The following is a 144,179-nucleotide window of genomic DNA, read 5'->3' as shown; positions in this document are numbered from 1 at the left end:
AGGGCTTGTTTTTGCTGTATGCAAGAAGGAGCGAGAGTGTGAAAAGGCGAGGGGCGGCGTGCTGACGTGAGGCAGATGGACAGGTAGGATGTTTAGGAAGTTTAACCTGCCCTGTGATGCACACTGGTACACGAGGGCACATGCTGTTGCAGACGAGCCGTGCATAGGGAGCGTGTGTATTTGTGATGTGCCACAGAGTCTCTGCGGGTTTCAAATGAGCGCACAGGCTGCACTGAGACGCCCCACAAGCTCCTGCACCCCGCTACAAGTTTACTGCCAACAGCAGCGGCTGTAATGAAATATGATATGCACTTGTTGAGTGTCAGACCTCGAGTGAGAGACAAGACCGAGTCCGAGATGAGTACTAAGACAAGGCGATCTACCCACACGACCTGGGCGATTGACTGGTAGATCGGGATCAACGTATTGCGCACCCCTGTACTAAAGCATAGCAGGTGGATCGTCATTGCACAACTAACACATTCTCGGCTGCATTTTAGTGACATATGATCTTTTTTTTTGGGTTTTGATTGATGGCATGTAGTGACATTTACAATATTATGTATGGAATTCACTTGTTTAATGCAATTTCCATTTAATCGTGAAAAATTTGCCATCCCATAGGTCACTGTTCTGGAAGTCGCAGTGATAGGTTGGTGTAAGCTGAGCGGCAAAGGTTAAAGGGCCCTATTTTCTGATCTCTTATAAAGTTGTTTCCTCATCAAAAACATACCTGGAGTTGTGTTTTATTTCAATCTCACATGTTTAACACACAAATCATGCATATTTAGGATGAGCACTCTGTTCCACCTTGTGATGTCATGTGGTAATACAGTACAGCAGAGTTACTCAAATATGTGAATGAAAGGTATGTTTTTGATGAGGTAACAGTGTTCTAATATGGCTTAAAGCAGACCTGGGCATTGTCCAACTCCTGGGCCACATACGGTCTGACCGGCCCCGTTTAAGTTAATTTGGAATTACAAAATAAATATATTTTATAATTTTACATCATGCGTGGACTAAAGCTGCATTGCTTTTATTTTAGAGGTGTTTAAGAGATTTTTAATAAAAAATTTTGTACGGCAACCTCACTTTTTCATTGCATAGGCATAACATAAACTCTTACCAGTCTTACCAGCTCGTCAAAACTATTTACTTCCTTTTTTTTTTTTTTTTTTTTTAATAATAAACAGGAAATACATTTAATTTTATGCAGAATTGAGTTAAGCATTTTGGCCGGCCCTCCACAATATGTTTCTCAAGTGGCCCCATGGAAAAAATTATTGTACAAGACTCAACTTTGTGTAACATAGGACCTTTAAATGACCATCAAGGCACATCAAAGAATAAAAATAGCTGAGATTTGCTGTCTAGCTGCTTGATATAGTAACTAAACCTCTGCATTTATTCATGTCTTTTTTTAATCATTGTGGAGCTGTATTTACTTGCGCCCCCAGTGGACATGTGCATACTGCTCCATTTATATGCATTCACAAGTTCTGACACAACAACACGACTGACAGACAAAATAAACACAGAGATTCAAAGTGAGGGTAACAGCATTTAATTCCCAGTATTTATAGAAGGAGACAACAGACAGCAGACAAGCAGTGACAAATCGACTAGACACCAGTTCATTTCTAATAAACGATGATGTACTTCCAAGTGACGAGAAGTCATTATGATTCACTGATCCAGACGTGATCCATATATAACAGTATTCTTTGCGGAAGGTTCCAAAGCAGATTTAAGAGGCAGGAGCTGTCAGTCTCACAGGGGGACAGAGACAGCTGACTGACAGATGGGCCTTCACACATTAACAGACTTCATGAACAATACATCAAATCTGCAGCAAAGAAGATACAGTCATATTACTATGCAAGGGTATTCTACGTATTGTGTGCGTGTTTTTGAAGCGCTTTAGCTCAAGACATGTCATTTTTCTGTATGTTACGTATTAAAAGAATGTCTCTGTGAAGATAATGTGGTCTATTTCAGCAATTTAGGTCCATCACGAATGAGTCTTCACAACTGCTGGTGCACAACAGAAGTGTATATTTTCAGGCGCAAACATTTATTGGTAACATCAATATGGCAAGGGTAAAAAGCAGCTTCAACTTCACTTGAATTCTTCAACTTCATTTACCCAAAAGTGATTGAGTATTATTATCGTGGCATGTCAGTTTGTTGCTGCAATTGGCTAAAATCTCAACTGAAAGATTGTCAAAAAACTCTTCCTGAACATTTTCAGTGGGTGCTGTTCCAAATCAATATCACTGAGCTAAACTTGTCAGCACAGTAATATCACTTGGGTTTTTGCCAGGTTACTTAGATTATACTGTTTTGCAGGCAAAATTGGGAAGGCTAGCATGTAAAAATGCTAATGGCCTCCCCACTTTAATGTGTAGGATAACTAAGGCTATGTTCAGACTGCAGCTTGAATCTGCAGCCTGATTTTTGCACCTTTATGCGACAACACAGATCTGATTTTTTCAAATGCAACCCAGGCCACTTGGATTTGTGGTCCGATACATATCCCATCTTTTGACATGCTACTTCAGTCTGAACGGCCAGGTCGACCTAGTCGGCTGATGTGTGGTAACCAGCACCTACAGGCCAATACAGGCCAATGCCAAAATGTTTGCTCACTGAAATAGGCTGACAGAGAAGTGTTTCCTCCCACGAGAGTGGTACAAGTATGACTTCTCATCATATGAAAATTGTGTATGAACTCCGTGTCAGTGAAGCAGCGAAGCACAAGCAATCCCACCACTCTGGTGGTGTGGGAAGTGAATGTTCTTAGTTACATGTGCAGACAGTTGAAACCACCAGATAGGACTTGCATGAAGAGAACAAAAAAATAAATGTTTTTGAGGTGCAAACAATGTACCAAAGCCTCTATGTGAGTAGAACACCCATTTAATTAAGTTCTATTTGAAGCCTTTATCTGTTAGGTAATTTTCTGTTAGACATGTTTTTCATTTTAAATGATTCACTTCCCACATTGCAGACAGGGGGAATAATACATCTAATCTAAACAGGAAAGAGGAAGGACTACAGATCTATGTGTATCAGGGATGTGATTGGCCAAGGACAAAAAAGCAGGAAAATATATAGAGCCATAGTGTGGCGGCGCGACAATGAAGCGTGCGGCAACAGTGCAGCCATTACACACAATCACCTCATAATATACAAACATTTTGTGGCAACTCAGACATTTCATCAATGGAAAACAATTAACTTGAGGAGAAAAAAAACATACATGCCAAACAATAGGTGCTGACATTTACGGGGAAAAAAATCAAACAACCAAAGAACAGTGTGCAAAGAACAGAGAAAAAGAGAGAGAGAAAGATAAAGAAAGATAAAGAGACACAGAGAGAAAGAGACAGAGAAAGAGAGAAAAAGACAGACAGACATAGAGAGGGAGAGAAAGAGAAAGAGAGAGAAAAAGATAGAGACAGACATAAAGACAGAGAGAAAGATAGAGACAGACAGAGAGAAAGAGACAGAGAAAGAAAGAGACAGAGAGAGAAAGAGAGAAAGTTGTTGGTGTGTTGGACAAAATTGCACTGCTGTGACAAAATGCAGTCTATTTCTGAGCCACTTTAAGATATAATAAAGGAAATTATAATACAATTATGACAATCCTTACAGTTTTTAATCACAAAGTGCAGTGCACATGGACTTGGTCTTCCACCAGTTCACTGACAGTGTTATTATGCAGCATGTCTGATCATGTGCTATAGATAAACTTTAACTATTACTATTATAGTCATCATCATGGCTGTTGCTGTTGTTATTGTGTAGTTATTATGTACACTATTATGTTTTTATGGTGCCTACACAACATTCTGTAATAAGCAACATAAGAGAGATTTTTGGGACTCTGCGCACCTGATTATAAGGCGCATTAAGCAGAATTGCGCGTCCCAGAAGAAACAGCGATGGAGATGCCGAATATTTTCGCCGCATACAGACTGAACCAGGACCGAACCAGCAGGACTAAACCGGGACTACCCTTGGAGTTGAGCGCAAAAGAGAGCGGAGCAGGGTGTGCGCGCTCCGCGGAGCAAGGTGTGCGTGGAGCAAGGTGTGCGCGGAGCAGGGTGTGCGCGGAGCTGGGTGTGCGCGCTCCACAGAGCAGCCTGTGCACGGAGCGGGGTGTCCATAAAGCGTGATCGGGCCCCGTGGCGCGCGGAGCTCTGCGCAGTTTGAATTCTGTTTCATAAACATGTCTCTTAACAGGTGCCATTTTGGGTCCTTATCGGTCCTAATGCGCACATTACTCCTCGCGGGGTAATACATACTGGCTCCTGACTACGGTAACGATAATGCTGCGACAATCCATGAAGCGATGCTGTTTCGTCGTTTACCAAAGTCGTACTAAAACATTTTGACAGAATCTTGAGTGCCGTTTACCACATAAAAAAAGCGGATTTGCGTGATTCACGAGAGTGGCATTTTTATGTCTAAAAATCCGGAATTCCGGAAAAATCCGGAAGAATCACATGTATGGTGTATTCTATACATATGCATTATTGATGCACAAATACTTAACCATAGATATTTTACTGATATCATCAACATTCCCTGACGTGATGCTAACTGTACACATGTCTGTCACTCTGGCTGCGTTCAGACTGCAGCCTGAAATCCGATTTTTTGGCCCCTATGTGACCTGTATCTGATCTTTTAATGACAGGTTGAAAGACACAGATCTGATTTTTTCAAATGTGACCCAGGCCACTTCAAAATGTGGTCCTGAAACCGATACATATCTGATCTTTTGACATGCAACTTCAGTCTGAACAGTCAAAGTGCATTCATCCGACCTACACGTTATCAACAAGATACAAACGTCACTATTCTGCGCTGAAGTAGGTGAAAATTGTTAATGAACTCCGTGTCACTGAAGTGAAGCACATCACCACTCACCACTCTTGGCTACGTCTCCACATCCACACGTTCCTTTCAACGGACGTCGCTGCCGCTGTCCCACAACACGCCATGGCTAAAAACCTTGTCTTTCTCCTTCTCAATCTCCTCCTTAAAACAAGTAAGTTGTTCTTGTTCTGGCTCCGGTACGAGAGGAACTTTAAAATCTCCAGGTGCTCAATGGTCGCGTCCATGTTTGGACAACTTCCGTAAACACAGAGCACGCTCGCTGCAGTTGATGTCATCGTGTCTTCCAGTGCACATGCGGGACACTTTCGGGCCGTTTAATGTTCACACTGGAGATCACATATAAGTCGCATTTAATTGGAAATGTGAACGACCTCGCAAAAACATTGTATTTCACACAAAAATTGGAATTGAGCATTAAGCACTGCAATCTGAACGTAGCCTCTGTTACTCACATTAGACTTTAATTTGAGCTTTGTTTTAACACCATATGACGATAAAGAACTGAACTATAACAGATGATCTGACTTGTGCTGTTAAACAAGTCTCACATAAAATTACAGTCACAAGATGCTAGCACTCACCTTTAATGTAGAAAATCAAACACTTAAACAGGATCATGAATGCTTGTATTGATCACAGGCTCCTGTGTTGTTTAAATCCATTTTGTATTTTTATTTGAGACAAACATTTTTGGCAGTGGCAGTGCTAATGAGAGCATTGTGTCACCATGGTAACTGTCAAAATTTCACCATACATATACACCCCCGATTGTCAGAGCAGAACCTAATATTTCCTCTGGGTAACATCAGATGTAAGTCTGGCTAATTGAAGTAACAATATTGTCCTTTTCACAGCCGTCTAATCTCCAGCCCTTAAATTTAAAAACGTATTATTAACAAACACATACTTTGAACTGACGCTGACAAACACTTCGGAGGACCATCATTTTCACAAGAAATTATGTCTGACAAGTTAAAAATCCTTTTAACTCGTCTCTAACCTGCTTTCAGCGCCTCCGCTCTCAGTGCTTGTGTCAACGTAATGGGTTTGAAGTGTCGGGAACACGTGCACGTTCATGGGGGGGCGTGCACGTGTGGCTGTGACATACAGGCAGGGGAGAGGGGCCAGGGTTCTCTGCTGGATTCACTTCTCATGACAGCTAATGTATTCTCGCCTCGTCGGGTTAATTACCAAGAGGCAGAGCTGAACAATGGGAGCTGCTCACGCCTAAATTTAGCTGCATTTAATCATGAATATATTTGAATAATGGAAAAAGTGCGCGCAAAAGAACAGGATGTACAGAAGGGTAAAGTTTTGTGGAGAGCAGAGGGTTGAATTGGTCCATGAGGGTCAATTACAGCTTGAAAATGTACTACTGCAAGTGATACTTTGAATAGGACTACTGACGGGGCTACTGTAATGGTAAGGCAAGATGCTTTATTGTGCCCATAAGGAAAACTGTCTTCTGAATTTCACACATCATTCAAGGCCACTGGGGCAATCGTATCGGGGGGGACTCTGTCAGACTCTGTCGGTTAAGCAAGGATCTTGGTTAGTGCTGGTGCGTGGAGAAATGATCAATTATTTCATAAACAGTACCTACCCTAATTTTCAGACTATTGAGGGCACCCGAATATAAGCCACATCAACAAAATTTCAAATGAAAAAAAAAAAAGGAGGCCGCAGGTGGTGTCCATGTTGTAACCTGAGATATTTACACACAAAAGTGGTACACAAAAAGATAAAAAAAAATAAAAATAAAATAAATAAATACCGGTACATGCTTTTATCGAACAGTGCCTGTAACAAAGCAGTAAAACGACAGTACTATGACAGAATTATTAGACCACATCACTGGGCAATCTACTGCACATGTCTCTTGCAGAAAGAGCTGCTGTCCTGTCTGTGGCTACATTTATATGATGACAGTCTGAATAGAAGACGCAAAAGTGGTGTAGTGTCTTCACTTTTTATGCCGCGTTTAGACGAGCATTTTTAGGAGGAAATCTGCATGCATACCGTGACGCAAAAGTGGGTGGAATTCGATTTGGTATGCATGCCAGGCGGTTAGGTGGTGACGCTAAGTGGTGACGTATGTGACATAAACCCGCACAACGTGAGCAAATCTGACCAGAGTTTTGCATCTTGGGCAGTGTAGACGAAAACGGTACGGCGGAGCATATTCAACTTTTCTACTCTGGAGGGCGGTTTAAGCTCCCAAAACGCCGTCATTGTCTAAACGAAAAGCAGTTCCGATAAAATATTTTGTCGTTTTTACCCGCAAGCATTCTTGTGTAAACAGGCCCTGAATCATGTCAGTGTCTTGTAGGATTTCAGCAGATTTCAGGCTCTTCTGGTGGTCGGGACTATTTGTATCGGTCAAGTATGAGTGGATGTCCAGCTACTGAAGTTTGAGATGTTTCTTCTCGTCATTTACGCACCCACCTACATTTAACACATACGGGTCATTAAGACTTATCCCCCTCACTAATGTTAGTTTAGCATCATAACTTATTTTTTCACGTGGTTATGTTTTAGTGCACTGACAACATCGCTAGCTAGAATTGCAACTTCATGTTCACTGCACAGACAGCGGTGCTTTTTGCACTCAGGCTGCACAAGCATCTGCTGTGCTGATAAACAAATAATCCATCCATATATTATCCATATCTTTGTATAAGATGTAGGGTTCAAAGTGTGAGGATAAAATAATGGCTTATAGTCCGGCAAGTCTGAGGTTGAATCATAGACCATATACTGTATATAAATGGACAAATCTAATCCGCTAGCCGCAGTGTTCCAAATAGGAATAGGAATAGGAAGTGAGCTTCTGACTCCATTGACTCCAAATGACTTCACAATGAAAAATTGTCACCCCTCTCTCTTTAACTGCTGCAATGAGCCTTGTAATTTTCTTAAAATATTCATATTCGCTATTTCGTCTGTCAATAAATTCCTATTCCTAATATGGAAATCCAAATGGCTCCAAATTTGATCCTATAACTGCTAGCCTCGTGAGCTTCATTTGACTAGAGCCAAACGCCATGGGTGATGTCACACTCTCTTAGTCCACCTCTTTAAACTGTCTGAGCTGAATGGAGAATGGAGTCACATAAAGATAAGAGATAACACAACTTCACACATACAGACTGACTAAAAAGCAGAAATGGAATTCGAGTGCAGCTAACCAAACCACCGCTAATGTCATTGCTATACTTACCTGTGTCACTAATATGAAACATTGCAAATACTAATAATATCATAAACAGAAAAGAATATAAGAATATACTAAACTGTATTCTCTTGGTAAGTTTCTTTTCTGCTCATAATCACCTTGCAGAAAAAGGGAGGAAAAAGATTCTGTACTGTACTTGGGGACAGCGGTGCACTTCTGTGGTGGAGCAACACTGCCATCTGCTGGTAGAGCTCTATTTTTCAAAGGCACACAGTTATGAATTACTCACTGTTTTTATGGCTAAAGTGTATGATTAGAGAAAGACAAACTGTGGATGTTAATTGGACAATATTTAATCAAGCAAAGCAGTGCTCTAAGAAAACTCTCAATCTGAATTAAATAATCAGTTTTATTTATTTATTCAAACACAAATGTTGGGTTTCCGTGTTATAAAAGGCACACCTACCACAGGCACACAATTTGGCTAATCTTACTCGTTAAGGTTTAAATACTAATAAATAATACAAATAATAAATTAATTGAATATATACAGCATTTGTCCCTATAGCAGGAAAATGAAACCCATTAAAATTAACTTTGCGTCAAGCACACTGAAAAAAAAAGGTTGCTGGATTTGCGTAAAAAAGTTATGGACAGCGGTTGCACGCAATAAAGTTATGTTTAGGCTTTGAAACTTTTTTCGAACCCCTCTACACATATTTTTCTCGGAACATGAACGTCACTTTTTCATGTTGATGAAATTTGAACAAATCATGCTGAATATGCATATTTATCTTATGGTACCTTATCATGAAATGTATAAGTATGTATAATGTAATTTAATTGATCTAATTCTGTAAAAGAATACAAAAACAGTCTTTAGTTTTCTACAGTTCTGTATTGTCTTAAACAGAATCAAACACACAGAGAGCACAAGTACAGAGACACACAGTTTGGAGCTGGACAGTGTGAAGATTTATTCCAGTGAAGAAGCTCTGGTCTCTGCCTGTGGACACACGAATAACACATGATGATCACATTCTGATGATCTACTCTGTTGTACATGTTTAAATACACTTATAGCAATTATTACTACAATAATGGACCAGAACAGAAGAACAAGAACATTAGAAGTGTATCTGCAGAAACAAAACTCACCATGTGCTGCTTTTCTTCCTCTAAACACAGTAACAGGGAGGGCATCTGGTATAAAGTCTCCTAATGCCACATCACCTTGTACAAGTATGATAACAGTTTCAATAGGAAGTTCATTTTGAAAAATTTTAAAATAATTTTAGTTGGTTTACTTACTTTGTTCATCTGTGGTCTGTGTTTTGTTGGTTCTCAAACATCTTCCTTTTTTCTGAAACATCAACTATAACATTCATGAACTTCCCCACAGCTCCAGCAGAGCTCTGGATGTCACTCTTTGTAGACGACTCTGGAAGCAACACATTCAAATCTTAGTACAAGTGTCACACTCTTGTAGATGGACAGTCAAAAACAATTTGTTTCAAGGAGTCCTTACATTAACTCTAATTTCAAATAAAACACCACAAACATGTTTTAACAATGACGACATTCTAGGCTGGAGAAGCACATAATAAAATCTTTGAAAAGCCTCACCTCCAGATCAGCTCTCATAATCCTCCTGCTCCACACTGTGTGTCCTCTGCTCATCTAACTGTCCTGTGTCCTGCTACATTTGAATTTTCCCTCCAAAAGTTTTGGGGAGGAGAATTCCAGAGGGAGGAGCCTCACCAGAGATTAGAATAAAGTCATGTTTCCTCAACCTGATTAAAACATGCAGGTCTCACATCGGCTACAATCAAGCGATGTTTGTAAGATTTAAACATGCTTGACAGAGAAACGTAAAAAAGTGATGTTATTGTTGTCAAATTTGTTTTTGCAATTTGAGCAACCCCTCTCGGACCATTTTTTCAGTGCAGCCTATCACAAATTCACCCCTAATAACACTTACACCTACAAACCAGAGCGGACGAGGAGAGGCAGGCTTCAGTTCTGCAATCCTGCTGTGCATTTCTCACCAGTGCTAACCAAATAAATCAAATGTCATTTCAAAGGTTTTATTGCCTTCAGCATGAACTGTTAAACTATCAAAGTGCTTCATGATACATTTTTAGCCCCAGAGGGCATTGGACACCAAATTCGAGCATTTGAGGTCAAACTGAAATCACAGCTTCTGCATTTAATATACATATTTTAAAGGGCTCATATTACGCTATTTTCTGATCTATGTTATAATGTTGCTATCTCATCAAAACATATATAGAGTTTTGTTTTGATCACAAATCACAAGTCAAACAACACAAATCCTGTTTATGTAGGCTAAGTTCTTCTCTCAAACAGAACACTTCCACCTTGTGATGTCATGTGGTGATGCAAGAGGTGCTTTCGATTTGATTTTAAACTCCATACACCTTCACTCGAATCATTTGGATAATTTTGGCCCTGGAATTGCCAGTCTCTATCGAACTAAAGGTAGAAGGTAGCTATTATCTTTAAAACTATCACTTCATGACATCACAAAGTGGAACAGAGCTTTGGAGGACTAAACAGATTAATAATGAAGAACTTCTCAAGCCTGTGAAAGAAACACTGCCTTTGGTATGTTTTTGAGTTTTAACAACATTTTAACATGGCTTGAAGCTCACAATAGTCAAAGTTAGGATCTTTAAGCTGTGAAACTGAACTGAAAGTAAAAGTCACCAATAACATGTCTCCTTTGAACACCCAGATGTAGGAACAGGAGTGTGGAGATAAAAGTATTCAGGCTCAGCTGGGAGCTGGCTCAGAAACCAGGCCAACGCCTCTAAGGTCAGAGGTCATGCTCACGGCCACACAACACTTCCTCTTTACTGCACACCACTAATCCACAGTCCACTGACATTTACCTGACCTGAACACCGCTGGAACACATTACTCCGCTTGTGTCCAGGCTGGTATCCACAGGTTCCAGAATTAACAATGAAAATTAGAGATAGACTGATATATTGGTTGGCTGTAGGTTTTCTATCGGCCTTAAATTTTCAGTACAGGCTTATATGATTTTTGGCTGGCCTGCTGCATAAAGAATATACATAAAGCTTTATTAGAATGATTTAGTGGAGAGATAACTGCTGAAAATGCAACTACACAGCTCTCCTATAGATTTCTCTTCTTTCCTAAGTGCTGTGGTTGAGTTTGTAGTCAATTAAAATAACATAATTTGGGGAAAATAATCATAATCACTCCAAAAGTATCAGCAGAGCTTATCAGATATTGGTTTGTCTTGTCATGATTCTAAACAGTATCAGCGTCGGTCATGAAATAAAAACATATCGGTTGATAAAAATAATCCATCTTTTGAATGGTGAAATGTTTTATAGACAGATTTTCTTCTATTTGAAAATGTATTACCTATCTGTAAATGTAACTGGTATGTCTTAAACAGCCTTGAGAAGATGGAAATCAAGCAAAAGGTGACCACAGTGCATTTCTTAAAACACGGCACCTGAAAGAAACTCTCAGACAGAAACATCATGAATCCAAAGACTGTTAACGGTGCACTGTGTCACTTTCCTGGTGTGTGGTCCATCAAATGCTTTTCTCCATGGAAATGTTATTACCTTTCACAGTATTGTACCTTTCTATCTTTATGGAGACCAAACCAGATCAAGTTACTCGTCAGATCTGTGGAGAGAGAACCCTGTTCACGGTCAGTATGCATATTTTTCTAGTTATTTTTGAGCAATAAAACCCCCTGTAATCTAATAAACTTAAGGTAGAGCTGTTTAACGTCATATTGTGGAACAGAAATGACCTATCAATACTTAGAAACAAGAAGGTGACAGACCCTCCACCAGAAAAGTTACACAATGCACCTTTATAGGACACACTATCTGGCGGTGGTGAAGATGAGTTGAGAGGCTGAGAGTTCTGCTGCAGTTTTTGAGCAGTCTGAACAGAGGCGTTTTACAAAACATTGCTGAAAGGGCAGAAAGAAGTCAAGAGTTAATCTATACAACAGTTGAAGGAGACAAGCGAAAGGAACCAGGTAGAAAATATTGTCTGCCTGATTGAATTCACAGTTTACACATTTCGGTTTTGAATGGCCATTGGCTGCTGCTGTCTGCTGCACCAGACACCTAACAGTTACCTCCCTAATTATCTCTATCAGCGGTCATGCATTATTCAGCATCTCTTTTACTGCCCTCCTCTCTAAAACAGCCCTGGCAATTATGCTTTGTAGTAAGACCTATACATCACTTCAGTAACACCACATTAATTGACTTCTATTTAGCTCAACAGAACTAACTCACTCACACGTATCAATTATAAACTAGTTGAGCTGTGTCTTGTTTCACACTGCCTGGAGGAAAAATGTGTTCCTTGTTTCACAGCACTTGTTAACATAATCATCAAATCACAGCAATTACTCAAATAGACCAGTACATAAACAGAGGAAACGGTTAGTTCCAATTTGGTCATGTTTACTACCACCACAGGGGATTAGAGGGGATTAACTTCATGTGGAGTTTACAGAGAAGAACAAGACCAGTGGTGAACCTGGATTACTTCGATAATTTGAATTTACACAGGTATGGAAACGATATTGAGGTGGTTTGAAGTCTAGTAAAGTTGAATCCTGTGAGTAAATTATCACATTTTTATATGGTGCTTTTCCAAATTCGAGGCACTCAAAGCGTTTTACATCTACTTGCCACTCACTCAGTCATACACCAGGGTATTCAGACACTGGGTGGCAAGCGGCTTAAGGGTCTTGCCCAAGGACACAATGACAGTATTTGTCATCTGTGGGAGCTGGAAATGCATCGCCAACCTGCGGGTCAGTGGGTTTGACCACTCAACTGATGATGTTTCGGATCAGCCAACGCACACACCAACTGAGCTACTATTGCCCCGTATAAATTATAATTATTCTTGGATTTTTTTTTAGACTATGTGTTTATAAAATGTTGTGTGAATTAGATGGAGAAATCTATTATGCAACACAGTGAAACATTGCTAAGTATGCACACAAGATGAACTGTTATTGCAGCGAGGAAAATTGTACATATCAACCTATTTCCACTTCCTGTCACTAAGTAATTTGACTGTGCATCTGTAATCATGTATTCATATGTCAGTATGCCCTCCTTCATCCCACCATTTTTTCTCTTTTAAGCACTGATGTCAGGGCTAAACACAATAGTCCACACTTCCTTTTTGAATAAAGCCTGAGTGATGACTGTGCATCTGTATAAAGACTGAGTTAGTCCTGGTTGTAAACACCATGATTGGGCTGTTACATAAAGCCAGCTCTTGTGGTGTGTTCTGTCTGAGAGTGGAGCCAGGGCGCATGAGGTAAAAGCTGAAAGCTGTGGTTTAGACTCATAAAAGTCACAACCTCCCCAGCACAGCAGAACAGTGCTTTCAGTTATTTTATTTTTTTCTGAATGAGACCGGTATTCACCCCACATGTATTAGACTACAACAAGGGAGATCTCCAATAATGAGCTGAAATAGTACAGATTATAGTTCTCTTCGGGAAACCATAGTGAATTTATTTTAAGGGACAATTTTTTTAGAGAAGAAAAAAAACATTTGCCCACTGTTCTATAAAATAGAAGAATGCTTTTATCAACATGACAATAACAGAATATTTACACAGCCAGTTAAATGTTTGGACACACCTTCTCATTCAATGTTGTTGTTTTTTTTCTTTGTTTACTACTTTCTACACTAGTACATATGGAAGACATCAAATATATGAAGCAAGATCTACGGAATTATGTCGCAAAGAAAAAAGTTCAGTAGTTCAACAATTTTTTAATATTTCATAGTCAAATCCTCAGAGTATCCACCCTTTATTTTGTTGACAACACTGCAAGCCTTCTCTCAGTGAGCTTCTTGAATTCTCCTGAAATGTTTTTCTCTTCGGAGATCAATGTTGCATCAGGGTTAAGAAATACCAGAAGTGGGTTGAAAGCAGTTTAGTTATTTTGAATTATAAAGGAAATAAAGAAGACAAATATATGAAAAAAATGTGTCCAAACTTTTGACTGGTAGTTTAAGTACTGGAATGCTTTGGACATGCTACCTGAAAATAAATATGGGGAAAACAAGGGAGCTCTTCTGGTTTGAAGAGACCACAGGATAAAGATGTTTTTCAGGAGTGCTATGTGCCCCTCTGACTACCGACGAAAGCATGCACTGGTTTGAACTGAGATCCAACTGCTAATCTTTGGGGTGGTTGGCAATACACAAACCACTGTGCCACCGCTGCCAAGGATCATGGTCAGGATTAAGATTAGCCACTTTCATCATGTTTCTTTTAAACCAGAGGAAACTCAATCCACACAAGAAGATGCAAACAAGAACCTGAGACCTTCTTGATGCAAGATGAGTGTGAGATTGGAATTTGAAATAGTAAGCATAAAGTCTGGAGTGTGGCCCTGACAGTGGAAAACTTCAGGGGTCCAGGAAGCAACCGTATCCAGAGTCTGGCTCAGGCCTGCATGTGACTGTTACCACACAGTTACCGCATGTGGAAGGCATGCGCCCGACTCAAAGGCCTGACACTAGTCTGCAGTTGGGTTATTGTACATACTCAAATACTGATACATAAATATAGTATCAAAAATAGATGATCGTTTCAGTCTGTAATAGTTGTGAGAAATTTTCCATCCCATCGCACCAAGGACATCTCCAGTTCCGTCATTGTCTGCATTCTTAGTTTCACTTTCACTCATCCAGTTTGTATGAAATATTGCATAAGTTGGCATGGGACAGAGAATGTGTTTCTCTGATTGGTTAATGTGCCTGTTAATCCCGCCCACTGGAACTCAGGGGTTGAGCCTAAACTCTAAAAAGGAACTGGACTGCGATAGAAAAAAGATTTTAAAATATACATTGGATTTAACCTTTATTTAACTAGATAAGAACCAATTGAGGATAAAATCTCTTTAACAAGGGGGAGCTGGCCAAGAGGTCAACTGCACACATTGCTTGCATTGCTATAATAATACCATAATGACTACAACAGAATAACATTAGGACTATGCATTTTAAATAAAGTAAGGCTTCATGAAAATACCGTACAGTCATCTTAAAGAACCCATATTATGCTATTTTTTAAATCTATGTTATGTTGTTTCCTCAACAAAAATATGCCTGGAATTGTGTTTTGTTTCATTCCCACACGTTTATCACACAAATCTTACATATTTAGGCTAAGTTCTTCTCTCAGACTGTAAAGACACTGTTCTTGTGGTTTCATATGGCAATACATGAAGTGCTTTATTGTGTTTTTAAACTCCATACAACTTCACTTGAATCTTTTGTTTGACAGTTTCAGTCCTGGAATTGCCAATCTGTACTCAACTAAAGGGAAAAGGTAGCGGTTAACTTGAAAGCTACCATCTCATGATGTCACAAGGTGGAACAGAGCATTTTGAGCTTTGGAAATGTAGACAGACTAATAATAAAGAATTACTTAAACATGTATGAATGATACAAAACACAACTCCAGGTCTGTTTTTGATGAGGTAACAACATTATGCTGTAAAGATTCAGTTTTGCATAATGAATGACCATTCAGTGTGAAACAAAACTACAACACACAAATCCCACACCATAACTTTCGGTGTGAGGTCATTTTTCTCCTTTGAAAATGCATGAATAGAAAAAAGTGTATGAACATAGGGAACAATTTTTTCATGCTTTATAACTGCAGCCCAGAGGCACACAGCCTAGAGCCCCTGACAGGCAGAATTGGCCTTGGTTACATCATGCTCTCAGCTGCACTCTCGCTTCACTCTCATGCATTAACTCATCCTTGTGCAATTAGTGAAAGCATGTACAGACGCTTTAATGAGAGCTTTTAACTGTAATACAATGTACAGGGGTTGAAGAGGCTAAAGATTGTAGCTCAGTCAAAACCCATAACATAAGACTGTGAGCTAGGAGGGGTATTATGATAATGCAGGAGCATGATTTACTTCAAAGAGGCACACATGGGAAGACACATGTATTACACATGATATTCAAGTAGATGTGGTCTTGCTAGCAGGCCAAGGGGTATGATGACATCAAAAGTCCTACACCATTTGAAAATAAGGCTGCAACAAACTATCATTTTAATAGCTGTCTAGTCTACGCTTTTTTTCCAGTAGGTTGACTAATCAAAAGTTTTTGTTTGTTTGTTTTTTTAATTGTACATTGACATATTTTGAAACTATTTTTAAACACATAAAGGTTGAAATATGGTGATCTTCTTCCATCTTACTCAGGGAGAAGGTGCGGGGCAGACAACACTGCACACACAGAGGCAGAGGGAAGGAGATGCTGGACTTTTAGTCAAATTTTGTAGATTTTAATCAAAACTTGTGAAATGGAAAGACACAGGAGGAGACAAAAAGATGCGCACTTTGACTCAGAGCTTTCACCTAAATAAGAGAGCAACTTCTCTTCAGCACCACGTGTTCTTACTACCTCAGGATTAGCTGTAGATCTGTTGATTAAAATGCACTTGCCTTAACCTCAAGATCGAAGTTTAGACTGGCACAGACTTAGATCGAAGGCTACTAAATATAATGCAAATCAGAAATAGTCCATTATTTTTTGACATTTTGATCAAGTACTGCAGCTGCCTTTGTTGCAGTGTGTGTAGTCCAGATAGCAATAACAATTATTAAAATACAATTAGAACATGATTATTATTCATGATTTTGATTGTCCAATCTGATATCTGATAATTTCCAAACATTTGTTGCTGTCTTATTTGAAACAGTAGGGGGTTATAATGAGTACAGATTGTATCCCTTGTGTCTAAATGTATCATGCTGTGTCTCACATAAGATGAGTTCAGTGGAGTTTGGAAGCTATTTGGTAAATTCAAATCAAATGCTTTGTGAATAAATGCCACATTTTGTAAAGGCAGAAGTCCAGTCAGCATCAGTCTGAGGTGAACCACAGACATGACTTCAGTTTCACCTGCTGGCTGACTGTCCACTCATCTATCACTCTTCTGTTTTATTCCATGAGTAAAGCACAACTCATCGCTGCGCTCATTAGAAGACTGACGCACAGAGGCCCACAGTTGTTCCCTTGATTCTCTGCAGGCCTTTTGACCCCATTTCTGTCAGAGTACTTACAGTAACTCACACATGGGTAAGCTCATTCCTGTATGTGAACATGCAGTGACAGTCGATGTGTACATTGATCCTCTAGGGTTGTTTACATGTGTTTGTCTGCTAACACTTATCTCAAAGCCATCTGGATTTCATTAGCAAGATAGTAAAAACAGAGCGGATGAAGATGTATAAAAAGCGGTTCACGTTTCCTGAATTGGAGTCGCACGGGGGTTGAGTGTGTTCATATGGTTTCTGAACTTTTATCTGTTATTTTTATCCGTTCAAGTTTGTTCCTCTGCTGCCTTTTGCTTCCAGTGATCAATCCGATCTAGAAATAAAATCTGCCAATTATTCTGTACAGTCAAATAAAACAGCAAATACACTTTATTGAGGTGCAAATGAAATGCAAGGAACGGCAACTTCAAAAATGAAAACGATTCGCTGTGGTCCAAAGAATGAAAAAAAGAAAGAAATGGTCTGATGAAGGCTTTTTGCTAAAATGAAATCTCTTGTTTTTTATCATTCTATACAGACACAAAGCTGCCTTTCGTGATTTATCCCTAAAAAATATTACCAACTCATATCTCCATGCAGTTTTTTGTCTTAGTTGGTTCAAAAGACTAACCAATATGACTTAAGAATTACTGTTTCAGTGGCAGAAGTGAGCGAAGGTGGGGGGCAGGCTGCAGCATGGAGTTATGTGAGCAAAACGTTGGCCTATTGATGGAAACGTTACAACAGAAAAAGGTGGAAATAAATCAAAACCGTGAAAATACGATTATCTAGTGTTGGTTTCACATCAAGAGTTGCCAGGGAAAAGGAGAGACTGCTGCTTTTAATGTCTCAAAACACCAGCGGCAGACAGCTTGAAGTCTTCAGAGTTAAAAAGACAGTTTGATACATTAACTGCCTCTTAAGTCAAGTAGACATTCGAGTAAGAACAGTGAAATAAGATATGCTCAGCAGGTAGAAGTAACACTATGCTCGCTAAGGAAGTTGTAGTAAACAATGCAGCATAACTGGTACAAGGTGGCATACAGAATTGTTATGAGTAAAAAGCCCCACAGATCACAGAAGAACTTGTCCTCCTTCTATCCCCTAATAGAGAAAAGTGCTTTATAACTGAGGTGCATTCCCCATGACAGGACAGGTAGGTGCTTTCTATTTTCAAACTTTTTTTTTTTTTTTTTTTATAAGTCTGGTTTGTTTATGTTTCAATATGTGGTTTGGACACCCCTGACTTTTTTTTTTTTTTTTTTTTGATTATTGCTTTCTAATTAGTTGTCAATTTCACTGCCGAGTAGAGAGGAATGAGGTAGAGCTCTGAAGTGTTGGGTCACTGAGAGCATTGAAAGAGTTGAAGCAATAGTTCCACAGTGGCAAAGTTTGTCCGTGCACTCCATACTGCAGTCTTTTAAGAGTTTAGCCGCTTCAGAACTTAAGACAGTGCACAATGAACCCATAAGAGTCCAAGTCCCAAAGATGGTCCCTTGTGGGTTACTAAAGTCTGTCAAAGTCTAAGACCCGAGAGACCCTTTGTTCTTCCTTTACTCAGGCGTCAAGGGGAATGTGGCAGCAAGTGCACTTTTGACTTTTAAAGCTTCTGCCCCCTTGATGGAATGCCCTACAAGACGTCTGCTGCCACTGATACATGTGCCATCAATAACTTGATGTGAATTACTTCAGCAGGAAAGATAAATAATAATAACTCTTAACTCCCACTTGTTAAAAATAGTATTCATCACCAAAAGAAGCACAGTGTTGTTTTTATGAGTCAAGTACAACACTGCTTTTTGAGGCTGTCATGCAGTTAACCTATGGAATGTTTCGAGCAATGCTGAATAGAAATAGCAATGTGACTGGCAGTGCAGGTTCTTTTTTCCAGTTGTATGTCCTTGGCACATTCTAGACAGATGGAGTTACTGTAAAGAATCAATTTTCCATTATCCTCTGGACATCTTAAAGCTAAGCACTGTTGGGCTATTGAATGAGCTGAGCCAAGGTTTACTCTTCAAAGCTTTGAGAAAGAACAAAGGAGAACTTCTCTGTTACAACTCAACAATGTCATGAAGAAAAAAACAGATTATTACTGGCAATATCTGATCACTGGAAATACATGTATAGAATGAACCTAAAAATAATTGGAGTTTGAGATAAACAACCCAAATAGCAGCAGCACACAAGGTTGCACATTTTAAAATCCATTTACTATCAGCAGACGCACCCAGAAGTTTGAATTTAATACATCTCTCCAACCTCACCTGTGTTGATTTTTTTTTACGATGTTCATCCCTCAGCTTGCTACCTTTGCATTTCAACCAATCACCTAAAACCATTCATATAACTGCTTAATCAAGTCAAATCTTAAAGTACTGATTTGAAGAGCTAGGTCAAGAAGGTCCCTCGAGAAGAAGGGAGCTGGACCTGTACAACAGCGTTTAATGTTTTGGGGCCATTTCAACTATGATTCATATTGTGAACAATGAAACAATCACAGTTGCTTTTCTTCCAAATGCCTTGTAAAATAGGCTGCAGTATTTCTCTTAGTGAAGATATAACTCAAGGCAACTATGAAGCGCTATAAAAGATGTAAGCGAGAGGCCAGGGCCAGGTTGTAAAAACAAGAGTAATAAGTTTATTTATTCAGCAAACTGAGGTCAAAAGGTCTATGCTGTTTTACTTTGTTGTTACCATGGAAATATGTATTTGGCATTAACTCATCATTAACTCACATTTGAGAAAGTGTAAAATATTAGGGAATATTAGGAATGCCAACCATCTGAATAAATTGCTTCTGGGACCGTGCCTCCATCAGTGACAATGAGACAATGCTGTACATTTTTAGAGTATACAAAAACAAGATGTAGTTCAACTTCTCAATACAAGTACGGTTGCATCTGCTGCTGTTACTGTTTTTCTGACTACGATGAATGTTGAAACTGCTCTCTCTGTGGGACTGGGAGAAGTCATCGGTCCAAAACAAAGTGCGTTGCAGAGTGAATGTAAATCGGATGTGCACATTGGCCCCACAGAGCCGGGCCTCTCAAGATTAAATATGACAAGTGAGTAACTAAGACAAATCTGCTCCATTATCAGGCTCATGGATGATGAATACGTAGCAGGGAGCTAAAATCAACAATCCGCAGAGGTGTGGATGAAGCGATCAGTAATGCGCGTGTAAGCGTCTGTTTAATTACTTTTCTAAATGAGTGCTGTGCAGATACAAAAAGCCCAGTGGAGGAGGCGATGAGATAGTGAGGAGCTGGAGATGTTGTTTCAAGTGCAGAAGACAGAATAATCACTGGCTTTCAACAGCAGATCCTTCTCATTAAGAAAACTGCCTGGAAAATTACAAAAGAGATGAGGCAAGTTTGCTCCACAAGAGGGACGATAGAGGTTCAGCCCAAAAAAAAAAAAAAAAAAAAAAAAAATCCCACATAATAAAGCTACAGTAGAAACTAGACACTAATTTTGAGCAGATATACCGAAAAAATGTCAAGCTATGAAATGGGAATGAAAGAGACTACAATTATTTTGTCTTAAAATTACAATCTATTTGCTATTTTATCTACTGTTGTGGTATTAAGTTTGCTAGTGTAGAGTCAAAAGTGTTTTAAATTTTGGTATTATGACAACACCTCATTTCCTAGTTAGCCAGAGTGTTGGAGATGTGTAGACACTTTAAAAAAAAATTCCATCCAGTCCTTGAATTTGTAGAGATTGCTGGTGCTAGGCTAGTGCATGTCAATGACCATAGTTATCCTGCCACTAAAAACAGTCTTACCCACTCCACAAAACACTCGAAGCAAATCTATTATTACGCCAGGACAGGCCTAATGTGTATGTTTTAAGTTGTTTTTAGCATCATCAACATGTAAATCAACCTCCAAGCTCTAAAGTCTACAGTATCACTATAGGTTTAATACAAAGACCACAGGGCTGAAGCTCAAATGAGAAGGCCACCCTTTTAAAAAGAGAATTCATAGAGCCATAAAAGAAGTGGATTCAGAGAAAGCCTTTATGACCTCACTAACTCCACTTTATGTGCGAGTGAATCATTTTAGTCCCTGCTTGTTCCTGGAGCAACTCACACGGTGAAATACTGAGGTCCCATTGTTTCAGTGCTGTTTAAACAAAACTTTAAGTAGTCATCATGATTACTATATTTAATCCTATATTTGAAGGAACAATGTTCCAATACTTTAAATGTATAAAAAATAGAGATGTTCCACACCAAATTTAAGCCAAATACCTAATTTGCATAGATTTTCCATGTATTTGAGCAAAAATGTGCCTTGCCCCAGTACAGACGTATAAGCAGCAGCTCTTGTGGTCAAAATAAGTAATCTGTGTACTGTCTCCATCTAATTATAAAGCATTTTACTGTCAGATAATCAGGAAGTGCACTGTTAACATGCTAGTTGTTGTTGGCTTTACCGTGACGGCAAAACTTCACTCTGGTGTCTCAAAATTGTGCAAAGCGTTTATAAACTCATCGCAGTGAATAATTAGGATGCTCGAAATCCATAAGGTGGGAATCCTCCATCCAAAGTGTGAATTAACTTTGGACCACTGCAAATAGTTTAAACTAGTTCTGTTTCTGTAGAAATCAGGTACAGCATCTTAAACTGACCAGGTTAAAAAATCTTCAGTACGCTGCAACACATGTATTATCAGGGCTGTTGGCTTATCTAAGAGGGGGCCCTTGTTTAGAGGGGGGAAAAAATCTGAGCAATTATTTGGAAAAAAAAAAAAAGAATGACATAAAAGACATTAGCATAACACTATGTTGTCAGTTACATCATGTTCTCAGTTAGCCTGACCATGTGCTTGGTTGGTCTAAAGCTAGAAACGGCCCTGATTGCTACCATGGATCTCAAACATTAGAATACAAATAAGAAGTGTTATTGGTGAGCACATCTGGAATAGCACTGGGCTGGTCTCCTGGCTGCGTGTTGAACCTAGTCCAGGATCAGTTCAGATAAGGCCTTTTTGTTTGTGAGAAGTAAATGGGGCCAAACATGTGCATGGACTTTCAGCCAATATAGGACCAATGCTGCAAACTGTTTCTCAAGGGTTTCTTTATGAAGAGAAGCAACAGCTGTGGTTGCAATGTAGGTCAAACATGTGAACGGACTCACGACAGAGACATTTTCCAAATACTTATAAGGTGGAAAAATATTTCTGTGGACTAGCATAAAAACTATATCATAAATACAAAATGTTATGTTTTAGTTTAATGAGTGAAGAGAAGCCATGGCACTTTTCCCAATCAGGTTTTCTGAATGAGAAGACATCCAAACAAAAAATAATTGGTCCAACAGATTGAATAAACACAAGTAGGGAACGCCTCGAATTAACTAGTAATAATAAAAATACAGAATATACAAAAAACGAGGATGTAATAACACATTCGTCTCAACTAAAACAAACAAGGTTACAAGATTTTTACATTTAAAGCTGCACTATGTATCTTTTTAGGTGTGTGGTCCACCACCCGCTTGTCTGCATGGCGATGTTACTGCTTTTGCTTAGTATGTTCTCAAGTATGGCGTTTTGCATTCCTGTTGCATTTATTTATAGGTAATATACATTTTTTATTACTAGTGGGCTTGTCTCTCTGCAGATCTGATATGTAGCTTGTCCTTGTGGCATCACCTAAAGGTGCCTTTAAGTCTTAAATGTTGTCACATTATTCTAAATTAAAATCTGTATTCACTAAGTTTCCCCTTTACAATCTGCTGCGTTCTCAGATGATCTAATGGAAGTTGTTTGTGTGTGTTTAAATTCCTGCCAGTCCTGAACACACCATTAAGTCTGTGCGGAGCTGAAAGAATAATCATTACTTTGCTCAGTTCATCTAACAGAAACATTTACAGCAACAAATATTTACAGAGTTTGTCAGCGATGGTGGGGACAGATTTATTTTTATGTATTCATTTTGTTCTAAACATAAGTAAGCAGTATAAAGAGAGAGAGATGCACCAGACTGGCTCAGGCGCTGAGAAACTGCAGACTGAAGTGATGAGTGATCTGCTACCTTTGATGTGAATTATTTAATCAGCACAATTTTACAGTAGTCTGAGGTTGGGCAGTGAGCAAGGTCATTTTAATTAAAGGCAGATATTTATTCACTAAACAGAGGTGGACCCAAAAATGGTGCTCAAGTAAGAGTAACGTTACTGCAAAATATTACTTACGTAGAAGTACAAAGTAGTGGTCCAAGAAATTACTCAAGTAAGAGTAAAAAGGTATTTGGGAAAAGTATTACTCAAGTAAGAGTAACTTAACTGTCGGGACCTAACATCTGATTTATAATCGGAAAGACAAAACATTACATAATGCACAAAATGTATTTCAAAGAATATTGCAGAAAATTTTGAAAAACTAAGTCATATCTGAAGGAGCAGAGCAAAAAACACAAATATTCAAATCATTTAATCAACATAAAACTTTTGTCACTTGTAAACTTACTCACTGTAGGAAGAGTACTGTTACATCTATTTTAAAAAAATACTCAAGTAGGAGCAAAAGTGTGTTTTTAGGAAAATAATTTTAAAAAGTACTCAACTCAAGTAAATGTAACTGAGTACTACCCCCCTCTGTCACGAAATGAGAATACTTATACACCTCATGTTATTTATTTACTTGATAAGGGACAGTGCATATGAATGAACATATGCAATTATAATGTAAATATGCCAGATTATACCAAAAATGCACATTTCAAGACAAAGACGATTATAAAATACAAAACAGTTACAAACAGACATAAGCCAGAACAGTAAAAAGGCCAGATTACAAGTGTTGACAGACAGTCCACAGTTTAAAGTGCAGTTTGAAAGTACGCAGTGATGGTCTTTCTCTTATTGTCAGTTACTCCCTTTGATTGACAGCACCTTCTGTCCAAATGTCTGTGTGGTAGCTCACAGTCTTCCCCAAACTGTGGCCCTGGTGCCCACCCCACTCACAGTCTTTGGTTTTATGAAATCCTTCAATGGAGGAGCGATTTTGTAACTGTTTTCTGTGTTACCTTCCTAGGGATAACAGATGGAAATGAACTTATTTCAAGTCTGGCATATTTGCACTGATCAAAGATGTTTATTAATATGCACGGACCCTATCAAATAAGAAAGTGAGTTTATCATAATATGTGACCTTTCTAGATAGTTCTTTGCTCACGTGTGACCCAGACAGTGGTGAAAGATGGAGCCTTTAAAACCTTGGATAGAAGCCTCAGCGTCTGCAAAGGCAAACATTATAAAACACATGCACTTCAATAGCAAGAGCCAAATGCAGTTTCCACAAAGAGAAATTCCACATTCGCTTGTATTCACCAAGATGAGAAATGCTCTATACACAGCCAGCATACAGCAGTCCATTTGATTTTCTTTTAAAGATACAAAATGTAAGCCTCGGAGACAGGCGCATGCATCTTCAGCACTGTTCGTTATCTGAATCCTCTGCCCCTCGGCCTTCTGGGAAACACAGGAGACTTGCTGACTAGGAGAAAGTGCGATAATAAAAGCGCATCAGAAGACAGCGTGCAGCTTGTGTAGTGATGTTTACATGATGAATGAGCACAGCACAGGGAGCCTGACACTACAGCAATTTTTATAAGGCCTCAAATGAAAGGGAGCCAGTTTAAAATGCCTTGGCAGAGTTCAGAGCAAATGCTTTGTACAAGAGTTTAGAATTTCTTTAAGTGAATTAACTTTTTTCAAGGTTGGGAAGGTCAATGAATTCTGAAATGTAAATTATAAGTCTTGAACACATTAAAATGGCCAGTTGCATTTGTTAGAGGGATTTAGCAGTTCATAGTTATTAATACAATTTATGTAACTGAACAGTGTTTGCATGTGATAATTGTTAAGTGGATATATATAATTATAAAACAAGCTATGTGCTGAGGAAGAACATTATTACCAGTACAGAGTAATTAAAAACAGAACATAAAATACAATTAGTGTTTTCTATAACAAACTTCCCTTGTACAGCTTCAATAAGAAGTCCTTCAGTGTCAAAATTTTATCTTTGTGTGGTTCAAATTTAGTTGAAAAGAAATCATATTATCACATGGCTTAGAGGTTTAATGACACGATCATAGATGTAATGGCTCAATCATTAAATTAATTGAGTAATTAAATAATCATTAGTTGCAGTCCTAGGGCCAGGAAGTACATAATTGGTGCTATTAATTGACAAGGGCTACAGACAATTTTGTTGAATAAAATATATGCTCTTTGGAAGAGGAAGAATTCAGGTTTGGGAGGAAAACTATTCTTGGCACTAGCAGTTTAGTCATAGTGTTTGTTCATAATCCTTATTCTATAAAACAATTACATTTTAGAACATACAATATATTTGGTTACATATTTACCATCCATCCGTTTGCGTCAACCTTTTCAAAGCTACTGGTCATTATTTATAATTAATAAATTGTGCAGTTCAGTTCACAATTTTGGTCTCATCATTTTTGATTTACTTAATTGAATAATATTGCTGTCATTGCGGCTCTGTTTTACAGCTCCAGACCTATTGTGCTTGTGTTTGCTATTATAATGTATGACACCTGTGGATCATTATCTTATAATAAAAGAATCAAGTCTGTATTCCACATCAGAAAACTGCAGTGCCCAATGAGCACTCAAAATCACACCAGTGAGCAATTCATTTGTACCAAAATCACTACGTATGTGATGCTGCCTAATCCCATGTGTATCACCCATTAAGAAAATAAAAAAGAGCAGAACAGTGGCCGTATATCGGTAGTGGTGAAAGCAGGTATTGATCAGCAAAATGGGATCTTGAAAATAAGTGTAATGTGAGGGGAAACAACCAGAACATAGTTAAAAGCTCTGAAAAGTCGATTTTGCATAATAGGTCCACTTTAAGAAATGTAACTTGCCAGCACTTCATCCCTTTTTGTCCAGTCCAAGTGTAAACACATGGAAAAGATCATTTTCACCACGTGTGCACAATCTTTGTCTCGCGGGATCCGGTCCCATCCTTTATAGTAAAACATGTTTTCTAGTAGTAGCGCATTTATATTTTAAGCAGTTAAGCCATTTCATTAGTTTCAATCATTCCGTGTAAAAAACTGTGATTATTTTCTTATTTACTGCCTTTAACCTGTTTAGGGCAGCTGTAGATAAATGTCTTTTGTGTGGGCTTGTGTTCTCCTTACTGCTCTTTTCCATGACAGGCCTCAGAGGTGGAGCTTCCCTTCAGTCCAGTCACATCATGTAAGCCACAGCCACTCAGCCAAAACACGCCCTCCTCCTCCTTCATGACTTCATTTTCCACTGTCTGTCTGTGTGGCTCTGCTGACACAAAACACATTTCAGTTTACACATTCACTTTTAACTAGTTATTTCCATGCTCGAGTGAAAGTGCATTATTTTACTACTTAATAATAAGAGAGACTAATTCAGAGTTTAATATGTGAAAGTAATGGTAACACGAGGCACATGGGAATCATTATTTTCTTTGTGAAGCCTTGACAAGAGCGATCATCAGCGGTGGAAAGTACTTACAAACGAATTATATACTCGTGTTAGTGTAATTGAGTAGATCTTTGTATAATTGTACTTTTTGGAGGGGGTTTATAAACATGTACTTGTGATGTAATATCGTTTCAGCACAAGCCCCAATTGTTCCAGTAGCTGTATCTGCTCTTCTCCTCATCTGAATGGCCAGAGCTAGTAGTATGAGCAGTATTTCGATTTCGAAGTTAGATTTTAGCAGCAGTACTTTTACATTTATAGCCTTGTAACTAGTTTATTTTTTAAATTACCGGTATTAGTTTTTTTTTTTTTTTGCGATATTGGAGACCTCTCCTCTCCTTTCATTACCCCTTTGTTCTTTTGTGAATTATTTATTATTTACATATTTTTGTATATAACTGTATTATTAAAAAGATGTAATGTGCTTGTATCTGCTTACATCTATGATAGGGTTACCATATTTCCGTTTGTGAAAACCTGGACACCTTACGGGGCTGGGGGCTGGGGCCTCGACATTGAGCTACTCTCACCTCGCAACTTGTGCACATGGCCTCCCACTTGTCCCGACCGGGATGGAAAATGGAGAATTTCTTGTCCAAGTCATTGTTAAATGCTCATTTGCACTTCGGCATGTTGCAAACTGACCAACTGTTTGTGTCTGCTCGCTCCTGCTGAGTTACAGAGAGCTACGAGAGACGCTCAATTTAATGGCCCCAATGAACGGTAATGAAAACCTGGACATTTCCATCAATTAAAAAAGAAAAAACGGGACGCCCAAGACAGGACACAAAAAATGGACATGTCCGGGGACGTTTGGTCACCCTAATCTCTGAGCTATTCTGTTACAATTTGGACATTTTAAATCACAATATTGATCTAAAACAACTATGAATAACACCAAATATTGTTATTTAATACTGAGAAGGTAACTATGACATGGTTAAAATCTCTAAAAAGTCAATTTTGCATAATAGCTCTAAACTTTCACTTGAGTTGTTCTCCATCACTGGTAATCATTATGGTCATATTTCACGGTCTGGGATTAATCACACATTTCTTCAACTTGTTTACACCAAAACACAGTTGAGGCTTGAGGTTATGGAGTTCTTATGGCTTTTTACCAGTTCCAACAGAGTTTTACCCACTCAAACTGTGGCACATGCATTCCTTTGCAACTTTAGCAGTTTTGTCCTCCGCTGGTTTAGTCACGTTCAGTTATAAACCTGGGTTAGATCAACTCAGGAGGCCAACAATTTTTCTTGGTGGTATTTGGTGTGACAAGTTTGAAAGCCTCACCGCTAAGAGTTTGTACACATCGTTTGTCTTCCAAGATAGATGACATGTGTTAGGCTTTATATTTGTTATTTTCTCTATTTGATATTCCAGTCAACCCTATGTGTACCAGGCTAAATCCCCATAGGTGAAACTTGAATATTTGTTGTGTGCGGGAGAAGTGCGGGGTGCAGACAGATGATGAGCCCCCGTCCCCCAGAGTGTTCATTAGAGCGGCTCTTTGAAGCTCTTTGAACTGAGCTGTCATCTGAGACACAGAAGACACAGGAGACCCTAACAGAGTCTCCGCAGCACAGAGCCTGCACTTTACAGCGGCCCCAAGCAGGTGGACACAGGAAGTCTGCAAATTACACACAGACAGGACTCTGCATGTTTGACTAAAAGGTGCCATTGTCTAATTAAAATACGACAGTCTATTGTCAAAGCCGAATATACTGTACTTGATTAGGCTACATTATTAACCTTCTACTTTGAGCTGCACATGTAGGCTGGATGTAAAAACAGCCATTAAAAAAACAAGACAAAAGGGAGATGGACTGAATCAGGACTAAACAAGGAGTAAACCACATGTCAAACCTTGACTCAAAACCAAGGTTTGACATGTGCAAAACATTTTATAAACCAGGAGTGTCCAAACTGGCCCTCAGACTAATTTTTGTTGATCCACAAGTCAAATTAAGCAATAACTACAATAATAACCTCTATAACATCACTATGCATAGTGAAACAGTCCTGCTCTTGCTCTAAGCCTTATTCAAGGTATGGTGGCGCTGACAAGATTGTGTTAAATGCATCCATCTGAATAATCCATGGTACTGACCACTGATCTGTGGCCCTCTGTTTCAAAGATATTTCTATATGCTGCCCTCAGTGAAAAAATAAAAGTTTGGTGTCTGGTGTCAGTATAGAACACAGAAAAGCACAGCCTGGATTGCAGGGTCTACATCAGACCTGGGCATTGTCTCCAGCTACAGGGCCACATACAGCTCTTTGGTTTACTCTGATCGCCTCATTTAAGCCCATTTGGAATTACAAAATAAACATATTTAATCATTTTACCTCATGCATGGACTAAAGCTGCAAATGTTTAAGTTTTTTTTTTTTTTTTTTTTAATAGAAATACAAATAGTATTATGCAGAATTGAGTTAAGCATTTTGGTCTGGCCCTCCACAATATTTTTTGTTTCTCATGTGGCCACACAGAAAAAAGAATTGCCCAACACCGGTCTACATGCTACTAACTGGCCCCATGATTGATGTGCCGTGACAAACATGGCCTCTTTCAGTTTTACACACGTACTTGCTGAAATAATTTATCATTTTGGAGTGTCCTGAGCAAATATCTGACACTAGAAAAACATGCAATAAACAAATACAAACAAACAAACAAACTGAAAGAAGCGGTCTGGATACTATTTACAATTTTAAAATGGTGTTATTTAGTAATTAATTATGTGCTTTTTTTAGCATTTAAGTGTAGGCCCGGGTCTACAGGGGCGTAAAAGAGGGCATCACAACCTTATTTTTAAAATGCTTGCCCCCTCATTTTTGGGAGGTTAAGTATTGACCCCTTTGAAATGCATATCCACCTTCAGTCAGTCAGTCTCGTTTGCACCTCCTGCTGAGTGTGTTATGACTCAAGAAAGGTGAAAAATCACTGCTCTAAACTACAGAAAGTCCAAATATTGAAGCTCTTATGTGCCTATTTATTTACACCACAGCAGGCTAATACAAGTTGCACTCTTGGGGTTAGTCTGTCAGCACATGTCGGTTTATTATTGCATATTTTTGTGTTCACAGTAGCCAAGCTTTATAAGGTGGTGCCGGTGGTACCTTCCAGCTGCAGTCCAGCAACTGAACAGCCCGAGCAGTGCACAAGTGTCTATAATTCTAATTACCCCCTGCTTCTGGAGCGTTGACACCGGGCTCTGGACAGCCTGCTCCGTCTGTGCCTCTGCTCAATGGAGCTCTTAGTGACGGAGAGAGAGCTCAGAGCTGTAACCCGAGAAGAGGAGGCAGCCGCGGCGTTATTATTAGCCAAAACTCCAGCGCGCCACTCGACTCTTCCAGATGTTCCGACGCAGGCACCGAGAGAGGACTAGCCCACTCTGTTTGGACGCCGAGGGGCTGTTTCAATTTTTTTCACCTTGAGGATGCTTCGTTGGCGCTACTAAACGGAAAACAAAAGGATTAAACACAACATTTGTACATTTTCCTCGCTGTTATAGCAGAGCCTCACCTTGAGCAAATTGGCAAAGTTTTGTTTCGAGTGAGTGGCGCGTGCTGTATTTAAAAACTTTCTGAAATGTCACTCCGCCACGCTGGAATAAAATAGTGCGTTTGGGTGTTAAAAACGGAAACGACGCGACTGTTTTAAAGCAGCTACACGTGTTTTGCGTTTAAAGAGGACGAGGGGACACCATGGCGTTTTTTCACTTGCTGTTCTGCGTGGGAATGTTGTCGCTGCCCATGTGCGGAGCGTTCTACCGCGGTCCTCTGCAGCCGGAGATGTCCAACGGCACGTTTCATCACTACTTCGTGCCCGACGGCGACTACGAGGAGAACGATGACCCGGAGAAATGTCAAATGCTTTTCAAAATGACGGACGATCGGAAATGCGGACTAGACGAGGACCAGGACTCGGTGATACGGGACGACTTCACCATCATCAAGCGGCAGATAGAGGACTCGGCTCGGGTGATAGAGGGGATAGGGAAGAGCATCTCCTTCGACCTGGACGGAGAGGACAGCTATGGCAAGTAGAGTAGGGTGACCAGAAGTCCCTATATCCCCAGTTTTGACCCATGTGCCCACTGATTTGTACAAAACCAGTGATTTGTCCCAGTTTAATGCAGGAAATGTCCCATGTGTCCCTATTTATGACCAATCTGATATAAACCAGGATTAAACTAAGGGTCCTAAACCAGGTCTACATCAGGTCTAAACTAGGACTGTGACCATTCTTGACTAATCTGACCCCTGCCAAAGGTAAAGAGGAGCATAAATTGTCATTTGTTTAGCCAAAATGCAGAAAACTGTGTGAATGACCATAAAGCAAAAAAATATATATATATATATATAGCAACAGAAGTCCCTCAGATTATGACTGACAAGAGAATGTACAATGTTACACTCTTTTCACAGTTTTATTCATGCCAAACATACAAACACGGGTGTATCTCAGTTTTGTATTTTGAAAATCTAGTCACCCTAAATTAGAGCCAATGACATGTGGAAGTTTCAGGGTACCCAGTACACACAGCATATAAAAAAATGAATAAATTGATTAATGAACAAACCATATCCCTATGCTACAACCCTCCCTATAAATTCCTTTTTTGTAGCAACAGAAACCCCTTAAACAGGACAAAGAATGCCCATCATATTTGAGCACATTTTACACCTAGTTTAGTCCAAGTTAAATCCTGATGTATGGTGTATTAGTCGACCAAGATGGAGCTCAGCCATAGACTGTTTATATAAATGGACACAGCTAACCCGCCATTGACTCTGACTCCATTGAAAAAATATTCCTCCTCTCTCCATAACTGCCACTGTCAGGCACATCATTTTGGTCTTAAAAATTCATATTAACCTGCACTGCATGATCCTGGTGTTTTTATTTACCTATTTTGTCTGTAAATTAAGTCCTATTCCATGTACAGAACTCAGCTCCAAATTCACTTCTTTAACTACAAGCCTCGGTGAGCTTCATTTGACTGGAGCTGAACGCTATGGATGACATCACGCATCACATGCCTTAGTCCGCTTCTTTACACAAAGCACAAAGAATTCCAGCCGTGTGTGCACATTTTACTCCTAGTTTAGACCGAGTTAAATCCTGTACTGTGATTTGGTCTAGACTTAGAATGCATTTTGATCAGTAGGCTAGTTCATACATAATTTCTTTCTTTGTTTTTTAATTTATTTAGTTAGGTAGTATCTGCACACGTATTCTCAAAGGACTTGTGCATCCTTAGAGCATTTCCATCAAGGCCTTATCTCTAGATCTTCAACCTGGATCTTGGTCTAGAACACACTCAGACAGAGGAAGACGCATGCTATACTATAACTCTACATAGAACACATACCGTGGTCTGGGAATTGAACCTTCAGCCTTCTTGTTGTGAAGGGAGACTGTTCAACAAAGTGTAATTCTAGTTTCTACAAAGTAATATAGTTTATTTTATTATTGTCATTGTTCTCCTGCACACGGCATGAAGTAATTAGTCATAATTACTTAATTTAAAATAATACACTATTTTAATTGATTCTGACTTGGCTTAACATTTGTATTTGGCAGTAGTGAATAGAGCTGTGCTCAAAATACCAATGTCAGACTTCTTGGCAATATGCAGGGTATCGAAATGAGATCCTATAAATTGTGGAGTTGCATTGAGGCTGAATCTGGAGCCTATGCATCTGTATTCATATATTTTGACATTAAGGACCTTGTCATCATGAAATTCCAATGTAGTTTGTTATTCTAAATAATCAAAATATCAATAAAGTGCATTTTTAAGAGGATATGCTTGAATTTGCGATACATATTTTATTGTGAGTTACTTTTATATCCAGCTCTAGTAGTGACCCAGCAGCTTCTTGGGTTGTTCCACAGCTTTTTTGTATACTTTTTCTAATATTATTTTAGCTAATGCATCTTCTAAGGGTGTTTTATACACTGACAACAAAGCAAGCAGATTTTACTAATGCAGTTTTTTTGACATTCAGTGCAGAGCTCTATACCTATTGTTCAGACCTAGAGTATTCCATTCTTAGTTTGTCCATAGATTGCTTGTTTAGACCCTTTTAACCTTCTGAAATCTGATCATCCTATAGGCAAGTACCTGCGGCGGGAGACCACGCAGATCACTGAGGCCTTCACCAGCTCGGAGAAGTCGCTGCTGGAGCTGGAGGTGAAGTTCAAGCAGAGTCAGGAGGGGGAGCTGAAGGAGGAGCAGCGGCTGAGTGAGGACTTCCTGCAGATGGTGGTGCACACACGGGATGTCCTCAAGGAGACACTGGACATCTCCCTGGGCCTGAGGGACAAACACGAGCTGCTCTCCCTCATCATCCGCAGCCACGGCACCAGGCTCAGCCGCCTCAAAAATGACTACATCAAGTTTTGAAAAGAGACGGTAATGCTGGTGTTATTATGGAATTTAAAGGTGCGTTGTGTAACTTTTCTGGTGTAGGGTCCACCACTTGATTGTCTCTATTAGGGCTGTAGTCGTTTAGTTGATTAAGACTGTATATGGACATAGCTAACCTGCTGGTTGCCATATTCAAAATAGGAAGTAAGCATGGGCCTGCTTCTGGGCCCATCAACTCTGGCTCCAATTCACTTTCAATTTTCAATTCACTCCCCAGAACTGCTGTTGTCAGGCTCGTTATTTTGGTCTTAAATTGTTCATATTAACCTGCACGACATGAACCTGGTGTTTTTATTTCGCTATTTTGTCTGTAAATCAATTCCTATTCCTTGTATGGAGCTCCTCCCAAATGAACCTGTATAACTGCAATCCTCGTTGAGCTTCATTTGACTGGAGCCGAATGCTATGGATGACAGCGCGCTCCTTTAATCCACTTTTTTATACGTCTTTGAGCTCAACAGTGCCGGGAAGTAAATTTCTGTTTAATCTTTTCCATAGATTTTTGAAAAAAATATGAAAAGTTTGAAAGCTTGCTCAGGGCTAATGAGCTATGTGATAACTAATGACCACAATACCTATAGTTTAATGTAAAATCTGTCTCTCAAACTTTATAAACATCTAAGTTATTAAAACACGTCATGGAATCTTGTGTTTTAAATGTGCTTCTTGGACTTTAAACAACCGTGATATGGATATTAGTCACTTTATAAGGATTTATATGAGACAAAAGCAGAAAGAAGAAGATATTTGGTGACTTAGCTGAAGATTTGGTATGCAGATTAAACTCAGGCTTCACAAGTTTAGTCTGTCTTTATATAAAAACCTTTTTCCTAGATCTGCATAAATAGCAGTTTTTGCGTAAACTGTGCAGGTTTAGTCTTGTGTGTCCAGTTTGGGTCTGATGCATAGAGATAATTCATAGTTGGGTTGTTTTTGCCATACACCTCCAGTTGACCAACAATAAGACTAGAGCCCTAGTTGCAGCAGCTGTTTAGGCACAGAAGACGATTTTAGTTGTCTTTTCCGCAAGGGATATTTATTTTTAAGCCACAAATAACCACACAGGCTTACAACAGCTCCCCTGCTCTTAACCCGCCGCGGTGGATCTGAAGTCATGTTCAAAGCACAAAATAGACTAAACAAAGCCGGGTATTCAGATGCACCTCTTAAATAACAATGTTCAAAAGTTACATGGGATAAAAGACACCAATAAAACAAAGGGGGTTGTCTAAGAACCACAAAACAATAACAGTCATGTCTGAAGCTATTAACAGACATTAGTAATGAATCATATATCTTGAATCCACAAAAGATTCCAACATCAATTATTTCATTATGGATGCTTTTATTGCTCAAAATAGCTTGACAAATATGCATTCTCGCTGTGAGTGGGGTAGATAACAATACTGTTTCCATGGAGACAAAGCAGGCGGTGAACCCTCTACCAGAAAAGTGACACTGTGCACCTTTAAAGCAAAAGTAGGAAACGTTCAGGGAATTAATGCACATGACTATATTCTCATTAACATTAACGTACTTTATTTAAGGGTGCGTTCACACTTGCACACACCTCACATCAAAATGGAGCTGACAAGTTTGGACAAGGACTTAACCAGGACTAGAACAGGACCAAACCAAGTCTACATCAAACCAGGACATGCATAAACTCACCGTGAACGCAATAGTACAGCAAAATCTACTTTTACTTTACTACAATTTGGTACATGCAGCAGCAGTTTGTACTTTGCTATATATGAATCAGTACTTGATTCACTGTACCTAACCCTCATTTTGGGAGCTTTAAAAACATTTTTTTGTGATCAGAATCTGTGTGAAATACAATTTCACTTTTAATTTTTATTTAAAGAGGGGGCATTGTGCAAAATCTTTTTTTTATTTTTTAGCTTTGTACCATGTTATAATGTTGTTCCCTCATCAAAAAATGCCTGAAAAAGTTTTTGATACCATCTATGCATAGAATGAGGTTCTTTTGGTCTTTCGATAATTTATGTCATCAGGTTCTTTTATCAGACCAAAAGTTTGTTTTTATACCTGACAGTTTCGACTGCTCACTATTGCTCTTCCTCAGAGTGGTCACGTGATGTTGTGATGTGTCCGCACGACTGGTTTATACAAGTTTTGGCGCTGTCTTCCTACCGGTGGAGGCAGGACGACAGCGCCATCTGCAGTCCGACTTCCTCAGAGGACAGAGGAAAACAAACACCATCGCTGGATTAAAGAGGCAATTGAAATACGTAAACGTTTCCACGTGACTATGAACTGGGATGAGGGGGCTTTTTTACTCTCACACACCTGGGATCCTGAGGAAGTTAGACTGCAGATGGCGCAGTAGGAAGACAGCACCAAAACCTGTATAAATCATCCTTACCAGACACGTCACAGCAACATCACGTGAGGAAGCAGTCTGAGGAAGACCGTTAGCGAGCAGTGGAAACTGTCAGGTATGAAAACAAACTCTTGGTCTGAAAAAAGAACCTAATAACATAAACCATCCATGCATGTTTGAGTATTTTAGTAATCTCTCCCAGGCCCTATTCAAACTCTTCTTACAGTTAGCTGTAAGATTCTAGTCACTGCTCCACCCACGAGCCTACATCACCCATGTCCCCACACGACAAATCTCCATAAATATACAAAAACATGATACAAACAAGATGACACAAGCAACTTAACAAACTTGATGTGATGTGCAGCAGTTCCATTATCAGAATGCCCGCTGATTGTGTTGGGACATTGTTCTGAAGGGGGCGTGACTTGGCGTGGGGAGCAAAGGGAAAGAAGTGAAACTCATAAAATATTTTAATATGTCGTTTATGCTTTGTCGAATATAGCATTTTCAAAGCAGTAAAAGGTAACATGAAGATCCAAATATGTTTTTTTAGAAGTTAATACCCCATAGAAGTAAAACACCCTCTCTTTAACATTCAAAAAGCACAAATGCTCAGAAATATTAGGTGCTAAATGAGTCATAATGGAGAAAGAGAATATTTTAAATATAGGCGTTTTAAAGACTGATCACTCACAAGTAGGACACTTTTACTTGAGTTGACTTTTCACATTGTCAAATAGACCTAATGCATCAATATTACATTCTTAAATAGAATTTCAGCTCCATTTCGATGCAAATTACCTTCCTCATTGTGACAAGATCAGTCTTCACTCTGCTGAGGGCACACGTTAGGGCTGTATGATTTTGTAACATTTAACTTGTGATTTTTTTGATTATTATAATCTATTGCATTGACATTTGCGATACATTTTTTTCAAATCAAGATTCAGTTCGCGATGGAAATTTAATAATAGCTGCAGAATTATTTCAGTTCTGGTGTTTTTCATACTATCATTCACTATTTGTTTACGATATAATAATAATACTGCAATAATAATAATAATATTTCACTCCTAGCAGACATCATTTTGAAAATAATTTGCCTGTACAACATAGATTACAAAAAGTTCAGCGCTATCAGCTATTGTATTATCCCCATTTAGAGTCCTTTGTGTCAGAGTTCTGGTATTCAGTTGCTTCAAACACAGGACAACCTTAATGCATGGATATTTCTTCAATTTAGTAGAAATGTGTGCTAAGTGAAGTGAGTCCTAAACTGTACTGCGGTGAATGGAGACAGATGTTTCATGTTTGGATAATTGACAAAAGTAGGGGTGACGTTCTTCTCTGGAAACTTTAAACATTTGGTTTGGCTCTTCAGGCCAAACTCCGCATCTGTGATGTAAGACAGTAACATGATTTATCAGACCATCACACAAAATGGAAAAGTATTCATGTACAATGGTTATTCAACAGTGGGAAAATATGAATCCATCAATGTTTAGTTTTCTTTTATCTTTTCACAAACTTGATTTTGTTTTAAAGACAATATGTTGGGAGATGTTGTTACTGTGTTTACCTTGTTGACATGTTTCACCTGCTCATTACAAGGGATCTAACTGTTTCTGAAGAAGGTTCGAATATGGCTGAAAGATTAATTGCATTCAGAGTACAGGTGGAAAATATGGTGATTTTAAAAAATATATATTTTTTATTTTTTTCCATATTTTAAGTCACTGCCATTCAGCACGAACTTAAGACAAATTTCTTCCTTGACATACTGAACTCTGCTCTCCATATATTTTTACTGACAGAGGATTTGCTGTAGACCTCTCCACTGAGAAGACCCAAGCTGATTATTGAATTATTATAGAGATAGGCTGATATATTGGTTGGCCGATACATTGGGCCAATATTATTATTTTAATCATTTGATATTATTTGCATAGCGTGTCATCTTTATATTTCTAGCACAGGCCAATATTTTGCTTCAGCCAACCAATTGCCTAAAAAAATAATAAAGTTTTATTTGAGCACTTTTGTTTGAAGAGAGCACTGCACGAAATGTGACTTCACTGCTCTCCCATCCACTTTGTAGTAAAACAAGACTGTGGATGAGTTTATACTAAATTCAGAATGTAATAATTGGGCCAAAATATCGGCCCTAAAATATTGGCAATTTATTGTCTGTTTCTATCAAATCTAAACAATCAGTATCGGCATTGGTTATGAAAAACCCATATCAGTCGATCTCTATTCTAAATCAGAGTCAAAATTGAATGTCCCTGTGTCTTCTGTGTCTAAGTTATTCTGTCTAAAACCTGCTAGTCCTGTAGTTTAGACCTCGACAAACATCCATGAAAAGCATTTGATTCTTCTGTTAATTTAACTGTGTTTTTTCTATTGTTATTATTCCTGGGCTTGATCAAATTGGACATTGTGAACTGAATCTTGATTGAAGTCTATTCTTTGTGTAAATGTGTAGATACAAACAGCTTATTGCAAGCTTGAGTTGTATTCAGAGCAGGCAGACTTTGCACAGCCCCCGTTCCACTAAAGCTTTGGACATATTTACTATAATATTTGTTACATCTTAATAATTATTACGTATCTGTGGTGTACAGTGTATTTTATGGGCTAATAATAAGTAAATACTGTGAGCATCCATGTCTACAGAAAACTATTGTATTCCTGTTTATATATGTGGATATTTGAACAAGACTGCGGGCAGCTCTATAGTATATACTGAGCAGTTGACAGTGTTATTTTGCGTGTTTGTGTGTGTCATCTTAATAAAAAGCTGTTTAAAGTACAGATGAGGTGGAAGTGTATTTATTTCACACTGTATTCTCAATACAACATGCTGAATTGCAGGGGTGTCCCGAATTTTTCGTAAAAGATCCTGATATTTGACATTTGAGGCCCAGTCAGTACAGTGAAGAATTCAAATACAACAAGTTTGAGCGATCAGACCTTTATTTATTCTTAGATCCTCAACAAAACACAATCATTATTTGAGACTGGCTTTATCAGAGTAGATTTTCAAAAACTTGCAGTACTGCTTTTTACAACTGGTAATATATGAAAATATTGTCTGAACTGGGACAAAGTTTGTACATGCCTGCAGTAAGATATTTATTGCAAAGCTTAGGGTATTTTTTTTATTCTGGCAAATAACAAAAGTAAATACAAAAAAAATCTACTTTTGCAGATATTTAACACTGTAATAATATATGGGGCAACGGACAAAAATAGGCTCTATTCACACTTACTAGAAGACGCTGGAAACATGCGGATGACAATTTCTGTTGTAGTTATCAACTGGACATGTGATAAAACCATGCATTCTGCAGCAGCAGCGTCTTCACAACCTGCCAAAGCTTTCCGTGGGGGACGTGACTCTAATCGCAGCTTCGATGTCATTTACAGGCAGCTGGTTGGAACTGTTGATCTGCTGAATGAAATGCTACAATAATATATTTTTTCATCTAGATGAAGAAAACTGGGCCATTTTCTCAGTTTTCCCAGATTTTGTCAGAGCTATTATCACCAACAGAACCCAAATGAAGTTGTCATCTGTATGTTTCCGGTTTTGTGACGCAAGCCTGAATAGATTGAGCCTATTATATGTACTGAATGACCATTGTTGTAGAATGTTTTACAAATAGAACAGATGAAAAGGCAGGAGACCGTCAGGTTCCCGAAGTTTCATCACCAATCAGACTTGTTTGGAGACAGTTGAACAGTCATCACAGTTTACTGGCACTGATCATTCAAGTCTAGTCATGCTTATACATGAAGAAGTTTATGGTGCGTCCTATTGGAGGACAGTAAAGGAAGATTACACATGGATACAGGTGTCACACAGACACTTTACACACAGATACAGGTGCCACACAGACACTTTACACACAGATACAGGTGCTACGCAGACACATTACACAGAGATACAGGTAACACATAGACACATTATACACAGATAAAAGTGACACACAGACACATTACACATAGATATAGGTGCCACACAGACACTTTGCACACAGATAAAGATGACACATAGACACATTACACATAGATAGATACAGGTGCCACACAGACACATTACACATAGGTACAGGTGGCACATAGGCACTTTACACACAGATAAAGGTGCCACACAGACACTTTACACACAGATACAGGTGCCACACAGATGCTTTACACATAGATAAAAGTGCCACACAGACACTTTACATATAAAGGTGCCACACAGACACTTTACATATAAAGGTGCCACACAGACACATTACACACAGATAAAAGTGCCACACAGACACTTTACATATAAAGGTGCCACGCAGACACTTTACACAAAGATAAAGGTGGCACACAGACACTTTACACATAGATAAAAGTGCCACACAGACATAGATAAAGGTGGCACACTGACACATTACACATAGATAAAGGTGACACACAGACACTTTACACAGATAAAGGTGCAACACAGACACTGTACACATGGATACTGGTGCTACACAGACACCTTACACATGGGTACAGGTGGCACACAGACACTTTTCACATATATAAAGGTGCCACACAGAAACTTTACACACAGATACAGGTGGCACCCAGACACTTTACACACAGATAAAGGTGTCACACAGACACATTACACATAGATAGATACAGGTGGGACACATACACACTACGCATAGATACAGGTGGTACACAGACACTTTACATGTAGATACAGGTGGCACACATACACATTACACATAGAGGTGCCACACAGACACATTACACATAGATACAGGTGCCACACAGATACGTTACACATAGAGAAGGCACACAGACACATTACACATAGATACAGGTGCCACACAGATACGTTACACATAGAGAAGGCACACAGACACATTAGGGTGCTTTCTCTGACAATGACTAGTTGAACAAATACTATGCCAAACCGCACTGTTGTGTATCCCTCTCATTGGGGTTCCCCTTTTGAAGCCTGAGGGAACGTCTGCGGTGAAGGAAGTTTGGACGTTTTCGCTTCATCTGCTCTGTCAACAGCAGAAGACTAGACAAAAAGGAAAGTTTAGCAATCATGGAAAAATCCTGCCCAAAACACAAATAAACTATATATACAGATTCGGGTGATTTCACAGTGAAAAAAATCGACACCTAGTAGGCTCAGTGGTTGGGACAATTCCCAATTTCCAAGCAAGTTGGATCTTTTGTGAGCAGTGGCAGCATGTTCTTCTCTGTTTTTGACATCAATCTGAAACTTAAGTAATCGGCTAAATCCAGCTATGTTCACCAGCCTTAAGAAGAAAATGAGTCTTTTACTTTATAGATTTATAGTTTATATTTATGCTTTTCTGGTATTACGCTTTATAACTCTATTTAGTATTAATAACTATAACTTATGTAAATCTTGATTTCACATTTTGCTCATTGTAAACTCAAATATTGATCTAAAACAGCTTCACAGAAACAGCTCCATTGACTTTTTGTTCAAGACTGCAGAACTGAAGCTCTTTGGTTGCATTAGTTCAAAATAGGAAGTGAGCATGGGCAAAGTTCCGCTCCATCGAATCTGGTTCCAATTCACTCTCTATTGAAAAAAACATTGCCAAAATTCGAACTGCTAGCCTCAGTGAGCATCATTTGGCTGGAGTCTAACACTGTGGGTGACTTCGCACTCCCTTAGTCCACTTCTTTAAATAGGGAACAAGCAGCAAATGTTCTTTTGTGTGTTTATATTGTTGAGAATTGAGAAATGACTATATTTTCATAATCCAGAGCCTGATTTCATTTATTTATTTATTTTTAATAATTGCAAGTAAGTACAGAAAAGTGGGCAGGGATAAGGGAGATGAAGACAGAAATTTTGTGAACAGTCAACCCTCAAATGCAGTACAACACAGGATTACCTAAACACGTATAAATCAATCAATACAACTCTAAGTGAGATAATGACAAGGCTGTACTGTTATAACACAGTTAACAGCTCATGAAAGGTTCAATTTATACTATGCATCCCTCCCTTTTAAGGTGGCTCATCAAAGACCATATATCTTCTAGATGCTGCTGTCGTTATAGGGTTAACATGGTGTAAAAGCTTAAATTGCTTCAGAATGAAAAAGCTGGCCTCTGCGTTTGCTGTACAGGCTTTGAAAGTCCTGTGTGAATTACAGAGCCAGCTGTTGCTCCTTCATTATGAGTGCTTTGAAGAGAGACGCTGCACGGTATTTACAAGGCAGACATAACACTGGCTGCAGTGATGAGAGGAATAGCCTGCTGTAAACAGCTTGTTTTTCTGCCCTGCCATCCTAATGCAAAGTCCATGTGTGACAACAAATGTAATACAGTGAATTATGCAAGATGGCAAAGTACAGTGTAGCAGGTTTACTAACACAGGGAAGATGAACAGGCTAATTATAGAGACACTTGACACTGTAACCTATGAGGCATGTGAGTGTGCACCTTTAACCCACATTGAGTTTTGCCAACAAGGGTCATGCAGGGCAGTCAGTGCACATATTAAATGGATATTGGGGCAACCAGCACAATACTGGTTATATTTTTTCACTGACTTTAAAGGAACTGTATGTAGCCTGAACTTTAAACAAGTTACAATCACAACTGAACCTTTATTGCCAGATCCTTAACCTGCAGATACCGGACACATACTAGTTTTTCCTCATTCTCAGCATATTGACAGGCCTCATGTGAAAGCTCAGAACCTCCAGAATTCCCTCACTGAGCTGCAAAAGCTGCACTAGCACTGATTCATGTTTGGCTGCAGGTGCTGGGGTTTAGTAATGACCATTCAGATCAGAGAGAGACATTTTGGGTTTAAATCACTATTTCAAACAATAAAAGCTGTAGTTGATCAGAACATGTTTACTTCATACATGGAGAATTTAGGTCACCTTATGACCTAAATTCCATGGGTCGTGTTTATGGAATTTAAAATCTTACATAGGCCTGCAGTTAATGGGGCAGTTAATTCAGGCAACAACCTATATTGAGTAGGCTTCTACACATACAGGGGAATGAACTGAAGTATAAACTGAGAATCACAAGCAATACACAACCATCTACTAACCGAGGCAAGCTGGTTCTTGGGTTTTGAGAATCTGAAGTACCTGATAATGCCGATCATAAAATTTGATCAGAGCAGAGAGGGAACAAATGTAAACATTTCAAACAAAGGCACATATTCAAATTGATAGTTTTGTTCATATTTTTTAATCCATAACTCAAAAGCAAACCAAAATGCAAACATTATGAGAAATTGTACCAACAGTGCGGGCACAACGTCTCAGTCAGTGCAGTGTATCTTATCAAACATGTCCCACTGGTCTTTAAAGTGGAAAGAAACACTTAAATCTGCTCACAACTACTTCTCAAATTTATCTGGTAAATTGGGCAGAGCCTGTAAAGTAGAGAAAGGAGTGAGAGAGGAGAAGGGGTGGGGTCAGGTGTTATAAGAAACAGTGTGATTGGTCTAACAGGTACCCACACAGTTAGGAGTTTGTACCAGAAACACCTGGCTGTACTCAGGACAGTCTTGTGTGATGTCACCAACTACTTGAAATTGCAGAGGCCACTGAAGACAGCTGCAAATGTATCTAGTTTGCAAAAAGTATCCAAAAATGATCAATTGATAATGCTATTAAAACCCCATATACACAGTTTAGTAGCGAAAAAAGGTGGATTTAGTGTTTAATTTCACTTAAAATGATTCTTAGCCGTTGGGATGGGTTCAGGTCAAAATGGGTTTATCACATCCGGATGGTCCACATTTGCATCCAGCCTAGACAACCCTCTGCATGGCCTGCCTGCAATCTATTAGCAGAATGGAAAGAGGAAATCACATAATAATAGGTGGAAAAGAGAAAAAAAGAGGAAGTGTCTGTGTAATCCCTCAGTCATCCAGTCAGACCTCCTAGGGAAAGACAAAATCCTACTTTCTTCTGCTACGAGAAGAAATGCATGGTTGTTACGTGCATTTAGGGTAATTGTACTGTCATTGTTGCTTTTTATGTGTTTTGCTTTTTGATCTAGCACTCACCTCCACAATTTACTAAATAGCTATGTTTTTATACAGGATTTCTGGAATTATCCGATTAGCTAAATGCAGCTGAGGAAAACAACAAATTACAAACACATTATTGTAGCTTAAATAAGTACATTCTTTTTTTTTTTTTTTTAACCTTGTAACTTGTAATATCTGTAATTGGGTATAATTCTAGCAATGTTGTAATTGGTAAAATTTTAAATCGTATGCAGAGGTGGGTAAAAAGTACCAGGCTACTCAAGTAAGAGTAACTGTCTGGATGTAACATCTGATTGAGAATTTAAAGTTAGGGTAATTTGAAGGACAAAACATTAAATACTGCACAAAATCTGGTATTTTCAAAGGACAGACACACAAATGAGACACAAATGCTCAAATCGTCATCTGTAAATTTGCTCACAGTGGGAAGAGTAACCCAGACTTTTACTCAAGTAAGAGAATTGTTACTTTAATAAAATATTAGTCAAAAAGAATGCTGCTATCTGATTTGAGCAGTCTCATTTCTTTATATGAGCTTCCACACGTGTGCTGCATGTGTTAAAAACAAAAATAAAGCAGAAAAGCAAACATGTAGCAAAGACAACAGCACACAGTGACTCTTCTGTTATTAAAAAGCCCAGAGAAATCTTGTCTGACAGTAAAATTGCAATTAAAAGATAAGCTCAATCACACTTTGTTTGTGCGTTTGGAAAGCGAACATTGAACTCTTATGTAATCAGGGATGGAAGTAACTACAAATACTCATGTTACTGTAGCCTAACTTTGGAGTATTTGTACTGTTTTGAGTAGATTTTCAAAAGTGTACTTGTAATTGACTTGAATTGAATTAATTCTAGCCTTGTAATTGCAATTAGTTCAATTTAAAATCACAAGAGTAACTGAGTAAATCCCCATTCCAAACTGACCCAAAACACGGCTGTCTCTCAGCTTTTTTTCTCTGCCTTCAAACTCACATTACACATTATGGGAGAATATGAAAATTACTGTAAGTTTTAAAACAACTTCTTTCAGTTTAATTCATCACATTTCCTATAGGCCTAAAAAATCTAAAATGCTGCTAAACGTAACTTGAACTTTGAGTAGTGTTGTCCATGTCTATGGCTACATTTTAATTTTGGGGAGGATTATGGAGCGTTCTACCATTTTATAACCCTTTTTTCTCAACAAAAACATGCCTGCAGGTGTTGTTTATGTTATCCATGCATGTTTGAGTAATTTAGTGATCTCTCTCACATCTATTCTGACCTTCCTTACAGTATGAGCCTGTCCAAGACTCCACCCACAAGCCTATGTGACACTTTCCCACGCAACAATTCTCCATGAATAATTCCATAAACATACAAAAGCATGTGAAGAAAACTATACACTACAACTTCACAAACCTGATGCGATGTGTACTATTCATTGGCGGAATCCATGCTGATTGTGTGCTCTGAAGGGGAGTGACTCAGACTCGTCAAAAATGACACTGAAACTTATAAAACACGTTAATACGTTGTTTTCAGTGAATATAGCATTTTCAAAAAAAAAAAAAAGGTAACATGGTGATCTAAACACTTTTATTCACTAGCAGTGAGGGGAAGAATATTTTGAAAATGTCTTTAGTTAGGCTATGGAATATTGAATACCTGCATTAAATTTGTTTGTTTTTATGTATTCCGGCACATGGTCCAGTCATCAGAGTACTGTATTCTGAGTACTTAGAATACTTTTTAGCCTACATCAAGTTGAATTCAAAATATAGTGTAAAAAACACAACATAACATTACAAACAGCTTTATGTTTGTTTTACTGTTTTCACTATCACTAATTGCAGAAGCACAAATCACACAAGAGCTGTGTTTTCTGTTTTTCTCACTAATTTTGTGCAGTTTGAACCCTAAATTGCACGATCAGTCAACTGTAAAGTATCCCTTTGACTTTTAGGAAAGCAACTGTATTGTAAATGCTACCAAATGAAAGAGTAGTACCACAATACAGTTACTCAACATGTGTATTCTGAATATGTATTCTCTGTACATGTATTCAGGTTACTTCCCAACACAGTGTTAGCAATTAATAGCTACATATAGAAGTGTAATAGCTTACGCCCTCTTTAAAGGTCTTATATTACACATAATTGAGCTTTAAGCCATGTTATAATCATCACAAACATACCTGGAGTTGTGTTTTGTGGACTTCAAAACATACACTGGACCAACACCAGCAGATGAAATGACAGCACAAATCATCACTGACTGTGAAAACTTCACACTGGACAAGCAACATGGATTCAGTGCCTCTCCCCTCTTCCTCTAGACTCTGGTACCTTGATTTCCAAAAGATATACAACATTTACTTTCATCTGAAAAGAGAATGTTGGACCACTGAGCAACAGTCCGGTTCTGTGCTCCACTGCCCAGATCAGACTCATGTCTGACCTGGGCAGTGGGTCTTGTGTCCCATAGGCTCATGTCCCTCATAGGCTTTGTCTGTGCTATTCCTGAATGGACTTTGCTTGGGAAGGCTTTGGTTGTCCCTTTGGCTGGTGCACCTTTTCCTACCACACTTTTTTCTTCCACTCAAATTTTTATGAATGTGCTTGGATACAGCACTCTGTGAGCAACCAGATTCTTTAGCAATGACCTTTTGTGGCTTTCTCCTTGTGAAGGGTGTCAGTGAATGTCTTCTGGGCATCTGTCCAGTTCCACTTCCCCAGGATTGTGTAGCCTGCTGACCCAGACTGAGAGACCATTTAAATCAGACCTGGGCATTGTATGGTCCTTTGATTGACTCTGACCGGCCTGTTTAAACTCATTTGGAATTACACAATAAACATATTTTATCAATTTTACCTCATGCATGAACTAAAACTGCATTGCTTTTGTTTTAGAGATATTTTTTTTATGACATTTTTTGTAAGGCAACCTCAGTGTTTCATTGCTTAGTCATAACATAAAGTCTTACCAGTCTGACCAGCTTGTCAAAACAATGCTTTTGCTTTTTTTTTTTTTTTTTTGCTATTTATTTATTTGTTTTCTTTTATTTGTTTATTTATTTTAATAAAGAAAAACAATTAATATTATGCTGAATTTAGTTAAGCATTTTGGCCCAACCCTCCACAATTTCTCATATGACCCCATGGCCACCCCTGATTTAAAGGCTCAGGAAACCTTTTCATATGTTTTCAGTCCATTAGCTGATTACAATGTGACACCATCACTTCCCAGGATTCTGCTTTTTCACATTATTTAAATTTTCTGAGACACAGCATTTTGTTTTTTCATTATCTGTAAGCCACAATCTTGAAACATTTTACTCATGGGTGTGTCATGAGTTTATGTAATATGTGGGTTTGACTTTCTGAAATGAGTAACAAAAAACTTTGTCATGATATTCTAATGATTTGTGACGGTGGACTAGTATTTTCTGCATACAATCTATGATATCACTCTAGTAGACCTATGCGTGTGTGCACCTGCCCGTCTTCCGCTCCGCGCCGCGCCGCTTCGCTTCCATTGCGCTCCGCTCCACTCGTCGACTGTGGTTCCGGTTCAGTTCCGCTCGCGTTCCGTTCCGCTCGCTACTGCGTTCCGTCCCGTTCACCTTTCCCCTACTTCCTCAGACACGCCGCTCTCCTCACCCGGCGTGCACAGCCTGGCACACAACGAGGAAGCTTCTCTGTTTACCAGCTAAGGTACGTGTGCCCGGCCGGCTTCTTTTCAATGTACGAGCTAAAAATGTAGTTATTACTCACCAATTCACGCGGTTACCACAGTGGAGCTAACCCAAACTAGTTGAAGCTAACTAGCAAAGCGTCACGTTGAGCATCAGTTGTTGTCAAACACAGTTGTAGCCTCTGCGATTCATTCATTGGCCTAGTTTTGGAGTGGATCTTTTGGGAGCGTTTATACAGGACATATCTGCGCTATAACACGTTTTTTGCATTAATTTTGGAGATTAAACAATTACTTACATAGCCCTGTTTACTCAAGGCGTCATATTTGCATGCATTTTGTGTAACACTTATCTAACATCCGGTTTCATCTAGAGCTAGAAGAGCATGTTTTTTTTTTTTTTTTTGTAGTACCCATTCCCCATCATTTCCCAGTTGTGCATTTTGGTAATTATCCCCTCTTTGGTTGACTGATTGTATCTGGATTAGTTAATAAAACTTAACAAGCTGAAAGCCCTGTAGCACACTATGTTCTGCAGTTTCATCACAACAACTGTTCCTCATCCAGCCACCATCTATTTAGGTCAAAGGCCATCTCCAACCACTTATGTAGATATACTTTAATACATATGTATATTGTAGTTACTGGACAGTACCAGCATTTAGACTTAAAGGTTAGGGGTTATGTGATACACTATTGATATTGTGGGCTGCTGTATCAATATATCGCCAAGAGTATTTTGTTATTTGTTATTTTGTTACAGCACTAGTTAAACGAAAGGCCCACCGATAAAAATGGGTTTTAAGAAGTGATTTAAAAGATGATACGGATGGTGCGAGTCTCATTTCCTCAGGCAGGTCATTCCAAAGCCGAGGCACCCGGACTGAAAAGGTCACCCATAGTCTGGAGCCTGGACTTTGGAACAGCCACAGGGACCTGCCTGAGGATTTAAGAGGTGGTTTAACAGACTTTCAGTATTACAGCCATGATTTAGCCTTTATTTATAATTGAACCATATCATATCGATCTGAAATATATCTTATCGAACTAAAAGTGTGCTGTATTGGGATATGTATCAAACCGTGGCCTATGTGTGACACCCAGCCCTAGTTTAGACCAAGTAGATACCATTCTTTTTTAAATTTTTTAGTCTGTACTATCTGTAAATAGTAGGGTACATGCCCAAGAGACATGTCTTGTTTATTGGTCTGAAATGAATTCCAATATTTGGGCAAGCAGGCTACAAAAGAGCATTCCCTGTTAGGTACTTTGATAGTCATAACCATTATCTGGACTATGTAGATTCTAAAAAAACACAGATGATTTTGATTTAATAAGGCTACTGCCTTATTAAATCAAAATCTCAAAAAAATTACTTTGACCATACAAATCATAATTATTCTCTATCTAGAAGCTTTCCCTCACCATATTGCAACCAACCCTTACTAGTCCATCATAAAAAAGTGCAATGTTTTGTCTCTCATTTCAGAAAGTTAAACCCATATATTATATAGACTCATGACACATAGAGTGAAATATTTCAAGAGTTTCTTTTTTTTTTTTTTTTTTTTTTTGCTAATAAATAACCAAAAATTCAGTGTTTCAGAAAATTAGAATATGATATAAGATCAATTAAAAACAATATTTCAAACAGAAATGTCAGGTTTCTGAAAAGTATGTTCATTTCTATGCAGTCAGTTCCATATTTGGCATAGAGGCGATCACTCTGTGACACTGCTTTGATTGCTTTGATAGATTGCTTTGATATCAGCCTTCAGGTAATTTGCATTGCTGGATTTGGTGTATCTCATCTTCCTCTTGAGAATATCACAGAGATTCTCTATGTGTTCAGGTCAGGAGAGTTTTCAGGCCAATCAAGCACAGTAACACCATAGTCACTGAACCATCTTTTGGTACCTTTGGCTTTGTGGACAGGTGCCAAGTCCTGCTGGAAAATGAAATCAGCTTCTCCATACAACTTATAAGCAGAAGGAAGCATGAAGTGTTATAAAGTGTCTTGGTGGATGGCTTTGTGGACTTGAGAAAACACAGTGGACCAACCAATTCTGTGCCTCTCCACTCCTCCTTCACTCTCTGGGATCTTGATTTCCAAAAGATGTGCAAATGTGCTTTCATCTGAAAAGAGACTTTGGAACACTGAGCAACAGTCCAGTTCTTTTTCTCCACAGCCCAGGTCAGACTCTTCTGACATGGTTATAAGTCCCATACAGGTTCGTCTGGGCATAGTGGCTCTTGATGCACTGACTCCAGCCTCAGTCCACTCCTTATGAAGCCCACCCAAATTCTTGAATGGATTTTGTTTGAGAATCCTCTCAGGGCTGCGGTCATCCCTTTGGCTGGTGCACCTTTTCCTACCACATTCTTTTTTTTTTCCACTTAAGTTTTTATGAATATGCTTGGATACACCACTTTGTGAACAACCAGCTTCTTTAGCAATGACCTTTTGTGGCTTTCCCTGTGTAGCCCACTGGCCCAGACTGAGAGACCATTTAAAGGTTCAGGAAATGTTTGTAGATGTTTTGAGCTAATTAGCTGATTAGGCTTTGACACCATGACTTCCCAATATTCAGCTTTTTCACACTATTCTAATTTTCTGAGACTCTGAATTTTGGGCTTTCATTATCTGTAAGCCACAGTCATTAAAATGTCAAGAAATAAAGGCATGAAAACTTGACTCTTAAGTGTCATGAGTCTATATAATATATGGGTTTGACTTTCTCAAATGAGTGACAACTTTTTCATGATATTCAAATTTTTTCAGGGGGACTAGTATTTGGATGATACGGTATGGTACTTTCTGGAGGTGGCATGTCTCCATAGAAAGTAAAATCTGTCTAACATCCTGTTTAAGATGTAAAACTAGAAGAATATTTTAATTGGATTTTTTTTTTTTTTTTTTCTGCCCATTTCCCGTCAATTCTCAGTTGTGCTTTTTGGTAACTATTCACTCTTATGTTGACTGATTTATAACTGGATTAAATAATACAACTTAACAACCAGAAAAACATGTAGCACACTATGTTCTGCAGTGTCAACACAACAACTGGCCCTAATCCACCCACCATCTATTTAGGTCAAAAGCCATCTCCAACCACTTATGTAAATATACTGTAATACATATGGGTAATTGTAGTTATTGGACAGCACCAGCGTTTAGACCAAGTAGATGTCATTCTTTTCATTTTAAGGATACATTTATGTTAGTTTGTGCTGTTTGTAAATAGTAGTCTACATGCCCAAGAAACATGATTTGTTTATTGGTCTGAAATTAATTCCAGTATTTGGGCTAGTAGGTTAAAAAACAGCGTTCCCTATTAGGTATTTTGATAATCATAACCATTATCTGGACTATGCAGATTCTAAAAGACATAAGAACAGACCTTTTTATAACAAACCAGCAGCCTTATTAAATCAAAATCTCAAAAAAGAACTTTCTGATGTTCATCAACAATACAAGTCATCATTTTTTCTCTATCTAGAAGCCTTCCCTCACCATATTTCAACCTTTTTGAATGATACAGTAATTTTCTTAGAGTTGGCATGTCACTTGCATGATTTCATGGACATAGAAAGTCCATACTTCGGAACATTCTCGATCGCAGATATGTTTTATGCCATACTCTGGAATATTCTAACCAAAAAAACATTTCAGTGGAAACAACTAACAGCCCTACTCCAAGCCAAACTTAGAGTCAGGTTTGTAGAATGATGTAGATGGAAGCCCGCTCACCGTAAGGATTCCAAGGACACCAAAGTGAAAATAAAAACATGTTTTATCCTAGTCTATATTTTTGTTAAATATAGACTAGAAACTTATGTAACTAGAAAGTTACATACTACATACATACAATACAAATAAATTCTTAACTAGTCTACTACTACAATAATCATAAATTGCCGCTCTATTCTCAGTCTTGTCCCATAGCTGCCCCTGTTTGTTTTCACAGCGCCAGCACAGAACCATGTGGATGAGCAGATGCAGTCGCTTTGTCCTGCCCGCGCTTCGCAGGAGCTCCTCGAGCCTGGCTGTGCAGTGTGTGAGGGGTCGTGGTGGAGCTCCTCAGCTCTCTGTGTCCTTCAGGATGCAGCAGAGGCACGGCCAGCACACACACAGCTCTGCCTCTCTTGCCGAACCAGGCCAGAGTGTGCGCTACGTCGGGGCCCTTCACGCAGAGCGCCTCCTGCAGGTGGAGTGGGAGGAGGGCGGACACAGCCTTTACCCTTTCACATGGCTCCGGGACAACTGCCAGTGCCCCAGATGCACTCTCCAGTCTGCTCTGGCCCGCAAGCTGCTCGTGGGGGACCTAGACGTGAACATCGGGGTGGACTCTGTGGAGCTCACCTCTGACAACAAGGTACATGGTACACAGCACACAGGCAAACACTGTGGCATTGGGTGGAGGGTCAGTTATGGACTGACCGACCTACTGGCTGATTGTGGTGAAACTTAAGCGGGAATCCCTTTCATTTAAATGCACAGATTGAGAAAAGTTTCACAGCTAATACATGATAAAAAGTTGGGCGATTTGATTTGTGTAAAATGTTCAGTGTTCATCTTCTCCAACAAGTCCATAATACACCGATCCTCTGGGAGGCTTTAAAGCATTTTTGAAGTCCATATTTAACTTATCTGCTGTCACAATTGGCAGCCCCATGCAAAATAATACTGACAAAATAATACTAAAATAATAACGACCAATGGCAACTTCCCGAATAAGGTGAATAGATGGGGTTGCTAGGTGCTGAACATGTAAACATAATGAAAAAAAAAAAAAGCCCAATTCATATGACCGTGTGATAGTGCCCAGTCAAAATGCTGAAAGGTTAGTGTATCTTAATAAAAAAGGGGCTATCCTGAAATGGCGCAAGTCAAACCTCCAGGTTCATTATGAGATTTACAGAGGAACAATGCATATGTACAACTACACTTTGAGTAAAACAAGAGAGAAGTATTTTTCGGACATTATTGGTAATTGCAGTAACAACTCTCGTGTCCTGTTTGCAACAGTGAACAGATTAACAAACCCTCCAGCTCCACTGCCACTAGAACTAATTTCCACATCTAAATGTAATGAGTTTGCAGTTTTCTTTAATGACAAAGTTCAGGGCATCAAAAATGCCATCAATTCCACAACACAAATAACAAGCATGCAGCCACAGAGACACTTAGAGCTGAATCACTTTGCACCTGTAACTGACAAAACTGTTTTAGAGATCGTTACCAGTCTGAGTTCATCTACCTGCTGCCTGGACATGTTACCCACTAGATTTCTAAAGTCTGTCCTCAACAGTTTACTTTCACCACTCACTCACATAGTTAACATGTCACTTCAATCTGGAACATTCCCAAACGCATTGAAAACTGCGGTCATTAAGCCTCTCCTAAAGAAGAGCAGTCTTGATGCCACAGTACTGAACAATTTCCGACCCATCTCAAATCTGCCGTTTTTTGGCAAAGTCCTTGAAAAAGCTGTTTACCAACAGCTTACGAACTTTCTCCAAATGAACAACTCCTTTGATGTTTTCCAGTCAGGTTTTAGAGCCCACCACAGCACTGAGACTGCTCTTATCAAGGTGACAAATGACATCCGCCTGAACACTGATGCAGGCAAAGTCTCAGTCTTGATCCTGTTAGATCTGAGTGCTGCTTTTGACACTGTCGATCATGGGATCCTCTTACAGAGACTAGAGGACTGGGTGGGCATCTCTGGTACTGTACTAAACTGGTTCAAGTCCTATCTAGAAGACAGGAAGTATTTTGTTGAAATTGGAAACTGTGTCTCAGATGACATGGCCCTGACCTGTGGGGTGCCTCAGGGGTCAATCCTGGGCCCCCTGTTGTTCAATCTCTACATGCTGCCATTAGGCCAGTTAATAAGCAGCAATAACGTGTCGTACCACAATTATGCAGATGACACTCAGATCTACGTCTCTCTGGCAGCAGGAGACTATGGACCAGTGGAGTCACTTGGTCACTGCATCCAACAGATCAGTGTGTGGATGCAAAACAACTTTCTCCAGCTAAACTCTGACAAGACTGAAGTCATAGTGTTTGGTCCACAGAAACAAAGGGACAGTGTCAGCAGTCACCTCCAGTCTCTCGCTCTAAAACCTTCAAATCAGGCAAGAAATCTAGGGGTAATAATGGACTCAGACTTGAACTTTAACAGTCACATTAAATCAATAACATCTGCAGCCTTTTACCATCTAAAAAACATAGCAAAAATCAAAGGTTTACTGTCTAAAGCAGACTTGGAGAAACTTATCCATGCGTTTGTCTCCAGTAGATTAGACTACTGTAATGGTCTGCTCACTGGTCTCTCCAAACGAGCTGTGAGACAGCTGCAGAACATCCAGAACGCTGCAGCTCGGGTCCTTACTCGAACTAGGAAGTACGAGCACATAAGTCCTGTGCTCAGGTCTCTGCACTGGCTTCCTGTGCCTCAGAGAATAGACTTTAAAGCAGCTCTACTTGTGTACAAGTCTCTCCATGGCCGAGCACCAAAGTACATCTGTGACATGTTAGTGTCATATGAACCATCTCGCACTCTGAGGACCTCAGGGACCGGCCTCCTGCTGGTGCCCAGAGTCAGAACTAAACAAGGGGAGTCAGCGTTTCAGGTTCATGCAGCTAAAACCTGGAACAGTCTTCCTGAACATGTGAGACAGGCCTCTTCTGTGACGCTGTTTAAATCCAGACTCAAAACATTTCTGTTTAACTGTGCATATAACTGAAAGGTTTTCATTCCGCACTCTTCTCTCCAATTTATGTCTCTCTTTTTTAATTTTAATCTTCATGATTATTTATGTTTTGATTTGTTTTTATTATGATTTTAATGTATTTCTGTAAAGCACTTTGAATTACTTTGTGTACGAATTGTGCTATACAAATAAACTTGCCTTGCCTTGCCTTGCCTTGAATATGAAATATAGGCCATAAGGAACATTTATACTCCACAATTGTATGAGGATAAAGTCTTTATAATATTAAACATATTTGTACCACCATAGTCTGAACAAAATATATTCCTCCAGTCCCCCAGTCTTTAGGAGTACCTAGCTGGAGCTACTTACTGTAGACAGTTTTAGGTTAATGGAGAAGCTTGAGCACCAGTGTGACATATGGTAGGTAGGTGGAGCTTCCTTCCTGGTACAGACTGTGCCCAGACTCAACTTTCATTCATAAACGTTGTGTAGGTTTTACTATCACCCAAGGTGACTGTTTAAATGTCCAATAAATTTCATAGGCTTCCCTAACATACTCGTGCACCACTTAGGCTGGCTTTTACAATCCACGGGATGGTCATAACTGGCACTTCAGTGTGCTCAGCTTTCATTTTACTGTTTAGGAAATGAATACTTGGTTATATTCAGATTTGAATAAGTATCTGAGGCTATTATAATGTACAGTATGTAGACATCTATTAGTAATCCAAGCTCATGAATTATGTGGCTGTATGGGAGAAATGTGTGTTGTCTGTTGAAGATGGATGTGTACAGGCTTATTGGCTGTTAAAGATGGGTGTGTTTGGCATCATAAAAAATTGCCCAAACAAGTCAGGAATAATGAGCTCCCTTTAATGTGTGTTATGGAAAATAAGTGTTAGACTGCAGAGTCTCTGCCTCTCTAGGACTCTTTAGGACGAGCCAGAAGGATTTATTTACTATCAGTCCAGGGCCCAGTGAAGTTGAATACTCAACACTGCACGTTAATATTGGCTCTTCAAGCCTGACTCTGCTTCCACACAAGGAAAGACAAGCTGGCTGAGATAAAATGAGAAAAACATAGCATACCACTTGTACTGCATAAGAGTTGACCAAGGAAACTGATAATGTTAAAGAAGGACATATTCTGTAATAGCTGGATGATGCTAGAGCTACTGAGATAACTACTGAGAAATGTGAACAATGAACTGGAGGTGTCCTTGCTAACACTATGCAGGGAATGCAAAATTCCACAGCAATGTGGGTTGATACTTACATTTGTCTTAATGCATGAGAAGATTCAGGATTATGTGTTGTCCTGTATTTAAAAGTAAAACAGAACAAGGTAATTGGGTTTTAGTAAAATGATTACATGTTGGCTGTTGTACATTCTGGCCTTTAATGTGCCTCTGACCACATGCACCTCTCCCCTCAGGTGTCAGTGGTGTGGCAGGACCAGCACTCCAGTGTGTTTGACTGTGACTGGCTGAAGAGGCGCTGTTTCTCTGCTGCTGCGAGACGAGCTGTGCAGGAGGAGCTCTTCCTCAACGGTCTGTCCCATCTGAGCCCACACCCTCTGTGCACATAACTGTACACACAATTGTACACACAACTGTACACACAACTGTGCACCAAAACACTCAGGTAATCAACTTTAATAAGAGCATTATTGCTTTACATGTCAACCCAAGTCCTTGCATCATTTTTACTTAAAGAGGAGGTATTACACTTCTGACTTCCACGTCAGAAAATCTCTAAAGATTACTGAGACGTGCGTGAATCAGTCTACATACAGTGAGCGGGGAAATGAGAAGGGGAAACAATTACAACATAGAAAGTTATTTTTGCAGAATAGGTCTGCTTTAAAATATTCTATGCTTTGTTGTCTAGGTTTATGAAATAATTGTGTGAAAAGAGGGAGAGACATTCCTGTAACTGTCTGAGCTGGGATTCAATCAAAAAAGTTCACTAGAGCAGAAGGTGCACATGACCTAACAATCAGATGTCCTGCAGTGTGCCAGCTCTTCCATACAACGTGAGAACATCATATCATCATAGCACAGTAGGATGGTCACATGATTTTTACTGCCAATACAGCAGCCAATATTTATTGACATATTTTTTTTTTATATTGACATGCATTAATATACAAATACAGGCAAGTCCCACAATGCTGTAAAATTTCTTTTGCAATGTATTACTGTCCTGAATGGAGAGGGTGAGACAGGCTGCAAGCCTTTATGCTGACTCTGTTCCTTCAGATGAAATGCTGGCAGGTCTAGGAACATTCATGTGTGCATGGTGATGTGCTTCATTTGTGTGGTGTAGAATACAGTACATTGTAGTAGCCAGAGAGTTGAAAGAAGAGTATTATATCTCTCTTGATGTAGACCAAGATAATGAGGAGCAGTGAGTGCCCTGTGAACTATCAGTATGAGTATACCAAGTTTGCTGGGTATTGGCCAGCTTGCAAAATTGAAGAGTAACACAGTTGTTGTTAAATGAATAAATTCATCTTAAGTGAAATGCTTCTTTTTGTCCTGAATTTGAAGTATGACAACTTGTTTCTTTCACTTCTGCATGGAGAATAGTGTACAGGCTGAGATGATACTTGATGGATGCGTTGCCAAATCATTTGCAAAGTTTATTTTTGATGATACAATATTTTGAATCTTGTGTTTTAGAAGTTTGAATATAAAAATCTTGTTAACCAGATCATAGACCCATTGGAGGCGTATTTCCATCGATTTTTACAGGCAGTTTTCATTGAAATTCCATGTTGCAGTCTTTAAAATCAATCATATTGTTCTTCCGTAACTGTTCCTGGGAAAAGCAGTGATTTAATCTTTTCTTTCCACACATTTGTCATGATCACATCACTTCTGTTAAAGTGGAGCGTGGTGATTTTCCAGCACATTAACAATAGTCCCGGCTGCTTTATGGTGTGCCAGACAGCAGAAGGTCGGCCTAGAACAAGGTAAGGCACTCAGGAGGGAGGGGAGGGAGGGGGGGCTGACGAGGTCCTGCAGGAGCCACGGGTCTGCGCGGCTCCGCTCTCATTAACAGAGCAGTGCCAGGGCTCTGCCGGAGAGAAGGAAGAGAGGAGGAGAGAGGGGATGGAAAGTATGGAATATGACTGCAGTGTGTTCCAGCTCCGGGGAGAGGAAACACGATATGGAAAAACGTTTATATCGACTGACTACAGACAGGCTTCCTTTTTCTAACTCAAAGTTTGCTTCAGTCATTAACAAACACATTTTCAATTTGGGCACTTGGTGGTAATGTTTGAACACATATTTTTAAAGTAGACCTAATATGCATAATCGACTTTTCAGAGCTTTTAAACAGATTATAGTTGTTTGCCCTTCTCATTTAACCTCTCAAAGTTTTATTTAAAGTGATTCATGCATGAGCAATCTTTAATTGCTTATAATTTGCTCCCATTGGGCACCGCAGTTTTCTAACACTGAAGTCTGTGTACTTGTTTCTTTTATTAAATCGTTTTAGATGAATAGTGTGATTTAAAATGTGCAAATTCTAACATAATGATCCATGGGTCATAGATTATAATTACATAGCAGACACAAACACAGTATGTCTTCTTAAGAGTGTGACTGTGAATTTTTGAATATTAAGTTTATAATTCAAGCTAAGTAACAAGGTCCATTGACTGGAAGTTGTGTAAAATGTACTAATTTATAAGAGAAAAGTTGGTTGATAGAGCTTTGTACTAGGTCTAAAGCAGAACAAAACTAGGAAAAAGCCAGAGCCTTCCTTTTTAATGTATCATATACTGATTTATATCTGAATACCTGAAGGAGTAAATAAAAAAGAGAAAAATTAATTAAAAAAACGAAAAAGCCAGAGCCAGATCAAAATGAGTAATAAAACCAGACTGGCTGAAGACCCAGAACACACCTGTGCACCATAGTTTGAGAATCACTGGTCTAGCCCTTATCCCTGAGTGTAGCTTCCATCATGTTATCTCAGTGAAGCGTGCGCTAGTTTGTCTGCACCTTGGTTTTAACAGCAGAGCTGGACTTGTAAAGGGTGCAGATCAGTGAGGAGTGGTGTGCACGAGGCGTCTCAGACACGTTTTTATGGGATGTCCTAATATTCCCAGATCTGCCGTTATCATCCTGCCTTATTATTAGAAACAGGATTATGTGACACGGATTCAAATGATGTAGTTGTGCAGCAGTAAAAGGAGTGTTTCTCAGACTGTGGTACACGAGCTACTTCAAGTGCCGCACAGAAGAACCCAGAACTTTTAGAGTTTACTTAATTTAGAGGAACTTTAATTTATTTTACCCCCCTCATTTGCGAAAACCACTAGCAATACCAGCTTGTATCTGCCCTTTTCTGGCATGAGTGTTGTCACATACAATCAATACTAAACCTAATGTCAAAACAAGATACTCATTTGAGTAGGTATCGATAAAAGTAAAAAATCACATTAATAAGACAAAATGTGAACTTTCCTGAACAGCTTTAGTGTAATTTTGAGCATAGAACAAATATTAAAATCTCCTGATAATATAAAGAAAATATTATTATTTTAGTAAGAAAATATTAATACATTCTATTACTAAACAGGAGCATGTGTTATCGTCATTGTGTATAGAGTATTGAGTCAATTCCTTCGTTTCAACATTTTTGCATCGTGACAGCATTATTTGGAGCTTGGCACAGCTGAAGTCCAAAACTCCCCAAAATGCTACAGATCAAAACACTGTGATTTGTCCATATCTTCATATTTTGGTCAGCGTGTTTTTTTTTTTAAATGTACTTTATGTTAAATAAAACACGATAATGATTTTTAAAAATGTGCACAAGGTATCCAGAACAACGCACGTTTCAGAGACCGCAGCCCTGAGAAAAAGGTTTTGGAGTGACATGAGGTGAGATAGTTTGGACAAGTACAGTGGATGGATTCTGTACAAGTCGTAACTAAATGAAGTATGCATGTTGTGGCCTTGCAATTTGCTGAAGTCAGTTTGAATTTGAGAGCCGTGCAGACCATATGGAAAAGCCATTTGGAGCTGGTCGGAACTCTGGAGTGGTGCTTGTTCTGCTTAACACTGGCCCTCTGTAAAGTCACTGTTTCCTCCACCCTGTAGGCCACTGGATCAGCACCACCAACAACGTGTTTTTACATTTTATTCAACTTAAGTAAGGCTGTCAGGGTTAATCCTAATTTGTTTTAGGACATGTGGTAATATGATGGAATATTAGTGTAAAGTGCTTTTGAGTGTGTTGAGGTATATAAACTGAAGTTATTAGTGCAATATGCAACTTTTTGGTGGGAGGTCCGTCACCTGCTTGTTTCTATGGATAAATCATTGCTCTGTCTGGAATAAAATTAAACAGCTCTACTGTACACTTAGGAAATTACAGGTGGCTTTATAGCTCAACAAGCGCAGTCAGAAATAGCAACCTGGTCCTCCATGAGGCATCGGTGGGGGCAGTTCATCACCACAGAAGCAGCTTATGAGGAGCCCAGCCCATATTACATGATCGTTATATTCACAATGCAATGTGTGTCTGTACAGGCCCATGAACATTTGTGTGATATTGGTCACACATGAGAATGTCTGTGTTTACTAGCGTGTAACCAAAATGTCATTTTTCATGAGTTGTGTATATGTTAGTTGTGTGACTGTAGATTAGTTTGTTGTGTATCACCAGAAAAAGAAGAAATGGAAATTATTTATGTTCCTATTAGAATTTTAACAGTATACAAGAGAAAGGAACTGTTATAATCAGTGATTGTCTCGAAAACTTTATATTTTACTATACAAATGCATAGAATTATAAATAGATAATAATTTTTCTGTGATTTTGAGACCTCTCCTGTTGCTCTAGCTTGATCCTTCGATATTTATTGATATTTATTGATATTTGACCTTTGTTACCTTGACCTTCAAGTGACCTTGACCAGTTTCAAGCTGTAACATCCAGTGTTATGTAACACCCCGGTTATGTGTGTGCCAACTTGTGTGATGATTGGGTGAATATTTTAGCCCGCAAATGGTTCAGAAATTGCGAAAAATTGCTTATCCTTTATAATGGCGTGATCTTTCAATTGACCCATGTGACCTCAAAAGACCTCGGATCATCACCAAATGTTTTTTGCGGCATCTGGCGCAGGGTCTTGACCCACGTGCCAAATTTGGTGACAGTCGATCCATAAACGGCGGAATTACTTATGAAACTACTACACAAAGTACCATGTTTGTCAAGTTTCTGTGTACAGTTTTGTATCATGTTTTTATACATGAACTGAATTGTCCTTTGGGATTAATAAAGTCGTTGATTGATTGATTGATTGATTTATATATAGAGAATTGTCATATGGGAGCATGGGTGACTCAGAGCATTGCACAGAATCTTACAGTTAACCTTAAGGAGGGTTCAAACAGGGCCCTGGAGAGATTGTAAAATTACTTAAACAGGCATCTAAACCTCCTCAGATATGTTTGTATCCTTTTGGGTCATTTCTTGTTCAGGCCTAGCGAAAATTATGTAGTCCACTTTAAAACCTGGTTTAGTCCTGGATTAGACCTGGAATAGTCCTTTTATAGAATCTGGTGGTACTGATAAACCAATCTTTTCTTTTGTGGCACTTGATGTGAAAAGTTTGAGAGGATTTTATTTGGCAACAGCAGAAAGGAGAAGTCTGTGTTAGCTGAAGATTTGATATTATTGTTGTTTTATATGTAAAAATTTAACTCATGACTCACAAGTTTAATCTGTGGTTATATAAATGCATTGCTTTTTATTTTATGTATTTATTTTACAAAACATATTCAAACTTTTAGAATAGTTAGTCTTGTAAAAGGGAACTCCTCAGAAACTACCTTAGCTTTTAAAAAGGGCCCCGGACATACGAAAATAAAATACATAGTTACGAGTTTATCTTACACCATTGCCCTATACAGCCCCCTACAGTCCCCCCCCTTTTTTTTTTTACACACGTTTGGCATTCGTCAGGCTAGGACCTCACAGCATTACGATTCGTTCGCTCGATGATAGGCGGGTACATTTTTATTTAACCAATCACTGCTATTTGGGTGTGACATATGTAATGTGCCAAATCTCATGGGAAGAAGAGCAATAACATCTTTTCTCTTGATAAAATTCACCAAACATTCTCTTTGTTCCGGCTTTAAATCCTCGATCTCGGGAATCGTTGCCAACACAGAATGTTTGTCTTCGTCTACATCCATCTCGACCGCTTTGTTTACTGTTGTGCTTGAGTTTCACAGCTCTTCACTGATTGGCCGAGGCGCGGTCTACAGCTTCTTGCAAACTGTCTAGTGAATTCTGATTCCTGACCTAGTCGCTGGAGAGGAACCACAATCATACATTTTTTGTAACGCATCACGCACTATTCATGATATTTAATTACATACATATTTGTACAGGATTATTTGAGATATAGTCATTCTAACTATATACTATACTATTAACTTTGGGGTTATGAGTGAATAAAATGTAGCAACACTTTTTTTTTATACATTTCTTAAATATTTTTAAAGATTAAGATTGTTTTTTTATTCATGTCAATTTCATTCCAAATGTCCTTTGCGTGTTATGCTAAAACGTGCAAATTTTAGTTTATGCTTTTCGCCCATTAGAAGTTGTTTTCTTCTGGTTTTGTGCTGTGGTAAGTATGCAGTGTTATGGAAAAGAGTTGGCAGAGTCTTTCATTGTGTGTGTTTACTACATTATATATTGTTTCCTAGTACTTTCTTCCATTACTTTTTTCCACTGCAGTTGTTGTCTGGTGAGCACAGTTTGACTCAGATACTTTGCTTTTGCCACAACCCTTTCTTAGTCAACAAACCGATCTGTGACATGTCTTCAGTCGACTATTAGTCTTTCCCATCGCTTGAAGCAGTCGTCCTCCTTGCTCTTGAATTCAGTGCTAGTGCATTTTATGTGTCTTATCGTAATTGTCATTAGTGATGTTACATGTTTATCTCCCGTCTCTTATCTCTCTGTTGTAAATCCAGGTTCACTGATAACCGTGGCCCCTTTGCTGCTCCAGAGGTTGGCGGTGTTGGCGGTGTTGGCAGCGCTCTGTGGACCTCTTTGTCACAACGCTGTCGTGATGTGTAATATTACCGCACATGTTTACTCTGCGTGTGATAAGGCCGTCACTCATTCACTTTGTCATGCCCTCATTCCCTTTTTGAACTATGACACATATTCAGCCTCCAGCGCCACTCTGTCACAGGAGGAATCAGCATACAACTGTATAAGACGCCGTGTAGCTTTTCAGAATCATTTGTATTAGTTGGGGCTGGTCTCCTTCAACCTAGGATTAAGGCTGCCACACATTACAGAATTTTTCGATCTTAAACGATTTTTAAATGTGCGACAAAAAGCACACACTAGGACTGCTTGATTATAGAAAAAAATCATTATCACGATTATTTTGGCCAATATTGAAATCACAATTATTCAAATGATTATTTTTTTAGTTACATGATGCATTGATTCAGCATTTCTCAACTTATAACTTATACAAAATAAATATAATCTACAAATATGTACCATAGAGCAGTTTTGGGATACTTATTTATATAAAATTATTCCAAAATAAACTGTTGCGCTTTAATCGTTTCAACTTGATTATATGGTCTTGGAAATCGTTTGACACACAAATTGAAATCGCCATCAAAATTCAATTAACTGCACAGCCTGAGCACACACCACAGACACGAGGAGAATCTTATGAGATTTTAAATCTCCGATTGCAAAGATAGCTGTGGGATATGGCTGCGGACCACTGGCTACACAGTTGTTAGCCCACCTTGCATCACCTGTTTCCTGTCTACAGTAAAACCACTCGCTTTGAGACTCTTGAAGTGTTCAAAAGATCAGAGTTCTGCACTTCTAGTTTAGATACAAGTCAAAACTGTGTTATTTTTTTGAAATGTGGTGCAATACGTCTGATAAATTATTTTTAATGCACAGAAGGTAGTGATACGGGAAGTAGAGTCACTATGACTAACGTGTAGCCCTGTAGCCACCTCGATCCGCGTGCTGTATGGATATAAACAGACACTCGTGAGGAACTACTCTTGCCTTTTTACTTTAAAAGAACACTTCAAACTGGATCAATAGTGCTGTTTTGTGAACTGGTTGTCATTATTTGCGGAGGACAAATTCTATGGATAATGTGGATGCTGCAGTTTATATTTAACTTTTTGCTATTTCCTGAGTTTGTATGTTGTGCCTCTGTGTCTGTCACTCTTCTGCCCCTTATTGGCTGTTACCATATGGTTATGATATGACAGAGCAGCTCAGAGTTACACCACACATGAGGAGCGCAGCGGCTACAAAATTGCATTTGAAGACAAAAAGTTGGGTCGCGCTTCTCCGAACTCGAGGAGAAGCAAATCACAGCCAAAATCGGGCAAATTTTCTTGTAGTGTGTAGTGGTCTTTAGAAAAAATTTTGTTGATCTATTTATTGATCTATTTATGTCTTATTTGACATAAGACATAAATTAAATAAATGTATGTACAGTCAGTAAAAAACAAATAGTATAGTAATAGTGACATAAATTCAGTATATCAGTTATGTACAGGTAAGATAAGAGGTTGTCAGGAAAGATAATATGATGATTGACAGAAACACAGGCTTATCTGTTATGTAAAGGTGAGTGGTACATCTATATGGAGTAAAGGTAAATAACATTTGCTTGCACTTTTACAATCTTACAGCCCAACAGGTCAAAGCACTAAGGCTAATAAACTGTTGTAGTGCCGAGTGATTCATAAAAGCCTGGCTGTCTGTTACCTGTGCAGTCGTTGGTGGTTTATTAAACGTCCCCTGTCCCGAGGGCTGCACAGTGGAGACAAAGCTCCACGCCGGTGGTCTAAGTGAGGAATGGCACAGTGTGATCTAATATCCACTAATGGCCCTGATCACCACACTGAGGGACTCCCACCGCAGTGTGAAAGAGACAGCTGTTACTCGGAGCTCAGGCCGGAGGAGCAGACCCACTAATGGAGCTTTTTAGGGTTATAAAAATTAGTACATAGATAATATTGATGCTAATATTAGTACGTTTGAGAAGGCATCAAAATTAAGTATGTAACAATAACTAAAATATTGTGAAATCGTGTCATCAAAAGTCTCACAGTAGTATCACAAACTGTCACAAAATATTGAGAACTACATATGGGGAACTACATATCCCATTTCACTGCAGACAACATGAAGAAATATGTTTTTTTTTACTTGAATTCTTGGGATTATGACAGTATTAATTCGCACCAAAATCTCAAATGTATTTCAAAAGCAAAAGAATTTGAACTACATTTCCCAAAAAAGCAAAATAATTTAACTACATATCCCATGATTCATTTCAGTGCAGACAACATGAAGGAATATGTTTTTTTACTTGAATTCTTGAGATTATGACAGTAAGAATTTGTACCAAAATCTCATCAGGGTATTTCAAAATCACAAAAGTCCTATCTACAATTATATTAGCCTTTCCAAAATATCGCTATAAATATCGTACCGTGAGATGCATTGTGATAATATTGTACAGAGACATTTGGATATCGTTACATCCCTAATCAATAAAAGGATTAGGGATATAATGATAGGTAGTCACACCGAACTGTAAGTTGCACTTTTTGGGGAAATGTATTTTATAAAATCAGAAACCAGGAGACGATATTTCATCTTGAAAATCAAGTTCTAGTAAAAACAACAGAGCAGAGAACAACAGACTGAATAGATGTTAATATGTTAACGTAACATATTAACCGTTCTGCAGATAATTATAACATAAACAACAGAACATAAGTTTACCAAACTCACAATCTCACTCCAAATCACTAAATCCATTGAATTCTTCATCCTCGGTGTCACTTCTCCGTGACCTCCAGAGATAAACCATAGATTAAGATGTAAACGGAGCGCTGCTTCCTCTTCTGTGTAGCTGTCATCAGACTCAGCATCAGTTCCAGTTAGAATTATTCTGGCCTTTCTGAATCCCGACAGGATGGTTACGGTTGTCATTGAAGTTCAGGCTTTGTCGATTCATCCAGTAACTTCCAGGAAAGTTTCATGGCACACCCGCCCGGTTCCCGTGAAGCTGTGTTCTCCATCCCCACTTTCCACCAGTCCCTCACAAGTTTCTCGCTCACTCCATACTTTCTTTTTACTGCTCGATTACCGTTTTTGGCTGCAGAGTTCATTATTTGTAGCAGGACAGCGGGCTATTTCTACAGGAGGCGCAGTAGAGTGCGAAGTGACAGTGGTACTGGAGTAATAGTAGTAGATACTGACACATAAGCCTAGAGCCTCTCGCGGCTGTCTGAAAATTGTAATTTATAAGTCGCACTGGAGTATAAGTCACAGGAAACACCCAAACCATGAAAAAAAGTGCGACTTATAGTCTGAAAAATACGGTAACATAAATAGGAATGTATTTGACTTTTCCCAAATAGTAGTAGTTTAGAATGGTCTTAATCTACAGCCACATTAGTCATAAACCACATGTTTTGAGTTTTAACCATTGTCGTATTAAAATCTGTATTCAATATGGAGCCTTGAAATGTTAGTACTGTGAAAATACTTCTACCTTTCAACAAACTAAAGTGCAACATGACCTTTTCTTTGCTATGTGTACCTATGCTTTGTCACTGAGTCTTTGGTTAGGGCTTCTTGTCACTCAATCTCAGCAAATCAACTCTCAGAAGAAGTTGGATCTTATAGTGGTGTCTTGTAACAAACTATTCAAACCTTTATGCAAAACTGTCGATTTGGGATGCAACGATATCCAAATCTCTCGATACAATATTTTCACAATATATACGTCACACTATGATATTTATTGCAACATTTTGGAACTTTATATTAGGAAGGAATATTATTTGGACACAGTAGCTCACACATCACAAGACAATTTTGTGGAGGCTAACACAATTGTGAATGTGTTACTTTTCTCTCATCATAATCCAATTAATTAAGATTTTAAAGTGCTTAATAACAGTTATTTCAGCGTTTAAATTGGATTGAAACAGGGCAAAGTATCATGGTCTATGTAGTTCTTTCTGCTTTTTAGCTGTTACTGCACCATAACAATAAATGCGAGTGATGAAACTTAGAATTTGTTATATTGTGATGGCCTGTGATATTAATGTGAGACTTTTGGTTTTGGTTTCGGTTATTGCAACATTCCTACTGTCGATGCAGGTGTATGTTAACCAGGCTGGTCCCACCTTGTGCCTCCTCTCAATTTCATTTCTCTCCAGTGACTCGGTCAGGAATTGGAATACAGTAGACGGTTTACAAGAACCCTGGAAGTTGTAGACCGCGCACTGGCCAATCAGCAAAGAGCTGTGAAGCCATGACTGGGTCCCTTTTGTGGTACAGCACAACAGTAAACAAAGTGGTCAAGATGGATGTAGACAAAGAAAGACATTCTGTGTTGGCAGCAATTCCTGAGCTCGAGGATTTAAAGCTGGAACAAAGAAAATGGGGAAAGACGTTATTGCCCTTCTTCCTTTGAGAAAAGCTTAATATACCAGTTAGCCCCTTTAGCGGTGCATTACATACATCATGACCAAATAGCAGCAATTGGTTACATAAAAAATACCTGCCTACCATCGAATGAACAGATCCTAATGCTGTGAGGTCAGACGGTTTCTGTGAAGTGAAACCGGCTGATGAATCAGGCTAGGAGTATGTCTAAGGGATAGAAATAGTCAGAGAAAGTTGAAACAATGTTGTTAACAGCAGCTTATTTGAAAAGATCATTTGACCATACACCCATTTATAAAATAAAACCATAACTAAAACCCTAACTAAAACCAAACTGTCAAATCGAAATCACAATTTGAATGGTCACAATTCACAAATGGTGAAGGTTGCAACTTGTGAGCTACCATAATTTCCTCCACAAACAACAAAACATCCTGTCAAATTCAGCATAAGAACAGCTCACCCTGTAGTTTAGATCTATACAGACATGTTATGAAATATGATTCCGTATTAGTTTGTATTTTTGTATATTTCAGACTTGCTGTCAAATGTCCTGGAACAGAAACCTTTTATTAAAACATAAAATCGCAAATCTGTTTGGAGGAAGAAATTAAGCAAAGGGTCCCAGTGATGTACAGAAACCCAATGAGCAGAAAGGTTTGTCTTCGCCTGCAGCTGTCTCTATTGTTTTGTCCACCATTCAGTGTGTCCTGTCCCCTGTCTCGCGTCCACGCCAAGCCTGTGTCCGCTCCATTGAAGGTGTCCCCGGTGGCTGTCTCTCCTCAGCTCGGCGCAGTGTCTCAGTGATGGAGATGTGCTTTAGGCTGTCAGCTCCACACTGCCAGAGCTCCAGAGAAAAGGCTTCTTCCTCAAGACATCACTCACGGTTTCCTCACCCACTCAACCAGCCCCGCTCCTTCTGCGTCTTCATCAGGGCAGCGTAACCTTTGCACAGACATTTGGGGAGCAAGAAAGTTCATTTATTTAGTCACAAAGTCTTAATAGTGTTGTTGCGATACAAACATTTCAAACTCTATTTCAGTAATAAGGAAAGGTTTGATACTCAGTTCAACACCACAGTGTGAATTAAAATAGGTGTAGGTTTCAACATGGTGATAAATGACTGTTGTTGCAGTTATTAAGAAATTAATTAATATATCTTTTATAATGGGGAACTCAAAATGTTGTGCATGACAAGAGCTAAAACTAATGAATATGCTTAAAAATGCATTTGATTTTAGCATGAAATCAAAGTATAAGTAAGTAAGTAAATCAAAGAGCATTCTAAAACAAACTTAGTTATACTCAAGCATAAGTGACTGTAAAAGTAATTGTAGAAATAATTGTCTGGGTGTAACATGATTTATAATTTGAAGTAATTGTATTTGGAGGGACTAAATCTGGTCTGTAATTACACGTTATAGCAAAGCTCATTTCCATCTGGCAGGTAATATATTAAAATGAGAAAAACTAAATCATATCTGAAAGAGCGGTGCAAGAAACACAAATGTTCAAATCATTTATTTTTGTCTCCATAAAGCTTTTGTCACTTATAGACTTGTAGTTTCACACTGCTAGGTTGATGTAATGAAGCGTTCGACCCAGTGCTCTTGGGCTGGTGTGAACCCAGCGGGTGCTCTCTGAGCAGGGCCAGAGTGGTGTGAAAGCTGCCGACCTCAGACTTACCTGAGCAGTTCCCACTACAAGTAAGAGTGGTCAGAATTGGATCAAAGCAGCACTGGAGCACTTAAATTGCATGAATTGGTGTTGCAGAGCTGGTCTGTTTGCAACCTGCGTGTAACAAGAAAAAGTGACAAAAAGCACCACCAGAGAAGCTTTTCCACAGGGCTCTGTTTGCACGTAGTCATGGAAATAAGATGTCATGGTCAGTGGCTCATGGTGTGGTGTGTGAACAAGGACAGTGAAATAAACATAATTAAATTGTTTACATAGTGTGCCCTGGACCTGCTTTCTTTTGATACTAATTGATACTAAGGCCCCGTCCACACTAGTACGTATTTGAATTGTTTTCGTTGCAGATCCAGTGTTCATCCACACTAATCCGATTGAAAATGGCTCCAGAGACGGAAAGATACGCGATACGCAATAGAAGCACAGAACAGACTCACCATCAGCAGAACACCCCTCTGTCACAGAAAGAACATATATAATCCACTGAGTCGTGTCCTTTAGTCTGACAGAGGCTGAACCACATCAGCACACAATAGTGAGCTGTTTTTTTGAGCGCTTAGTTTATGCACATTAGCCATGTGGTTTTAAGTTTTGCTTCTGTAAAACGTAAGTGAATATGCTCAAAGCTGTGTGGATAAAGAAGAATATCAGGCACAGAAACAACGTGTGCGGACGCAAATAATTTCTGATACAGTGATGCTCGGATTAATTTCAGTGTAAACGGCCTCTAAAACTAGTATTGAGACTAGATCAGAGTTAAAACTAGAGTAGGTATTGATACTGAAACTCCCATTCATAGGACAGAAATGAACCTTTCCTGAATAGCTTTAGAATGATGTTGATCTGTATCAGAACAAGTATAAGAGCACATAGACTAGTATACACCCATGGACCACTATGGAACCTATATAATAGAAAGTACTATGATTTTATTTTGTAAATCACATTCTATTGGCTAAATACATTTTTATTATCATTGTGGTGTTGGAATCAGTATTGAGTATTCCTTAGCATCAAAATCCTGTTAGAAATTTTAGTATCGTGACACTAGCCTCCACAGCATACTTACTTAAAAAGTACATTTGTTACATACATTCTGCACATCTGAACATCACCTTAATGCGCTGTACTTGGCACATATCAAACCTCAAATGTGTCCGCTGCTTATGTTCCACCATGTGCTGTGGATTAGCTGCTGTTTGACGGTTGTGAGGGCCCCTGGAGTCTTCTCTGCGGCGGGCATCTGCGTAAAAAAAAGAAGTGCACGTTCTTCCCGATCTGCTCAGTGCTTTTTCCACTCCACATGCGTGCCCTCACGTACTCAAGCTGTGCTATCATCCTCAACGGAATCTGAGGAATCTACACACAAACACACACACACAAGCACTATTGGACTGTCTGGGAGGAAAAACACAGAATTGCAACTTTTCAGACCACTATTACCACTTTACGGTACATTTTTAAACACCCTATGTGAACTGGCACTTGTGAGCTTTAAGCCATGTTATAATGTTTTAACCTCCTCAAAAACATACCTGGAGTTGTGCTTTGTTTCATTCACACTGGTTTGTCTAATCCTAATCTACATCTCCAAAACCCAGAATGCTCTGTTCCACCTTGTGACATCATGAAGCAGTAGTTTTCAAGTTAATATCTACCATTTTACCTTTTGTTTAGTAGAGACAGGAAAGTCCAGAGCTTTAAACTATCCAAATGATTCTGGTGAAGGTGTATGGAGCTTAAAAACAAATCGGATCACCTCCTGTATTACCACATGACATCACAAGGTGCAACGGAGTGTTTTCCGTTTGAGAGAAGAACTCAGCCTAAATATGCAGGTTTGCGTGGTAAACATGTGTGAATGAAACAAAAACAAAACACAAGTCCAGGTCTGTTTTTGATGAGGAAACATTATTACACAGATCAGAAAATATGGCCACTGTAAACTATGCCAAGAACACTTTGACCCTGTTGAGATGAAACATTGCGTTCTCACAGACGGCTTAATATCCTTTGACTAACTGCAGCTTTTGAGATTTACCGATTTGCAAACATTCAAATTGCAATTTCGACTCCATTCGCGATCCATCTTACTGGCCTAATGCGTCGCCGCTGTGAACTTGCATTCAAACTTCCCCCATAATGTCGTGTTTATTCATTTCACACTTAGGTCATAATCCCCTTTCCTCTTTCTGCTGCTCTGGAAAGCTGCGGTGATTTGTGATTGGATTTTTCATTCTCCCGGCCACGGGTGAGTGCGCGGGGTGGGAGAGGAGGAGGGCAGGAGCTGGCGGGGAGGCCTGGTGTGGCGCAGAGGCATTGAGCTGTGCAGGGGAAAGAGACAGAAATGGTTAAACAGTGTGGGCTCTGTGCCGTGGGCCGGGCTCCGTCTTCACGTCAGCCTCACAAAGAGACCTGTGTTTGTGTGAAGGAGCTGCAGACGACTGTTCTCCAGAGCTGAGGGTAATGGAACGTAGAATTAAAGTGTAGGAGTTATGACACTTGAATCTAAAGCGTGCAATCATGTAAGGATCCATGGGTTTTTATTCTGTATAAAAGCAGATCACCCTACAGTTTAGATACAAACCTGTTATGAAAAGCCTGGGATTCTTGGATTCGTTTAGCAGTTCATAGTCAGCGTTCTTGCAGGTGTAATTACTCATGGATGTGTTGTACAGTATTAAAACTAACAGGCCGAGTCCAGCACAGAGCTAACCCGGGTGGTCCCTGAACATCATCTGTAAATTTAGCAATCAAGGAGAAATGATTGAAAGAGCCTATTGTAGGTTCATCAGGCTTTGTAATGAGGAGCAGTTCACCCTTGTGCTCATGGATGGATGACATCTCGCAACCTTGACATATTTTTAAATGCAACTAGTTGTCACAAGACTAAGATTTCAAACTACATTTTGATACAAAGGGAAACAGGATGTAGGCAGGGGACAGTCAGGCTTTCTGAAAGGCTTGATACTCAATGCCTGTTACAGTACCAAGGTGTACTGCTCTAGCCAGGCTGGCGCCACCTAGTGCCTCCGCTCAATTTCATTTCTCTCCAGCGACTAGGCCAGGAATCAAAATACACTAGATGGTTCGCAAAACCCCCAGAAGTGCAAGTTCAGGCACCAGCCAATCAGTGAAGAGCCATATATTCTGTGTTGTTAATGATTCCCGAGATCAAGGATTTAAAGCCAGAATAAAGAGAATGTTTGGTGAATTTCATCAAGAGGAAAAACTTTATTGCCCTTCTTCCTACGGGATTTGGGAAAAGCTTAATATACCAGTTAGCCCCGTTAGCGGCGCATTACATATGTGACTACCAAATAGCAGCGATTGGTTAAATGATAAAAAGTACCCGCCTACTGTCGAGCGAACAAGTTCTAACACTGCAAGGTCTGATGAATCAGGCTAGTACCTCTCTGCACTGTGAAACACAGTGCACTTTCCCATTTCAACAGTATAGTCTTAATTGTGCAGTATGCTGGGTTTTTTTATGTCTCTTATTTTTACTATATAGTGATACTTCTGAAAAGTGTCAATACCTGGTCAAGTATTTTTCAATAGTTTTAGTATTGATTTATCTTGGTATAATTTTTGCAGCATTTTCCCATAAGGTTTCCTCGCATTGGCTCAGTTGGTGGAGTGCCTATCCTGTGATCCAAAGGTCAGCGGTTTGAATCCCTCTCTTGGCATAAGCATCAATGGTTGGTGGTTCGATTCTAGCTCCCACAGACTTGCCCATGTTATGTCAGAGACTTAACCCACCTCAACCGTGTGTCTTTGTACACTGGTATATGAAAGTGTGTGGATGTGCCTTTCAGGGGCCTTGAAAGGTAGAAAAATGCAACATAAATTTATCATATTTGTTTCTATTGATATAACTTATAAAGGAAGGAAGCCATTTTCAGTGCATTGTTTTTGTTTTTTTTCTGCTTTCTCATCCTTGATCGACCTGCAGTGTGCTTTCCATTGATTCTCTGTGAAACCAGCTGATTGGTTTGTTCTTATCACAGGAGTCCAATCAAAAGCGAATGATAAGTGCTGTGTTCTGGAGCACCAGACAAGAGCAGGCGAAGAGGAAAAAGCAGCCTGCAGTTCACCACACTGCACATTTGTCCTACACCTTTACCTCTGAGCCTGTGGGCAGATTTCAGCCCTGTCACACACTGCCTTCCTGGGTGTTCCTTTGGAGAAATTCTGTGTGATTCTTTTTATTTATTTTTTTTGAGTGGCAGTGGCTGAAGTGGAGCTGAGAGCCAGAGCTCCAGAGAGACGCTCCTGTCAGGGTACGGAGGTGTTCCCCGAGGCCAGCAGCAGAAACAAGTCATCTTTCACCCCGAACACTGGACATCCCCCCAGACACAAGAGAGAGCAGTCTGACAACAGCCCCTTACCACAAGTGGAAAGTATGTGAGGAAGAGAGAGAGAGGAGGAGAGAGGAGGGAGGAAGAGAGAAGGGATGATCATATACCCTCAAGTTCTGCTGTCTACTACTGTTTTAAAACAGAACAAAAATGACTAATTATTGATTATTGAGACAGGGACTGGCATTGTCACTCTTTCAATATTAAGAACCATACATAAAAGCCCTGAACCTGATTTTTATGGTCTTAGAAACAGAACCGTCTGCATTCCAAACATCCTTGTCACTATGAAGTGCACTTCCTGATTATTCTTGTAAAAGTACAAATCACATTATTTTTACATAGCCTTTTTGAAAACGTTTCAGTTTTCTGTTCTGTATTGTTGTGTATAACCTAAGTGTACTGGATTATTTTTTATTCCTGATTGTTTGCATTGCTCCCTCAGAGAGATGCTGAGGTGTGGTTGTTGTCTATCTTCAGGCTGTAGCTGTGGTCTGTCAGAGCGGAAACCAGAGTGTACATGTGTTCACAGGAGAGCTCCTCTTTCACGAGCTCAGACAGAGAAGCAGAGGGGCCAAAGGCCACGCCACATGTTGTATGGTCCTCTCTCGTGTGTGTGTGTGTGTGTGTGTGTGAGTGAATCAAGGGCCCCTCACAGCTCCACCTTTCAGTCCCTTTTACAGTGTTGTCTGCTGCTGCTTCTCTCTGATGTCAGGTCAGAACTTCACACAAAGGAAACATGTGGAGTTGTGTTTGGTTTCATTCTTGCGTCTGACACATTGTCTACATTCAGGCCATCTTCTCCAAAGATGAAGTAGTTCAGCTCTACTAATCTACGGAACATCACGGTAATGATCTGACTGTTACTCTTGGGTGGCAGTGACTCAGTGATTGTTTGGTGCATCATCCACCAACTTTAGGTTTGCTGTTAAATCCCAATTCAGAGCAGTGCATACGGATGTCCTTAGGCAAAACACCTCACCCACCTTGTCTAATATTCTGCGGTGTGTGAGTGATTGGTGCTAGTTGGATTGGCCTGTGCTTCCATCAGTCTACCCCAGGGCAGCTAGAAGAAGCTTACCACCCCTGAGTGAGGACTGAATGAATAATGACTACTGTGAATCACTTTGACACGCCTTTGGGGAATAAACGGATCATTTCAATGCTAAACTTTGACTGCTGTTAATAACAGCAATCGTTTTAGCCTACCTCATGACTAACCCTGAGCACGCAGCCACAGACCCTGTCATTTGATTGTTTTTGTTCATTGTTGAATACTTTTGTAAGACCTCTGAGAGTTTGACATAATCAGTGTCCTAATGATCCTGTCCCAGACGCCTCCTCACACTGGCCTACATTTGGATTCTCACAGTGTGTATTGTATCAAAGTGAAATCCTCTCACGTCTCTGTTCTGATCCTAAGTGTGTGTGAATAATGCATGCTCCGCTCCCCGCTGTGTCTCCCTCTCTTTCAGCCTGTTAGCTCCATGCTGTTTGAGAAATGCTAGCTGTTTTCACTTCTCCTGTGCACACATGTGAGCATGTGCAGCAGCGTGTGCAGCAGCATGTGCAGCAGCATGCTCACGGCGCAGCCTCTTGGTAATGTTGTTAGCAGCTGTTGGTGGAGCCGGGCGGTGTGCAAAAGCGTGTCGTGTGCAGAGCCAGCGGGAGCGGGATTTGTCTTTTTCCAGCGCTCTGTCAGAGACCTGTGGAGCCTTCTCCGCAACCCATTAATCTGCACTGTGCCCTGTCAAAGGCTGAGGCTTAGGTAGGGGAAGAACTGGCATTTTCTGGGATTTGTTGGAAATATTTATGTTATGATTTTTAAAATGTATTTTTTATGACATACATGGATGATGTCATGAAGTGAATATGAATTGCATATTATGAAGATCTTTTAAAGCCCCACTGCAGAAGATTTCATGAATAAATGTACAAAATCAATTAAGTATGCTTTTATTGCTGAAAAATATGTACAAAGCAGCTGTATGGGGAGCACTTGCCTCTTCACAGACCTGTCCTGCAACTTATGACACCTGCTTGTTTACAAGGAGATGTCTGGTTTTGTTTAAGACGGAAACCATCCAAAAAATGTACTGTTTTGAGCTTCTAATCATGTTATGTATTTCCTTATAGAAAATGACCTTGTTTCACTCAAAGCTCCGCCCATAAGCCTGCACCATCCATGCTCCTGTCATTTTCCCTAAGTATACAAAAGGAGGAAACAAAATGATACACTACAACTTCACTAACCTGATGCAATGTGCAGTAGTTTCATTAGTGGAATGTACACTTGTGTTGAGATAGCGCTCTGAAGGGGGAGTGGGGGCACGGGGAGAGGGGCTCAGAGCGGCAAAGACTAAACTAAAACTAATAACATATTTCATGTGGCTATAGCATTTTCAAAACAATAAATAACAAGAGGTAACATGGTGAGTTCAGTGTATGTGTTGGCAGTTCATAGATCATAGAGGTGTAACCCCGTCTTTGCTGCACAAGACCAAGACGAGCATTTCCTTTCTGATTTTATTTTCTTAAACATGAAGCAGATTGACTCATTTAAACAGTCGTGTCGAGTCGTAGTAAACGGTCGTGTCGTTGTTTTGCAGAGCGTGTGCACTGGGGCTCGTCTCTGCGTGTGCCCACCGCTCATTTTGAGGAGGTGCTGCAGGACGACCGCGCGGCTCTGGCCTGGCTCCTGGCTCTCAGGCGCATCGGTGTGGTTCTCCTGCAGGGGGCGCCGCAGGAGCCCGGACACGTGGCCCGACTGGCAGAGCGCATTGGCTACCTCCGCCTCACTTTTTACGGGTAAGACTGTGTAAGACTGTGAGGGACGTCCACTTAATCAGGGCATTGATACAATTTATCACAATTATTAGGCTGATTATGGAATCATGAAAATTCAAAGTAAAGTGCAGAGCCCTTGAATATTTTATTTGTGTATTTGTGTTTAAATGGCCTATATTGTGGTATTTTCTGATCTATGTTACATCACATACAGACTTGGAGTTGTGTTTTGTTTCATTAATTTGTTTGTTTAACTCACAAACTCTGCATATTTAGGCTGAGTTCTTCTGTCAGACAGAAAAAAACACTTCCACCTTGTGATGTCATATGAGAATACAGGAAGTGCTCCACTGTGTTTTTAAACTCCACACACCTTCACTAGACTCATTTGGATCTTTTCAAACCTAGAACTGCAAATCTCTACTGATCTCAAGACAAAAAGTAGCCGTTAAGTCTTAAACTACTGCTTCGTGACATCATAATTAGTTTTTTTTTGTGCTTTGGAGATGGAGACAGACCAGTAAAAGGGTTACTCAAACATGCGTGAATAAAACAAAACACAACTCCAGGTGTGTTTTTGAGGTAACACCATTCTAACATTGCAAAACTTTGAGGGGCAGGAGTGCTACTTGGATATACAAAAATTGTGTAGAATTGTCCTTTTGGTGCTCTTTAGTATAGGGACCAGGCTCGAAAACAAAGTTGAAAAAATTGAGGCACTTAAAAAGTACAAAATAACTAAAAGCCTTTAATACCACATGGCAGATAAATTCATTTTGCGTAATATCTGATCTTTTAATTCGTGTGGATTAGAAAAGTGGTTTTGCTTCAGATTTTTAGGGGCAGAACAAGCACACATACTGTATCATTCTGAGGCGAAGGTAACATTTTGGTAAGTGAATAGAGCAATAGTTGAAATCTCAATACATGCATCATGAATTTTGGACTTCCGGTCATTGCGCAATGAACAGTGTGAAGGATTATCCGAAAAAGTGAGCATCAAACCGCCATGTTTGTTTTCCCAGTGGGATGTGTCTATTGACAAAGCCAATCTTTTCTAGTCTTTTGAACCATATTGCTTTTGTTTCTGGTTCTGATATTGTCATATTTTGGTTTTGGGATTGGGACATTGTAATTGTGTGGTTGTTGGATGTCCTAACAGTGGAAAATGACTTGAGAAATTTGTTTGCGAACTTCATAACTGCAAAAGGGAGTCAGATGTGTGTGACTGCAAACCTCCGTTCAAACTGTTTCTCTTCCCAGCGGAATTGAAAAATAGTTGTTAGTACATCCAATGACCACACAATTACAATGTCCCAATCCCAAAACTAAAATATGACAATATCAGAACCAGACACAAAAGTGATATTGTTCAAAAGACTAGAAAAGACTGACTTTGTCAATAGACACATCCCACTGGGAAAACAAACATGACGGTTTGATGCTCACTTTTTCGGATAATCCTTCCCAGTATGCATTGCACAATGACCGAAAGTCTGAAATTCGTGATGCATGTATTAGAAATGTGATTAATTGCACAGCCCTACTAAAACATACTCCAGCTAGATGCTCCTGACTAACATTCTGGATCAAGATGGGCTCCTTAATTTCCTCAGTGCAAATACAAATACACTCATCATGGACAATATGGTGTCCTGTACATGGATTGGGTGGGAAAAATCTCAAACTACAAAAAATGTAGCTAATTCTAATTTACTACAAGCACTTGAATGCGTCGTGCGCACCTCTTCAGTTCTTTGGCCTGCCTGAAGCCTGGACAAAGACGATCTGCATTCGGTTGTTTATCTCTGAGTTCTCCACAAATGTAAACGCAGTGACTGTTTGGACACAAAATTATAGGGATTAAACTTGGGCAAAGTAAACACAAAGTGAACCAAGATAGTAACTTTGTAATAGCGTTTTGTGATGTAAGTTTGTGTTCTCCCCAGACACACGTTTAAGGTCCAGGATAAGCCCATGGCCAACAACGTGGCATACACCGCCGAGAAGTGCAGCTTCCACACGGACTACCCCGCCCTCCACCATCCTCCAGGAGTGAGTATTATTATGTACTGCAAATATGTACGGTGGACTTTGGCAGAAATAATAAAGTTTAGATGTTTAATCCAACACCACTATCAGAAATGTGTACAATGATTAACACAATGGCCACGTTTACATGATGTTTTTTTAATTCTGACTTAATTGTTCTGAATTAAATAGTTCTGAATTAAAATATTCTCCTTCGAGTTTACATGGAAAACACGTTAAACCGCCTTTATTTAATTTCACTCAGCGTCTGGGGGTGGGAAAGGATTCTGATTGGACAGAGACACCAACGTATTTATGTCTACTGGAAGAAAACAAACACTTCAGCTGCTACCGACTTTTTCGTCATCTCGGTTTGTCGTTACGCCGCGGACACATGATCCAAACTTTTTCTCAGCTGTTTCGATGATAATTGCGCAGCAGCTGGAGAATTCTCTCATCTCGCTTTACCAAAGTCTGTCAGCTGAGGAGGAGAAGGGAAGAGTGTCGGAGAAGGAGGAAGAAGACAAACTTAATAATTATTTTTCGGCTTTAAAATCTGAATAAATCACCCACTTACTTCAGAATTAAGTTTAATTCAGAATAATCATTTTCATGAGGAATTAAGTGTTTACATGGTCTTTTTTAAAGTGGAATAAATTTTTATTTTATTCTTTTTTTCTTTTTTTTTTGGAATTAAAGCTCTCATGTAAATGTAGCAAGTGTTAATTCTTTCAGTAACAGTTGGTCTGATTTTGAAGCCATCTTAGATTGTTAGATTGTTACCTCATCAAAAAACACCACAGTTGTGTTTTGTTTCCTTCAAACATTTGAGTAATCCTGCATTATTAGTCTGTCTACATCTCCAACGCTCAAAATGCTCTGTAGCACCTTGTGATGTCATGAAGTTTTTCAAGTTGACCGCTACTTTTACCTTTTGTTTGAGGGATTGGCAGGTCCAGGGCTGAAATGATCCAAATGATTCTCGTGAAGGTGTATGGAGTTTAAAAACACAGCGGCACACATCCTGTATCACCACATGACATCACAAGGTGGAGAGAGAAGAATGCAGTCTAAATATGCAGTGTTATTTGTGTGTCAAACATGTGAATGAAACAAAGCAAAACTCCTTACATCAGAAAATAGTATAATATTGGGCTCTTTATTTCATAATATAATATAATATTTGAACACACTACATAATTGTCTGAGCTGTCCTGTGGTGCTTTGTACAGATCCAGTTCCTGCACTGCATCAGCCAGGCGGCGCGTGGGGGGGAGAATCTCCTAGTGGACGGGTTCCACATTGCAGAGAAGCTGAGAGCAGAGGACCCCGAGGCCTTCCACAGCCTCTCCACTCTCTCCATAGACTTCACCGACACAGGCTCGGACTACTGCCCCTTCAGACTGCAGTCCAAGCACCGCGTCATCCAGTGAGTACTCCCTCGACACTTTTACTTTAGTACTGTCTTTAGTCCAGATTTATGTCCTTTCTGAGAATCTAGGGCCTTTTACAGCCGCTCTGCTTTCCTCCAACACCAGCACTGTGCCATTCAGTGAGGCTATTACTGATACAATGCTGCCCTCTACTGGACTCTACTGGCAGTAAACACTCATGATTTCAGTTTTGTTTTTTTAATCTAATATCTACATGACATAGCACCTGCGACCCCAGCTATAAAAGTCATTGGCACCAGCTGTTGGCAAAATTCAAAACATTCAATCTAGAATTTATTTATTTATTTTGGTTTTAACTCATTTCAGTCTATTATTGCACTACCTCCTACAGTCACTATGCTGCATGTTAACTAAATAGCTGACTGACCGTTTGTGTGACCACAGTGTGAACTCTGAGGGCAAAGTGACCAGGATCAACCTGAACAACGCCACTCGAGACTCAGTGTTGGACCTGCGTCTGGAGCAGGTGCAGCCCTTCTACAGAGCGCTGAAGGCCCTGGAGGACATGATGAACAGAGAGGACAACATGGTGACGCTCAGGATGGAGCCAGGTCTGTGCACTCCCTGCTCATCTACACCCACCCAATTATCCAATCAGAAAGTACAATCAGCATTATTTGGGTTTAGTGCTGAAATTCAGTTGGTTTGAACCTAAAAGGTTTGAATCTGAAAGGTCTGAATGGTTTCTACATAAACCCCAGCACCTTCAGCCAGTCATGAATCAGTGCTAGTGCAGCCTCTGCAGCTCTTCAACACACTTCAGTTTGAATCATTGGATTCATACTGCGCCTTTGAAGACGCCCAAAGCTCTACACAGCATCATTCACTCCACACTCTGTGGTGGTAAGATACTACTCTAGCCACAGCCGCCCTGGGGCAGACTGTCATTGCCCCGTCCAACCTTCACAACGCTCAGTCACACACCACGTGCATACTAGTCAATATGGGTGAAATGTTTTGCCTAAGGACACAACAACATTTTTTGCCACTGGCGCTCCACTGTGGCACCTGATTTTCCCAGTGCTCTCCCATCCAAGCCCTGCTGAGCTTCTGAGGTCTGATGAGATCAGACTTTGCTTTGCTTAGTTTTTTTTAACAGTAAGAGCTTTAAGAGACTACAGAGTTCCTATGCCCATAATGTGTAAATATTGCCTTAAATCTTCATAGATTTGAATGCAGAGACAATTAACAGTAAAATCTCCTGTAAACATAAACCAAAAGACTCTGATTGTAATGTTCAAGAAGTGAACCATGAGGCCTAAAGCCAGGACTGTGATGTATTATAGGAAAATATAAACATTCATATTGAAACTCATTCATATTTACAAGTTAGTTTGTATCTATAATAGACAGAGAAGTTCTTTATTCGACCCTCTTCAGCTCAAATCTAATCACACTGTAGGAAAAACCTAAAGGTTTGTTACCAGTACAAAAAAAGTGGCCACGTTAAATACTAAACCTTAGAAACGATTGCTCCATCTATCACGTATCGGACTATATAATCTTTTTCTGACGACCATTGTGATTCGATTTGAAATGTATGTTTTAATAGATTCAGTTCAGAAGTGACCAGAAGAGTTCACAATGACACTGAAATGTGAACTGACAAACTTATACTTAAAACAAATGAATAATGAAGTAAACATGCTACTGATGTCATCAAAAATCCCTGTGGGTGTGACGCTAACTGAGGGCACTGCTTTGTCCGAGGCTTTACTAAACTTTAATCTGTCTTTATTTTAACACAATTTGACCAGAAAGAACTGACTTAACTGGAGCTCAGTAAAAATCTCATCAGCTGAGTCTCTTTCAAACAACATTACAGTCACATGCTAGCTAGCCAAATAAAGCAGAATAAGACAGGATATTTTGTTGTGTTGAGGACATTTTTGAAAAGGTCTTGATTGGATTGCAGTCCCGTCCTCGTCCCCTGCTCAGTGTGTGTCCCACATGGTTCAGAGTGGATTGTTTTGTGCTAATTGCAGGAGACATCTTGACCTTTGATAACTGGCGGCTGCTGCACGCCCGCACAGCGTTTGAGAGCTTCCCCGAGCGTCCGCGCTTCCTGGAGGGCTGTTACCTGGACTGGGACGAGGTCATGTCCCGCCTCAGGATCCTGCGCCACCACCTGCAGGGAGACAAGGCATAGATGGAGAACAGGCACAGCACGCAGCGCCATCTCAGGTTTAAATCCTTCAGCAGCAGAACATACCAAGTTTCTGTTCTGTGCAAGTTCAAATTTTAAAGCTTTTAAGGAGATCAGATGTCAGGTGTTTAGACAATGGAATTATTTTGTAAAATATATTTATTTTTTCACTAGTATTAAAAGGTAGAGAATGGGATCTCAAATGTGCCTGAGGGGGGATGCCTCTTGTTTGTCAGTAAATGTAAAATGTCTTAAGTGTAAAATGTAATGACTTCACTGTAAATAACCACGTGGACTGTTCGGACTCTGCCGCTGTGATGATGAGACTAAACTTGGACGTAGTGGACGCAGTGTTCGTACAGAAGACACACAGGACTAGTGCCAGCTGAGCCGCGCTGAATGCACAGTGGCATCTGGTTTATTCCGTCACTAACAGTTTTCCTTCTCCCCATCCTCTCCTATTAAATCTGTTTTTCACAGAGTCGAGCTAAAACAAGTAAATATTTATGAATCGCACAATGGATGAGTTGCAGATGGACAATGTGACTTTTATGAGCTTTTAGCCTTTTAAACCCTGGTATAACAGTGATAAACAGCTTTGTTATGTGTTCCTCATATAAAAAAAAAAAAAGAAAAAAAGCTGACTCTGGGCAAAATGGCCATGTCCACTTTATGGCATTATTTATTATGCTTAGAAAATGAGCACTTACAGCATCACAAAGCACCTGTTTTAACAGACGTGTTTTTCATTCACTTTATTTATGAAGCACTTAAACATGTTTTTATGGATGTGGACCCACAACTCACTAGCCACTGTGTGATCTTTAAAAAAAAATAATAAAATCAAAGAATAGGGAGAATTCATGAAAATCGTGCACTTCTGGAAAAGTTTTTAATTCTTGGCAGGGTATTCGGTATAGGCCTAAGGTTTTCAAAAATCCATGAATACAAGTTGGAGTGCGTCCCCTAGTGGCCGATGTGCATAAATTCCAAAATGGCTCCTGCTGAAACAAGAAAAGGTTATATCTCTGCTTCTTTTAGTCTTAAATGTTAGTTAGTTGTATTAAGCGATTTTTCTACTTTGTTTGATACTAGGAATCCAGTTCTGATACATTCTTCTTATTTTTAGTCTTTTTTATGTTAAATCTATCATCATAGTCATATTTAACTAAAATAAACTGTCAATATCTCTGAAAAAGTCACATTTAAGTATTTCTTGCTTGGGTAAACAATTTCTGCATCTTAGTTGACTTGATTTCAGAAAGAGCCAGTTTCTAGTAAAGGCTTTTACAAAACAGTATTTTTCACACTAAATTGATGGTAACATGTTCAATATTATCCTTTAAGAGTGAACATGTGGGTTTAGAGCAGGGGTGTCAAGCTCATTTTCACCAAGGGCCACATTTGGATCATGTTTGTCTTTAAAGAGCCGATTGTAAAATTAAAACTGCAACTGTAATATCGATATGTTAGGGTTATGTTAAGTCTGTATTTAATTTTTCATTTCATATTTATTCATTTTGTTTATTTTAATGTTTTTATTATTTACTGGTATTCTTGTTCTTATTTGATTTTAATAGTTTTATTGTCTTAATGGAGTATAGTAGAGTTAAGTAGAGCTTGGATATGTTTTATTTGTATTGTGCAGCACTTGGGAAACGGTTTTGTTTCTGAAATGTGCTGTAGAAATAAAGTGGATTGGATTTGATTTAAAGGTTTAAGTTAAAACATTCACATTACTCCTTCTGTAACATTCATGAAATAGCCGTCCTACTGCATCAATTTTTCCTTTCTTTGGGGAAGTTTGGGGAAGTTTCCTCGGCCTTACTAGTGACGGGATGCACTCACTTCACAGGAAAAAACTGTGCCGCTACTACATCTCCCACAATGCACCGGAGTCACAACATAATAAATTATACCTTTTAACCCTTTGTGGGCCACAGAAAATGGCTTGGCAAGGCCTGAATGATCTTTATATGTTGTTTCATTTCAGAGATATGGACCGTTTTTCAAGCTAAAAGTGACCATGACAATAAATATGGCATGAAAATAGCTTTAAAATAGGAAGAAAGTATTAAAATCACATTCTTTTTATCAAGTCAAGTAGAAAAAGTTTCATTATACGACAGTAAAGGACAAAAGGAAGGTGGAAAAGGGGCCATTTTGGATTTTATGTAGACCGGCCACTAGAGGGCGCATCCCAACTTGTATCCATGGATTTTTAAAAACCTTAGGCCCATACCCAACACCCTGCCAAAAATCAACAACTTTTCCAGAAGTGTACAATCCTTATATTATTTCACAATTTTCCTCTCAACTAAAATGTGTTAGAGATCGGAGCCACCCAGGCGACGCTGTGCACAGAGCCAATTACTCAAAACATGTTTAATACTAAAAAATCAGACATGACCGACTCAAGACGACAAATGGGGTTACATATACTAAGGTCCCTGGGTAATCCTGTGCTATAATAAATGTAAATGTATGCACCTTTTTAATGTATGGAGCCATAATTGAGCAGGTTGTGTATGAATGCATGTTGTATGTTCAATAAATCAAAGAACCCAAGACTCGATTTGGGCCAACTTTTATTCTGTTCCCAAAGCTGTACATGTTCTATAAATATCTCCTCAAACATGGAATACTTACACCTGACATCTTGTTTCATTGATTCCAGCAGTTGGCTTTCACAAGGACAGTTCCACCTTGAAAAACGTCGAGCGCACCGTAGCTCGTTCATTTCTCACTGGTGGATTTCTGTGCACAGTTAAAGGACTAAAATACAAGCAGGTCAAAAATAAACCATCTTCCGGTGATACAGCTGCAGTACCTATATTGCTGAATGTACAGTCAGACCCGCGCTCTGGAGCATCACAGGACGACAAGAACCACCCCGAAGGTAAACTCACACTCGGTACTACACACAAAACGGTCTCCGCCGCAGAGAACGGTGCAAGCTCCACTCTACAGCCGGAACGCAGCAGAGGAAGGCTTCTTTTACACTTGTGCTCGATTCAATGCTCAGAGAAGATGATTGAAAAGAAAAATGAGCTGACTGATCGTTGTAGAATCACATTGATGATTCTTGGTTTGATTTGAGTGCGGGCCTTCTGCTGGCGACTGCGAAGTACAGCAAGATGACAGCAGAATACACCTTTAGAGTCGTTCAGATCAGAGAATATTTTAATCTACTCAAAGAGCTCACAGGATACGTGTGGAAAAAGTAAAAAGAAAAGTCATTCAGTGTGATGGTGAAAGTCCTATAAGCCGCTCTTTCCACTGGAGAGCTTAGATTGGTCCATGTTTAGGAATGTAGTGAAGAGAGAAACGTCAGAACCTAGAGTGAGCTGCACCATTCTCATAAACAGACTCCATTTTGTGTAGTTCACAATGACATCATCAAATTCACCCGTCTATTTACACACAAGTCTGGTACAGTGTTCACCCTGTTAAAGCCACTCTCTGGCATGGCTAACTACCTTCATATTGCACATCTAGCAAATCAACTATTTATCACAGAAATGTACAGTTAATATATTCAGTTCAATAAATACTATATATAGAAATATATATATAATATTTATTTGTCTTTGTCATAGTTACATGCAGTAGAACAGAGCACACACAGATTAACAGTAATGAGCCAGTGGAGTGGAGCGAGGGACACACAACACTCACAGAATAGTGTACACAGCTGACGGAGCGTGAACATGCCGTGCTGTGGGACACCCCGAACGAAGCGGGGCTCGGGAGGGACGTGGACTGTACAGGAGGAGCACGCGAGCACGAGAGGGGAGGGGTCGGGGGGGGCGGCGCGCGGGACCTGCACACGCCGCACGGCCCCGACCAAAGACACAAGAGTTACTCCGTTTAAACAGCAGGCAACATATAGGCTCATACAAGGACCAATATCTATCCTCTCATGTTTTATGTGTGCCAAGATACGCTTAATGCAGTTGTTCAGATTTAAATGCATTTGCTTATTTTTACATCATTCACATCACGCCGTTCTGACAGTGTTTGTGTTAATTTTCTAGATTTTTTCCCCCCTCAAAAATCTTTTCGAGAATCCCGGCGTTAATCGATTCTAGGGCGTGTGCGTTGAATTAGTGTAAAAACAACTGGATGTGATGTATTCTCTCCACGGTGAAAAAGCAGGAGTTTCTGTTTGCAGGACGCCGATTGGAAGCCTGTGATCAGAAGAGAAGGTTGAAGTCTGTACATGTCACAGCGCAGGTCCACACCACACAGAGCTGGGACAGATGTGCTTTAACAGATTGTCAGAGTCTGTGTCCAGAGGCACGTCCAGCTCACACACGGGACACGAGGGGACGGGGGGGGACAGGGGGACACTAGCTGGGCAGGGGCCTCGGGGACAGCATCTTGGGTTTGCCCTCTGCCTCCTTCCCCTTCACAGCAGCCACGTAGGAGAACAGACAGAGGACAGAGTAGCAGATCTGATGGGCCTGTGGATAAGAGCAGGTTTAGTCCACACTAAAACACACATTTGTTTTATTCAGGTGCAGTCATGGCCCTTCACTCGACATCAGGACGTTTTACCTTTTAATACAGAGGACCAAACCATCAAACACCATGTGGTCCTTCATAGAGGGATTGTATTTTGTGTCATTGCTATAATGAGGGGCACATATGGTAACACATGGCTTAGATTTCCCTGCATGCAACACTTCAAAGCACAAGCAGTTTCTCAGGTGTGTTGAGATTTCAAATCCTGGCACCAAATGAGCTCATCAACACTACTTCTGCTCCTGCTCTGCTCCTGCTCTGCTCCTGCTCTGCTCCTGCTCTGCTCCTGCTCTGCTCTGCTCTGCTCTGCTCTGTTCTCTGTGGGGCTTTGGCTGAGTCAAAGTGAAATAAATGAACAGTTACATGATGGTCAAGCTGCACATGGAGATTATAATAATAAAGAAGTGAAGAGAATACCTCACCAGAGGTGTAGATGTTTGTGTCTCACAGCTAATGCCAGTTTTTCTTTCAATTTCAATGGTTTATTTTTTTAAATAAAGATGATTGTTCTTGAGTGAAGATTATTTCATTCAGTTTGTATTGTTATGTTATATCTATTAGGCTCCATAATTGGCATTAGCATCGAAACAAAATGAGACCCAACTTTAAAAAAGCAGAAGTGTCCTCTGGTCAAGTTTTCACCTCATTTATTTTGTATTGTTGTCAACGTTCACTGTATGATCTTTAAGTATTTATTCCTTTTAGTACAACTTGGAGAAAATGCCTTTAGAGACAGAATTGGGGCCCCAGTGTTGAATAGTGAGCGAGCCAGACACTGTCGTGCACAGAGCCAACTCAATTTGGCCCTTTAATATTCATTTTGGAAATCCAAGTTTTAAACTAATCTTAATTATCACTCACTCCACTGAGAGATATTTGATCCACTCATTTTCAGGCATCTTGGCATATCACACTTTAAACACAACTGAAGTGTCTTGACTCCAGTCACTGCTGGAGTGAAGCCTGCGGGAGTACTCACCATGGGCGTCTTGTACTTGTGGATCACCACTTCTTTAGTTTCAGGAACTATTTGGTGCAAGAGACAGAACAGAGAATTCAAAGGCAGCAGAAACACGGGTGAGTCACAGGGTTAGCACAAGAGGGACATAGACACAAGAGCCGTGAGACACGTCCACTCCCCTGTCCCACTAACACTGCACACAAACATTCCTCTCTCTGTGTTTGGAGATCAGACAGTGTCCCACTAATGTTTCCATCAAACACACATCCACTGAAGGCATCAGATCACATCCTTTCACCCGGAAGGCACAGTTAGGCCCTTTGAGCTACCACTGCTAGCACCCTCAGTGACTTTTCATTAGTAACCGTGAACCCAAAGCCCAGATGAGCAGCGGGCCAGGGGGCAGCACAGGAGACACAGGACGACCGCCCCACTGACCGCGGCATCTGGGCTTTTTTGGAAGAGCAGATGATTGAGTGGAGAGAGAGAAAGCGAGAGGGTGGAGGGGGGACAAAGTAAAGGTGATGGTGATGGGGGGGTGAGTGTGCACGGACAGAGGGAGGAGAAGAAGAAAGGTGGCGACACTTTACCTGCTGGAGAATGAAGGTTTTCATAGTGGCAAAGATGAGGGCAACATTACAAAAAGCAGCACAGAGACGCAGCAGTAACCCAGCCGACCACTACACTACTACTACTACTGCAACTACTACTACAACTACTACGACTACTCTACTGACCTGAGCTTACACTGAGGAAACTACTACTACTCTTTTTGTGAGACTTCTGTCTAGTAAGATTCAGAATGTAAACAGATATTGCCCAATTTCAAAATGATAAGAGAAAATTATAAAAAAAAAAATAATAAAAAAAAAGCCCATTTTGAAAATTTGAGTACATAAGTGTCCAACTAACAACAAAAAAAGGTCATGTAAACCAATAAGTCTATAATAAATATCTGGACATATCTGGAAATGGACCAGCCAACAGGTAATGGGGGCCGTCTGTGTAGATACTCCCTCTGACAACAGAGGGAGGCATGGGAGGGTCTCAACAGAAAGCACACACTTGGGTTTGCAGAAGTACATTTTCCTTTCATTTTTTCCATAGACTTTTGGAAAAAATCTGATATAAAGAGCTTAAAGGCAAAGGTTAATCAGCTACATGTTAACTAATCTCCATAGTGCAGCTGTTTTACACCAAAAAGCACACTTAAGACACAAGTTTACACAAACTGTTTGAATAAGCTTTCATACAGTTTCAAAAACAGATTTGATATAAAATGTCTTGTGGTGATTAGCACATGGCTGATTAGCCCTGAGCAAGCTTTCAAACTGTTTTATTTTTCATGGGGAAAAATAAAAGTGAAATGTACTTGTGGCAGGAGGGTGTGTGGTCACTGTTGAGCCCCACACACACAGAGGTGGGTAGTGCTCATGAACACTCAAGTGATTCAATGTCATTTATGAACATGAAAAACACTATTTAAACATGTTTTGATCAGTACTCCAGTAAGAGCACAGTGAAAAACTCTTCCTACTACAAGTACAACAACACAAGGTTAATGTTGACATGAGAACATCATTGAAACATTTCAGTTTCACGTTCCTCACCTCGTTCTATGCCAGGTAACAGCACTCTTATTGAACTCCTCTACCCACCTCTGCACTCTAGAAATCGGAAAACCTTATACTGGCTCTAAGTGCTCATTGTGTCTCACGTCATCTGTAGTTCATCATTTCCCTCACACTTTGTGACTACACCTCCATATATTAAGCCCACGTGTCTCCTGACCCAGAAGCCCTGATGCCCTGGTCACTGGCTCTTTAGCTGAGTTACTGCTGTGCCGAGTACAGGCCTAGAATCAATAGATGGTTGTAATTACCAAATTCCTCCAGGACAAAGACTCCCTTCACTGTATTGCACTTTTTAATGTGACTCAGCTCTATGAAAACCTAAAAACAAACAAAAAACAAACAAAAACAGGACACAACATTATTAACTCAACAACAGCGATGAAAGAAAACAGTTCATCTTAACAAAGTAACCTGCAGTAAGTGTTGAGCTCTGAGTTGGAAAGGGAAATCAAAGCACTTGACGTGAAATGCAAGCTCTAAGCAGCTAACAGAAGGAGGAGACAGGCTTCCATGGGCATACACATGGGCGGTACTACATGAGGACAATGGGACTGGAGCTACATGAAGACTGAAGGGGGGACATAGTGCAGTGTCCTTTAGCTGTACGGTGCATTAGGGCCCATATGATGCATACATGGAGTTACTAGTTTAGAATGGAAATAAGGAAGAAAAACAAGTGTGCATACAACTCAAACTAAATAAATCATACAAATAAATCATGTGGAAATGAAACAGAATATAGAAATAAAAAGTAACCAAACAGAGAGAAACCAAAAGAGCAAAGTAGATGTGAGAGCTAAAAGCAAACACAGCAGAGGTGGGTACCTTCCGCTCCTTGCAGGGGGAGAAAGCATGGGAGAGAAATGGTTTGGATTATTATCGGACACAAGAGCAAAAACACTCCAGAGGGCGCTCAAAGCACCTGAGCCTCAGACCACAAACAGCTGCCTGACCAATGAGAATCCAGCGCCATAAAAGACCAGGAAGTGATGCTGCTTTCAAGGACATGTGGGACAGTTCTCTCTGAAGGTGCAGCTCATGTGCAGAACATTTCTATTTGTAATTCAGTGTTTAGCCAGTCTGCTTCCATGAAAACAATGTGTAAACATGATCCAATGCTAAACAGTGTGAGCCGGGTTAAGCTGATGTGAGTCTATTCCACTCCACCTTTTTGTTCATTTTGCACAAAGCTTTACATTAGGATGAATGTTTCTTCAGCCATCTGAAGGTTGACGGTTCAAACTCTCCCCAGACCAGTCCATACTACTGTGTCCTAAGGCAATATACTTGGACCAGCACCAACACTAACATAACATATTCCTAGTTGACATGTTCATATGGGTGTAGGGGCTGATGTTGCAGCCTGGATCTGTGGCTGCAGTAGAATCTGAGCACCAGTGTGATGCACTTCGAGAGGCCGCTGAAGCTCTTTATAACACAACCAGATTACAGAGGTACAATAATACACAGATTTACCGGACAAACAACTTAAAGGGTTGTTCAAAACACACTTACAGACTGTGTGTCAGGACTCATCTTGGGCTTACAGGTAAACTGGTGCAGTTCAGCCTATTCACTGCATACACAGAATGAGTGTTGTCCAAATCTGATTTCAGTGACCCAACAGCTTTTGAAAGCAGCATGTGCCCAGTCCTGAGGGCTAACCTCCATGCCTCCTCCTCCTCCAGCAGTCAGCGCAGGCCCCAGTGACTGAACGCAGACAGGCCAGGAGCTACGGCAAACACTACGCTAAGCTCACTGAAGCACTACACTAGGCCGTCTGTGGAGCCAAACAACACTACGCTAAACTCACTCTGAAGCACTAGGCTAACTGTACACTCTGCTAAGCTACCTGTGAAGCCAACCATCATTCGTCTAGGGAAGATAGCCATATCTGCTAGGCTATCAGAGCTCCCTCACTACACTGCATTTAGGAGAACAGCAACTTCAGACATCGACTGTTGTTCCTCGGATTTGATTAACACCTGAATTTACACGGAGTTGGGGTGTAACATGCACCTCTACACTTCCTTCCAAGAACATACAGAAAACAGACAGTATAGAATATAATAAACAATTAACCAGTAACACATCTAGCAATGCATACACCGGTGGTTTTGTTTCAATGATTGAAATGGGTCAAATTGGCATGGCTGATTAACATTATGGACCTGTATTAGTTCTAGTGCACAAGTCTCCATGTACCACAAAAGTGAAATGCAATAAGCATAAGTATAGACCAAATGGAAGATAAACCCTGGTGAGTAAATACAGAAACATGACTGTGTCGCTCTCCTGCTGTTGCAGATTCACATCACAAGCTCTACAACTAAACTATGCAGATGTGAGGACAACGCATGGCCATGTTGACGGGTCCAAACTTGAGTCAAAGTTGCTATGAGAAGCCAATTATTAATGAAAAGTCTTAGCTCAAGGTTTCGGTCTTACCACTGCAGGCAGCACACACCCAGCTCCACGTCCTCCCACACAGAAGAGACACGGAGAGCACCACAGATGTCCACAGACAGCATGTGTGTGGGGGGGGACATGCACGCAGACGCACACCAACTCAAAAGACGGGTTAAAGAAGCAAAGCCAAAGGGGAAATGTTCCTAAACTGCTGTGGGGACCGCCCTGGTTTAGAGGGAGATTTCTGGTTGTGGGTGTGGGGGGCATGGGAGGGGGGCTGACACAATGGAGATGGTCGGGTGACACAGGAGAGATGGGTGCTCATGCCACAGTGGAGGGGGGAGGGGTCTTACCTGACTGTGCATAAACTTAAGGTTGATTCCCTCCAGAGTGACCTGCAGCAGCCCGCCCTCCCCAGTCTTCATGTCCTGCACTGGGAACTCCCCCTCCCAGCTCAGGGCCTGGACATCACACAGCACAAACAATGGAAGTGTGCTTTTAGTGGACTTAAAAGGGCTGTAAATGATTTTCCAAGTAAACACATGTGGAAAAACAGAAGTAGCTCATTTTAAATGATGTGCAGTAGTACAAACCTATTCCTTACATTCCAAGACATGATGAGTTACACTTTTCACACTTGTGTCAGCATGCTAACTAGCATGCTAAAAGCACATTTGTCTTATTTCCTTTTCACGGATGAAAATGCTTTATAATTAGCTGCAGAAAGCAGTCTCCTTTTGATGTAAATCACCAAAAACAATAATCACTAAGAAAATGTGAATGCAAACTCAAAGTCAACAAACCATTTAAATAATATAAATGATGTTATAATAGTTTAACTAGACACTAACTAGGTGTCTTCATTTGTTTTTGATTAGTTCGTTTACATGCTTGGCATTTTATAGTTTGTCTTGAAGTATGTGTTACACTTATTTAACATAGAAGAAAAAATATATGAATACCCCATTGCATGAATGTTTTGTTCTGTTGTTTTAAATGAATAACAATTATAATCGTTACTATAACAGTTAAATGGCATTTGTTCCTCAAACTGTCGTCTTCTTCATTAATCTGTAATCTATTGCACTCTATATTACTGCATTACATTTGCTAACCCATGCATTCCCATAAAAAAGAACAAATGAATGATTGTGTAAAGAGGCAAGAGTGGAGCAGACCTGGTTTGATGCTCTGCTGTCTGGCGGCAGCTCTCTCCATACTGTCTTTGACGCAGTAGTAGAGCTCCCGACACTAGAGACACACAACATGATCAGGTGAGTGATTCTGAGTGAGTCCATGAGCTCAAGTGGAGTGAGGGGTACAGAGCACCTTTTTGGTGTAGAACTTGTTGAGCTGTGTCTCCTGGCCGTTACGTCTCCACAGACACAGGACCTTGGTCTTGGGGCAGTAGGTCATGTTGATGAGCTTCTCGTACCACCAGCGCTCATATACAGTGCCAATGTTACTACGCAGGACAATGCAGTCATCACACACCTGAAAAAACACACACAGCAGGTGTAAGGAAGAGTGAGGTGAACATGTTAACTCATCATAGAGCATAGGCTGCTTTTCTCATTTCAGAAAAAGAAACAGACAAGCAGAGGAAGTGACAGACAAACCAGAGAGGGTGCGAAGGTCCTTATTTATCAAGGGTTCAAATAATGAACAGCACCATTATATACACCTGAAATGTTCTATTTTATTGATTCTGTCGTATGGCTGCAGTACAGAATAGTTTCTTTGTAAGCAGACGCCTACCTCCATGAAAAAGATATCTCCTTTGTTGTCAGTGCCAGCATGAACCACAAAGGTTTGCTTTTTGATATGTCGGCTTCCACAGGGCCTGATAGACAGCTCACGGCCATTCTGCAAACACACACATTACAATGATCAGAAACAGTCCAACACATGTTATCAGCACATACAAGTGTGGATGTACCATTTGGCCCAGTTTGTCCAGTATCTCATTGATCTCTTGGCTGTATGTGAGACCGATGTGGGACTTGCCCATTAAGCGTCTCACTTTCTTCCTGATGTCGTTTTTGTTCACCTGCACACGCAAACACACACACACACAGGGGGTAAGCATGTGTAGATGAGTAGAAAAAACTGATGACGTTAAAGGAGAGGTACACGTACTTTGAGCATGAGCATGTATGCGATCATGTTGTGCAGCAGAGTGGCCAGGAGTCGGTCCTCATCGTCCTCCAGACGTTTGCGCTCGTGTTCTCCCAGAGACAGGTACCTGTGAACACAGCACACACACTAGTTCAACTGAATTGGTAACAAATCATCATTCTATTCTATTCAGGAGCATACTAAGATACAAAGATGAATTAAATCACAGTAATATGCTCTGTTTTTTTGCCAGTAGAGGGCAATATACATAATCCAAGAAGTGAATTATATTTTGTACATACATATTACATTTAATGCCACAAAAGAATGTGTTCTAACAATATTTTCAAATATCCTGTGAAGAGCAGAGAGTTAAAGTGTATTTTGTTATTGCTCTGTGCAGTTAATGAGTTGTACCTCTCAATCATCTCGTGCGGGCCCTGGTCCATGCCCATGCCCTCCCGCTCCAGCATGACCGCATCCAGGAAGGCATCCTCCCAGAACTGCATCTGGTCCCACAGAGTGGAGCGCTCTTTACCTGCACACCAGTCACACTTTAGCTCTCCATATGACTATTCTAATACCAGAGATACTTACTCAAAAATGTTCATACGAAAATATTACTCAAAAATGTATGAACATTTTTAAGTAATATTTTCGTTATCAGTAGCAGTGTAATGTTATTACAGGTGTATTATCTGGATTGTTTAAAAACAAGGTACTTTTTTTAGAAAATGGTAACAATATAATAAACTTAATTTTATAAATTAGATTATGGTTTTGTTTGTCATTTGGCAGCATTTTCCTAATATAATTATTTGTCCTTTTCCAAATGAACAGTTCTCCTACAGAAGCTCTAGCTCTAGAAATGTTAGTGTTTGAGGTTAGTAGCAGAGGCAAATTCTAAAAGAGCCCAGCGAAGAGTGTAAGATACTCTGACACAGACCCACATAGCACCACAGCAGCTTCAGTACAACACACTCACACACAGGAAAAGGGCAAAGAGATTAGCCCTACTTAGAGAAAAGGTTTCCATGGCAGCATCCTCCAGTTGATCCCAAACGGAGCTCTTATCACGGCCTGAAGCGGGTCCCGCAGGAGCAGTGGAGACAGAGGGTTAGGTCAGCAGGGCCACAGGGTTTAGTCACAACAGCCAACGACACAGAGACAAACACGATACAACAAACAATACAACAACACGACAACACACCATACCCAGGTTAATGACACATGACACAAAGACAGTATTACACAGGGTTATTGGAGAAGAAGATTACAATTGAGAAGAACAGAATAGTTCAAGATCCCAGTTATAACCAGGGCTGAGAAGCTCAAGGGTGGAAGTGACATTTGGGGTAAAATATATAGCCAGTAGAAGTTTATTAAGAGTGCCAAAACACAATATTGCAGTGACATTTAGAAACTAATTTTTAACTATTGTTGACATTAGTTTTACCTAGCATCTTGAGTATTATGTAAACACTTCTAATGAATGAATACATGATATTCATATATAGCCTTAGACGCAATAATTTTTTCCCCTTTAACTAAAATGTCACTTCTGTCCTTCATATCCTCCAGCCTCCACATGATGAGCTCAGTATTGTATAAATTAGGAATGGGCATTCAATGAAATTTTCTTAATCGATCGTCGGAAGAATTAACGATCGATTATCGATTAATCATTAACGTTTTTATATTAAAATGATCATCGTTATTATTACTATCTGCACTACTAATCTGCATAAATAAATTCAACTTTATGACATATAAACCGTAACCACTATAGAGCCACATCAGCTGTTTGACATTATAATGTGTTTAATTCAGTTTTGCGCAACTTTCACAGAAATGAAACTTAAAACCGCATCGCTAATTTGCATAAACTCAGCGAAGATAAAACTACAGCTCTTGTGTTGCTGATGCGGTCAATTTCTGTTAGATTAAAAGACATGACTCAGTGGAGTACAGGTTAGTGTGACCATATTTGTGTTTGTCAAAACCAGGACACCGTAAGGGGGGAGGGAGGTGGGGACTCGTCATCGACATTGCGCGACTCTCACCTGGTAAAGCTTTTTCCCACTGGACACCGAAACATATGTTCCCGCTTTATACACTGTGCACATGGACTCACACTTGTCCCGAACGCAACGGAAAGCATGGAATTTCTTGTACAAATCATCGTTAAATACGCATTTGTGCTTTGGTACGCTGCAGACTGACCAACTGTTTGTGTTTGCTCGCTCCTTCTGAGTGCAGAGACACACATGTACGGACCCCTGTTTGGTCACGCTACGCACAGAAACCTACATTCGGTTTGTCGATTAAAATTAACGTAATCGATGAAATTCTTAATGATCATTTATCGATTAATCATGCCCATCCCTAGTATAAATATTACAGATTCAAGTGGTGGTTTGGAGATGGTTGCACACACATACCCAGCAGTCCCTCACACAGGTAGATTCTCATACTGATGTCCTCCAGGGGCTGGGGGGGCCCCTTCCCCATAGCAGACAGATGATCTCTGGCCCCTGGCTTCAGTGTGTGGGTCCTCCCCTGTGGTAAAACGCAAACATTTACAATCACAGGGCTATTAAATCATTCACATATACATAGGAGTGGACAATATGGCAAACTAGAATGCAGTTTAAGTGCTTTATTCACTCTCTTCACGTTTATAGAACTTTATATTCATTTGCTTTGAATGATTTTGCTAAAAATCTAGCAGATGTAATTTCTCATTTGACTTCCTCCAAACCATAGTTGGACATGGGAAGCAGATGCAAAGTAAGGAAGTATTTCATTTCATTATCTGTCAACTATCTCAAGTTAGATTGTCTAATTTACACTTGTTATGTGACAAGTAAAAACACCTTTCAGCACCTTTAATGCATTGGTTAAACTGTTTCATGTGTGTAAATTGCCGCAACACTTTTGCATGTGTGTTTGTATTACTGATGATAGAGAGGGATTCCAGAGTTACTTTAAAAAACAAAAAAAACAAACGTTTCATCTTCACCTTTTCGTCTGGCACGAGCCTGATGTAAAGCATAAATATAACTATCCTTCCAAACAAGGTAATAATTTGAAAAAAAATTTAGAAAAGTTGTCTTATGCACTTTAAAATGTTTAATAAAGAAGATGTGTGTGCAGAGAGGTGCACTCACAAAGACGGCGCTGGTGGCGGGGTTGGTCTCGATCTCACTGTCTGAGAGCGTGCCTCTAGACTGGGTGAGGTGAGCCGCCGTCCTGCCCAGCCCGTCTCCTGCTGTGCTGCTCAGGTCACTGTCTGCTCCAAGAGTCTCTCCAGAGCTGTTACTGATCTGTACAGCAAACACACACACACGTTTGAGAGAGGAGCTCTCTGGGTGCGTTACACATATGAGGATGCAGGGGGAGCAGACACAGAGTGAGTTGGCTGTGCCCTACCACTGTGCTGGCCTCAGAGTCCTGGCTCGTGCTCCGGGTCAGAATGGGAGGCTCAGAGCTGGTCACTGACTCACTGTCACTCTTCTGCAAAAGAAACATGCAACTATTTATTTCTCCTACATTTTTTAAAGAGAGCGGGGTTGGGCAATATGCTAAAGTTCATATTACACATTTTTTAAGAGTCTAGATTACATACACTGATGTACTTAAAAAGCTCCACCTGTAACTCTCTCTTGTATGAAAGAGGCTAACCAATAGGAGGAAGGGTGGAGAAAAATGTTTGAGCAGACTGCTGGGTTAAACAGAATTAGTGAAATTTGACCATAATAGCTCATTATCAAATAAGTCAGAAACGATAAAACTTTATTTATCTTCCTTTGGCCCAGTGCTGTCCCCTCTAAAACACACTGTATATCAAACAGATAAACGTAGAAAATGTTTGAAGGACAAACCTGAGATCCAGACATGACGCTGAGCCCACTATCAGAACTCATCTGGGACTTCTTCTCCTCTGCATCTGCCACCAGGGGGCGCTGTTGCTTGCCTCCCTCAGACCCTGAGGGCACACGTGATAATAAGACTGTGTTTTGCACTGGCTGTACTGTAGCTTACCTTACGGAGTCGCTACACAGCATTGCACTACAATCTAAAGAGCACATCTGATGCTGGAGTTTTCAAGCTAAGCCAGATTACCATCAATAGAATGCTGACAGAAGAACAGATTTGCGTCAGGTAGGTTCAAGAATACATAAACCATTTTAAAACCAGACATAGAAGTGACACAGGGGCAAGCAGAGAGTGCGGTAATAAGTGCCATCAAATCGAGGAGTTACAAATGAAACTGAGCAGGAGCGTGATACGTCTGAGTCAAGGCTGCGTGTGGCCCGGGTAACACCAGAGAACACAGGACGACAGCACACAGGCAGTTAGGCATGCACACAAACTCAGTCAGGAGCACGGAGAACTAGTGTTAATGCCATTCAACAGGATTTCATTATCAAGTAGAAGACGCTCGCTTTCCCCATAATGCAAACAACTCCCAGAAAACAGGGCACCAACATCTTTGTAACCTTGGCCAAGTCACTTCAAACAGGAAAAAATTTAGTAAGAAAGGGCAGCAGTTTTTGTATTTGGTGGTTTATAGCGATATGTAAAGAAAAAAAAAAAAAAGCCATAGTGAATGAGTTAGTCCAACATCGTGTCAAAAAAAAAAGTTCAAGTAGCATATAGTGAATATGTACAGGACCACATGTTCGAACAAAGAATACTTATCAGCTTTAGTATACTTTAATAGAAAGTGTGTTTAGGGTTCAAAATCTAATGAATATGTTGAGAAAGAGCAAAAATGTTGAAGTAAAAAACGGGGTGGAGAGAGAGCAAAAGGTACACCCCAAATTTTTACTTTCTTGGTGTGTGCAAAGTCTCTTACTCTGTGGTTTTTCCATAGCTTTTTGCTTATCCTGGTGCTTGCTCCACAATTCTACCCAAGATGCATTGCAAGCAAGGAGAGAAAGACAGAGAGAGAGTCAGAGAGCTGGTTGAAAAGGCATGTATGGTGGGTGAGCATTTAAACCAAACAAAACAAACTGAGCATTGAGAAACTGTTACTGAGGAGGAGGGATGGTTCATATGTCTCTGTGTGGCTGAGATTCGATGGACCACAACAGTGGGCGGGCACTTCTGCTTCCAAAATTGCATTTATTTTTCCCATAGACTTTGAAAAAAGTTTAAGTGTTGAGGGCTAATCAGCTCTGGAGTAACTTGTGACCAAAGACATATTTTGTTTAATAAAACTATAAAACAACAGTTATGAATGCAAATATGATTCTAAGAATCCTGCCTTAAGCACTGAGTGATTCCCTGCAGACAAACTGGCGATCACTCAGGATTCACAGAATCATAGTTACAGCCATAACATTCACCCTCTGGTTAGAAATAGAAGACATTTAAACATTAAAAATGTTATGGTCATTAGTGACCCCATAGCTAGTGTGCCTTTAAACTGAAATCCAAATTGCTCAGGAAGTCAATGCTGAAAGCAGAGGTGGGCGGGCATTGTTGAGCTCCATGTGGATTACAAAAACAATTTCATGTAAACAAGCTGCTAAGGTAAGAGTAGAACCCAGCCACACTCTCCAAAGCCCTGCAGAGTCACACAGGGTGGAAAATGACATGTGTGTGGCTCTGCACAGCAGTAGCTCGGAGGAGGAGATGGTTCAGAAAACAGCATGGGATGGCTTTGAAAGGCCGACCAGCCCGCCGTGGGTGAGATGGAGCAGTTGCAGAAGCTAGGATGCAAGTCTCACAGCATTCTGTAGAATTGAAGGTGCAATCTCTAAAGGGAGAGAAGGGTGCAGGGTGGAGTCAGGGTGGCGTATTTGGAGTGTCCTCTGTATACAGACCCAGATCAGACCAAAACAAAATGGCTCTGATTTTTTTCTGACTGAATTTATAATCAAAGCACTGAGAAGAGGATGGGTCTTTACTAGGCCTGTATACCAGGGAGAGAAGCTTCCACCTTCCATGCTCAGAGCAAAGGGAGCTGCCATATGACTAGAGCAGGCCTGGCACAAACCTGCAGTAAAGGCACACAGCACACGCTGGCCTCAGGCCTCCCTTGTCCACTACTGCAGATTTAACACATCTGATACATACACATGCAAGTACAAGGCAGCAGGCACAACACACGTCCACAGGGGGCAAATGGGGACATGTTAGAGGAGAACACAAGGACTTTGTCCAAGCTGCAACAGGCCAATATTACACACTCTTCAGACATATTGTATTATTTACTATAAATGCAAAGCAGCTACACATTGACGGCGCCATGGGCTTTGCAGTGACTTAAAAATGAGAATGTCCATAATCATGCATATGGTTTACAGTAAAATTAATGCAAATTAATAATGCTAAATTATATTGCGTTATATGAAAATCAATTCATTAAAAAAATATGAAAATCAATTCATTTAAGCGCTTTTGACACAAAAGCCATTTTTAGTAAGGATCCTACAGCCCTTCTATTGCACTAAGACTGGTTTGGAGTTAAGAGTCTTATGTTAGCAGATAGAATTTTTGTTGAGGAGAGCTCATAAACTTTCATTTGATTCATTGAGCCCAAACTCATTCTGATCCATGTATTTATTATACTAGATTGGTATCCCTTACAAATACACATAGCATCCATCACATGAATGTAAGATGAGAGTGTAGAATATTGGCACTGTAAGAGTTAGTCTAGTGCAGAGGAAGGGATGGACTGTTTCTGACAAGCCTTTGGGATGGGGGAGGGGTCTCACAGAGCACATGCCACTGGGCTAGAGCGGTGTACACACCAATGGAGGCAATAAAGTTCTCCTCGTTGAGGCTGCGAGTGTCAAAGTGGCGTGCGCCCCTGCCTGGGGTGTGGTGGGGCAGCTGTAGGTGGGGCACATTCAGGAGGGCCGGGGGTCGGGCAGCCTCCATGCGACCCGACGGGCTCTCTTTGCTCCCCGGGCTGCTAGAACTGTCTGTGGGGCTTCGCTTGTTTCGCTTTTCGGGGTCTAGCGAGTTACCACAGTTAGGAAGCCAGACACAGAGTTTGTCAGCATTACAAAACAGAGAAATGAAGAGGTTAGTTAAAGCAAGGACGCAAAGGGTTAGACATACAACTCCCAGTGCCTTAGAGTTTCACTAGAGCAAATGTCTGGCGTGCGACTTGAAGCGCAGTACAGTGTTAGTGGCAGAGAGTCATTGCTGTTAAATGATGCACAAGTTTTGACAGTATAAACAAAAACAGATGCTGTACATATCCTGAGAGCGCTGCATTTGACAAGAGTACCTTTGGTCTGATAGTGTGTGCGGGCGATCTCCAGCAGACTAAAGACACTGGCCATCCCTCCCAGGCCGGCGTTGGTGTAAGAGTGCTCCAGACTGGACACAGTGCACTTTAAAATGTCCAGCATGCCCTTGTACACCTTTCTGTTCACCTCCTGTTAGACACAAAACCAAAAAAAATCTAAACCGTTTTCAATGCATTCCAGAGACACTGTTGGACAAGTTACTGCAAAACTGTAATGTGTTATTTATGACTTGTTACTGTCATTTCAAAGTAATTTGTTACTTTACAATATTACTGCATTTAAAATGTAAAGCATTACACAACTATTGCAGCACTTTTAAGTTACTCTCACCAAAATAACTGTGCGAAGATGCCGAACTTTTGCGCAGTATATGGACTGAACAAGGACTAAACCAGGACTAAACCAGGACTGAACCCAGGACTAAACCAGGACTGAACCAGAGCTGAACCAGAGCTGAACCAGAGCTGAAACTAGGACTGAACCAGGAGTACTGAAACAAGACTAAACCAGGTCTAAACCAGGTCTAAACCAGGTCTAAACCAGGTCTAAACCAGGTCTAAAACAGTACCAAGCCAGGTCTAAACCAGGACTGAACCAGGACTGAACCAGGACTAAACCAGGTCTAAACCAGAACTGAACTAGGTCTAAACCAGGTCTATACCAGGACTAAACCAGAGCTAAACCAGAGCTAAACCAGAGCTGAACCAGGACTGAACTAGGTCTAAACTTGGTCTAAACCAGGACCAAGCCAAGACCAAGCCAGGACTAAACCAGGACTAAACCAGGACTAAACCAGGACTAAACCAGGTCTAAACCAGGTCTAAACCAGAACTAAACAAGGTCTAAACCAGGACCAAACCAGGACCAAACCAGGACTAAGCTTGGACTTGGACTATTTGAATCTCATCCTTTAAATTGTTACCCAGTGCTTTTGATTCTCACCACATCTCGTATGATCTCCTGTCTGGCATCCTCCTCTGATTGGATGGCCCTGTTGAGTTTGCTCAGCACAAAGACGCGCAGCTGCTCATTCTCCAGCAGGCGGCGCACTTTCTTCATGTTGAGCCAGCCCACTCCCTGGCCATCCAGCACGCTCTGCACCACCTCTTTCAGGAACTGCTGGTTTTCACTGCATCGAGCATATAAAATTACACTGAATTATCAGAATTAGCTGGGGATGTGAGAAGAAAAAAAAAACATTTCAGAGGTTCCAGTCAAAGCTACTTTCATCAGATAATCACAGTTTTCATTACTAATAATTAATATAGCAAAGAATACCACAGTCTCATGGAAGTATTGTCTATTTTAAGGGCATATGATTATGTGATGCTGTGTATTGTTAATGCTGAGAATTGAAAAAAATTACTGAAAGACATAGTCTATGCATTTTAGAAAGTGTTTTGTTGGGTAAAAAAACAATAGAATCTATTAAAAGGGTCACTTGTTTTCATCCAATCAATTTTGCTGCCAAGAATCATAGGAAACAACTGTCTGACTCAATTCCAGACAGCATCTGAATCTCTGTCATGGTGCATTCAAGAGTGGAAATACAACACTAAAGCCTTGTTTCCACTGCCACAGTGGTCTTGGGTCTGCCTTGGAGGGGGTTCGTTTGGTGGGTTCCCTCCAGCCGAGATGTGTTTCTATGCTTCAGGCACAGCTCCAGCTCCATAAGCAGCTCTCTGCTCTGCGAGACACTGACATCACCCAAACAACTCATGTTTTCCTAATAAGTAAAATCTAAATCGTATTTGAATTATACTCGTACCTGTACATCCAGTCTGAGTCCAGCCTCACAAAAAGCTGTTTTGTAATTCTAAGTAAAGCTAGCATAAACACAAAACATCTTCCAATTTATCATCAGCTTTTTCTGCACTGATTTTATTTCTCTGTGCCTCAGAGTCACATTTGAGCATCTCTTTATGTGATTCTTTGGGTTTGGCTCATGTTAGATGCATTATGTACTGGAAATATAATATGTTTGATGTCAACATGAGTGGCGTGCTTCCATAAACATGAAATATCCGTTAGCTTTCGAGTCAACAGTCAAGTTACCTTAAGTGGAAATACATATAATATTTGTGACTAGATCAATTCAGTGTTTGGTGAGAACTTATTATTTTTATGTTTATATCTGTTTTTGCAGTCTTGTTTTTGCCTGACTCTGCGTTCTGTTGTCCCATTATCTGTTTAGTTGTTGTAACCACACACGGAGTCATACTGTACCCCATAGCCCTATGGAAACTAGTGCCATCTGGTTCAGACCCCTCAAACAGGGCCGTAAGGTTCACTTTAGACAGTGGAGACACTTGCAACTCATAACAATCCACTCAAAAGCAAACCAGTGGAAACTGCATGAAACTATGCCAGACAGTTGTGTACTATGTCTGTGTCATATCACAGTGGTAGAGAGGACAAAATGAGCAGGGCTAACATGTTCTTTACTCATGGTTAAAAGTCCCTTTAAAAAGGAAACAAATTACACAAAGCAGTTACAGCAGGTGAACAAACCACCTATATGGCAGCATACCTGTTGTTATTGACTCGACCCTGAGGGGAGGGGGACTCTCTCTTCACAGTGGGGCTGTGCTTGATCACTGAGGACTTCTGGTCCACCAGAGCCCGGGGCGCACGGGCACCTGAAACAGGAGCAGCAGTAATGAGATTTAATACTATTTGGTGAGACAGCAACTGCTCACTATGTACACAATTTTTTGTTGAGAGTTAGGGATGTCACATATTCACTGCAAACTGCAATGTCACAAATTAACCCCATGAATGAAAATAAAAATAAAAATTCTTCATTCAATGTCAAATATATACTCTTTATTAAATCACCTTTTCTTATTTTAAAATAGTTTTTTTGTTTTCTCTGATAAGTTTAGTCTGTTTAGAGGTCACCTGAAAATGTATAAATCCAGATATTTCTTGTCTAAACCAAAAATCTGAAAATCAAAAGCAGGACAGGAAAGGTACACTACTCCTCTAAAGCGTACACATATTACAGTGGTGTAGAGGAGAAGATGACTCTGCGCTGCATGGTCAGGCTGCAGAAACTGTCTATTATTAAACCAGAGCAGAATATAGGACAGCCCCATACAGATTTGCTAGACATCCACACAAACACAAGACAGTGTTGTCAGTGACATCTCACTAGAAGAGTTCAGAGTGTGGTCATTAAAAAAACAAACAAACAACAACACACCATCACATACACACACACACACACACACACACACAAAAAATGATATTGGGCTCTTTTTCCAATCTTGGGTTAACATTTATCATATACACTGGGTTTAACATTTACAAATTGTCCATGTTTAAAAGACTAAAAAATGATCTTACATAATCTTTGTAGTCTGTGTTCTTTGTTGGGAACTGAAAGCCTGTCATTATCTGTGGGTGTGGGATGGGCGTGACCTATAAGCTCAACCTACAAAAAACCTGTCTATGGTTTTTGTTCTTTTATATTTATGAACTGTGCTACACAATGAAGATTAGCTCTTCCACAAACAAATAAGGTGAAGTTGGGTGGACAAGATTAATGCAGTTTTCCTAGTCAGCCTGGTCAGCCTTTGTCATCTTGACTGCCAGATGAGTGACATGTGGGTTTAACCAATCACAGTAAAATGTATGATTAATGATACAAATATACTTGTGAATACATTATATATGAAACTATTAAGGGTAAAAAGTTTTGGGCAGTGCAATTAAATCAAATTGTGTAAATTGTTTGTAGTTCGCAGAGATCAACTTTTGAGGACTGTTTTATCCATCTTATTATACTTTTATTTGCCATGTTTCCCAATCCTAAAAAGGAAATTAAAGTCAACATTTCTAGTATTAAAGTGGAACTAAACACTAAATCTTGTTTTTATTTTTTGTGACTGAACTGTGTACATGGAGCTCGAGTAGTACAAGCTACTTTTTACTTTAGTATCAACTAAGTGTTTGCAGCTTTGTGGTCAAAAACAGTAAAAAAATAAAAATTAATAATAATAATAATAATAATTAAATAAAAAATGTGCATGTCTCCTGTGGCCACTGTGATTTCAAGTACTATGTGATATCACACAGGACTGCCCTGGTTAAAGCCAGCTGTTTCTGATTACAATCACCTGGCTGCAGGAGCGAGGTTCAAAATGTAGATACCTGGTAAAACAATAACATTCCATTACCTTATACTGTACCTCCACCCTGCTCACTTACTTCTTACACTTACAGCCTACATTAGCACCTCTATTTAGAGTGTGATTGTGGGCAGAGATGGTGTTTAGTCTCACTTTAAATCAAGAGTTTTTTGTTGTCACCCTATGGCCCACCCCTTAGATGAAGTTAGCTGAAGCAGACAGTCACTATGAGCAGTGATGATGAGACAATGCTCCAAACACAGTGACTGAAATGAGCACGACAGATGCTGGAGGTGTGGTGAACTGGTCTGGGGAGACATGCAGCTCACTGGAACAAAAGGGCAGGACCCACCTTCTCCGCTCCCCTGGCCGGCCTCTGTTATTATCTCCATTAGAGAATTTAGCCCAAAGACTGCACACAGAAGCCATGATTAGTGCCATGACAGGCAGGACCCAGAGGGACACGGCACGGGCAGCAGCGGGCCCCCATGAGCCCAGAACATGCACACTCAACATGGTTCAAGAAAAATATAATACAACCAAATACAAGTACACAACATGGACAGATGATGGCGCCATGTGTTGAAGAGGATGACTACAGCAATGTGTCACCATGGTGACACATTTGGCTTTGGCTGAATATACCGGGCTGACGGGTTTTGCAAGTTGCATCGGGATATTTTTCTTCAATAGTTTTAAAACCACGAGGCAAATATATTCAAAGAAAAGACACGGCAAGCAAAAGTTGTTTACAGGCAGACAGTATTCTCCAGACTCACCACTTTCTGTTTAATTACAGCCCCAACTGTAACTTTTTGCCAAAAAAAAAAAAAAACTAAAATAAAATAATGTTTTTTTTTTGTTTTGTTTTTTTTCATTATGGATGCATTTATTGCATTGACAAATATAGAAATACATTCATCCATACTGTGAGCAGGCTTGCATCTCCACAAAACTGATTTATCCTCCTGTTTCCATTGAAATGTTGTTTTGACATAAAACATATCCATCCATCCTTTAAGGAGAATGTTCCAAACTATGGTTTTAACTTTCTATTGCCAAAGAAAATGCAGCTGACTTTTTAGCAAACTTGCAAGGTGGGCTTAAAACAGATTACTTAATAGATTTGTCAAAAGTATCGACACTTAAACTAATTTAACATATTCATACTAAAAAAGTAATCTCAATCAGACAGAAATTAGCCTTTCCTGAACAGTTTTAGAATGATCTTGAGCCATATCAAAACTAATATAAGAGCACATAGACTAGAATACTACTATGGAACTTACAGACTCACCTGTGGGATAGATATAAGGATCAAATAGTAATACAAAAGAAAGTACTATGATTTAATGTTTAATAATCACATTATATTGTCTAAGTGTTTTTATTATCAACGTTATTGGAATCAGTACTGAGTTTTTCCTAAAGCCCACCACACACTACAGGATTTTTTTTTCTAAACATGCGACAAAAGGTGTACAACACAGACACAAGGAGAATCTTTTGACATTTTAAATTTCTGAGCACAGACATGGCTAAGTTGTTTTAGTCTACACAAGAAACAGCTGACAAGAGGTGCACACACAAGACTGAAAAATCCTGTCGTGTGTGGCAGCCTTTAAAGATCAGAGTCCTGCACTTCTAGTTTAGATGCAAAACAAAACTGTGTTAATATTATTTGGGAGATGTGGTGCAATACTTCAGATAAATGATTTTTAATGCACAGAAGATTGGTGATAAAGTACACAGGAAGCACTATCGCTAATCTGCAGTTTTACCCTGACCCACGCTGTGTGGATGGAAACAGACACATGTAAGGAAACACTCTTGCCTTTTTACTTTTAAAAGACGCTTCAAACTGGATTTACAGCACTGATTTGTGGACTGGATATCATTATTTGCAGAGAACAAATTCTATGGATAATGTGGATGAGATGCTACCGTTTAACTTGCGTTTAACTTCACAACTTTACAAGAGGTGAATAATAAAGTCGCCTCATTTTCTCTATTACCTGAGTTTGTATGTTGCGCCTCTGTGTCCCATCACTTTGTCTGCCCCTGACGCCGTTTGTGGCGGTGGTGTTTTACTGTTATGATCTAACAAAGCAACTTAGAGTCACACTAAGAACACCTCAAAATCGCACAAGAAGACACAAAGTCAGGTCACGCTTCCCTGAACTTGGGGAGAAGTAAATCACAGCCTAAATCGGGCAAATTATCCTGTGGTGTGTGGTAGCCTTTAGTACTGATAGTGTTGTCAGGATACAAAAATTTCAAACTATAACTCAAAAATGCATACAATACTATAACTATACAAATAATTAATTTCCCGAAAAGCAAAAATGGGGTCTACCCTTAACATAGAAAATAAATCAGCAGTCATATCTAAACTCCAACTGCCCTATGCTTCCAACTTCTTTTATATGAATTTTGTCAGAAGATGCTTATGGACTTAACAAAAAAGTCTGGAGAATATGTCTGTAAAGGGCAAAAGAAACAAACACACAAATAGGTAGACAGGGTATATTAGACAGTACAATCCTCATCCACTGCCTAAAGGTCACAGTTGGAGATAAACTGAGCATTCTTCTAGAAGGAGGATGTGTAAACTCCACACTGACATAATGTTATATCACACTATTGTCTTGGCCAACTATGTGTGAATCATAGTGCGCCAAAAATACAGTCCCACCAAACAGCGCAGAGTGGCACAGGAGCAGAGGAGAGGTTAATATGGGATCTATTAGAGAGCTAGGTTCAAAGTTGAAAGGCTTAAAAGGTTAGTTCAAGGGTCGTTTTGGAGAGCAGTAAGGCTAAGTCTAGCTAGCACAGCACACATGAACATACCCGGGCTGTCAGGAGAATCTGAGTGACAGAGACAAGACATGTCAGAATCAGGAGCACAGGTTCAATGGCAGCTATTCCACATGGAGAGATGCCATGCTTAACGTTTTCTCTCACTTAAAGTTCAAATCCAGCCTCACACTATACACCAACATCAAGTATGGACTATATAAACACTTAAAAGGAGACACATTATAATATGTTTACTTTGCACTCTTGATTGGCAAGCAGCTATGTTGTTACAAATGAGCTTCTTGTCAACATGCGTCACCACTGTTGCCAGCAGAATGTGCAGGAGCAGTGCTTTTATCTGACTAATCCTATTGCCCCTCATCAGGCTAGAGAATGCCCTCATTCATGTACAGACACTAAAGGTCAAAAGCCTGCACACACTTTTTCATTTAGGCTTCTTTATTTTCATGACACCTTTTGTTTGAGCCTTCCTACTGTTATTGTTTTTTACTACTCAATGTGCTTAAATTGTCATTCGGGCAAATAAAATGATACTGATTGAACAACAAAACTCTCATGAAATGTGGAAAGCAAAAAATAAACGCTAAATAATTCCAAACTAGATTCAGACTTTTGAAAATAGACAGCCTTTCTTTGGACACAGCTTAGGACACTTGGAATTCCTTGACCCTGACATACCACAGTTATAAAGTGAAAACCATTTCAGGAGATTTCATCATGAAGCTCACTGAGAAAAGGCCAGCAAAGCAAAGGGTGGATACTTTGAGGAATTTGAATCTTAAATATGAAAAATATTTGCTACATAATTCCAGATATCTTTCATCATATATTTGATGTCTTTTGTATGTATCTAAAATGTAGATAGTAGTAAACAAAGAAAAAAACACTGAATGAGAAGGTGTGTCCAAACTTTTAACTGGTAGTGTATATGTACTATATCAGTTTATGAAAAGTGAAAATCCACTCAAAAAGTATTTAACAAAAATAAAGAAATCATAATGAGTCTCCTTTAATACATCAAATTAAATATAATAGAATGATGCACTCTATCTATGCACCACTGTGTAAAAACATGACACGATAAAATAAGAACATGGATTTTCCCTTTAAACTTATTGGAGAGAAAAACACAAAAAGCCCTCCATATGCCACATTAAACAGTGCCATTTTGAATAGGCAATCCAGAGGAATTACAATCGTGCTTTGTTTAGAAACCTCTACAAACCTGCTTGCTCCACCTCCTCCTCAATATCAATTTTAAAATATTCTAGAAAATAAAATTATTCAAAAAGGGACAAAGGAGAGTAGGAGAAATAAAAATTATCACAAAATTGTCAGTGATTATTGAAAAAAGTTGTAACAAAATCAGGACACATTTAATTTGAACAACTTTGCAGTAGGCTCGTCAAAACTACATAGGCCTGAAAAGAATACTAAAACGTAATAAATGAATTCACTGCTGACCTGACTTGACTATCATGAGACTACTGGGTCAGAGTGGAGCTTAAAAAGGTGAGAAGGAGTGGTACCTTTAAGGCTGGGGAATGGTGTGGCTTTTTCCCTCGCAGCCTTGTTGGGAAGAGCCAGGTTGGAAAGACTAAAACTTGTGCCGTGGTTCTTGTACAGATTGCCTGAAAAGATAAAGACAAAGCAGTCAAATTTCTGTAACAGAGGATAGAGTAAATTGTTGTTTAAAATCATGTGAATATGAATGCTTCTGTCCACCTTCTGATCTGACAAGAATGAGGTGAACTTACTCAACTCAGAAATCTTAGCATTTATATATGTCTCTTAAAAAAACTCAACTGTTCTCAACTCAATTCAACTGTTCTATTTATTGCCGTATATCATTGTTGTTTGAAATATCATGCTTGTTGAGTAATTAGTCTGTAATTTGTACAGCACTTTGGGGCATTGATGACTGTATTTTAAAGATGCTGTATAAATTAACCCTGACCTTGGCCTGATTTTGTGTTCTCAGACTGCTCAAATCTTGTGTGTTTTTTGTTTGTTTTTTTGTAGGCCATATTCTTACTTGCAAAGGACATGAGCCCCCCTAGCCCATCGTTGCTGCTGTTGGAGATCGTGGAGTTTGGTGAGCTGTTGTGAGAGTCCTCTCCATCAGATTCTCCAGGGAGTCTCAAGCTACTGGGACGGAGCGGACGTGCAACCCTGGAGTCAAATCAAGATCATAAGCACATGCCACACTAAATAAACAGCATGCATTAGTATTAGTACTAGTATTAGGCTGCAGAATAAATGGGAGTCAAAGGGAGAGTACAATACATAAACTTTCTTCTTTCTAGTGGAAATGTCACATGTGTACAATTACAAGCTTTTCAAGCATTTATTTCTAGATTCTAAACCTTTTCCATTTGTGACTGAGAATTACAATTCTATTTCATCCCTCTTGACTGTGAATGCGCAGAGAACATTCAATGCTTTCAGCATTTGGTCTCAGTTATGAAGTTGGGCCTGGGGGGAATTTGATTGAAGTGTCAAGCTAGTATTATAAATATGATTGTTGCTATATTCAAATTGGTTATTGATTACTATATTTACTTCAGGCACACACACTCATCCACTGCACCATACATACCACCTTGATTCAAACCACCATGGAATGAGCTGGGTGAATTGCCATGCTTGGGTTAAAAAGACAGCATTTCATGGTAGGTCAGAAATCCCTTTGAATGATGATTACACAGTCATTCAAGTCACAAACAAGTTGCACACACTTGTTGCCATTGAGGTTCTGGTTGAATCGAGGGGTGTAGGACTCCACTTGCTCGTCGGCCTCTGGGTCATCCTCAGTGGGGAAACCGTACTGGGGCTCAAAGTAGGGGTTGTCATACTCTGGCTTTTTGTTGGCTGTGTCTACCACGCCGCTGTCTGCTGGGGGGCGGAGGAACGGCTGGCTGGCCAGGCCTGGGACAGGGTTCTGGAGAGCAGCACTGGCTGAAGCCTCCATCTCAGGTGGTTCTCCAGGTTCCTGAGGAATGAACACAAAGGGATTATTAAACTAATTTACTAAATGATCTGAATAGATTTCCACAGAACACCTCTCTTGAATCAGTTTGGTCTCATTTGGTGAACACGATGTAACCATCACAATTTGATCACAAAATCTGGTGACTGAGGAAGAATGGTCTGTTTGTACATGTATACCACTTACCTATTACTGTTGATTTTGTATTATGTGTGCTTATGGTGACGAGTGTGTTTTTGAAGCTACTTCTGCTCTTTAAATTGCTCGCCAAGAACAAATAACATTATTTGTGCGATTGATTGAATACCACCCAGATACAGGGAGAAGGCTGCCACCGTCTTCTGAAAATTTTGAATCCCCCCCCCACATGGATGATAAGACAAACTGTGTTCTACAAGTTGAAGGTGACCCACATGATTAACTCCCTGGATGATGGTGCTGGGGCTGGAGCTGGCCGTGGTGCTGGAGCTGGAGCGCAGAGGCTGTCCGTCAGAGGGCTCAGCGGGAGCGTCTGCACCTCCTGTGGGCCCCTCTGAGCTCTGGCCCTCCCTCAGCTCCTGGAAGTCCTGAAACTCCACTTCACTTGGGTCTCCAAGCGCAGCATGTGTAGGGGGATCCAAATCTGAACAGAAGTATTGTTTACAAAAATAAAGTCATATCATTATCTGTGTGGTTTACTGGTTCGATACGTTTTGTAATAAGTGGCACTAACACTGCAGTCCTTCAGAACTCACATATTTGATTCACAAGTCTATATAAATAATTTCCTAGTACTTTTTTCTACATAGTTGTTTTTCATGGACTCCTGTGCAGGTGTAGTCTTGTGAGCATTTGGATCAAACAGAGATATGTAATAGTTTAGAGAGATTTTGTCACGCCCATTTTTTAGTAGACTAAATCGACAGACATGCCTTAACTTGACCAAGAATTTCTTTAGTTGATTACAGCCCTCTGTGGCATGATAATTATTAAGTCTTAAGGGCACACATTTTTTTTGTGCCGTTTTTTTTGGTGCCACATTTTTTTATGTATTAATTTCCTCTACAGCAGAATCTAATCACATGCTTAGCTTTCAATCATATCTTTTTGTGTTTCTAATTTAGCAGTGAATCAATTACAAACACTGTGGACAAGCCAACCAAAAACATTCTGCTAATAACTCGAGGTTATCAAATATGAAAAGGGAAGATTATTTATATAAAAAGGATCTGTTAAGCCACAAAACCACAGAAGAATCATTTCAAAATGAATGACACAGAAATGTAATGCTTTTACAATTAAGATGGATTCAAAATCTTTTTGATTGACATAAAATACGTAAAAATAAGTCATGGGTTTTCCTTCAGAATTATTCTATTTTAGATATATTTTTGTAATCAAATGCAAAACTTGATTTAAAGATGTAATGTTGCATAATCTATGCTTTCATCCTTTATAATACTCAGCAGTATCTGCGAAATCTAAATGTCTAATAATAATCTCCTCGATGGAGGGACAGTAGAACTCACTCGTGGTCTCTCCTTGGATGTCTCCTTGGATCATCTCACTCACAAGGTCTCCGAGGGAGGAGTATGAGGAGCTGGAACCATCATACGCGTCACTGTCACTGCCACTGCAACACACACACCTGTTACTAGGCACTTAAAACACAAAGTGGAGTTTAGACACTAACCCATTTTTTTTTTTTTTTTTTTCCCCCAATGGGAGCATGTCATGGCTGGAATTTCAACTGAATGAACACTAAAATATCTCTCCCCATTGTGACAAAAAAATAATTTTAACCATGTCAGATTAATGTATCTGCCTTTAAATCTTCACTAATGACAAAAAATCATGAGCATAGAATAGGCTCACAATATTTCATCCTGTGCAGCAGCAGCAGTAGCTAAGCCCCTCAGACAATAAGAGCAGGCAGTCTGTCTTAGAACAGTGCAGGTGTTGTGCTGTGAATAAGCGGTAGTCCCACCTGTCCGTGGGGTCAGAATCGTTGCCCTCGTCCTCCAGAGGACTGGCCATGGCCTCCACCAGCTGTGAGCTACCGTCATACACTCGGTACAGCACAGGCTGCAGCTGGTGAGCGTACCACTTTGGTTTGTCCCCAATTAAAGACGGGTCAAATACATCTAAAAGAGAGGAATTAATGACATTATTTATATACAACAGACTCATTATAATTATACAGCTGAAAATGTTTTATGGTGTATTTTAGTTTAGCAAATGTAATCACTCTGTTGCTGCAAACTGGCAGCTCAATTAAAAAGAAGTGAAGAACAACAACATGATAGACATACTGTTGTGAATCCTCTGAAAGGCCAGGTTGGTTGGGTTGAGGGCCCATTCTCCATAGAATTCCACAGCCTGAGTGTGAGAGAGTTTATCTGCAAAGCTGGAGCGCCGCGGCCGAGAGGCCAGGAAAGAAGAGCACTGGAAGGCCACCACAGGCCGGGGAAACAGGCGCAAGGTGCGTGTGTGCATTTGGAACCCCTGGAGGACATTTGGGGAGTTGAAAAAGCGCACCATGGCAACCCTGGAAAGAAGAAAGAGACATGAGCCCTAATATAGTCAGAATGCTAAAACTTTGCTGAATAGGCTTAATTTTGGAAAAGGATAAAAAAGGATAGAAGTTGTTCTAATTTTATTGAGACCCAAGAAATTAGCAGAGTGTCAAAAAATCACCAAAGATACAAAACATCAGTAGCTATGTGACGGAGTGCAGGTAGACTAGATCAGACTATCATCATCAGACTAGATTTGCTCAGGGTGCACTTGTTAGTGAAGTCCACCGTGAGTGAGGACACTTGCCTGGTGGCTACATCCACTGAATCCACATCGTTGCCATAAATGAGAGGGTTAAACTCTGTAGAGGATGGTGAAGCTTTATCTCGGCCCGGTGGGAGTATGGGCAGCTCCTGTCCTTCCTGAAACTTCTCCAGGTTCAGAATGGGCTGTGTGTTCAGGCTCATACTGGCCAAAGCCTGGAATAAGCCACAGCACAACCATTACAAATATAGAACGTTTCATATTACGTAGAGAAGGTGGTTAGGAGAGGACTAAAATGGGATGCTCCAACCCCTGGCATCAGCATGCAGGCATCAGAGGATCCTTTATTGATAGTTAAGACAAAATATTATATTGAATCTTACATTATAAAATAAATCAACGACCAATAAAGCATTACTTTAATTTCTGTAGATGTCTTCATGGAAAGACAAAAAACTTCCTGATCACTTTTGTACAGTGTCACTACAGTCATTGTTTCACTTGCTCTCCACCTACTTTGGTAGGGCACAAGCATTACACATAAATTATCTTGGCAATATAATTTTGAATTAAGTGCTTCAGTGTACCAGGTATGTCTTGAAAAATGAAGTCCTTTAAAGCCCAGTGCATGCACCCTCAGGAACAATTACATAATAATAAAGCATGTGAGTATGTTTCTTAACAAATACATTACAAAAGCTGTGCACTGTACTGACAGAATAATTGTAATGCTGCATGAACCTACTCCAGTTCTCTGGTTCTCCGGTTCCCATCCATTTAAATAAACTCAATCCCATTTTAACCTGTGCTACTAATGTTATCCATAATTCTGTTGGTAGATATTTAAAGTACATTACTTCATACCTCATACAATTTCCCTTTCTTTTTTTTTTTTGATGTGGTGACACTAGCTGAACATGATCTTACTATTAAACTTTACTTTAAATGCTGATGCCAGAGGTGGGTCTGTTGCTTTGGAAGAGGAGCAGGAGAGTAGGTCAGTGTGCATGGTCGCTGCAGACTCCAGAGTCAATGTTAAGCTTAGCACAATGGAACATTTAGTCAGCCTGGGTGACTGGTAAGTTCAAAGTGATTATTGTTTTTCCCATCATTATGAAAATTGGTTAAAACACGTATTGCTGCCAGAACAGATGCACGCACATTCAGTCATGCTCAAGCCAGAGCTAAGCAGCGTCTCCTTAAACCGCAGTGCCACATTCTCACGCGTTACTCTCGTCTGGAGAGAGGAGACAAATATTGACAGGCAGATTCATGTGAGGAAGGAGAGATCCGTGCAGGGCTCATTTGCATTCCACACCAGGCAAACATGAGTAACCTTATTTTCAGCGGAGAAGAAGATCTGCTTTTGGGTGATGGCGCTGAGCCTAAGCAGACACTGAGGAGAGGGAGGAGAGTCACATGAGGCCAGCAGTGAACAGCACATGACACAGGGGGAGGACATGGAAGTGAACCCAGCTCTTTCTTTGTCTCCTTTGTCCACACTGCTTATCTGGACATATACTAGATTTTTTTTAAAGAATCACAAGGGCCACTTTGCTTGATATTATATTTTTTAAAAACATAACTTTTTTCCTTAGATTTTCTCAAGGGCAGATTGCATAATAAAAAAGTATTCAGTGTGCTCCATTCATTATGGCACTCAGTGCTATAAGAGAAGATTACTGTTTGAATTGTATTGTTTGAAAAATGTGGATCAAAACACAGCTATTTTTTGTTTGGCACTGCTGCCATTGGTGAAGGTTCACTGTGTTGGTTTTTAGCTGGATGGTCCAAGTCCTTCTATTCTACACGGAGATGATTTCGTTTTGCCTGGAATGTTCTACAGTCAGGCATAAAACCTGGCAGTCTCCATGGAGACAAGCAGGTGATTCAGAGTATTTGTACGCAATAAAAAAGCCTGTAATTGAATAAAGTAGGATAAATATGAAGCATACTGTGGAACATGCCAGGCAAAACAATGACATCAGGAAATAAGCAGGTGACAGAACCTCCACCAGAAAATGTACCGAGTGCACTTTTCATTTATTATTTAAGTAAATAAAATTGTGTCAGTGAAACAGGAAATATTTCACCCAAATTCCAGATTACTTGGGCCTCAAAGTACAACCTAAAATTACATTATGAGTTATATTATCAGGCTGGCTCAATTCTACAATTACACTGAATATTAGGAACATGATCCCTGTTAAAAGTTGTCTGTTCTGCCCCAACCCAAGATGGCTGTTAAAAGGTACTGAGGAAAAGGAGGAAAGAAAACAGATGTAAAGACAGGACAATGATGCAAGAGACTGACACATGAAGACCCAGACAAACACAGAGTGCTCCTAACAGCTCTATACAGGTACTGCACACCACTATTCATTGTAACCAGCTGCTGCACTGCTTACAAATGAATGACGATGAACAAAGCAGATCTCACAAAAAAAAAAAAAAACGCTTTAAGAGTAACAAAATGTTCACAGAAGAATTTGTAAGAACTGATTCACTACACCAGACATGTCAAACTCAGGCCCGGGGGCCAAAATGTATTGTATTAGTTTCGGTTAGCTGAAGAGAACACACAGGTTTCAACACTATTACATAGGCTTCCTGTCTTTTCACACTCATTACTGCTGACGAATGCAATCTCCAAAGCAAACTTTTTTTTTAAAAACACATTTTAAATTGAACTGTGCTACAGAAATTGTAGCTCAAAATCTGTTTCCCACCTTGTCATGTCATGCTGTGGTTTTCAAGTTAACAGCTACCTTTTTTATTTTGTTCAGTGGATATTGGAAATTCCAGGGCTGAAATGATCCAAATGATTCTAGTGAAGGTGTATGGAGTTTAAATACACAGTGGAACACTTTCAGTATTACCAGATAAAGGTGAAACCGAATGTTTTCAGTTTGAGAAAAGAACTCAGTCTAAATATGCAGTTTGTGTGTTAAACGTGTAAATGAAACCAAACACAACTCCAAGTTGTAAGTATTTGATGAGGAAACAAAATTATAACATAGATCATAAATAGTGTAAGATGGGCTCTAATCAACTGTCAAATTGGGACAACTATTTCCAAAATGTTATTAACCTTTTTTTTCAGGATAATATCTCATTTTGCTACTCACATTCTAAATAGCAACTTTTCTACTCTAGGGGCTTTTAAATACAGGTGTCTCCAAAGACAAAACAATAAAATATATTATGTCTATACTTTGTCAATTTTGACAAAATAGCAGTAATTGTTTGAAATAACTCTCAAAACCATTACACATCTCTATGTATCGGACCCAAACTACACTCACAAGGCTACTACAGCATGGGAGTACATGCAAAACTACAACTACTACTATATCTTTCTATAAATATTAGGGGTGGTGATTTGGAAATGTCCTACAGTTGTACAGAAGCTTAGACTCTGGAGTCTGAAGCAGGAGAAGTTTGTTTTCAGTCTGGGACCCGGTGAACTTAAATACTCAACACTGCACGTTAATACTGACTGTTCAAGTCTGACTCTGCTTTCACACAAGGAGGTTTAAATAAGAACCAAGAAGGACAGCCTGGAGACAAGCTGAGATGAGAAGTGCATAGCATATTGCTTCTGTGAGATGAGCTGACCAAGGAAATTGATAATGTTAAAGAAGAACAAATTATGTAATAGCTGGATGATGCAAGAGCTAACTGCTGAGAAATGTTAATAAAAGAACTGGAGGTGTCCTTGCTAAGCCTATACAGGGGATGCAAAATGAATAATGAATAATTATTAGGGACGTCAGTCTCATCCCAATCGTCAAACTTTTAATGATTTCATATACAATTTAAGCTGTGTCTTATAATAATTTTATTCAACTGGGGCAAAATACAACATAGAATATTTAATTATAACAAATCATTAGGCTATTTTAAATAGGCCATTTTTATTTTATAGATTTGATACTATTATAAAACAATGTTTTAAAGAGTGACAGAGATATTACATGATGTTTTATCTCACTATTTCTAAAGGAAGTTTTTTATTATTATTATTATTATTTTTATTATATTACATTATTCATCTTTGAGGCCTGTAAAAAGATAAGAATCCTAGTCCCAAGCACACGGCTACTTAACATAGGTAAACAAGTTCTGCCAATTTCTCCAAAGTTTGGTTTTCACTCTTTTTCACACTCTGGTGAAGACATAGTAAAGATAGAACAAATACAATCTCTGTCATTAGTTTTTTTTTAAGAGTTTCCTCAGTCTGTGTTTAAGCCTCTCTGGGCATTAGCTGCAGCGTTGGCAGTGACGGCTCCGTATCTGAATGAATCGAATTGCGCATTGTAGCTCTTACACAATCCATATTGTCATATTTTAGAATTGCAAAGTATCGTGGCACAATGCATCATTACACCCCTAATAAAGATAGATCAAACTAAAAAATACCAAAAAAACACCAAATCTTCAGCTAACTCAGTCACTTCTCCTTTCTGCCTTTGTCCCATATACATTTTTATAATCAAAATTAAATGACTTGATGAATATTTAGTTATCTAAGATGCAATCAACCAATTAATTAGTCTACAGAGCTAGACTTGTCTTATCTAAAGTGGTTTTTTGGTATTTTAATATGAATGATTAAAAAATGCGTCTGTCTGGTAGAAGGAAGGGAAAGTGAAGCAAATAGTACACAAATACAAGTTTGGGTGGTATATTTTCGCATCAGTGAATCTCATCTCTTCCAGTCCACTCACTCATCTTTTTTTTTCAGGGACATGAATAATGTAGTATTATATTATTACATACTGAAATGTAACTGTTAAATCTGGACTTTGTGTGTATGAGAGGACTGTGCGCTAGAGTCTACAAACAGGGAGGAAGCTGCTAATGCTACAGCACAACCAACTGGCTCTGATTCAAGGCTCCTTTAGTCACAACCCATATGACAGCAGCCTGGTAAACAATGGCACTGTTTAAACACGATTCTTACAAGGGAATGGCTTAAGCTGCAGAAGTGTGCACACATCCACACCATACAATACAGAATAGAGTACTGAGGCAGCACTGCCAATCTGTTCATTAAAATCTTACACATGTAAAAATGTGATATCTGCCAAAAAGCTGCATTTCAGGGGCTTATTGTACTGTTGGTTATCTGTGATTAGGGGTTTAGATTTAAAAATGATGAATATTTTGAAATAGTAGACAAAGGACTCCTGTTGGTCGGGCAGTTGCAGATGCATTGTAATAGCAAGGCCATAGCCTGTATACAGAAGTGCACTAAGGGAGAGTGACATCACTCACAGCCAGTGGTGGGGAGTAACGGATTACTTGTACCAGAGTTACGTAATCAGAGTACAAATTATGAGTAACTGTATTCAGTTACAGTTACTGTTTCCATGAGTGGTAACTGGATTACAGTTACTTTGTTGGAATAAATGGATTACTTGGTGGTATTTTCCTGTTTTTACATTTTGGGCTAAACCAGGTCTAAAACCAAGACTAAACCAAGACTAAACCAGGTCTAAACCAGGTCTAAACCAGGTCTAAACCAGGTCTAAACCAGGACTAAACCAGGACTAAACCAGGACTAAACCAGGACTATAACAGGACTATAACAGGAATATAACAGGACTATAACAGGACTAAACCATGCTGTGCAGACCATGTCTCCTCCTCTTCTATTAATAATATTTTTAATATGGTTAAGGAAAGTCTGGGCTTTTTATTTTCTTTTATCAGACAAATCTTCTTATGTTACGATCTCCTCGTCTTTGCTTCTCTACAGCAAACCAAGTAATCCAAAGTATTCAGATTACGTTACTCACTTTAAGTAATTTATTGGATTACGTTACAAACTACATTTTGGGGTATGTAATCTGTAATCTGTAGGGGAATACATTTTAAAAGTCACCTTCCCAACACTGCCAACAGCGTTCAATTGCAATCAAATGAAGTCAATCGAGGCTAGAAGTTATAGTGGCTGATTTGCAACCTAAAGAGCTAATCAAGGGCGAGGGTGATAGCTGTCAATAAACCTGCTGTGAAACCTTTGGGAAAGAGGGCACCTGATGACATAAAATAACCCATATAATACATTTTAAGGTCAGAATGACGAGCCTGACAGCAGGAGACAGAAAGACTATGAGTTTTCAATAGAAACTGAATTGGAGCTGGGTCGTGCCCATGCTCATTTCCTAGTTGAAACACTGTAGTTATGAGGCCAACTATATCCATCTATACAGTGTATGTATGCAGATACTAGCAAGGCATCATCAACATTAACATTTTTTTGAATTAGATTTAGAAATAAGCACTTGCAGCTGGAAGGACTAAACCAGCTTCTATCAAATCCTAATTAAAATGTATTGATTCATCCACTGTTTAGATCATCATTTGCAAAAGTAATTTAAAAACCTGGTGCACCTATGAATCAGAGCCAAGTTGTGGTCTCAGATGATTGGGGTATAATTACATCTATGAGGAAGTAGGATTCTAGCTCCTATGTTTTTTTTTTACCTCCACGGACTAGAGCATGCAAAGAAAACAGGACAAAGAGGTGTTAGTGTGGCACGCAACCCATTCAATGTTCCCATACCGCATCTACAATACAACTGCAGAGGGAGGAAGCGCTTAGTCTTCACAACACTGGAAGAAAAGGGTCAAGTACATGTATAAAATGGCACTGTAAAATATAAACGGTTGATCATGTTATATAAAGTCTACTGAAGTAATTCAAATAAAACAAAAAATAAACCAGTACAATTCCATACCTGTTTCAAATGCTTCTTGAGTTCACCCGCTTCAGGCTCAGGGAGAGGTGGCAATATCTCTGCATTGGTTGGGGCAATTACCTGCAACACCCCAATCATATATATTTTTTTTAATCAGATAAGAAATTAAGAAAAAAAGAAAAAATTATATTAAAAGGCCCTGTACCTGATTTTCCCATATGTTTGAGCATATATTGTTTCACCCCAGTACAGACTGTATAAGCAGCTCTTCAGATCTGCATCCAATTAGGAAGCACTTTATTGTCTGATAATCAGGAAATGTGCTTTAGCATGCTAGTTGTTGTTACAACTATGGCAATACTCCATGCTGGTTTTCGGTGAATAGTTAAGATGCTCGAAATGCATAAGGTAAGTGACGAATAATTAGCTTGGATTACTGCGAACTAGGGATGGGCCTTTGATGAAATTTTCTTAATCATTCGTCGGAAGAATTAACGATCGATTATCGATTAATCATTAATGTTTTTATATTAAAATGATCATCATTATTATTACTATCTGCACTACTAATCTGCATAAATAAATTCAACTTTACGACATATAAACTGTAACCACTCTAGAGCCACATCAGCCCGTTTGACATTATAATGTAGGACACCGTACGGGGGGGTGGGAGGTGTCCTACATTGTGGGGACTCGTCATCGACATTGCGCGACTCTCACCTGGCAAAACTTTTTCCCACTGGACACTGAAACATATGTGCTGCTTTGTACATTGTGCACATGGACTCACACTTGTCCCAAACGCAACGGAAAGCGTGGAATTTCTTGTACAAGTCATCGTTAAATACGCATTTGTGCTTCGGTATGTTGCAGGCTGACCGAATGTTTCTGTTTGCTCGCTCCTTCTGAGTGCAGAGAGACACATGTACAGACCCCTGTTTGGTCACGCTACACACAGCAACCTACATTCGGTTTGTCGATTAAAATTAACGTAATTGATTAAATTCTTAATTATCAATTATTGATTAATGGAGTAATCATGCCCATCCCTACTGCAAACTGTTTAAAATAAACTTTGATGTTTTTAAAGACAGTAAAAATCAGGTACAGCACTTTAAGAATGAAGTGTACTGAAGTGGTTACTGACCCTACTGCTGTCAAGGTCCACAAGCCACACATCGTCAGGCATTTTGAAATCCGATTTGTAGAGAAAGAAGCTGGCTGGTACCCCGATGATGTAAGGAGTGGGGGCAAGCAGGAGCTATGAAAAAGAGAAAAAAAAACAATACAATGAGCATTTGGTATAAATCACTTGTCCTCACTAGAAGAGGCCTGGATTTCAAGCAGTCTCAGTGAAAGTGAATGCAGCGTTGTACAAAACACCACATTCTTTTGTATAATGTAGTTGAGTATGGAGGTATGGAAACTGATTAAATATGTTTCAACTGAAAAGGCTAGTTTCTATGGTAACCGCCTCACCAACAGATGACTATTTACAAGCAGCAGGCATTATTTAATCTATGCCTGTGGGAAATATTTGAGCTTATGTTTCAAATGCATTGGCAAAAAATATAAATAACACTTATTTTTATTTTCTTAGATCAATGTTTAAAGTGACAAAAAAAATGCATTGTAGACTGTGTTTACAAACTCAGCTCTACTTTCCACAATTTTTAACATTTAATTGATGTGATTTTTATTTTTTTATATCACAGTAACTATCACAATAACTATTGTTACCTCTCCCCTCCCATGCTCCCCTCCTGTGTGTCTCATTCAACACAGCAGCACCCAAAACCAGCTAAGATGAGGTTGAGTTGAGCTGAGTTGTTTTAATTTTGAATGAAAAGAAGGCAGTATGTATTATTTCATCCTTTATTTTACAGTTAAGTTATTATTTTTGTATGCAGGGATTTCACAAAAGCACTTTGTTCCAAAATGAACACTGGTGAATTTGGCATATTGTTGCTTGTTATTTTTCCTGTAGAGATAGAGATATATATTGTATATCGAGATATAGCAAAATATATCTAGACATATATTTTTGCTCCATATCACCCAGTCCTATTAAACACTAAATCCACTGTTTTGCTACTCAACTATTTCAATGGTATTTTAATAGCGTTATGTACTATTCCTTGTCATATTTTGGCAACTTTAATGTAAACTAAGCAAGATTAGAGGTTTCTGGTCAAAAACGTCTAAACCTTAAGTGTGTGCTGCCTTCAGTGGCCTCTGCAATTTCCAGTAGTTGGTGACCTCTTGAAAGACTCCCCTGATTACAGCCAAGTGTTTGCAGGGGCGGAGTTTGAAGTGTAGATACCCATCAGACCAATAACACTGTTCCTTATACCTTCAGACCCCGCCCCTTCTCCCCCTTTCACTCTTAGGTGTTTAGTCTCACTTTAAATTTGTGTTCGCAGTACCTGTTCAGCAGAAGCCATGCACGTTGGTAACAAAGGAATGACAGGAAACATGTACTCCAGAGGGTAGATCATGGCGACGAAGGCCATCACGCTCATGGACAGAGCATTGTAGTCTCTGGACTGAAGAATCACCTGAGGGACACCACAAACATAATTCACCCCTAGTGTACAGCTAAATAAGGCAGGACGACCAGTCAATTACCCTGACAGTACATTGTGGGTAGTCCTTCGAAAACTGCACTTCTAGACTCAATTTGACGAATGGAACAACTGTGTCTGAAAAGAGCAAAATGCGAGGCACATTTCTCTCGGTTTTCTTTGAATCCACTCAATGACTGTGCTGCAGAAAGCACTCAGACTGAAGGCTCCATCTGTATTATTCATAATGAAGTGTGAGTCTGTGTGAAGCGTCTAGTGCCGTGGGTAATTTCAGGCTTTTAAAAGGCTTTTGAATCAGTTCTGTGACATAAACGTGAACACTGAAAAGAGCCTTGAATAATGGAGGATGTTAGCATGTCTGCTTTTGTGTGGAAGTGTCTTCCATGACTGGTTGAATCAAATCTTCACTTACAAATGGGGTTTGACTGATTATCACTGTCCACGAGCAACTCTACACCAGCACACACAGACTTACAGGCAGATAGACTTACATTCCCGCACAGAGCTAATGGTTTACTGGAATGGCAGGTGGGTGAAATTTGAAAAAAAAAAAGAATATTGTGTGAAGTGTGTTGATACTTTGCAGCTGATGACTTCAACATTCCCTTGGGGGTATGACAGTCCTGTCATGATAAACACTACATCAATTTATCGTTCAATATATGAATGCTGGAACAATATATTTATCATGTGTATATTTTCTTTGTAAAAGTAGAGAGAGAGAGATATTTGGGGTGTTTTTATTGTAATACAATAACTTTTAAGATGTAAAAGGTTGAATAAGTGACTTCTATTGCTAATTATTGACCAGTAGTAGATTAAATGTGTCATCTTATGCCTTTAAATTATACCATCTATTAAATGGTTTACTGGGATCATCTTGCATTACTGTAATTCTGTCAGTGGCAAAAAGTAGTTTCAGTATTATCGTTTATCACAGTACCTCTCTGTATCAATATCATGCTTCAAAATGTACTATCATGACAGGCTGTCTCTGAGCCTTTGTTAGACTTTAATCTGAGCTTTATTTAAACACAGTCTGACCAGAAAGAATTTACTTAGTTGGAACTACAACTGAGTTATTTGACTTGTTTCATGGTACAAATCAGCTCATCAAACATATTATCGGCCAATATGGGCACTTAGAGACATATCGGTTATTGGCCTAAATCTAGTCGATATGAGCCGATAGACCTCATTATAAATCTTACACTCTTGCTGCCCTGAATGAGTCACATGACTCACGTGCTCTTGTTTACACCAGTGCACTCTGAGGCTGCACTAAGGCGCTGGCATTAAATGCTCATGTCTTTGATATAAGATATGAAGTACAAACAAACGTGAAATTAAGTGCAATTTAGGCCAGCAACAAAACTACTGATTGTTTTATTAAAGTGTGAGTGCGGAGTAGAGATGACTGTCCCATAGACAGAGGACATGCACAGCTGCTGTCAACATGCTGGATTATAATTCTTTTTATGAGCGATTGTTTTGAGTCAGGATTAAAAGGGCACTTATTATTACTTTCTCATGGGTTAGCGCTTAGCTGCTTTAAGATATCACATATAGGGTGTTTTCTTACATTGGCCTACTGTAAATTGACTATAGTGGCTGTACACATGTTACTGGACACAGCTTGATATGTAAATGAGCTGTGAATAGAGGTGTGAATGGTTTACAAATTTACACATGATTAATTTCCACAGCGTATATGCATTTACCACTAAAGTGTAATAGTGGTAGTTTACTTACTTTGTTTATAGGCTACAATGTCAAAAATGCCATTAGGCCTACCTACTGTCTTTGAATACGGTAAAATAACAGTAAATGTAGCCTTAATAAACCCAATTTAAAATCTAATAGAGCCAGACTTAAGTTTTATAATCAGTTGAAGACTTTCAACAGAATACTGGCTGTTACATAGGCTATCAGCACCTCCAAAGCCCCTTTTATCTGTATCATATGGAATCCAAAAAAGGGAAAGGTAAGACAAAGGGACAAAATTCATGTTCAAACTGAAATTTAAGAATAGTGATCACTGAGTGTCAATACAACAGTGTCAATAAAAAAAGAGTAAATTTGACATTGTGTTATCCTACAGGTGAGCAAACACACATGTGGGCTAAATCCTAAATGTCCACAGTCTCATGGGTCCTCACCTTGTGCTCCAGTAGGACACAGCTGAGCACTTGGAGGCAGGCGTCCACCCCCAGTAGCTCCAGGGGCAGGTGCAGGGGGAAGTCCACCATGGAGAAGCGTGAGTTGTCGGGCAGAGCAAAGGTGAGGGCCCTTTTGAGTTCATGGGGCAGAACCTCCACGTCTACACGCCTCTGTCCCGCCATAGGTACCGGGGAGCGCAGCAGCCGGTAGATCCACGACTCGATGTCCCGCAAGTCGGACAGGAGCTGGCTGCTCTTCTCCTCTGACGACAGAGCGCCCGTGAACACCCTCCACATGGTGTCCCTGTGGAGTCAATACAAAGGAGATGTGAGAACAACAGTGTAGCAAGTCATTACACAAAATTGACTCTTGTGAGAGAATGGCAATTCCAGGGCTGAAATGATCCAAATAATTCTAGTGAAGGAGGAGTTTAAAAACATAGCCGAGCACATCTGGTATTATCATATGACGTCACAAGGTGTAAGAGTATATTCAGTTTGAGAGAAAAACTCTAAATAAATATGCATGGTTTGTGTGTTTAACTTGTGAATGAAACAACAAAACTCAGGTATGTTTTAAATGAGGAAACAACATGAGGACATAGATCAGAAAATAGCGTAATGTATATACTGAAAACCATGTTGTAACAGATAGTTATTGTTTTGATTGTATGGTTGATGTAAAGCTGGGCAATCTCTAAATCTATCTATCTAAAATGGGACTTAGTATTGATTTAATAATACAGGCTTTTAATCTGTGCCACACAAACTTTGTTAAAAATTTTTATTTCTTCCTCCAAAGTCTGAACTCTGCTCTAAAACATCTCTCGATTCAAAACCCCTCACTGTATCATTGACATTAAACATGACTCATGCACAATCTTATCACATCTCTCGATTAATTGTCTGGCCTCAGGCAGATGTAATAGAAGCCTGAATTCCAATAGTAAGAGAAGCAGTAGAAATTGTTCAATACAGGGTGTATTGAAAAAATCTCCCTGTAAATATTGAGGTTGAGGACACATGACAAATGTAAACCTTTTCATCTAAAAGAAAAACAAACACAAACCATTTATCTTTGAATTGTATCATCAGGTACTTAAAGAGCCCATATTCCACAATTTTTTCATCTGTCTTAATAATGAATATTTAGAGTCCTTCTCTCAAACTAAAAACACTCTGTCATGTAGTAATGCAGGAAGTGCTCTACTGTGTTTTTAAACTCACTAAAATCATTTGGATGATTTCAGCCTTTTACTAAACTAAAAGGTAAGAGGTAGCTGTTAAACAACTATCACAAGGTGGAACAGAGCATTTTGAGTATTTGAGATGTAGACAGACTAATAATAAACATGTCTGAATGAAACAAAATACAGTTCCGGGTATGTTTTAAAGCGGAAACGACATTCTAACATGCCTAAAGCTCACAAGAGTCAATTTTGACTCTTGTCAAAATTAAATTCCTCCGTAGTTCCACACTGAGTCACACAATTGTGATCTAAAACATCTTTAGTTGTATAGCTGATTAAATGGTTGACTTGTGTTATCCAACAAATCATTTTATGTAGATTGTAAGGATTTATAGAGAGGAGGTATTGGTGAGTGATGCATAAAAATATTTAGTTGACTAATCACACTGCAGGACATGCCTTTAGTTGACAAAGAATTTCCTTAATCAACTTCAGCTCCAGTGCTCATCATAAGGCAGGACTGATTTGGCTCCAGGGATGTAAGTCACAGCTATGGCACAGTTTATATGCAAAACTGTGTGCAACTCCAAACAATGGATATAACCAGTCACACCGCATCTGTTTTAATGAGCTAATAGGACATTTAAGCAACTCTTGAGTGAGTATTGAAATATTGATGAGACACATATGGAGCCATTAAAGCTGTTTGAATGTTTGCGCAGTGTGAGGTTAAATCATTAGTCCTGTGGAACCTCCCACCAGCTGCAGAAGCTCCAGAGGGTAGACCTCAATCTGTCAATGCTGCTGTAATCCCAGCGACTGCTCCTCTCTGTCCAGTCACTGTAGTGCAACACAACGTTTACTAAAAGCATTTATGTCTAGAATACACGTTCATTTAGTCATGATAATCAAAATATACTGTACTCAATTTAAAATGAAAAAATGCCAACAAAACAATACAAATAATATCATATCAGAAGATTCTATATACCTTTACATGTGGAGAAAACTCTTAAACGGCTTGTACCTGATTTTAACGTACTCTTGCCACGATAAATGCCCTTTACATCATGAAAAACAGACACTGCAAAATATTCTATTTATTTTAGATTTTATGATAACTAATATAGAGGTTACTCGGTCAATTTTTCGCCGAATCAGACACTTTTTTACTAAAAATCGTGAGAAACCAACTGCTTGACATTATCCCCAACACTAGATTCTCTGTTATGATGCATTTTCAAGATTTCAAGCCCCCCCCCCCAAAAAAAAGTATAAGGCTAAATCTTACAAATCTTACAAAGCTAACATTTAGGTGTTTTAAGGATTAAAAAAAAATAATAAATCATGTAGTGTAATGATGATTTCACAAAAAAATACTCGTAGGCCTCATGGCAGTACCTATGGAGCGGCCACTAAGCGAGCTCCCACAAGGACAGAGGGGGTGGGGTGGGGGAGGTCTTCTTATAGATCCATGACACAGACCATTAAACTAACCAGTAGCATCAGTAGAGACAGAGCATCCTGACTCACCCAGAGCAAATGTATTCTCTTCAGTATGTGCGCTCAACACTTGACTTGTAAATACAGAGGATCTCTCATGGGAGGAAGTGAACTATTGAATGTGGGCTATTATTATCATCAGCAGCAGGAGAAACATTCAAAGTGACGGTCTCCACGACTCACCTCCTACAGCCGCTCCAACGCCCTGTAATGCTTTGACCTCTGAGTCAGATATGAATCAGAGCTAAATGGTCAGAACACGGGGAAGACACATGGATTAATCAATGCCAAGAACGTAAGCACTGTAACATCTACGTGCAAAGGTCTCATAGCCAATCACAGCAAAGGCTTCAATAGCTCAACAAAAGTCTATGTAAAACTGAAAGATTTTTAAATCATAATATAATAAAAACATATGGAGCAGTTTTTCGCTTATTTGATTTTATGTCACAGTTTTCATAATAAGAGGGCCTTTACACTGCAGCCTCTGTCTGCAGTGTAAAGCTCACCCACTCACAGTAACGCCGTCAGCAACAGCATGACAAGATGGGTTTATGTGAGATTTATAAAGTCAAATCACATCAAGTCAAATGTTAGTTACTTTATTTATTGAGAAGTTTGTTGTTTTTAAAACGTGTTGCACCAGATTTTTTATTTATTATTATTATTTATTTTTTTTTAGGTAAAACCCTTTCACACTCTAGTGCATAAACTGTTTTTTGAGCAAGACAATTAAACTGAAGGGTATCACCTACGCATTTCAAAAGGAATTTTGTCGAGATGCTGAAGTCTCAGGGTCACTCCTCAGAAATAAATGACTGAGAACCATGTAGAAACTGCCTGTGACTACCCTAGACAGTTTGTCAAAAGAGCAATAATAGGTGAGAGAAGGGACTCAGTGTGTGGAAGCATTAGGAGGCATACTATTCTTTAGACATCTCCTAATAGATGTCAGCCCATTTTTAGTTTTCAGAAAGACTCTTGAGCTTAAATGATCCAAACAAGTGTGAAAAACCTAAAAAACAAGATTTTAAAAACCTTCTGTCCAATGCAGAGAAGGTTTCAGATCCAGGTGACACTGTCAAGAGGAATCTGATTTGTACACATCTGTGTCAGTCAAACAAAGCTCAAACTATAGCACCATAACATAACAGTGTAAATAGTGTGAGTGTAAATGTGGAGGCTATACAAAGCCCATAGAGAGGCAGTGAGAGGCAGTCTTCCCACACTGACAGCCTAATTAACACTTAGCAGCTCTGAAATAGCACTGTTTTCTGTCATCCAACACAGAACCAAAAGGACAGTGTCACAGCACAGGCATCCAGCATGTGTCATCAGACCAATGTGCTGCTCCATCGTTTCTGGACTCACTGAAACCACGGTGCAGGTTACAACTGACATTTCAACATTTAAATACACTTGAAGTACATTTGATTATGTGGGAGTGGGAAATCTTTCACTTGGAATTTTTCTTTTTTAAGTAACAGTGTGTGCATGAGGACAGACAATAGGTGAATACAAGAGTCCACAGTGCACGTACCGTATTTTCCGCTCTTTTGCTTAAACGAAACACAACAGTTGGATGGGTCAGTGGGACTTTGTTTGGCACGTTCACGGTGACTCTGGGCTTTGTTCAATTGTGGCGTGTAGGGAGGGTGCTGTCTGGGACCGTTGGATTGTCGGTGTGTTCGCAGTGACTCAGTTGTTCAGTTGTGGCTAGAAGTGGCACATTGCACTCGCTTTTTCGGTTCGTTCCTCCGTTCCATTCCTCGTCCGTGTGGAGTGATGAGTGTGGCTGCGGGTGTTTTTCACTGCGTGGTCGCTGTCTGCTCCGTGTTTGGTTGTGTGCGCTACGAGTGGTGTGGCTTTGTAAGTTTACTGAAGTCGTGCTGGTACACGTGAGTGGATTCGTGTATATGGCGCTCTGGATTGCGGGGCGCGCAGTCGTTTTTTGATGGGGTTGGAGGCTTTTGAGTGTGCCCTATAGCGCGAAAAATACGGTAATGTGTGGTATTCATAATAGTGTTGTCACAAAACTAACATTTCAGACTTGATTTTAATAAGGAATAGACTTGATACAATACCATACCACGATGATAATAAAAACATTATTTCTTTAGATAGTAGAATGTAATTTTCCACATTAAATCGTAGTACTTTCTTTTATATTAACATGTGGCTGTGTAATCCCTCAGTGGTCCAGGTAGGTTCCATAGCGGTCCATGGGTGTGTACTAGTCTACGTGCTCTTATATTTTTAGAACGATCTTGAGCTCTATCAGAACGATTCATTTCTGTCATGTGAATGTGACTTCGCAATGATACTTGCTCAAATGAGTATCTAGTTTTGATATTAGTTTTAGTATGAATTAGTATCTGATCTTCAATACTTTCAACAAACCTCATGTGGACATTCTAGTTGCAATACTGATCCAACCAGACTGGTTATTATAAAGCATAGCTGAAGAGGTGGAGCAAGTTTGTGGTAATGCTTGCGTATCATACACAGTGGATTGTGAAATCAACAGATGGGAAACAGAAGCTGAGTAAACAACACTAAACATGGTGTCCTTTTGCTCTTTCTGTTGGTGAGCTTTTAGGTGCTGGTTTGGCTTGGTATTGGACAGTAGTGAAAGGGCAAGAGAAGAACTACTTGATGACAAAACTAAGACATTTGGTAAATCATACAAGCCGGATAATGGTTTCAAAATAATGATGTAGCCCTGTGATATGACTGCCAACCTAACTACTCGGCCACAACTATTTAAGAACATGAATTTAGAAGTAAAACAGTATGTATGTGGGTTTTTTGTTTTGTTTTTTGTTTTGTTTTCTTTTCTTTTACAAAAATATTCAATGTCCTTCTTTAGTGAATACACAGTTTATACTGAGAATGAAGTTGTACAGAACTAAATGCACTAGTGTTTAGGGTTGTCAAAAGTATTTAAAATCAGATACGAATAGTATAGTATTGCATTGAAACTAGAGATGTAACAATAACTGAAATATTGTGATATTGTATCATCATTAGTCTCACAATAATATCATGGGCATCACAATATATAAAATCTCAGGTCTCAATCTTAGTTTCTTGGATTATGACAGAACCAAAGGACTGTCAAGACATTTTAAAAAGAAAGATGTAACATACTCAATTCAGTTAGCCTCCACAACAAAATGTCGTACCGTGACATGCATATCGTGAAAATGTCATACCAAGGGATCTGGATATCGTTACATCCCTAATTGAAACTAGTATCATTGATATTGAGCTTTATCAGAATTTGATAAGAAATGAATGATCTTGAGCTTTAAAATGAATGATCTTGAGCTTTATCAGAATTAAAAAAGAAACTACTTTTTATAGGGCTGCAAGATTAATCTCATTGAAACAAAATCGCAACTTGAATGGATGCAATTAGCAAATCACAACAGCTGCAATTTTTGAAGTACCATGGCTTCCTCCACAAACAGCAAAATCTCCTGTGTGATTTTGTATAAAAACTGCAGAGGGGCATAGAAACTGCTAACCCTGAACTTTAGATCTGTACAAACATGTTCTGAAATATGATTCCTGTATTTGTTTCTTGGTTCATATTTCTTATGTCAATTCTCCTGGATGCATATAAAAAGTGAACTTTAAACAGAATCTTATTAAAACATGCAAATCTTATCACAATGCTTGACTTTTTTTTATTATCAATGTAGTCTCGAAATCGGTAGATTGAGCACCGCAGTCTATTCCTCAGTATCAAAATCGAGTTTGAAATTTTAGTATGACAACACTAATGGAGTCACAAGGCTATAACATTTTCTACTGTCTTGTATTTAAAAATAGAAAGGCTGTATAGTACATATACGTCTTAAGTGAATGTAAGTTTTCCTCCTCCATGTTATTGCAGTCTGACTCAGAGGAATATCATACGTAAATGGGAGAGTGCATTGGTCTCCTGATACCTCCTGCTGCAGTGGGCTCCATTGTGCTCCACATATAGTCTGTGTGTGAGTGTTTGAGTTTGTGTGTGTCTGTGGGTGGCCACTCTCGTCCCGTTGACCTGTGTGCTCTGACATTTCACTGCCGATCGCTGCCGCCATTGTCCTTTTTGTGCACTGTAAACTCAATTGGCCTTCTGGGATAAATTCAGGCATTTTGAGAAGAAAGAAAGGTTTTGTATGCCTGTCTGCACGTTATTTAGGCTTTTACAATAAGCAAATGGTACAACCAGCTGTCAGCCTCTCGTGTTTTTACAATCAGAATAGAGTTACGTAATGCACCAAATTAGAGGTGAGAAGTATGGATGATAAAAATGGAACTTAACACTAAATCAGTTTTGCCACTTATCAGAGCATTATCTACTGTTCCATGTAATTTTTGGGCAATTTTAGTGCAAATTTGGTCAATTTGCAGCTTTCTGGTCAAAACGTCTAAAAAGCTAAAAGTTTACCACCTTCAGTGGCCTCTGCAATTTCAAGTACTATGTGACATTACAAAAAACTTCTCTCTGATACAAACACCTGGCTGCAGGGGTGGTGTTTGAAATGTGGATACTTGTCAGCTTATTCACACTGTTCCTTATATGTCCAGACTTCGCCCTCTTCCCTCCCTTACTCTCCCCTTTAGTCCTCCAGGTGCTGCACAGTCTAGCAACTCTGTATGAAGTGTGCTTGTAGGTGGAGTTTAGGTGTTTAGTTCCACATTAATTTCGTTTTTTTTTTGTAAAAAGTGCAGTAATGTGCAAATATTTGAGGAGTACTTTTTTCGGTTGTTTTGTACTGAAATAGATTTTAAATCTGTGACCTTAATATGAACTCTCCTTGTAAAGAGAACCAAAGCTGAAGGGCTAAGATACAGAAAAAATCCATGGATAAACTGATTATCATCATACCAACAGTCAAATTCGTAGGAAAAACAATTTGAGTCTATGTCATGTGCTATTCCACTATGGCCTGTAAAATGAATGTGGAGCAACAAAAGCGAGCGAGTGATTACATAGCTCTTATCTGGTTTGACGGTCACTTAAGGAGAGTGCATTAAGGACAACAATAACATTTGACTCCAGTGTTTGAGTAACAAGAGCCTAGACACAGCAGCAGAGGCAGTGCCACAGTAACAGTAATAACAGAGCAGTAGGCCTGTCACAATAACACAGTAAAGGGCGATATTGCTAAAGAAAATATAGATGATAATACTGAAAGTACTTTTTTAAACAAATGCACTAATTCTAAAGCATAATCTCTGTTTTTTAATTCCACAATATCATTAAAAAACTTGAGGTACAATAAATAGCATAGAAATAGAAATGGAACACTTAATTTGTATAATGAGTCATAAAAGTTATTAATTCAACCTTTACAGCTCAAATCTTCTTGTAATACAAAAAACTAACAGAAAGTAACCTAACGTACAAATACAAAGTACTGATCCCATCTATCATTTACTGAACAATATGTCAATAGTTATTTTCATGATGGGCCTTACAGAGCAGAGCAGATGTGAGTGAGGTACTGATCATCCGCCGCTGAGAAATAAGAGCCCATGGACACAGCAGCAGTGGGTGTACCAGAGTAACAGTAGTAATAGAGCAATGTGAGTGCGGTACACATGACTGACCTCTGAGCGGCGCGGGGGAGGCCGGCCCGCTGGGTGAGCCTCTGACTGCAGCAGTCCACCAGCCTCTTGAGGATGTACAGACACTCCCTGAAGGTGGAGAAGAATGGGTAGTGGCTAAGGATGCACAGAGACGTCAGGGTGCTGTTGCGGTTGCGGGCGGCCATTTTGGTATTGCGGCGCTTGTGCTGAGGAGATTTACTGGTGTTTATGTCAGAGGGCTGATCTCCGTCCTCCCCCGGGGCGGGCAGATCAGAGTGTGGGGCAGACAGCGTTGAGGCTGGCCCTGTGCCACTGGTGTCCGAGCCCTCACTGGTCTCCCCCTGTGCCCCAGAGTCATGGCTCTTATCGGGTCGAGGTCGGTGGTGCCCGCGCTGGAAAGAGCGATAAAAGTTTACACAGATGCCATAGCGTGTGATGCCCGAGTCCTTATCTGTGAGAGTGAAGACGAAGGAGGAGTCGTCCCGCAGGCTGACGCGGCGCTGCCGGATGCTCAGGCAGCCCTCGGGTTGGCAGAAGAACACCACGTCAGGAGGCAAAGGGAAGTCCGTGTGGTCCTCTAGAGGGTAGCGCCGCAGCAGCTGAGGGGTCTGTGCCACACTGTCACTGCTTGGCTGCCTGTCAAACACACAGACACAGAGAAACATACTTTCACCAGAGCTATGCCATGTAATACAACATCAGTCTAAAGCGCTGTAATGTAATGTCTATAATGAAAAGATCTATTGTGTCACAAGGAGTAAGCACATGTTTAAATATTTAACATTTTCCCAAACAATTGTAAAATATCTTAAGACACCCAATGACTCCCTTACAGCTACAGACCAGAAAGGTTTGGTCTTGGCCAATACGTGCTTTTAAAAATAAAATGTGAAAGCTCCCAATCTGCTAATTAGGACCATTTAATTCTCTGGAGTTCTGAAAGCCCATAATTACATGGAAATGTCAAGCCTCAAAAACACTCTGGAGGACAATTTGTCAGATTAGTGCACTGTTAATAATGCTCCATGGACTACAAATTATATCAGCGATTTCTCTGCAGTTTGAGCTCATCAAACTTTTGCTTAAAACTACATTCGCCAATCTGAAAATGAAATGTCATCATAGAAAGATGAGGTAAAAATATTAGTTGATGGCTGATGTGTGTGCCTTTGCCTTGACCGTTAAAACTATTTTAAAAGAACCAGTAAAGGAAAGGCATAGCACAATTCTGTCTCCTTTAAATTAGTGACTCTTAAAAATAGGGTCAGGGGCACATGGAAAGGTTACATCTCATCCTACTAAATAGAAATAATACAGCAACTTGGCTCACTGGCACAGTGGGCCACCTTCACTAAAATGTGGGTCTAAGAAGCATGAGAGCATGTGACGTGATTGAGCTACAGTTACCTTGCTCCGACCACCACCAGGTAGTCGAGCAGGCGAGGGCACATTTTCTTTTTCTCCATCTTGGACTGATTGCAGCCGCTTTGTCAGAGTCACTCCTCAAACCTGGAGCCCCCACACAGTGCAGGCATCTTTATGGACCTGGAGTTGGAGTCTGGGCTGGCTTCCACCTGACAAAAGAAAATATAATCTGTTTAAGCCATTGACAATTTAAATATTACAAGTGAACAGACATACAGCATTAAACATTAAATTGATGGTTATGCGGATAGTCAAAGAAAGTTGATGATTCTTCAACCAGTGCCACTAATCAGCTGTGAGCAGTGGGTGTTCTCAAAATCTGAGCCAGGATCAGGAATGCCTATCATAAGAATTACCCTAGTGTGCAATGGGCATGTGGGCAATGTTTAAGGTTCATGGGGAAACCTATAGTAGACTCCCAAAACTCTGGTAATAGGGCAATAACTTCAACCTCAAATCACCTCACATTGCTTGGAGCATGATTATTATGTATCATGTAATCATGCTTCAAGCAATAAAAGCAAGAAAAGTATGAACTACCAGAACTATCAGCTGCAGGTCTGACACAGTAATTAAAGACAGAGGCTTTTAAAGCTATTTTATCAGTCAGTAACGGCCTGACCCAGGCCACAACATCACCACCCCCACTATAAAACTGTAGCTGTCCTGTAAGGAGCACTGTGTCCAGAGACAAAGCAGCTCTCATTACAACTTCATTGAGCCAATTTGTAGGCTCTTCCAGGACAACTCCTGAGGGGGAGTTAAGAACCTTAGAGTGCGGCTTTGTTTGGGATAAGGCCTGGACTATGGCCTTAGTGACACTTAACAACACAAGCTTAGCCTGCTGCTGCTCAGGCCTATAAGAGAAGCAGGGTGAGCCAAGGCCAGCCAGACCCTCTTACTCTGGTCATGTGATTCAAGAGAATTGTCATTGTGTCTCTTGGATGCCAAATATCATCGTCCTTTTCTAATTCAATTAAAGCTAGATAATATATGGCTGCTTTTAAATTAAATAGTCAAGCCTCACTGACCAATATTTGTTGAATGTATCCTATATAAAATCAAATTAAAAAACACTTAAATATGTGAACATTTTCCCCTGCTGAAGCTCTTATAATCCTTCACCCTGAGGAAACAGATTGCTGCCATCAATTTCTTTTTATGGATTTAGAGGTGTGCGATGGGTGATACTTGAAGGGTGTTTCAACTATCTAAATGATAATGTAGTTGTAGAGAATGGCTATGCATCAAGTTATCTAATTATATGAGTTACTAATTTATTGGCTTCTGCATTCCTGTAAAATAAATATGGAATGTCATATACCCTTTAGCAGGAGCATATGATTTGAATCAAGTGATGGACCAGAATACCAAGACAACAACCAGAACTAACCAAACACAACTATTCAAATGATTAGAATTTCAATCAATTCAGCATGAAAGCAGTCTCTCCACAAAGTACAGTTCAAAAAGCCAGGGTGCTCCTCACTCACAGACCGAAGTAAAGCTAAAAAAAAATCAAAAATCTAAATCTAAAAATTAATTCTTAAAAGAGGTGTGACTTGCAAAAAAATGTGGAATACCATTATTTACGCTGATAACAAAATGCTTCCCCAAATGATGGAACTATCTGTATAACCATTGCTGTCCGTTTTACTTGACTGAACACAAGCTGGCGTTGAAACCTCTCTCATTACAGAAGCTATTTAGGGAAAGCTAACGATTCTCCCAAACATATCAATTACACTGAGCATGGGCCATACAGAAAACAAAGCTCTTTATCTTGCGAAAACATCAAGGCAGCGTAATCAACATGCTGGTCTGGCCTGGTGCCGCTGAAGCATCCTGGAGCACAGCCAGAGCAGATATTACACCAGAGGGGAACAGACACTGTGACGACCTGCTCAGAGACGCATCAACAACAGTCATAGCATACACACAGACCATGGCCTCTTAGCTTGTGTCTAGTGCAGCTTTAAGGAAGCATAAAATATATTAGGGTTGCAACTAACAACTACTTTTAGTAGAAAATGTGGAATGGTTTATTACTTTTACGCCTGTCACAATAACAGATTTTGAAGCACAATATATTGCTACAGAGATGTGTGTGACAAACAATAATACTGAAACTACATTATGCCACTGATACAAAGCAGGATAATCCAAACCCATTTTGAAATTGACAGGATAATTAAAAAGCCTGTGCTGCAGCAATTAAATAGAATGAACTGATAATTAGCCATACCAGTTATTTATTCTACCCTCTACAGCTCAAATCTTCTCGTATTACTTAGAAAATGGCTAAAAGCTCCCCGCTGTTGTAAAGAAAAAGTACCCATGATAAATATTGAGCCATAAAATGTATAGCTCCAGCTTTCATATATTTAACGATAAGTCAATATTGTAATTATCATGGCAGGCCCAATTCATTTTGATTTAATAATGCAACTGTCTCTGTTATATAAGATCTTTTAAAGCATTGGCTTAAAGTCTGTAAAACCACTCCAATTATTGTTTAAAGTGCTATGCTACTCATCATTAGTCCATTATTGATGTTTTAGCCTTAGTCAGTATAGACTTTTTCATAACAGCCAGAAGTCCCTCCCTGTAGGGCTGCACAACTTCCGGTCAATGGTTTTCTATGGCGCAATGTCTGTGGAAATGTCTTGCATATTTCACTTTCTTCATAAATCTGCCCTATCACCAAATCTTCAACCAACAAGGTCCACAAAGGATAAACATTCTTCCATCAAGAATTTATCCACAACTATCAAGGTAAGAAAGATGAAAGCTAAACCCCTTAACGCCTCAATTTATACAATTTATTTATATATATATATATAATAAAAATAAAAAAGTTTTGTGTTTGGTAAATTAGGTTGAGATTATTAATTTGACTATAGCAAAATAATAATAATAATAATGATAATAATAAAAATTAAAATGTCCTGTGGGAATGTTTCAGTGAACACAAAAGAACCAAGCACCATCTTTTGTTATCAGAATTAATAAGTATATTGTGAGCCGTTTGATTAGGAGTGTCAAGATTATCCAGTTTATCCATTATTGTGATCATTCAGGTGGCATTATAAGTGAAGTAACTAAAAATTAATAATTGTGACCATTTTAGAAGCAAGGAGGTCAACTTAAATGTAAAGTGCTGTTTTATCTGGCTGTTTAGATCATTAACTTTACTTTATCATTTATTCATTTAGAAAGTTTGGTTTCTTAAAGCTAGTCAAAGATAGCTGAAATTGTCATCATCTATAAGGCAATGCCAATATATGATATCATTGTGAATATTCATATAATCATGATGTGTTTTCTCATAATAATTGTAACAGTAAAAAATAATATTGTGACATCCCTACTTTTGCTATTGGAGCTTTTACATCCAAGCGAACATAATAGTGCAGGCTACGGCAGCACATGAGCACAGATCTCGTAGAGTGAAGAGCAGGCAGCACTCACTGGTTATATAAGCACCGAGCTCAAATGGTTATTCACCAGCTCTGACGTGAAGTGCTGCCACCATGCATAGCATTACCATAATAAAGCTACATTTAGAAAATGTTTAATCCCAAGTGTAGTGTAACATTTTCTCTGGCCTCACACGCGACTATTATGATCAACATTACAGATGCAACATTAGCCAAAATCATGGTTATCATATTAACATTATATTATGGTATTAACATCGTGGTTAGCTGATATAATGGTACACAAGTATGTTATTATTCCTGTTTGTCTATAACATGCACTGCTCAGTGCCTTTAGAAATTGCATATATAAATCATATATTTTAGGGGAAATGAGCCCTATATATCACCTTCAAAATATTGGCTCAGCTTATCTGCCATTTGGTTCCTGGATTCTAAAAGATAAACTCTCTAGCCTAGCCAATATTTCAGGCCTACTTTTCATTTTATTTGTGTATACTGTAGCATCCATAACATACAATCAGTTTTTATAACATGTCATGGTTATATTCCTGGGACATAGCTGGTAATACACGTTTTACGGCGCACCAGTGTGTCATTTAAGCCACATGCAAAGCTGTTTGCTCTCTGTCAACACTGGAGCTTATGATAAATTACTATCATGAACTACAACAGTGTGGAAGCCATATTCTACTTTATCATATTATCACTTGCAGTTAGCCCAGAACTCTGTGGTATGGCTCTTAACAGGAAGCAAAAAGTGCGATCACGTCGTTGTAATCTATGACATCTGTGGATCATTGCATTATACATTATTTGGACATTTTTAAATGCAATATACTAAAATTACTTAATAAAAGAAACAAGTCTTTTGACTTCCGTGTCATTACAACAGTCATGCACCTCCAATGTATAGCTGCAGAGTACCCTAGCGAGCAGCTGCTTTGCCTTCATTTGTACCAAAATGATGTCACTGTTGAATCCTATGTGTATCACAGATTAAGAAAATAACACTGGAGACAAAGTACAGAGAAGTGGGTGTATGCTGGTGAAAACAAAAATTAATATGCAAAATGGCGTCTTGAAAACAAGCATTTAAAATTGCTCAAGCATGCACGAATCACTTCACATACAGTATCACTTTGGGTGAGTAAATGAGAAGAGAAAACCAACAATAACATGATTGTAAAAGTAAATTTGGCATAATAGGTCTGCTTTAACACTGCAGGAGTTATATGGTCCTCTCATTTGATTTTATTAATTGTTTTATCCATTGTAATTTTTTAATGATGATATTATTTAATCAATTTATAATTTTTATGTATTCACTTTATTTGTCCACGACGTAATTCTGTGGTTTTTAAGAATTTAATGTTTTGCATTGCTATTATGGAACTCTTGTTTACAAAATGTGCTGTAGAACTCGGATTGAACTGGATATTCTACATTCAATCAAATTATTTTATCCTCTGCTTTTATGACAAGGTATCTGGTCACGTTGTGCGTCACAGGCTGCACTTCTCCCTTACCATTTCTACGGTTTTTTATTTTTTTTTAAACCTACCTTTTAGCTCCTACTGTACTCACCATTTACACCATCACGACCAAAACTGAAGGCTAACCACTTTCATCTGCCATTTTTAGCAGAATATAACGCATAATGAACATAACGCAAACAGATATTGACGAGTAACGCTACGGGTGAAGTTAATGGTTATTTGGTGGGTTAAATTATTTAATTTCGACGTCTGTGTAAAATCGATAGACGCGTGTGTAACTGGCGTAAAAAAACAAGGGCACCGTGGTCACGTCGCTACTATTAAACGCATTTTGTATTAAACTCAGATATTTCACTCAAGCTGAAATGTATCTATTGCGTTTTTATGATTTATTCTTATTACAAAACCGTCTTTCATCCTCCACGCTCAAAGATGCTCCTGTCACCTCCGCTTCTCCGATAGCCGTGCGCTTTTCTACGTCACTGATGGATTAGCCTGTTAGCTTCCTAGTGGCTAACAACAGCTAGCCCATTTCACTAATAAAATACACTTTTAACAGCGTGACATCGTGGTAAACGTTTGGACAGTAAACGCCGAGACGCAAAATGAGTGTATTAAACGCGAGTATGAATGAAAAACTCTACAAAAATAGCAAATGTACCTGGTGACATTAGCTGGTTAGCTGCTAATGCTCATTCCGGGGCAGGCTGCTGCTGAGAGCGGCCTGGGCGGTGCGTAGTGTGCTCCTCTCGGTCACGGAAAGGCAGCCAGAAGCGTACGGCTGTGGATGGAAGCTGTTGTCGTGGAAAAGACGGAATGGGACTGGCATGCTAGATCGGCCCGATGAGCGGGGCGGTCACACGGATGGGGCTCGCCGGGAGGCTCGCAGCGGATGCATGGTGCGATCTTGCTGCCGTGGGCTCGTCTGCGCTCGGTGGACGATTGGCCGTGTGCGCGTCCTTCTGTCCGACCTGCTCTGCCTGCTGCCTGCGCTACATCCTCCATCAGCCGCGGTGGGAGGTCCGCAAACGCAAGCAACCAGCTGATGACACACAACACATTTGATTTTTTATTTTTTTTCTTGCAAAATACTATATAGGCTACACAAAACCACATGGGAACGTAATAAACCCAAATGACATCATTTTGGAAACGAAACACTTTCATATTTTCAGGCATTTGCAGTAAGAGACAAATAAAAAGCAGGCAATCTAAATATACAATTTGTACAAGAAACATCTCGAATTAATATCCCACTGCATCTTAATTTTTTGTTTCTGTGTCTGTGAGATTTATATTTTCTATTTTATTTTAGGTTCTGTTTAAATAAAATCTTCATAGCTACAAATTGCTTTGTCATGATCCTGTGAATTGACATATAGTTTTATATTAATAATAAAACAAATATATGTTACTTATCTGGATGTGAGTGAGATAGAAGCATCCAATGACTATCACATAAATATATGATATTTGATTGTAGGACATCCACTCTCTAGTTGCATTTTGCTCTATGATAAACAAAAATAAATAAATAAAGCAGGACAAACCCTAATTTGGTCCAATTTTGTCGGGTGACAGTTGAGTTGAGCATGCCATTGTCAACCAGAAGGTCAGTGGTTCAGATTTTGCTCTTGCGTCTTGCCCTCAGATGCAACATCAGAAATGTATCCACTTCTCAGCCCAGGCACAATATTAAACATGGCAGGAAGGACATTTAACATTAAAAAAAAAAAAACCCAAATCTCCAACCATGCAGGTCAGTTAGCTGGTTGAAAAGGGATGAGACATGTTTTAGCAATAAAAATGTAGTCAAGATTTTCATTCATCATTGTACCATCACTGTAAATGCAAAAAAACAAATTTAAGAGGTGATTGTTGGGAATACGTGAAATACGTTCACAACTTAGGCTATACTAACTAAAGAAAGTGAATGGTAAAAGAGATTTTTATCTTCACATCACACAAAAACTAGGAGCCCCTGGGAACAGCGTCAATACTCTTCAAGTGACAGATGTGATGGCCCGCCCCTTCCAAATACTAGGCCTGAGGGAAAGAACAAGACTTACAGCACTTGGACTAGTCCCATATTACACTGTTTTCTGATCTATGTTATTATGTTGTTTCCTCATCAAAAACATAGCTGGAGTTGTGTTTTGTTTCATTCCCTGCATATTTAGGTCGAGTTCTTCTCTCAAGTGTTCCCCTCTGTTTTTAAACTCCATACATCTCCATACAAGGTAAAAGGTAGATGTTAAGTTCTTAACATCACAAGGTGGGACAGAGCAGTGCCCAATGGAAGCTGATGGAGCTGATAAACCTCATCACAACAAAGAGCTGTGTACCTGTCAAGCAAGCAGCAGAAGGACTACTTGACGATAAAATTAGAAAACTAAGTACAGAGCCGTAAAAATAGGGGTTGATCGGAAATATGGCGTCTTGAAAATAAGCGATTAAAGATTGCTCAACTGTGCACAAATAACTTCAAATACCCCTCACCATTTACTCATCCAGTGTTGTAACTAAATTAAATAAATAAGCAAAACAAAGATAAGCCACCTAGAGAATAGCTTTTATTCATACTGTACATATAAAACTGACAGGAAGTATTAAAATAAGTTTGCATTTCTATTTTTACAGTGAAACAAATGATCTTATGTACAGTTCAAACGCTCCAGACATCTAGTCATAATAAACATGAGAAAAACATGTAATTCTCTTGTTCTCAAGTTGAAATAACAATTATGCCGTTTCTTTGTTAAACGATACATGAACTCGTCTTAGCATTAAAATAAGCAATTAGTAAAATCCATAAAATGAAAAATGACACCCACAATTTCAAAAGCAGCAAACTCCATTTGTCAACAAGAGAAATGTCCATTCTATTATTGTATGGTCAATTTGTGTCATGTCAGTTTTACACTACACAATTTTTGCCACCAGTTTTCCCATTTTGGACACAAATGTTTAATGAATGTCACAAAATATAACAGTTATCAAGAAGGGGAGAAGGCAAAGTTGTAGTAGCCTATGTTAAAGAGGGGGTATTATACTTCTATGGGGTATTAACTGCTAACAGATAACATATTTTAAATCATAATGTTACCTTTAATTGTTCTGAGAATGCTTTATTTGCCAAAAACTGTCTCCCACTCCCCCTTCAGAGCATTGTCTCAACACAATCAGTGTGCATCCTGCTAATGAAACTAGTACACTTTGCACCAGGTTTGTAAATTTGCTGTGGACAGTTTTGTATCAAGTTTTTGTACATTTATGGAGAATTACTGTGTGGGAGCATGGGTAGGAAGGCTTGTGGAATGAGAATTGGACAGAATCTTACAGCTAACCTTAAGGAGGGTTCAAATAGGGAGAGATGACTAAAACAGTCAAACGTGCATGAATGACATCTAAAATCTCTTGAGGTATGTTTTTAATGAGGGAACGTTATAACAAGGTACAAAGTTCCAAAAAGTCAATTTTGCATTATACCCCCTCTTTAAGTAAATCAGTCCTTTCATGCTGGTTAAATGCATTGTACAGCCTATATAAAAATAAGTTATTACCCAAATAACAATATCATGATTTACGCACATATTGATTAGTAAAGACCAGACCTGCCGGTATTAGAACTTTGTACTTCTGCTGACCCTCAGTTTATTATACAGTAATCAGAGCTGGAGTTTGATATGTTAAATAAAGACTATACCAACCAACAAAGAAATCTGATTTTACCATGTAGGTTGGAAACTAATTATAGCATTCTAATTCGACAGAAAGCACTTTAAGTAGGACTTAAATAGTAAATCTTGAATTTCTAGCATGGTAGAGACTTAATAATTATTCATTCAAATATGTACAATTTTTATGCATTAAGAGTTATCAAGTATTAATTGAATCCTGAAAGCAGCATTGGTTCATTGTATTGTTGTGATAACGGTTGGCAATGTTAGCCAAAGCAATGCGGATGAATAAACGACCCGTTCCAGATTGTAGCAACAATTCCTAAACCAATGTCAACCACTGTGTGCTATTGTGAAGTTATCCACTGCAAAATATTAAGAGTAATATTCCTATTCCTATTTTTTGCAGTGTCAACCAAATGCTCATAATGCGTCAGTCACATTTCTTTCAACTATATGAACTCTGAACTTCTGTGTGCATTACAATGCAATTATACAATATCAGGATGTGCATTCTCCATGTGCATTCTAACATACTGTGAAGTTAAATATGCCATTTACATACATTTAGGCATCTACACATGACCAAAAGGGTCCCTTTTGAACAAACCTCTACCAAAAATGACGTATTTCCACCACAGAAATTGTAAGGTCTAATCATTTCCCCTGTGCAACCCCTGAAGGAACATTCACTGGACGAGGCTTTAATATCCAGAGTATCACCGTCCAAATGTAACATTCAGTTTGTATACATACAGCTTAGGTAGGTTACACTAATACTTATCATTTTATGTGGCCTCCAAGAGGTAACTAAAGGTAACTAAAGGTATCCTTCAGGCAGCCACATTTCACAGATATGATATATCTGTGTTTGAGTATTAAAATGCATTCAAAACGAAAAGCGCTTATCACTATTTAACATTTTCTCCAGATCATTACCAGGGTAGGTATTACATTAGATTACCCTCTCTGTGGTAACAATGTCATCTGGAAATATGATGTTGACTTTCACATTCATTAGGAAGTGCATTTCTTACTTGTTAACAGACTATCCTAAAGGCACATAAATTAATTTGATGCTATGCTAGTCATACTTTTTTATATTGAAGACCAAAACAGCAGCTTTCCCTCTAAGCCGTAATCACCAAAATCTAAAAATACATGGATTATCCAGGAGTATTAAAGCGATTGAGAGAAATGTGAATGACTTTGTCTGCATGTTAACATATTTTTAAAACCTTTCTGAATCGAGTCTTTGTGTTCCACAGCTTGCATGTATACACACTGAATGTTACAATGATCTACTAATATAAATGCAATTCAGTTTTGACCATTTCTAGTAACAGCTGCATTCACAACCTGCAGTCAGTTAGGATACAAAATGGAAGTTGTGGTTTTTATAATAATTATTCAAATACAACAAGCTAAACTGATGCTGGTAATCTTGCCATAACCAACCCACATTTGCCAAAATCAATAGAATAAAAAGGCTCCAAACTAGTGTCCATAAGAAAACAGTGTGGCCTGAATGAGAGCATTCTTTCCTCTCTCAAAGTCTGTGTTAGCAGAGTGTGCAGCCCGCAGAGCCTCTTCACTGGGTCACCTTCACTAGGTCACCTTCACTCGGTCACGTCCCAGATTTCGGACAGCAGAGGGGGCAGTTTCTTATCCTGGAGGCGCAGTGCAAACACCTGCTCTGAGTGGACACTGCTCAATGTACGGAGGCTGACCAGCTTCATCAGCATCCGTGGGAACATCAGGTGGTCCTAAACACAAAGGAACTTTTTAATACAGGGACTAGTG

The 144,179-nt window shown here is 39.5% G+C and overlaps 4 protein-coding genes across 6 annotated transcripts in view; 2 read left to right on the top strand and 2 right to left on the bottom strand.

Moving 5' to 3' along the window:
• The first annotated feature begins 30,109 nt into the window (after window positions 1–30,109).
• fibinb (fin bud initiation factor b) lies at window positions 30,110–33,151 on the top strand. The gene is made up of 2 exons (XM_020927370.2): window positions 30,110–30,777; window positions 32,862–33,151. The coding sequence occupies exons 1-2, from the start codon at window positions 30,444–30,446 to the stop codon at window positions 33,149–33,151; spliced, it is 624 nt and encodes a 207-aa protein (XP_020783029.1). The 5' UTR covers window positions 30,110–30,443.
• A 14,004-nt stretch (window positions 33,152–47,155) lies between these two features.
• bbox1 (butyrobetaine (gamma), 2-oxoglutarate dioxygenase (gamma-butyrobetaine hydroxylase) 1) lies at window positions 47,156–83,536 on the top strand. The gene is made up of 8 exons (XM_020927364.2): window positions 47,156–47,275; window positions 51,224–51,631; window positions 55,417–55,531; window positions 75,160–75,358; window positions 77,287–77,392; window positions 78,601–78,797; window positions 79,207–79,373; window positions 80,808–83,536. Exons 2-8 carry the CDS (start codon window positions 51,239–51,241, stop codon window positions 80,969–80,971), a joined length of 1,341 nt encoding a protein of 446 aa, XP_020783023.1. The 5' UTR covers window positions 47,156–47,275; window positions 51,224–51,238; the 3' UTR covers window positions 80,972–83,536.
• Window positions 83,537–83,539: 3 nt separating this feature from the next.
• On the bottom strand, window positions 83,540–139,726 carry madd (MAP-kinase activating death domain). Its single transcript, XM_055154584.1, is given in 36 exon segments — window positions 83,540–85,434; window positions 86,475–86,521; window positions 88,339–88,408; window positions 90,853–90,945; window positions 90,947–90,960; window positions 91,678–91,750; window positions 91,829–91,993; window positions 92,258–92,365; window positions 92,439–92,549; window positions 92,639–92,744; window positions 93,035–93,155; window positions 93,635–93,697; window positions 95,059–95,176; window positions 95,788–95,943; window positions 96,050–96,133; window positions 96,502–96,605; window positions 99,870–100,020; window positions 100,834–101,020; window positions 102,422–102,530; window positions 104,377–104,436; window positions 106,875–106,892; window positions 108,374–108,475; window positions 108,880–109,016; window positions 109,583–109,836; window positions 110,247–110,455; window positions 111,342–111,445; window positions 111,800–111,956; window positions 112,125–112,360; window positions 112,636–112,808; window positions 119,343–119,423; window positions 120,454–120,567; window positions 121,733–121,864; window positions 124,051–124,354; window positions 132,354–132,968; window positions 133,740–133,906; window positions 139,358–139,726. Coding segments are annotated over 35 exon segments (4,749 nt in total). The 5' UTR covers window positions 133,799–133,906; window positions 139,358–139,726; the 3' UTR covers window positions 83,540–85,320.
• Window positions 139,727–141,247: 1,521 nt separating this feature from the next.
• The window catches only part of nr1h3 (nuclear receptor subfamily 1, group H, member 3), a 20,892-nt gene continuing 17,960 nt past the window's right edge, over window positions 141,248–144,179 (bottom strand). For all 3 annotated transcript variants that reach the window (XM_020927361.2, XM_055154465.1, XM_020927363.2), the window contains one exon: window positions 141,248–144,142. In XM_020927361.2, coding sequence (XP_020783020.1) covers window positions 143,996–144,142 — 147 coding nt within the window. In that variant the 3' untranslated portion in view covers window positions 141,248–143,995. The remainder of the gene's footprint in view (window positions 144,143–144,179) is intronic.

The sequence above is a fragment of the Boleophthalmus pectinirostris genome, unplaced genomic scaffold (assembly GCF_026225935.1).
Source record: "Boleophthalmus pectinirostris isolate CB_2022bp ecotype Guang Dong unplaced genomic scaffold, ASM2622593v1 HiC_scaffold_19, whole genome shotgun sequence".
In the NCBI taxonomy this organism is placed as follows: Eukaryota; Metazoa; Chordata; class Actinopteri; order Gobiiformes; family Gobiidae; genus Boleophthalmus; species Boleophthalmus pectinirostris.
This window is presented reverse-complemented; position numbering and strand designations above follow the sequence as displayed.

What these genes read in the sequence shown, in the direction of transcription:
- fibinb (XM_020927370.2), top strand. Translation starts at nt 30,444, where the DNA reads ATGGCGTTTTTTCACTTGCTGTTCTGCGTGGGAATGTTGTCGCTGCCC. An exon ending in GGACGGAGAGGACAGCTATG is followed by an intron (nt 30,778 to 32,861) that starts GCAAGTAGAGTA and finishes ATCATCCTATAG; the next exon opens with GCAAGTACCTGCGGCGGGAG.
- bbox1 (XM_020927364.2), top strand. Translation starts at nt 51,239, where the DNA reads ATGTGGATGAGCAGATGCAGTCGCTTTGTCCTGCCCGCGCTTCGCAGG. An exon ending in CTCCGCCTCACTTTTTACGG is followed by an intron (nt 75,359 to 77,286) that starts GTAAGACTGTGT and finishes TGTTCTCCCCAG; the next exon opens with ACACACGTTTAAGGTCCAGG. An exon ending in GACGCTCAGGATGGAGCCAG is followed by an intron (nt 79,374 to 80,807) that starts GTCTGTGCACTC and finishes TGCTAATTGCAG; the next exon opens with GAGACATCTTGACCTTTGAT.